At 31.3% G+C, this 144179-nt stretch overlaps 12 protein-coding genes, 1 long non-coding RNA gene and 1 pseudogene across 31 annotated transcripts in view; 4 read left to right on the top strand and 10 right to left on the bottom strand.

Moving 5' to 3' along the window:
- Positions 1-105, bottom strand: part of LOC7497237 (jasmonoyl--L-amino acid synthetase JAR6) — a 4374-nt gene extending 4269 nt beyond the window's left edge. Inside the window, exon 1 of the mRNA XM_002301363.4 lies at positions 1-105. This exon is cut by the window's left edge and continues 169 nt beyond it. The gene's annotated coding sequence lies outside the window, so the exon portion shown is untranslated.
- A 35224-nt stretch (positions 106-35329) lies between these two features.
- LOC7457385 (mitochondrial adenine nucleotide transporter ADNT1) lies at positions 35330-40373 on the top strand. 2 transcript variants are annotated; one of them, XM_024596085.2, is made up of 9 exons: positions 35596-35744; positions 36311-36414; positions 36505-36553; positions 36660-36823; positions 37507-37544; positions 37883-37995; positions 38278-38391; positions 39063-39407; positions 40012-40373. In XM_024596085.2, exons 3-9 carry the CDS (start codon positions 36536-36538, stop codon positions 40093-40095), a joined length of 876 nt encoding a protein of 291 aa, XP_024451853.1. In that variant the 5' UTR covers positions 35596-35744; positions 36311-36414; positions 36505-36535; the 3' UTR covers positions 40096-40373. The 2 variants fall into 2 exon arrangements, with proteins under 2 accessions (XP_002302618.1, XP_024451853.1); XM_002302582.3 differs by lacking the exon at positions 36311-36414 and having other exon boundaries at positions 35330-35744.
- Positions 40374-45551: 5178 nt separating this feature from the next.
- On the bottom strand, positions 45552-46883 carry LOC18096371 (uncharacterized; annotated as a pseudogene).
- An 11230-nt stretch (positions 46884-58113) lies between these two features.
- LOC7457384 (tubulin gamma-2 chain) lies at positions 58114-63442 on the top strand. The gene is made up of 12 exons (XM_024596062.2): positions 58114-58436; positions 58685-58885; positions 59038-59149; positions 59513-59913; positions 60197-60250; positions 60331-60435; positions 61911-61985; positions 62102-62146; positions 62326-62454; positions 62732-62836; positions 62912-62988; positions 63284-63442. Exons 1-11 carry the CDS (start codon positions 58308-58310, stop codon positions 62978-62980), a joined length of 1425 nt encoding a protein of 474 aa, XP_024451830.1. The 5' UTR covers positions 58114-58307; the 3' UTR covers positions 62981-62988; positions 63284-63442.
- A 29-nt stretch (positions 63443-63471) lies between these two features.
- Positions 63472-69120, bottom strand: LOC7457383 (mitochondrial carrier protein MTM1). Of its 4 annotated transcripts, none has more exons than XM_024596064.2 (11): positions 68818-69120; positions 68465-68730; positions 68232-68306; positions 67972-68088; positions 66882-66941; positions 66547-66717; positions 65901-66000; positions 65628-65725; positions 65394-65543; positions 64664-64722; positions 63472-64030 (listed from the first exon to the last, which is right to left on the bottom strand). In XM_024596064.2, the coding sequence occupies exons 2-11, from the start codon at positions 68699-68701 to the stop codon at positions 63892-63894; spliced, it is 1206 nt and encodes a 401-aa protein (XP_024451832.2). In that variant the 5' UTR covers positions 68702-68730; positions 68818-69120; the 3' UTR covers positions 63472-63891. The 4 variants fall into 4 exon arrangements, with proteins under 4 accessions (XP_024451832.2, XP_052306381.1, XP_024451833.2 ...); XM_052450421.1 differs by having other exon boundaries at positions 68465-68727; XM_024596065.2 differs by having other exon boundaries at positions 68839-69120.
- A 4550-nt stretch (positions 69121-73670) lies between these two features.
- LOC7457382 (uncharacterized) lies at positions 73671-75393 on the bottom strand. Its single transcript, XM_024595178.2, has 2 exons — positions 74875-75393; positions 73671-74300 (listed from the first exon to the last, which is right to left on the bottom strand). The coding sequence occupies exons 1-2, from the start codon at positions 75094-75096 to the stop codon at positions 73815-73817; spliced, it is 708 nt and encodes a 235-aa protein (XP_024450946.1). The 5' UTR covers positions 75097-75393; the 3' UTR covers positions 73671-73814.
- A 6147-nt stretch (positions 75394-81540) lies between these two features.
- On the bottom strand, positions 81541-83005 carry LOC7457381 (ethylene-responsive transcription factor CRF2). 2 transcript variants are annotated; one of them, XM_024594818.2, is made up of 2 exons: positions 82184-83005; positions 81995-82076 (listed from the first exon to the last, which is right to left on the bottom strand). In XM_024594818.2, exons 1-2 carry the CDS (start codon positions 82679-82681, stop codon positions 82023-82025), a joined length of 552 nt encoding a protein of 183 aa, XP_024450586.1. In that variant the 5' UTR covers positions 82682-83005; the 3' UTR covers positions 81995-82022. The 2 variants fall into 2 exon arrangements, with proteins under 2 accessions (XP_002301396.1, XP_024450586.1); XM_002301360.4 differs by having other exon boundaries at positions 81541-82996.
- A 7833-nt stretch (positions 83006-90838) lies between these two features.
- Positions 90839-92806, bottom strand: LOC7457380 (NDR1/HIN1-like protein 6). 4 transcript variants are annotated; one of them, XM_024595156.2, is made up of 3 exons: positions 92619-92802; positions 91689-92453; positions 90839-91127 (listed from the first exon to the last, which is right to left on the bottom strand). In XM_024595156.2, exons 2-3 carry the CDS (start codon positions 92405-92407, stop codon positions 91112-91114), a joined length of 735 nt encoding a protein of 244 aa, XP_024450924.1. In that variant the 5' UTR covers positions 92408-92453; positions 92619-92802; the 3' UTR covers positions 90839-91111. The 4 variants fall into 4 exon arrangements, with proteins under 4 accessions (XP_024450924.1, XP_002301395.2, XP_024450925.1 ...); XM_002301359.4 differs by having other exon boundaries at positions 91689-92434; XM_024595157.2 differs by having other exon boundaries at positions 91689-92429.
- Positions 92807-95095: 2289 nt separating this feature from the next.
- LOC112326645 (uncharacterized) lies at positions 95096-97853 on the top strand. 2 transcript variants are annotated; one of them, XR_008058577.1, is made up of 2 exons: positions 95096-95676; positions 97223-97853. It is a non-coding gene; the product is annotated as an uncharacterized LOC112326645 (long non-coding RNA). The 2 variants fall into 2 exon arrangements; XR_002980510.2 differs by having other exon boundaries at positions 97214-97853.
- A 184-nt stretch (positions 97854-98037) lies between these two features.
- LOC7457379 (putative glucose-6-phosphate 1-epimerase) lies at positions 98038-102878 on the bottom strand. The gene is made up of 8 exons (XM_002301358.3): positions 101747-102878; positions 101465-101539; positions 100989-101045; positions 100738-100901; positions 100132-100266; positions 99210-99312; positions 98519-98618; positions 98038-98405 (listed from the first exon to the last, which is right to left on the bottom strand). The coding sequence occupies exons 1-8, from the start codon at positions 101855-101857 to the stop codon at positions 98197-98199; spliced, it is 954 nt and encodes a 317-aa protein (XP_002301394.1). The 5' UTR covers positions 101858-102878; the 3' UTR covers positions 98038-98196.
- Positions 102879-105554: 2676 nt separating this feature from the next.
- LOC7457378 (common plant regulatory factor 1) lies at positions 105555-110654 on the bottom strand. 9 transcript variants are annotated; one of them, XM_052450862.1, is made up of 14 exons: positions 110384-110650; positions 109808-109891; positions 109002-109133; positions 108711-108755; positions 108474-108569; positions 108252-108329; positions 108050-108091; positions 107710-107864; positions 107524-107572; positions 107394-107430; positions 106811-107022; positions 106570-106647; positions 106329-106454; positions 105555-106216 (listed from the first exon to the last, which is right to left on the bottom strand). In XM_052450862.1, exons 3-14 carry the CDS (start codon positions 109071-109073, stop codon positions 105995-105997), a joined length of 1212 nt encoding a protein of 403 aa, XP_052306822.1. In that variant the 5' UTR covers positions 109074-109133; positions 109808-109891; positions 110384-110650; the 3' UTR covers positions 105555-105994. The 9 variants fall into 9 exon arrangements, with proteins under 9 accessions (XP_052306822.1, XP_024450019.1, XP_024450017.1 ...); XM_024594251.2 differs by lacking the exon at positions 109808-109891 and having other exon boundaries at positions 106811-107016; positions 110384-110654; XM_024594249.2 differs by lacking the exon at positions 109808-109891 and having other exon boundaries at positions 110384-110649.
- A 4978-nt stretch (positions 110655-115632) lies between these two features.
- LOC7497234 (uncharacterized) lies at positions 115633-117368 on the bottom strand. Its single transcript, XM_002301356.4, has 2 exons — positions 116983-117368; positions 115633-116759 (listed from the first exon to the last, which is right to left on the bottom strand). Exon 2 carries the CDS (start codon positions 116723-116725, stop codon positions 115835-115837), a length of 891 nt encoding a protein of 296 aa, XP_002301392.2. The 5' UTR covers positions 116726-116759; positions 116983-117368; the 3' UTR covers positions 115633-115834.
- Positions 117369-119967: 2599 nt separating this feature from the next.
- On the top strand, positions 119968-122317 carry LOC7457377 (protein CURVATURE THYLAKOID 1A, chloroplastic). Its single transcript, XM_002302579.4, has 5 exons — positions 119968-120210; positions 121178-121272; positions 121431-121538; positions 121619-121690; positions 122071-122317. The coding sequence occupies exons 1-5, from the start codon at positions 120069-120071 to the stop codon at positions 122134-122136; spliced, it is 483 nt and encodes a 160-aa protein (XP_002302615.2). The 5' UTR covers positions 119968-120068; the 3' UTR covers positions 122137-122317.
- A 2031-nt stretch (positions 122318-124348) lies between these two features.
- Positions 124349-132156, bottom strand: LOC7457376 (BTB/POZ domain-containing protein POB1). 2 transcript variants are annotated; one of them, XM_024594286.2, is made up of 6 exons: positions 131670-132156; positions 128199-128306; positions 127329-127450; positions 126377-126440; positions 125737-126016; positions 124349-125435 (listed from the first exon to the last, which is right to left on the bottom strand). In XM_024594286.2, exons 1-6 carry the CDS (start codon positions 131926-131928, stop codon positions 124622-124624), a joined length of 1647 nt encoding a protein of 548 aa, XP_024450054.1. In that variant the 5' UTR covers positions 131929-132156; the 3' UTR covers positions 124349-124621. The 2 variants fall into 2 exon arrangements, with proteins under 2 accessions (XP_024450054.1, XP_024450053.1); XM_024594285.2 differs by having other exon boundaries at positions 128199-128321; positions 131670-132155.
- Between the last annotated feature and the right edge of the window lie 12023 nt (positions 132157-144179).

The raw sequence follows: 144179 nt of genomic DNA, 5'->3' as shown, positions 1-144179 counted from the left end.
AAGCTTTAAGGAAATCAAATGCAGAGAGAGAGAGAGAGAGAGAGAGAGAGAGAGACTCTATGCGGTTTGTTTTTGGGAGTTTTTGATGAGTAGTAGATTCTGTTTTTGGGTGGTCTGTTTTATAGGCAATTACTATGCTCTACTCTCTATATGCCTCCCCCTCCTCAACTGCCGTCCACTTCTTCCTACTCTTTCCCTAATTCCCATTATCGCCTTTACTTTTCTATTATATTACGGGAAAAAAACAAAACAAACAGTGCCTAACCTGGGTGCTTGTCAAATGACGGTTATGGCCTTGGTGAAGTCGAGGAATTGGTCGCCAACTTGCCATTTCTGTAATTATTGCCTGGTGTCGTGGCATGTTTGGTAACGTGCTATTAGATTTTTTAGAAATATATTAAAATTGATTTTTTTAAAATAATTATTTTTAATATTATTATATCAAAACTATTTAAAAATATTAAAAGAAATTAATGTATAAAAAAATTATTTAATTTTTACGAAAATATTTTTCAAGGTGAAAACAAATCAGCCTGGTGCATATTAATTTTACTCAATATTCTAGTACCGATTAGGGATGATTATTTTCGGTTCGGTTCGGTTTTTATCAAAAAAAGCAACCAAATCGAAACCGAACCGAAACCGGGTCAAACCGACCAGTTTCGGTTCAGTTCGGTTTGGTTTTTTAGGGCAAAAACCGGTTCAAACCGGTTTGGCTCGGTTTTTCTGGTTTGGCTCGGTTTTCTCGGTTTTTTCCGGTTTTAGCTTGGTTTTTTCGGTTTTTTGCTTATAAAACCGAACCGGCCAGTTTTTTCAAAATTTTAATTGGTTTAATCGGGTTTTTTTTTCGGTTCGGTTTTTTCAGTTATTTTTTTTCCAATTTTCTTGATTTAATCAATTTTTTGATTTTTTTATTCATCCTAGTGCTGATTCTAAAGTGGATCCAAACGAAAAGCATGGATTCTAACTTAACATTGAATTTTGATGATGATTATTATTTTTTTATAATAAAAAATTCCGTAAATTCTCGTCTCGGCAAGTGATATTTTTGGACATCACTAAGATTTCTTCCCTTTGAGAAATTTTATCTGTGATATTATACTGTATAATCTTAGTTTACTTAATAAATTCGTACCTTTATGTGATAACCACCTTCCCTTAATTAAAGGCTGAAAAAAATATTAGTACATGGAGATCGTGTCTGCGTTTATAGAAGTGTTATTAGTGTTTTAAAATACGGTAAAGGTTATTTTTTGAAATGTATTTTACTTATAAATATATTAAAATAATATTATTTTTTATTTTTAAAATTATTTTTTAATATCATCACATTAAAATAATTCAAAAATTAAAAAAAAATTCAAGATTTTTAAAAAATATAATCCAACCGTAATGTCAACCAAACACTTATTCATCTCAATTCCCAACTACCCATAAACTTCAAACAATTGCTTTTCAAATATGCGTGGTGTTATTTTTACATTATTTTGATGTGTTGATATTAAAAATAATTTTTTAAAAATAAAAAATATATATTATTTTAATATATTTTTAAATAAAAAATATTTTAAATTAAAATTATTACAACACTTCCGGATACGACCATCACCGACAACAATAGTGGGATTACCTCGTGGAGTTTGTGGCATTTATTGTTGGGTTTGTTTTTAATCAAAATCATGGATCCAAAACCTCTAGCGTGTGTGTGTTATATAGTCATCGCTTCTCTCAATAAATAAAACTTAAGAGATGGAAGTCAAATTAAATTACAATTAAGGTTCAAAAAGTAATTAAATCGCAATAGATTGAAGAATGTGAAATGGAAAGTCTTCTCGTCTAAATGTCTACCATCGCCTTCTCAATACGTATCTGACCAAGAATTCCATCTAAAATATGTCAGTATTGTTGGTGCCGTTGTTAAACAAATCGTTGATCCTTTCATTTGAATTTGACTTCATGTTAAATATTTTTATTATGAATTATATATTTATTTTATAATGATTCATTAAAATATTTTAAAAATTCAATATATTTGATTTTTTATTTAAAGGGATGTTACATAAATCTTCACTTGAATAATTTTAATTATTTTTATTGCATCAATTATCAGCTTATTATTCTTATTACCATCTATAAACTCATATATATTACTAGAATTATAAGTTGAGTCAATCATCTTATCTAACATGATTTTTTTAAGGAAAATGGAGTTCTTTATGTGCAAACCAATTTCAATATTTCTTGATGAACCTTATTTTAAGTAAATGCTTCATCACAACATCTTTATGATGAAAAATTTTTGTTTACGCACTTGTACATGAACATCTAATTTCACCCTCATTAAATATTCTTTGGATTAGAAAATACAATATTAATAAAATCTTCAATATTTTTAAGAAAATCTTGTCTATACAACATTCACTTGACTCATAATACTTTCAAAAACGATCATTCATTACTTATGAAATCTATATAAAACATTGAAGACAACATTTACTAATAATATAACTATCAATAGCAAATTAATTTTTTTATTAAAAATAAATTCACAATCCAATAATTATCAAACACTTCATTTGTTGAAACATATTAAACTCTAATTGGTATCAATTCCACACAAATTCAAATTTCCATCAAAATCTCAACTAAACAATAAATTTTTTTTTAAAAAAATAATCGGTACTCAACTAATTATCCATCATTTATTCAATTCATATCTATCCAACCTAAATCAATACTTTTTAATTATTATCAATTCCACAAAAATAAAATTTCTCTAAATTTCCAACTTAACAATAAAATTGACAAAATATAATTAGTACCCATTGAATTACCCATCATTTCTTCAATTTTGCAGTCTAAGTTACAAAATCAAACTCAATTTCATCAAATAAAAAATAAAATTCATTTCTCCCTAATCTCAAACAAAGCCTAAAACACAAATCATATATTAATACAATAAAATTATAAAGGAAAAAGTTGTAAAACACTTAAATATGCAAGCAAACTATAAATACTATTCATAAATTAACTTAAAACATAAATGAGTAACAAAGAAATAGGTGGGTTTGTTTGGTGGAGTAAAGCTTGACAAGAAATGAAACTAATAGAGGGAAGTCGACACTATTGACAGATGTAGGTCAGCACTAGAGGGTTGGGTAGCCAGATTTGTAAAGGAGTGGTTGAATTTGCTAATAAAATGTGAAAGAGGGGCTATTATTTTTCTATAAAAGGAAGAAGAAAAAGAAGAAATGATTGAGATAGGAGGAACTGTCAGGTTTTAATTTATTTAAAATTTCTAAGGAAATTTCCATTCACGATTATATTGGCATTGCTAACATGTTAAATTGCCGATAGAATTTTTATTGTTTTTTCTATTTTTTTTCTATTTTGTCATTATTTCCAATGGAAATTACGAACAAAAATGTTCCATCACCATTAACATTAGAATATTTTCCTCTAGCGTTTCCATTGCTTTTTTTCTAATTTTCTGGTAGTGAATAATCTTTTAGATTATAAAAAATTATTTTTTACCAACTTGGTTTGGGTTTATAATTGTTTTGACTATGAATAATTATTTTGTGTCAGTCCATTATTTTGTCCAGCTTATGAATAAAAAGTTTGAATAGTCTTCATTTTCAACCTGAATAGTTAAGCCTAATGATAAAAGAGATTTATTTTGGTAATTACTATAATTAATTTTATATCAATTTTGGTTCCAAAACAATTTATAAAAGAGGGTTGAAAGAAAAGCCTTTTTGGATAGTTTTGAACGGATTTTACAGAATCTTGACATTCTTTTTCACCTAAGTTTTTAGCTTAGTTTTCTTAGTTTTAAGCTATGTTTTTATCTAATTATGCAATTTTGCTTGCATCAATAGGAGCAATAAATCCGAACTTTGACAATAATAAATATTCAACCTAATATCTCTAAGTACTTGTACTCTACATTCATTTAGTTTAAGGATGTGTGCTAGGATTATTATTTTTTTATATCTCTTTCGTAAGATTTAATTAATGCTTAGTGTGTATACCAATATTTAATTTGTGTGCTAGGATTTTGTTTTGTATCTCTTTCGTAAGATTTAATTAATGCTTAGTGTGTATACCAATATTTAATTTTGATATTAATTGCAAGTTTATATTAATAATATATATTTGCATGACATATATGATACTCAATCATTCTTTTACAAGATACCCCGACCATGTCAAAGATAAACAACAACTTTGTTGGGACAAGGTGCTGAGTTGATGATGTTATCCACGTCTTTACTCTATGTTTAGATTAGAACTTCATATTTGGAAGGTCTATCACTCAACCATTTATCCAATTCTTTTTTTAATTTAAAAACATGGTAAAAGAAAAACCTTGTAATTACAAGACATATCATTTGACATTGCGGTTCAAATATTTTTGAAAATATTTCTTATTTATATTTTAAAATGTTTTTAATGATTTTAACATGAAGATATCAAAATTATAAAAAAATAATTAAAAAACATTGATTTAATGACGAAAAACACTCCAAAGAAGAACCTTCAACTGCATTAATTAAGAAAACGTTGATTTATGATGTTTATCGGCCAGGGATTTAAGTTTTAGGAGCTTGATGGGGGGTTTTTTATTCATAGTGTATATCTAAACAACACAATATACATGTTCCTGGTAAGTTTGCGTCTTGAAGTTCTATGTGACTATTTTAACAAGCATCTAGCAAGTCCAGGGTTGACAAAACGTGTTGAGCGCATGATTTTTGCTGTGAGATATTCAATATCTATTACATTATAACCAGCCATTATGAATGGTTTATCATGAATGGACGGTGTTCATAGAAAACGTCACCGTAACAGTACGCTGTCGTAGTATTAGTATAATTTGAAAAAACCATTACCATACAACTTTGCTAGCATTTTATTGCTGCATTTGCCCGGATATATATGGATTGTTTATACCTGATGCTAAAAGTCTGCCCTAATTTATGCTACTCAATACACATAATTATTATAGCTACTTCGAAAGTCATGTATGAATACCGACAAGGACAGATAGTGGCACCATTTGTAATTTATGAAAATTTCAGATTAGTTTAGGGCATGCGTGACCTGTTCGAGTTATTTAATGAGTCAATAAATGAGTTTGGTTTAAATTTTGTCTCCTTAATTTGTCATATTACTCATCATCAATCTTGTACCATGCAAATAAATATAATAAAAAAATCACTACCAGAAAATTGATAAATACAAACGGAAATACCGAGGGAATATTTCCATCGGTAAATTTCCGAGAGATTTTACCGACGGAAATATTCCCTCGGTATATACCGAGGGAATTACCATGGGAAAAAAAATTAAAACAAAACAAAAAAAAATTGATGACGTGTCATTTTTACCAACGGAATTACCGACGGAACAAATTCCGTCGGTAATTCCGTCGGTAAATTTGTTGGTAAATTGTGAACGTTGTTCATCATATTAATTACAAAGGGAATCACCGACGGAATTTTCCGTCGGTATTTTCCAGAGAGTAAATCACCGACGGATTGAAAAGTCGTCGGTATTATTTGGCGGTTTTCTGAAAAAATTCAATTAATTTAAAATTTTCATTTAAATATTACAGACGGAATCACCGACGGATTGAAAAATCGTCGGTAATTTTTTGGCGGTTTCTGAAAAAATTTTACGAAATTGAAAATTTAAATTAAATATTACCGATGGAATTACCGACGGAATAATTAAAAAATATTGATATTTAATTATCCGTCGGTAAATCGTCCCAATAAAAAGCCTGAATGCCCTTATTTCACAAGAGACAGAGTCGTTTCTTCTTGTTCTTCTACTTCTTCTTCTTCTTCTTCTTCACTATATGTAAAGAAACATCATTTTTTATCTATTTCTTTCTCTTCTTTTCTCTCCTCATCTCCTTCTCTTTTCCTCCATGCTTGGGTATGTCTTCTTCTTCTTTCTTCTTTTATCCTCTTAGTTTTTTTTTTAATTAATATGCTTAATGAAATTTTTTTTTCTCTCCTTAGCTTCACTTGCAACTACATTAAGGTAAAATTTTCCTTTTTTCTTCTTTTTTCATGATTGTTTTCACTATATTTGTTTTTTATTTTATTTTTAGTTGTTTTTGTTCTTAATAATTGTATAAATGTTGTTGTGAGATTTTTTTTTCATATGAGATCAATTTTTAGTAGATTTATTTATAGGATTTTTAAATTTTTAGCAATTGCAACTTCATTTTTTTCATATGAATTAATTTTTTAGTTGAATTAATTTTTTTATTTTATTTATTTGTTGCAAATTTGTTTGAATTGATTTTCTTATTCTTTTTTCCAAGCATTTTGAGTATATATTATACAGTGTTAATTTATGTTAATTTAATTATTTTATAATTTTATAAAATGAATTTTTTTTTAAATGTTTTTCAATAATTACCGACGGAATTACCGACGGAAATTCCATCGGTAATACCGTCGGTAAATCCGTCGGTAAATCCGTTGATAATAAAAAAATTATTACCGACGCGTCTGTTCCGTCAGTAAATCCGTCGGTAATTATATTACCAACGGATTTACCGACGGACAAAACATTACCGACGAACGATTCACCGACGGATCATTTCCGTCTTTGATTCCGTCGGTAATATAATTACCGATGGAATATGTGTCTTACACCGACGGAAAAATTTCGTCGGTAAAACTGTTAAATCTTGTAGTGAATGGGGATAGTTTATTTTCATTACATAATTTGTTAACCCCTCCCTATGATATATCTTTATTATTTAGATCGATCAAGGTATCTTATTTATTTATGTTTTTTAAATGATTATATAAAATATTGATTTTAAAATTATATATAAAGAATATAGCTAAAAATAGAAAATCTTCCTTTTTATAAAATATTGATTTTTTCTTGTTTTTTTTTTCCAAATCACCAGTATAGTTTATTTATTTCAAAAACTATAATTTTTTTCAAAAACTATAATAGAACTTTGATTTTTATATATTTATTTTTTTTATTTGAATTAATAATTAGAAAGTAATATTTAAATAAAACCAATTGATTCGCTCAAAATAAATTACTCCAAAGTTATATAAAATAGAAAGGGTAATATAGTTTATTAATAAAATTTATAATAAGTACGGAGTAAGATTAACAACTCATGAATTAGGAATAACACCAATTAAAAAAAATATAGATGTGGAACTTATGTATTTCTTATCATTGAATATCTCATTAAAAAATATTTTATACAAGCTTTTCTTTTTCTTCTCCAAAACTCTTATGCAAACTTATTCTTATGAACTAATTAATTTAAAAGCTTTTCAAATGGCCTAGCTCATAAATCTAGTCAAACTTGGTCAAACGTAAATTTGAGTAAATTGTTGTTTGTAATAAAATTCATCACCATCATTTTTTTGACAAAAAATTAAATGATTTACGTGGATATTAATAGGTCCAATTCTCTTCAAGGCTAGTCGTAAAAATTAGTGGATTGTTTTATGTTAAGATGGAATAAAAGTGGTGGCTAATGTAAAACTATGAAGTAAGTTTAATTATATATCCACTCCAAGAAAAGTATGTAAAAGGATAAAAGGTTTAGATATAATTTATTTAATTGATCCGGATTATGATGATAAAAATTATAAACACATTATATATTTATAGTAGTATATAAATAACCACATATATAAAAATAAATAAATAACTAATTAAAAAATTTTATTATCTACATGTCAACTCCATCTTTTCCCACTTGTATTCTCATTCAACTCCCAATTTTTTTTAAATAATCTAAAGAAATTAGTTTACCATGACAAGGTGGATAAGTTTTACTTGCCTTGCCATATCCACTTACCTTGTCTTACCTGGCAAATTAAAGGCCTCAACAATGCCCCGTACTTTTCTTTTGAATGAAGATCAAGAATTCAATAGAATAATACCTTTTATTTATACTCACTGTAATCAATTATGATGCATCAGCATTTATTATTTTGTCTGGATATAACCTTCCAAAGAATAAAATAAAAGAGAGGATAATAATTCATTTTTTACGCTCAACCAAGCACCAGCTACCTCGCTAAGAATAAATTAATTAAATTATCAAAATCAATAAATTAATTAAATATTTCATATATCAGCTTATCCATGAAACTTTGGGATAAACTCGGACTTGCGTGGCTAATTTGTTTAACCAATGCCAATATTAAACTATGCATGAAACATGGGGAGTTTGACTAGGAAATAGGAAAGATAATAATTTGTCCTTTCAAATATATTAATTAATGTTTCTAACATGTCAAAGAAAACCATTACGTCATTATTGCACGGTGGGAATCGCCAGTAATTAATTACTTACTGAGTGTCAAATAAGGAAAGAATTTATATTTTATATATACAGTAAAAGTAAACGGTGTTTTCCTACAGATAGTATAATTGTCAATTTTGCTAAATTGCTTTTTACTATAGTGATGGTAAAATTGTATATTTCACCTATTTATCTTCATTTTTTTATGTAATATTTTTTAGTTTTTTATTTTTTTCTTTATAATTTTTTTAAGAAAATTATTATACAAAAACAAAAAAAAAATAGTGTTTTACTATAGTAATTGCAACATTATTCCATTCTTTTACTACATTAAAAATTAGCTTGAGATTTTACATATTTTTATTAACGCATTTAATCTTTACTATAGTTTATTATATATAAGTATTAACCTTTTGATTCACGGTTATATTTTTTACTTGATATCAAAAATCACATTAATAACACCTACACATTAATTATTTTGCATTAGAAAAAAATTAGTCGACTTGCAGTGAGGTGAGTTGAATAAACATTTTAACACTTTGCTTTTTACATTTATTGGCACAAATAGTTCTTGATGTATTTAATTAAATGCATGTATAAGAGTTTTGTTTTATAATTAGAATTAAAAAAAATTTTGAAAATTTTACATATTTAGTTTATTGCCAAAAAATTATTACCCAATCCGCAACGAAGCGTGGGTCAAATAATTAGTAACAACTAGATTAATATTATTTTTTATTAAAATTATTTTACTAGAAGCATAAAATACAGCCCAAACCGGTTGATTTGATGAGATTTTTCTTATGTTCGGAGAAACCATGTCTTCAATTATTCAAATAAATTAGTAAGCTGTAGGGTTATTTTTTAGAAATGCCGATCTTTATTGTTGATGAATTTGTGCAGAAAATTCTTCCTTCATGACATCATTTCTTGGTTTCTTCTTTCCTTCGTACTAATTAGTACTTTTTTTAGGCCTGTTTGTTTGGAAAGCAGTTTTTAAAAAATTATTTTCTAATTTTTTTTATATTCATTTCTTTATTATTAAAAAAATTGATTATTTTTCAGTTAAAAAAAATTAGCCTAGTTATTTCTTATTATTTTTCAAGAAAATATTTTTCATTTATTTTAAGTGGAAAACACTTTCTACAAGTTGTAAAAAAATTTAAAATATCTAGTTATTTGTTAATTATATCAAATTTTATCCTCAATCTTTTGATTGCTATATATTTAATTTTAATTTTTTTTAAAATTTTATCTCTTAGAATTTAATTTATTTTGATTTTATACTAGCTTTGATCCTCATTCTTTTTATTGTTATTTTTTTTCTTAATTGAAAATTTTAATTTATCAAATTTGATCCTCATTATTTTTATTGCTATTTGTTTTATTTAAAATAATTTTTCAATTTCATCATTTTTCAATAATTTAATTTGTCTTGTTCGGTATTTATTTTTTTATTACTATTTATTTTGTTTGAAATAATTTATGAAATTAGATTTTTTTAATTTTATCATCCTTCAATTTTTTTTATCTATAAGATTTGATCCCTGTTATTTTAATAAACTTAAAAAAAATATTAATAAGTTATTTTCCAGATATAGTCAAACACTGAAAAATATTTTTCAACTCATTTTTCATAACACTATCAAACATAAAAAAATAATTTACTTTTCAATGTTTAAAAATATATTAAAAAATATTTTTCAATTAAAAGAAGATTTGACTTGGTTTCCATAAAAGTGTTTTCCATTTATTTCAAGTGAAAAACACTTACTAGAAGTTGCAAAAAAAATTAAAAATATAGTTATTTTTTAATTTTATCAAATTTTATCCTCAATCTTTTGATTGCTATATATTTTATTTTTATTGTTTTTCAATGTTTTCCTTAGAATTTGATTTAATTTGATTTTATACCAACTTTGATCCTCATTCTTTTGATTGTTATTTTTTTCCTATCATTTTCTTAATTGAAAATTTTAATTTATCAAATTTAATCTCCATTCTTTTTATTGCTATTTGTTTTATTTAAAATAAATTTTCAATTTCATCATTTTTCAATTTATCTTGTTTGGTCTTTATTTTTTTATTACTATTTATTTTATTTGAAATAATTTATGAAATTATATTTTTTTTTAATTTTATCATCCTTTAACTTTTTTATCTATAAGATTTGATTCGTATTTTTTTAATAAACTTGAAAAAAAATTAAAACACTAACAATTATTTTCCAGCTAATTTTTCATGATATGGTCAAACACTAAAAAAAAATTTCAACTTATTTTTCATAACATTATTGCACATCAAGAAATAATTTACTTTTCAATGTTTTACTTTTTATAAAAACTACTTTATAAAAAAAAATTATTTTCTAACATTCAAATAAGTTATAAAATTGTTTATTCCAAAATTCACCACCATCCTTTAATGAGAAACAATAAAAGTGAAGTTAATAGGTGAAATCTCTTTAAGAGTAATCATAGTGATCAGTGAAGTTATTTTTTTATATTAAAATAAAATAAAATTATTTGATTAAACTACTTCTAGAAAAGCAAATAAAGGAATAAAAAGTAAAGATATAAATTGTTTGATAGATATGGATGATGATAATAAAAATTACAAACACATTAATATATGGTAGCAGATAGATAACCGACACATTGATAGAGACGAGTGACTTGTTTCTTATTTTCAGAGTATGCTCGGCAATATAGCTTCGCTGTATTTTCTTTTTAAATAAAAATATTTCAAAAAACAACAATCAAATTAAACCATTAAAACTGACACGACTTTTGTAAACAAACCAGGACTTTTCACTGTTTACTTATTGAAAAAGGATACAAGGCATTCGTTCAACTTTTCGGCTATTGTCGAGTAGTAAAAGTAATCATGCTTTAATCATAGTACGTTAACTAAAAGGCAAAGAATAATTGGAGACCTTTAATGAGTCCAGCTCACAAAAGAAATGTTATTAAATCTCGTGACTTTCTTTTTCTCCTCCCCTTTTTTTTTTTTTTTTTGGGAATAAAATCAACGCTGGTGATTAGTGTCGTTAGGCGAGATTAAGTTCGTGGTTGTGCTTGTTTTTTAAAGTATTTTTTACTCGGAAATATATTAAAATAATATTTTTTTATTTTTTAAAAATTATTTTTGATATCAGCACATCAAAATAATTTAAAAACACCAAAAAAATATTAATTTAATGCAAAGAAAAAAATAAAAAAATATATATTTTTTTAAATACTTTTAAAACACAAAAACAAACCAGTAATTTCGCTTCTTTTTTTTCTCTCATCTTTTTTTCACAGCTGCACAGCAGATTTTACGTTTTTACTTTCCCGGGGATGATGGGAATCTGGATCCCACCTCTTTGGTAAGTTTCAACATGTCGTGTCTCACACGAGGTTGGAAAAAAATAATCTTATACTTTTCTTTTCAGAAATAACACACAAATTTACAACTTTTTCAATCAAAACAAATGCACAACTTGACATTACAATAACTATTTCTTTTAGTTGTTCCTACAGTAAATAATAATTACGATCATAATATTAATAAATATAAAGTACAAAAAATTCAGTGCATTTACTCACAATGCAATGGTTTTAATAGTGTAACAACTATCTTTTTTAATTGTATCTACTCAGATATTGACTCGGGGCTACGTTGCATTCTTATAATTTTTTTTAACATTTAAAAAATATTCAAGTATTTCTAACATATAATTACAATTACAATTATAATATAATATAGAATGAGAAATCCTAGTAGGGCCGACAAATGTCCTTTTATTTAATTATTTATGAATTAATATAAACTTTCTATTCCACAATCATTTTGTATTAGATAAATTCCTGATGCGTCCATATTTATATGGCCATCGGGTCGAGTCGTTGAAAAACCCATCATTTTATTGAAAAAACAGAACATTCCAAGCTCCAGAAGTGTCCACATATATATATATATGAACTCCATTTTTCTTATCAATTGAAATGATGTTGGAACATCTTCGTTTGTCAGTTTTAACATTCGTATTTCTGCAGCACATTATTTTTTTCTCATGGCCATAAAAAAGAATCAGCTGTATTTCTCCAGCTGGAATACATTGCACTCATGACTAGGGTTTCACTACCAGAAAATTGATAAATACAAACAGAAATACCGATGGAATATTTTCGTCGGTAAATTTCTGAGGGATTTTACCGACGGAAATATTCCCTCGGTATATACCGACGGAATTACCGTGGGAAAAAAATTTAAAACAAAGCAAAAAAAAAGATGACGTGTAATTTTTACCGATGGAAAATTTCGTCGGTAAACTATGAACACTGTTCATCATGTCAATTACAAAGGGAATCACCGACGGAATTTTCCAGAGAGTGTTATTTGGAGGTTTTCTAAAAAAAATCAATTAATTTAAAATTTTCATTTAAATATTACAGACGGAATCACCGACGGATTGAAAAACCGTCGGTAATTGTTGGCGGTTTCTGAAAAAAATTTACGAAATTAAAAATTTAAATTAAATATTACCGATGGAATTACCGACGGAATAATTAAAAAATATTAATATTCAATTATCCGTCGGTAACGCGCCACAATAAAAAGCCCGAATCCCCTTATTTCACAAGAGACAGACTCATTTCTTCTCCTTATTCTTCTTCTTCTTCTTCTTCTTCTACTTCTTCTTCTTCTTCTTCACTATATGTAAAAAACATCAATATATATTTCTTTCTCTTCTTTTCTCTCCTCATCTCCTTCTCTTTTCCTCCATGCTTGGGTATGTCTTCTTCTTTCTTCTTTTATCCTCTTAGTTTTTTTTTTTTAATTAATATGCTTAACGAAATTTTTTCTCTCTCCTTAGCTTCACTTGCAACTACTTTAAGGTAAGATTTTTTTTTCTTCTTTTTTCATGATTTTTTTCACTATATTTGTTTTTTATTTTATTTTTAATTGTTTTTGTTCTTAATAATTGTATAAATCTTGTTGTGAGATTTTTTTTTCATATGAGATCAATTTTTAGTTGATTTATTTATAGGATTTTTAAATTTTTAGCAATTGCAACTTTATTTTTTTCATATGAATTTTTTTAGTTGAATTTATTTTTTTGTTTTATTTATTTGTTGCAAATTTGTTTGAGTTGATTTTCTTATTCTTTTTTCCAAGCATTTTGAGTATATATTATACAGTGTTAATTTATGCTAATTTAATTATTTTATAATTTTATAAAATGATTTTTTTAAAAATGTTTTTAAATAATTACCAATGAAAATACCATCGGGAATTCCGTTGGTAAATCCATTGGTAATAAAAAAATATTATTACCGAGGGATATACCGACGAAATGGAGCGGATAAATTTATTTTTTTATTACCAACGGATTTACCGACGGAAAAAAATTACCGACGAAAGATTCACCGACGGAACATTTCCGTCGGTGATTCCGTCGGTAAATTAATCACCGATGGAATATGTGTCTTACACCGACGGAAAAATTCCATCGGTAAAATTGTTATATCTTGTAGTGTTTGCACTTTTTTTTCTTTCAACCGAAAACGGTGGTGAGACCTTGTCAGCACTGCCAAAATCATGCTCGCCTATGTATCATTTTCTTCCACATGCTCAGGTTCTTACAATCTTTATACTAATCGGACTGTTGTGATATTTGGAGCTGAATGGGTTTTTCATGCCCTTCATTATGGATCAATTGTAAGAGTACGTAATACAAGAAATTAGGACTTTTGAGGCTTAGATAGTGTTTGATATTATAATAACGATTATTTTTTAAAGTGTTTTTTTTTTAAAATACATGAAAATAATATATTTTTTATTTTTTAAAATTTATTTTTGACATCAACATATCAAAACATACATAAAATAAATTAATTTCAAGCAAAAAATAATTTTAAAATTTTATAAAACATAGTTTTCACCGTAAAAACAGACACATCATTGATACTATTTGTTGAGATTGTTCATACAATTTTATAGGAATAATTATCTCATTTTGTTTTTATATTCTTACCCAAATCTTTAATCTATCTATGTAAAATTATCATTACACGATAAACTCAAATCCTACCAATATTTTAAAATAAACATGAAGAATTCAAATTTTAATATCATATGACAATAGATTCTTTTTTTCTCAAATAACTTTTCTAATAAATTAGCGAGGGTTTAAGTATCTCATTGAAAGGACATTATTGAAGAATTAATTTTAAAATGTAATAACAAATTAATTAGTTAATTTTACTTTCTTAGAAACCAAGGGTACTTTTTGATGTACCCACAGGCTATGAACACCAAAAAGGTTCTAAAATCCAAACATCATGATATGCGGCTCCTCCTCATGAATTTACTTTTAATTATTTTTCTCGTGAGCTTTCCGTTTAGTTTACCCGTATCTTTTCTCATAGTCTCCTCGTTGATCATTTTATTCTAGCTTTGCGTCAGTAATCAATATATAATTGATCATTTTGACCGGCTGGCTAGATTCTGTCTCAAAAATCGTGCCCTGTATTATTATAATATATAATTGAGTTCCTAAAAAAGTGACGGACGAATCCAAAATGGGTCCAATTTCCATCAAGCCAAAGGAAATGGATGGTAGGACGCCTAATCAGATTTATTTGGAGTGTTTTAGTGATTATTTTTTAAATATTTTTATTTAAAAATATTAAAAGAATATTAATTTGAAACGAGTAAAAATTTTAATTTTTTTAAAATTATTTTTAAAATATAAAAACAAACACTTACGATATTTTACATGGCACGTCACATATTGATGATTGATACTTCCTATCTGAACTGAAAAAAGCAGTTTAAGATTTGAGAATCAAACTCTAAAAATCAAAGACCTGGATGAAAAATATTTAAGAATTTGGAAATAACTTCCCGTTACCGGGTATCCGAAATCTCATCGGCCCTCCATCGATCCTAGCTAAACTTGAATCTGGTTCTTGTCATGTTATATATTTACTAAAATCTTACTACATAACCATGCACATGTTTCCAGCTTCCATCATCCTCTGCCCTGCCGAGGATATGGACGGAACAATTTTGTCCCCTCTTGCATGTGGGGAAATATTACAGCCGATCACAGAGATATATATATATATATATATATATATATATATATATATATATATATATATATATATATATATATATCTCTGTGATCGGCTGTAATATTTCCCCACATGCAAGAGGTGTATATATATATATATATATATATATATATTGCAGAGGATATGGACGGAACAATTTTGTCCCATCTTACATGTGGGGTATATTGAAAGGATTCAGTGAGAATGCAGAGGTCATCTTCTTGGAATGGAGAGAGACATGGGGTTTTCATATTCATGATAATCGTTTTTCCTGATAGAGTTGTCAGAGAAACAGATTTGAACTCCAAACCCCTCTCTTATACCAATCAAATTGGTAGGTCTGGTGAAATCCAATCTTACGATTGATTAGCTGGAGCAGTGGATCTGTAGTTAAGTTGACTGATCTAGAAATTTATGTTAAAAATAAAGGGGAAATGTGGCTAGCTCCTTCAAATTTATATATTGGCTTCAGCATTTTACTGGAAACTGCATGTTCGCACATGCTTCTCGATTAATCTATAATTAATTATAAACAAAAGCAGAGAACATCCATTTATGTGTATTGGTTTTACTTTTTACGAGTGCCCAGATTTTTCTCCCTTGTAAGCTGTGAATAGCATGAAAAAGATGTTTTAGAGATTTCTGCCCATAATGCCCGCACAGTGTCGTCAAGCCATTTTCAAAATCTTTTTTTTTAAATAACTAAATAAATATTTTAAGAAAACCCCAAATGATTTAAATCCTGAAAAAATATTTCTCCTGTTAAAATTTATTTTTCTTTTTTATCCATTTTGTTTCTTATCAGAAAAATGATTTTTTTATTAATAGTATAACTATTTGAGCAAAAACTTAAAATAATAAAAAACGATTTAAATTAAGTAGGAAAAAATGTATTTTCTTAAGAAAAAACGCCATTTTCTTTATTCGTTTATTTCTTTTTTATTTTGTTTGAAACATGTTTTTTTCTATAAAAACATGATTACTAAATAAAAACATGCCATGGTTTGTAAAACAATTCTAAAGCAAGAAACAAAAAAAATAATGTTTCAATTATTTTTGTACGATTATATGAATATTTAATTAAATAAAAATGATATACAAAACAACAATTAAAAAATAAAATATATATTTATTATCATTTTATATTCATGTAAATTTGTTTTTTCAAAAACTTCTACATATTAATTTCATACATAATCACAGAAAAGCAAGTATTACAATAACAATAAAAAAACTCAAATATTATTTAAAAATCATGAAATATATATATATATATATATATATATATATATATATATATGGAAATGCCTGAAAAGATGCCTATGTGCTGCTAGCTTGCAATGTAGGTGTGAAGTGTTTTTAAAGCACAAGGCAAGTTTTTCTTCTTCTTCTTCTTCTTTTTAAGATAGTGAACGACACGGTGTCTTTTTGTAGTTATTTTTTTATTATCGAAAGTGACTTTGATGATATATATAAAAAAAGAAATCAACATCAAAGTTTTTAAACCCAAAAAACCTAAGATTTTACCCCCCTTTTCACCAAAAATATTAAAAAAATATCATATAAACCAACTATATTTTCATCCGCAAAACACATTTAATTCAGATTAAAAAATTAGAATTAAATAAAAATAATAATTAAACCTTAATCTATATTTTTTTGGTATTGTTAAAAATAAGAAAACATTTGATTTTATTAAATTTATATCTTAAAAATGAATCTATAGACATAAGAAAACAGAGTTACTGGTGACCATACTCTTACCACGTAAAAGCTTTCTCCTTGAACAAGGCCAAACATGTAGAAATTGAAAGTTGAGAGACCAAATAGTATTTTTCCATGTCATTTGTGAAAAAAAAGGCTTTGTTTTATTAAAATGTTAAATTTTATCCTTAATCTCTTAATTTTATTTTTAAAAATAGTTTAATATTTTATTTTGTAAAATTAATATTTGATTTAGTGTCAAAAGATTTAATGAAATATTGGATAAGAAAGAGCTTGAAAACTAAAATAAATTTCAAGACATAAAACCTAGCTATCATAACTTAAAAGAATAAAACTAAAAATAAATAAAACTCAGTGAACGAAGTGTATAATAATAAGAAATTCAGGATCTAAAGTGTATATTAAACACCCACGACGACTAAGTATAGAGTATCTAATAATTTCATATTAAAATGGAAGTTACCAGCACCCCTCCCTCTCTCCCTCTCTCTCTCCCCCCCCCCTCTCTCTCTCTCCATCTTATTTGACACAAGGTACTATAACACCTGTGTCCCTATAAAGTTCGCTCAAAATTTGAAATTTGACACTCCTTGCTCAAAAGGAGAAATGTCCAACTAGTGGGGAGTGATCTAGTCACAGGGTCACCGGTCATTTTCGTCCCACATTTGCCTGATTTGGCTCGTGCCAAAAAGACTGATTAGGCCAGCTAAGTGGCGCACCACATGTTTCCAGCTTTAACTTTTGCAACATTAATTATGATTAGTTGAGTCTTGACTCTTTAAGACTGATTAGATGGGCGTCATGACCCAATTGTGTCAGTTCGCAAGGAGTGGCTGGACACCACGATTATACGCTAGCTTGGCATTGCCGCCATGTAGTAATGGACGAGGAGGCCGGTTTGTCACCTTTTTTATTTTTTTTATGATGGGTAAAAGACCACGAAGGTCGTTGTCATGTTCAGCATTTGATCGATCTTCTCGATTATAAGGATATTCAAATTAAACATTTTTTTTAATGGTTAAGGTATTCTTGAGTTTAGGTCATTCAACATCTTAAATATAATATAGTCTAAATATATAAAAAAAAATTGAAAAAATCAGCGTTGCTATCACAATAATAATCACAATAATGGCGTGGAAATTGTTTTGAAAGGCAATAATTAGGCCGGTATTTTGGATTCTTGTAAAAAATACAAGAATAAAAAGGTTGGCAGCCATTATGTGGTCCAGCAGAAGATTAGATAATATTAGTGTAAAATGGTGCCTTGTAACACTCTCGATGTGCTCTCCATCTCAGCATGAAATTTTCCAATAGGGAATGCGCTCAATGAAGTGTGAAAGGATTTATTTGCTGAAGCATGCAGCAGCAACAGTCGCACCTATCACGAGTGGAAGAGTGGACAGGTCAGAGGAGGGGAAACTACAGCTCAAGGATTCTAGAATGGCACTTCATTCCAATTGGTGGCTTGTCAAGATCTTCTTCCACCGCGTAAAAATCGGCTCTCCAGATTCTCATGCCTGGTCCAATAGGAACCATAAAGGTGGATTTTAATTCTGCTCCACAACTTGAGACTTTGGAGATAATCTTTACCTCTTCCCCTTATTTGTCCTGTTGACGGCAGAGTTTTTTGGGGTTTTAGTATAGTTAATAAAAAATTTGTAAAGTAAGACGGTAAAAAAAATATTTGAGAAAGTAATACAGCTTAACAAGTCGAAGATATTATTTACAGTTTTAATCTGCAGTTTATACAAAATTTAAACACATAGCTCTTTCTTTCCATTTCTCCTCTTTTTCTACCCTCTCTATCTCCTTGTTGTCAGTTATCTCTTCCCTCTCCATGTTGTTAGTGACCTCCCTTTCCCTCTCTTTTTCTTTTTCTCTCCCACCGCGAAACACACCCAAATCAACACGAGATCACTCCTCTATCTCTCTCTAGCATGAGATCGCCGCCCTCTCTCCCTCTCCCTCTCCACTGTGGATCAACCTATTTCCCGACAAAACCACCACCACCAATCACCATCACCACCCACATTCTACACTTAAAGGTATATGCAACACTTTCTTTCTACCAATTTGATGTATATGCAACCTATAATTTGACTTGACAATTAGGTTATTTTGCAAAATAATCTATGGTTTTGGGTTGTTGTTGATTGTGAGTTAACAAAATTATTTTGTTAGAGTTATTGTTTATTTAGGTTAAATTAGGGATTACACTGGAATAGGTATAAAATAAGATAATTAGCTATGAAATACATGAATTACTCTTCTTTTTCTTATCTTATCTTATTCTTTTTTTTCTTCCCTTTTTTTTTCTTTATCTTGAGGGGGGTAGTTATAAGGTTTTGCTAGGGTTTTAGGAGGTTTTGAATCCAATTCTGACCTCTTGATATTAAGGGGAAGTGTTGTAAACCTTTTATAAGAACTCATTAAAGAGCCCTTGTGTGTGAACACACAAAAAACAAATCTATTTTTGCATGATGATTGCACTGTCCAGACTAACTGAGTTACCCATTTTCGATGCTTTGTCGGAGCAATGCTGACATCGTCGTCGCCTGAGACCACCTTTCATTTAGATCTAACTTTGTTTAATTTGAAGGCCAATAACTCCATATTTATTTGTTTGAAGTTGCCAACTAGATGAGCTAAAACCGTCAAAACAGATATGCAAGCTGACGAATGATGTGTCATTCACCTTCTCTTCATTAAGTCTAAACGACACGTCATTTAAGGTTCTTAATTTGGGATTGTCAAATTTCAATTGTATTCTTGTTCTTCTAATTGCTTTTAATTGTGCTCGTAATTGCATCTACACTTTTAATTTTATGCAATTTCACCATTGCTAAACTCAATTGTCAACCCCAAAGTTGAACGCTATTTTCATTTTAGTCTTCGATTCTGAATTTGTACATTTCGACCCTCAATTGACCAATAAACTTCTAATTTCTTCAATCTGGCCCATGATTTGGTCAATTTCAGCTCCTACATTCACGTGTCTTTTTCAGTTTGGTTCTTGATTTTGTATTTCTTTAATCAAGTCCCTAATTGCCTGTCAAACTTTAATATTTATGGAATTAAACTCTTGGTTAGACCAAATTAACTCTTAAAAATTACAATTCAACCCCTAGACTTTAATTTCTTTCAAATAAAGCCTAAATTGACTTTAAAAATTAAATTCTCATGCAATTAAGCCCTCAATTAATTCAATTAACCTTGAAAAATTCTAATTGAGTTCTTAAACATTAAATTTTAAATTTTCCTCCTTAGATTGAATTTTCTTTGCCAATAAGGCCTTCATCAGTCAAAAATACATTATCAAGTTTTTTAATTTTGTATATTTTGATCTTCCTCAACCAGTCTTCAACAATTTATTAGGCGTTTTGATATATTCTTCTCACTAATATATTTTCTTTTCTTCCAACATTTGTTTTTTCATTTTTTCCTTTTCTTTTTCTTCTCTTTTTTTTAATTTTCGTTTGTTTATGTGAGGCCCTAAAATGGATAACAACAACTTACATACACATGGATTATTTCTTAAGTTTCGATGTGGGATAACTATATTACACATTATGCCTTACATTTTTTTAATGGCCTACATTCATATGCATTATTTCAAAATATTTTCACGTGGGATATTAAAACCTCAAACATATATTTTTTAATTTTCCCGGACTAACTTGGGTCAATCCCTAGGCAGAGTTTAATAACTTTGGGTGGTAATGCAATGAGATGAATGATGGTATAAGAAATTGTTAATATGAAACCTTAGTTCGATATGATGTTTTCTCCATATTGTTATGGAGAATCCAAACCAAGTAAAGAAAAAGATGACCATCACATTGATAGTATTGAGGTTGAGAATGAAGATGAAGAAGATAAGGAAGATAAGGATGTTGAGTTAGTTGAGCCTATTGATCAATACATAACTCTTTTTGCTCCTGAATCTGAGGAAGATAGGGTCATTTCTAATTACAGACAGGGGGCCATGCTTACATATATCTATAAAAAAAATTATGTAAAACATGTTTAAAAAATGAAGAAAAGTTTATGGGTGTCTATTATATATCTAGGTACAATTATTTTTAAATTCTTTTATTGTTTGAATTAATGGCATTTTAAATACTAAATTAAAATTGTCAATGTTGATTAATATTGCTCTGGTCATAAGAGTATATTCATATCGGATATCCAAAGAGTTGGGGTAATTATATATTTGACATTGTCACTTAGAGGCCCCTACCTACTAGTTCTAGGTAATAATAAAATAAAATTGATTCTAATCAAAATGTTATTATATAAATTGAATGCAAGAAATGTACTAACTTTGTGGCTTGTTATTTTAGATGGTTCGAAGCTAGACATTTCACAATAAATCCCACTTATGTTCACGAATTCTACCAAGATGAGTTGGAATTGCAACAACCACATTAGGTATTTGTTACAAATATATTATATTTTTTATTATTTTAATGTCAATTATTTAGTTTTGACTTGTTATCTAATATAAGTCTTTTCATATGTTCTGATAGGTTAAATAGATGTCATATATAAAGGACTTGATACTTTCAACTTTGTCTATATGCCGTGAGGAATCTGACATTTGGTCAGCACAAGTCTTGTTGCATTGCTTTGACATTGTTAAGATATATTACCCAGATCGGGTAATACATCAGTTTGGACTATCTTAACATATATTGAATTATATTGATATCAATGATGAGTTTTATAATATTAGTCATTAGGGTAAGCACGAGGAAAATTGGTTGGTGATTTATGCATCTTACCTCCATATTTGGGATTTTAGGAGAGATCATGTTTTTTAGAAGTGACATCTAACTATTGATGTAGATACCTACATGAGATGGTATTTGACTATTACATACTATTTTATTACACCTACTCGGTCGCGTTTCCCGAGGCTTTCACAAAATCCGATGCATTATGCCCCCTGATATTTGAGCATAATCGATTGGGATACAATATTGTTTTACAGATAACATTTATTAAATAGTGTTAATGTCATTATAGATGATGACTACTAATTAGTTTTTAATGTATGTATATAGATTTATTACTTGGTATGAGAGGCTCAAAAAACAGCAATGACTATCCGTGAAGGCATCAATGAGATGGGATGTATTGTGGCCAACACTATGTTCAATTTTGTGTCGTGATGGAATTCAAGAGGTTAGGGAGGTTGAGCATTTTGAAGCAAATTTAACGAAAGATAAGATTGCTTATAGTGAGAGTGTTAGGGATGTTGGTCCATCCACGAACATCTCAGGCTCGTCCACGAGATGGGGTGATATTGGTCCTCCTCACCGTTACACGAATGTTACAGACCCGTCATCGAGTTAGATGAGTTGGGGTGGTGCTTTAAACCCGTCCACAAGCACTCTGGGCCTTTCCATGAGCTGGGACGAATATTATATATAGTCACATGTTATTATATGTTATAAGAATTATAAATAGATGCATAGTTAGTTAAAGATAAGATTGCTTATAGTGGGAGTGTTAGGGATGTTGGTCCATCCACGAACATCTCAGGCTCGTCCACGAGATGGGGTGATATTGGTCCTCCTCACCGTTACACGAATGTTACAGACCCGTCATCGAGTTAGATGAGTTGGGGTGGTGCTTTAAACCCGTCCACAAGCACTCTGGGCCTTTCCATGAGCTGGGACGATTATTAGATATAGTCACATGTTATTATATGTTATGAGAATTATAAATAGATGCATAGTTAGTTTAATTTTAATAAAATGTTGTGTTATGTTAATCATCAGTCTAGTTTTAATAATTAGAATTTGATATGTTATGTGTTGTTTATGTGAATTGTGTTTTGAGACTAGAAAACTTGTTATTTAAAGTGCATAAATTGTGGGGTTTTTTAGGTAGAGAGTTAATTGATGAAGAAATTGTTCTTGGATGTGTCTCTTAATCGAGTCGTGTGTCATATATTTTATATGCGACTTGCGTGTCACAATTGGTATTTACAACTCGCGAGTTGAACATGATATCTGCGACTCAATTAAATGTACTAAATTCCTAAAAATATAATTCGTCTATGTTATTTTATCAATAAATTTAATTGTGCTAAGTTACAAAAAAAACTCGTTGATGAGATTGAAGAAGATATATCGGTGCTAGTTGAAGATTCCTATACTATAGCATACATTAATTAGGATGCTTGTGTCAATTAAAAGTGTATAAAGCTAAGCAAGCCCTCCTATTTTTGCTCACTTCCATTTTGTACCTTACGTTTTAACCTGTGGTCTATGTTTTTAATTAGATATGAAATTATTGCAGCGCAGAAAGAATCTCGATTGGGTTCCAACAATTATCACAGGGACCAGCTCCCGAGTTAGAAGACAAGAAAATCTCTCCACCAAATCAATCTCCACCGGTTTTGTTTAACAAAGCCAGCATGCAATGACCCAGCCGTAAAATATCAACTCCATGAAAGCAGGCATAAAGCAACCACCGCACGTGCTCCATGGACTTGCAAAATCTCAAGCTTGACTATTTCAAACCAATCCTTATACATAAATATATATATATATCACGTGATACACGTTTTTTATATATTTTACGGCTCATCTCTCCTTTCTTCTTCTTTAGGGATACACATTGTCTTAATTAGTTGAAGCACCCACCATAATCGCTGCAGTGTCTCCCAAAGGAAACATTATTAACAAAACAATGGAGCTAAAGCTTCTTTGCAAATCCTTTGTAGTGTTTGACATGAAATAAAAAATAGTTCCTTGCTAGTTTTGTACTCGCGTTCCGCTGTGGGGATGTTATTTTTGTTTTCAATAAAAAAAAATGAATATATAGGCTTTTCTGATGTATTTTTTAATATAAAAAAATTATCAATTACAAATTAAAATGTTTATACATGTATTTATTTAATTTAATTAATATTTGATCAAGAGATAACTAAGATATAAATATTTGATCTCGCAATACAGGCCATATACTTATATGTGTTTAACCATTTGCATTTAGTGAAACAACCATTTGTGCCAATATAAAATTAAATAATTCATTGTTGAATGATAAAACTTAAAAAAAAATTAATTAAAAAAATAACAAAAAATGAGACATAGGTCAACTTGTGTAGACACATTATTCCCTGCAACCATGAACACAAGATTGAAATAGCTCTATAGAAAAGAAAGAGATAAAGAACATGAAGACTAATTCTGAAAAATTTAAATATTAAAAGATGAAATTAAAAAATATTAGAATATTTGATTTCGTAACACGGGTCAAATACTAAGTTGTGTTTAATAACTATTTTTCTTAGAATATATTTTTTATATAATCAAATGATTATCTATGCGAATAAAAGTTAAGGAAAATTGCAAACAAAAGCAAACCTATAAAAACAACCCATGTTGTATAATGAAACTAAAAATATATTAAATAAAAAAATATATATGGGTTAACCCGCTAACCTAGTGACTATGGGTACATAATTCAGATAACCCCACAGAAAGAAAAGCAAAAACAAAACACAAAGACTAATTCTACAAAAATCAAATATTGAATGATGAAATTGAAAAATAAATAAATTTTATAAAAAACATAAAAAAACCAAAGTCAACTTATGTTAACCTTCGAAACTCGTGGCTCAATAAAAAAATATTAAATGGTGAAATCTAAAAAAAATTACAATAAAAAAAGATCGAAAACAAAATAAACATCTATAAAAAAAATAAGGGCTAAATTTGACATGAAAAAAGATAAAAAAAAATGATGAGGGATGAAATTGAAAAAAAATTGATTAGTGAAAGGATTTAAAAATATCAAAAGAACAAGGACCAAAATTGATATAAAAAACAAATAAAACCTAATGATTAGGGATTAAATTGAAAAAAAAAACCAATCAAAAAAAAATAAAAAATAAAAAATAAAATAAATAGCAATTAAAAAAATAAAAATAAAAGTGGATATGCTAAATTGCTCCTAAACCAACTTAATTATAATTATAAAAAAAAGAAGGCAAGAAACGTCATTGGAAGGAAGCTTTATTTTTGTCTCAGGTAGATAAATAATTTAAATGTAATAAAAAAATCTAAAATATTCTGGGATGAAAGTTAATATTTTTTTGCTTATAAAATTAATTAAATCATTTACCTATTTATAATAATAAAAAAAAGGTTTGTTTCTAATCAATTTATCAATAACTAATATATCCTTAAATAAAAACCTAATTACCTCTTATTTGCTAAGTTAGTATATGATTTTTGAAAGGATAAAATAAAAAAAGTATTGTTCATTACTACAATATTTTCTTCGCGTGGCTTAGTTTTTGTTAATTCATCATTTTCCGCACCTGAATTTTCTCTTTTTATGGTGAAAAAGCAAGTTAAGCATCGAGCAAGATCGATTCTTTCAAGGTTTGTTAATGTGCGATTGAAGCTAGAATTTAGTTCCATTGTTGACCTGTTGGATTGTGCTTTAGGTATGATTCCAAATGGGGCTTGAGAGGTGAGAAGCATCTAACTTTTGTCTCAAAATGTTTCCTCGTTTATTGTTTTAGAGAAAGTTTAATTAGGTGTATATATAGTACAAATTGATTGGTTAGCTATGTTGTTTAGTACTAATATAATTTAAAATGATTAGAATAACCATCCATTATTGCTTGATCATGAGGGGATTCAAGGATAGATTCCGTAATTATCATTTCAAGCATGTATGAAAACTATCCAAAATCTTCCGATGATGCATTGAAATTTTATTAATTATCTTCATTTCTAACCGATAGATAGATTTTATATATATATATATACACTTACCTCCAATAATGTTTTACATCGATGTGTGCAGGTGATCCAGCTGCTTTTACATTGCTGCTTGACATTCTATTTGTATTTGTATTTGTGTTTGGATGTATTTTAAAAATATATTTGATATAAAAAATATTAAATTGATTTTTTTTAGTTTTTTATAATGAATTTGATGTGTTTATGTTAAACATCAAATAAAAAGCACCTACACCTTGATTTTTTTTTATTTTAATATCTTTTTAAATAAAAAATATTTTTAAAAAATACATCGTGTCAAAGAACCATCTCCAACCTAAAAGCTTAAACTGTTAAGTGAGGTCTCATGATATGATTTATATTATTCTCTAACACATCCGCTCAAGTGAAAGCCCTTTAGACTTGAAACTTGCACATGCTCATATTACCTTGTATTTAATTTTTATCAAATAAATAGAAATAGTGAGATTCGAACTCGTGACTGCTTGGTCATCAAGGCTCTGATACCATGTCAAAGAACCATCTCAACCCAATAGCTTAAGTTGTTAGATGAAGTCTCAGAATATAATTTATATTATTCTCTAACATATTATACTATAATATCAAATACATAATTAAAACGGCAATACTTAAATGCATTTTCCTACAATTGGAAGTGCAAAATAGAAAGCAGAAAGAAAACACGCCCCCCTGTTTGGTTAATTAGTTTATTTCGTTTTTTTCTGATAGATTTTAATATTTATCATTATCTAAATCCGGAATGATAGGCAACTTGCTAATTGTTAATTACATACACACACACACGCGCACATGTACACGCAAGTCTTAGCTGTTAAGTTATCCCTGGTTTCTTTCATTCATAGTTTAATTAAAAAGATTTTAAAAAATCCAATGAAGAACCAAAAATAAATTATATATAACGGGACATTGATTTGGAAACTGTCTTAAATTATCACTGATGGATCTGAGTTTTGTCCTTATCTCTGGGAACTGTCTTATTTTCCGTCATCTGTAAGGAGCATAATATTTATGTATCTTCTTCCACTTTTGTTTCGTTCCAGTCGGCTTCTGATTAAAATAATTCGGTCAGCAAGCATATTAAAAAAACTAATAGGAATTAGTTAAACATTTTGCATTTACTCACAATTTACAATTTACGGTGGACTCAGACAATAAATTTACATTTCATTAAACCACACAATAGCATTTAGCTTTTTAAGAGGGTAATTCGGTATTTTTTAAGATATAAATGTCATTATTAAATTCACAAGGGATATTACGGTAAGTTTATATCTTATTACACAGTAAAATTACTAAATTATTTTTAAAAATTAAATTAATTAAATTGCTTCTAAAATCAAATTTCTCAGGTAATGTTTCTATCATTTCTCATGGTTTTTTTTTTTTAACACTTAAAATTAACAATTACATCAAATCAGAGTTTGCATCCTAGGCAAAACTTGGTCATGTTGGAATATCTAATTGATTTGTTTATCTCACTTAACCTTCACTGGGATGAGGATTAAAAGTTTCCACAAATAAAAAAAGGAGAGTCAGTGAAATAATAATTTATTTTTGAGTTATTAAGTGTGTGTTTAGGATTGGTGGAAGGAGCGTTTTAAAATAATTTTTATTTAAAAATAATTAAAATAATTTTTTTAATTTTTAACATTGACATATTAAAATCATTAAAAAATACTAAAATAAATATTAATTTAATGTTTTATAAGCCAAAAACACTTTTAAAAGGTAATCAAAACCAGAAGCACTCTCAAACACACTCTTAGACCTTTAGCCTTTCCTAATCAAGTGGCCACGGGCTATACCAAGACTTATTATTAATGAATTTTGATTTATCATATAATTAATAAATTAGACTAATAAATACAAGATATAGATAAAATCAAACAGGTAGAATTAACATTTCAGATAACTAAATTTATGGATGATCAAATATTTTGAGCAACCATAAATGCATGAGACCGCGATAAGCAGCGGTTCAAAATTGGAACTTCGAATTTGGCAGTGTCGAGTAATCTTATGCTGTATTCTGTTATCCGAGCATGGCTGCAAGGTCTTCTCGAGGCCAGCGAAATGTAAGAAATGCGAAGGTAACTTCGAATTCACTGAATAACTTCTTTTTCTCTCTTCTGATATGATAATTTACCTACCTAGCTTTAAATAACTATTAATTAAGATTATGTCATTAAACGTAATGGATGTTGTATTTGATAAATTAAGTGAGGTTTTGTATTGAATTAATCCTAAACCACAATTAGAATCTAGACATGGTTAATAAACCTGCTTTTAGGCCAATTATTTTTTAATAAATCACCGTGATTTAATAGACAATAATCTTTATATATATTTCATTACTGATTTTTTTAAAAATTACATTTAAAAAAATTTAATTTGATTTATATTGTGATTACCCACTATAATTTAAGAAATTATCATTTACATTATAAATCAACAAAGATTTTTAAATATAATATATACAAAAAGACCACAAACGATATATTGATTTCTCTACCTACTTCTTTCACTTCGAGGAGCATTTCTCTTTCTTTGTGACGAAAATTTATCAAAATCAAACCCAAATCGATTGACTTCTCGGACGATTTCTTCCACCAATATGTTATTTTCTGTTCTGACGCGTTGCTGCTGATTTCTATGATTACTTGCGGTTAGGTTACCATCAGAGACTGCATCTTTAGATACTAGGAATTTTCTTGATCTATTTACTTTGTTAAAAGCAAAGAGCATATTAATGATTTTTCATGGAATATGAAATTTCAAAATTGATCCTTGGGCTTCTAGAAGAAACATTTTTTCCTCTTAGTGCAGTGATCCTGTTCCTGCTTGCTGATTCTCTCTACCATCTAGATGCTACATTCAACATTGGACATTTTTCATAGTATTTTAAAAATATTTTTTAAAATTCCCAGAAAATCAATTAAATTGAGAAAGTTAAAAAAAATTGGAAAAATCGAAACATGAAAAAAATTGATTAAATTAATTAGAATATTTTAAAAAATATTCGGCTCGGTTCAGTTTCGGTTTTAAAAGTATGAAATCAAAAAACCTCAACCGAACCAAACCGATTTAGTTAAAAAAATATAAAATAACCGAATTAAACCGAAACCAAACCCATCATTAAACCCATTAGAAATTCCAAAAAAAACCCAAAAAACAATATAATTTTTTGGTTTTTAATATAAAATAACCGAACGGAAACCGGTGGGTTAGATTTTAATTTTTAATATAAAATAACCGAACTGAACCGAACCAAAACCGGTTGGAACCGGTTTCAGTTTTATTTTTTGTATTTTATAAAATTTAAATTTAGTTATTTTTTTAAGTAAAAACCAAAAAGAACAAAAAAAATAATCATTTCTGATATGGGATGCCTTCGTCAAAAAGTTAAGGGGTTGGTGTTTCTGGAGACAGAAAACTTGATTGGGTTTGAAAACAATCAAGTTGTTTATGAATTCCTTGTTATAATTTTTGTAAACTGCTTTGGTTTGGAGGTATTTTGACAATCGATTGACGGTTTTTTACGTCTTTGAAAAAAAAAAACAAAAACCAATAAATTTTCTATTTCTGCTTTTGAATTTGACTTTTTTAAAAAACAGACAAGGGAAATGTTCTACTTATTTTTAACGTGTTTGAAAAATAAACAGCCCTTAGTTTTGGTGGTCTTTTATGCCTACATTACTAGCAGGTTGTTTCTTGTTTGTGGTTTCCTTATGGCAACAACTGGTATTTAGACAAGATGGAATTAACAAATTGATCGTTAAATATTGATGTGGTCTTCAAAGTCAGAGAATTATATATACTATGAAGAAAATAAGATGTTGACCCATTTGGCTTCAACCCTGAAACCTTTTTTTTTTGGATTCGAGGAAACCCCACTCCCGGAAAGTGCACTTTATGGGTCCAGGTGAGCGAGTAAAACCTCGGCTGTCCCAGACTCTTACAAGAGGTGCACGCCCTGACTCGAACTCGAGACCTGCTGTGCAGATCTTAAACTCTTTGTCATCACGCTACGCCTCTTGGGGACTTAAACCCTGAAACCCCTTCTCAGTAATAACCAAAACAAGCCGAAGGTTGCAAAAGTGTAGATGGAGAAGGAGAAGGTCACTTGACGGCATTAAGTTTGCATATCTCTTTAGTTATTAAATAAAAAAATTATGATAATCCTATAAATAATTAAATACTTTTTGTTGATTTTTTTAAAAGGGAAAGTAACAAAGGAAACATAACTCAACAGGCCCCTAATTTCAATACTATGGAGCCTTTTTTTTTTTTTCTCCTGTTTACTGCCTAGTGAAGGAGAGTGATTAAACCCTAGTCTTGGGGACATAATTCAAATGATACAAGATAATCACGAACGATTAAAAGAACAAGAAAATAAGCAACTGAATATAGGCCGGGCCAGCTGCTATAAGCCTAGTGTATTGGAGTTAGGCCCAGATTACATCATCTACTGGCTATACATGGGCTACTAACCAGTTCTTGACGTAGGAAGTTCGTCTTCACAGGCCTTTGCAGCCGAAGAGAAATCGAGAAAAGACTAATGGGGACCCTTCCGTTTCTCCCCTCCTCTTCGCAGACGTTTTCCTGATACAAAGGCGAAGAGTAGTAGAGTTCGGTTGTCTAGCTGACTCTGAATGAGTTTTGTCAGCTTCGGGGATGAAGATTAATGGGCAAAAAATCCGAGGTTTTTGCAGCTCCAGTGGTTAGTCATCGACAAAAAAGAGCAGCAGATTGCTCGATGTGTAAATTTCCTTTTACTAGTGACCTTGGTCGCTCCTTGGGCATTCCATGTATTCATTCCTGAGTTGCCCGTAGATATTTAGATTATATTGCTGGTACCCTAGGCTTATAAAAAGATACAAATAAATAGTATAAAATCAAAATAAAATTGATTAATTTTTTAAAAAGTTTATAAGTTTAATAAAAATTTTAGTATGGAAATCACTCAACCATATAAAAAATAGTACAATTATTAATTTCTTTATTAAAAACAGTTTTTAAAAAATAAAATAATCTCTACAAAAGATTATTTATATTAAAAAAAATCATAAATCTAATAGAATATGTCTAATGGATATGGATAAACCTAATAAATAATATTAATTCAATGAACCCAAATTTAAATAAAAACTCTAATATCTCTAACGGGCCTAAAAATAACTAAAAGATAAATAAAATAATAGCTCAACTCATTTAAATAAGATTAAAGTCATTTTCATAATGTATTGACATAATCAAAACTTAATTTCAAATGCATAGTTCTCTCTTGTATTAATGAATTAGAAAGCGTGCAATATATTCTTGGAAAGTTACGGATATCTACTTTCCAATGCAACTAGAATATCATTAAAATTCTTTTTGTATCTCAAGTTATGATCAAAACAATAGATACAGATCAAAACTAACAGATTTAAATCTTTTTATTTTAATTTTTTTATAATGTTTGAATATTCACCTATAAGATTTTCTTGAACATGAATTAAATTAATCAAGTCTTATATTTTATTATTTAATAATTTTTTAAAAATCCATTAAAAGTATCTTTAAATATTTTAGCTCTAAATCTTGTGAATAGCTTGGATTGCATCAACTTAGCTTCCGATTACATGGTACTTGGACCAAGATTACCCTTGCTTATATGTCTGTTTATTCTATGCAAACTTTGTGGTTTCCGTAATCCATTTGTAATTGCATTGACAAAACCGAATGTGATCCTTTATATAGTCTTCCAAGCAAAATGGCAAGGGTTGTTCACCTGATTATTAGAAGTAAAGATGAAGGAGGGATTAGTATCAGGCAAGCTCGGGAACAGAATATTACCTTGCTAGGAAATCTGAGTTGGGATATCATAATGAACTCATCTAAACTATGGTATCGGCTTCTAGCTAAAGGAGAAATATCTAATACATGTTGATTTATGGTTACATGATCCTCTTTTATTCAAAACCAAAAAATTAGGGTTTATCAAGTTTTTTTCTTTAAAAATCTTGCATGGCCAAGTCTCTCATATATATATTATTGCATGTTTTGATTTTTGCAAAAGAAAAACAAAAAAAAAATTGTTGCATGTAATTTAGAGTTTTATAGAAGGTTTATAAATTCTATTAAGCTTTGGCCCATATTAAAAATTCCATTGGACCGACATTCCCAAATCACACTTTAGACGGGTTATGAAGATGATGTTGACATTGATATATGAAAGCAAAGACATGTATCTCTTCATTTATGATTATGTTAACCTTGTTTGTCGTTGCATGTTTTTTTTTTTTGGTAGATTATGTTGTGTTCTTTGCTTTGCATTGTTTTTTTCACTTTACTTTCGTTTGCTGAAGCAAGCAAATATTTGATCAATTCTCGAATCCATTAATTTTACATGTTTTTTCTTAATTTTGATTCATCTTTTGGATGGCTTTTATGTCTTTGTCGGTTCAGAGTTCAAGCCAAGGATACTGCAAGACAAGTTAAGGAATAAGAGGTTTATGTTTGTTGGTGATTCATTGAATAGGAATTAGTGGGAATCAATGCTTTGTTTTGTTCAATCTGTAATCCCTCCTAGAAGGAAGAGTTTTAACAAGACTAAATCTTTGGCTGTCTACAGTGTTGAGCTACCTCTCAGCTGCTTCTCTTTTCTCTACAAGAAACATCCAAGTAAATATATATATGGTTAAAACTTTGTCAGGCATCACTAATTTGTGGTCGCAGCTACTGCTGATGTTTAGAATGGGTTTTAGTTCAACTTTTAAGGTTGCTGGGACAAGTTAGTACTTGACATTAGCTTCTGTTAGCATATTTTAATTTAACTTGTGTTGATACTCTAAATATATTGTGGATTTTACTTTCGTTTTTGTTAGGAATTTATTGAATAGCTAGCTTTTGTTAATGTTTGGCATGACTTTTAGTACACCTTCTTGGATTATTTAGCATATACCTCTTGCATTTCGGGTCATAATGTTTTGGATTGCCTTTCTTGGTTTGGTTGCTTGGGTCAATTTTTTATTTCCTTGATTTTTCATCGATTTAGAAGGTATTTGATAGTGTGATAGTAATTATTTTTCAAAATATTTTAAGCTTGAAAATTTATTAAAATAATATCTTTTTTATTTTTTAAAAATTATTTTTAACATCAACCCATCAAAACTGATCTGAAAATATATAAAAATAATTTAATATATAAAAATATAAAAAATATTTTTAAAACATAAATCTTCTAACAGTGCGCAGGCAGCGTACTAGTACCATTTTCTAAAACCAAACCGGGCTCGACCGGGCAGAAGAAATATGACGTGTCTGCCACTCAAGGTCGTCAAACGATTAACCTAAATTCGTTGGGTTTCCGTACGAGAAGGAGGAAGGCAAAAGTAGAAAATAATGAATCATACAAATGTCCACTGTCTGTAGGCTGAGGTTTCTATTCTTAATACTACCAGTAGTTTATTGGTCGTCTCCAACTGCCACCTTTCCAATTTAGGCCTTTTGTTGAATTCCATGGATCCAGCCTATGTGATCAACTGCTGCCTGGGCTACCAAAAGCAACCCATCTTGTCCAGTTACATCATTGCATTTGGACCCATCATTTTTCACAAGTTGCATCTGGACTTTTAAAAGTTATTTTAAATTTAAAATATTTTTAAATGATATTTTTTAGAAGTTTACTTTTATTTTTTATATTAATATATTAAAATTGTAAAAAAATATTTTAAAAATATCATTTTTATATTTTTTTAGATAAAAAATAATTTTTGAAAAAAACTACCATAAAGTCAAACCAACACAAACTCCTAATAATAGAAAAAATTTCATACAATTGTGATTATAGAGTCGGTTATATATATTCTTTTTTTTAAAATAAAAAATTCATTAAATTTAAGCTCTGTTTGTTTTTTAATTTTAAAATACTTTTAAAAAAAAATTAAATTTTTTTTACTTCAAATTAATATTTTTTAATAATTTTAGATTATTTTGATGCGCTAAAGTAAAAAATAATTTTTAAAAAATAAAAAAAATATTATTTTAATAAATTTCGAGTAAAATATACTTTGAAAAACAGTCGCAACTACACATCCAAACACGTTATTAGAATGCACAAGATTGAGTTGTGATATTTTATCAATGAATTTATATAAATACTCTCAGTCTTATTATAAAACATGAATTAAAATAACTAGAAAGTAAAACAAGTTAAAGAAATTCTTCCAGAAACTTATGTCATACGAGCGCATAAAATAACCATAAATTATTTTTTCTCCTTCTCTCCGTTGTTACTTCGAAATTAAAAAACATCTAAAGTACCAATCCTCAATCCCAAGTCCTCAACATCGTTACACTTACTACACAACTACCTCCATCTTAATTTCAACTACAAAGTTTACTTTTAACTAACATCTATTTTACATTATATTATTTCTTTTCGCTGGTTTTAATTTTGAAATATAATTCAAGCCATTTGTCTGAAAAATATAGATGAAACGTGATATGAGGGCACGTGTATTGGATGATATAATTATTTGATGCATTTTTCGCAAGAGTGCAATTAATTAAACATTGTGTCATATATGGATATGTAAGATTTTTTAAAAAAATGGTTTGTATTATTATTTCTAAATTTAGTTATATGAATGAATTTGAGTTTAGACATTAATTCAGATTGAAATGTGTGAAACATTATCAATGAATATAATCATGAAACAAGTTCAAGAACACTATAGTTAGTGACAATTACGTATAACATGCAACAAAATTAATGTTGATTTTAAGAATATCTCGTCAATATATAAAAAGAAATCATGTTTATGAGCTTAATTTAATAATTTATGTACAATTAATGGTTGATAATTCTTTCCCTCAAATTATTTTTTTTTCTTAATTTATGAGTTTAATTTTAATCAAAATATTTAAAATGATGGAGAATAAATGTACCTATGAAAGTAGGTAACACATTTATTTGCAATTCTAAGCCATCAATAAAAGATACATAAAAGGAAGGACAAGTAGTTTTAGAATGTAACTTTATCATCAATAAATCTTATGCTTGCATCTACTCTCTCTCTCTCTCTCTCTCTCTCTCTCTCTCTCTCTCTCTCTCTCTCTCTCTCTCTCTCTTGTATCTGAGATAGTGATAAAAAAAAATTAAATGATTTTTATTTAAATAATAATAATTTTTTATTTTAAAAAAAGTATTATTAATATAAAAATAATTTTTTTTAAAAAACCAAATGATCATAAGAAGAAAGGTGAACCAAACACATCCTAGACGATGAGATGTAATTGGACCACCTCACCTACCTCTAGGTGTCCCAGTCCGCAGCGAGTCCAAACGTCTCTTGTCCACTAGCGATCACAACAACCTACACAAAAAATAAAATAAAACAAACGAAAACGAATCCACGCACATGAAAGGCAAACCAAACCCCCCGTCACACAACGCCCACTCGCTCTAAGCTTGAGGCCTCAGCGTACTCTCACCTCTCTCAAGAGCCGTCATTGCAGAAAGAAAGAAAGTAATGCAGAGACTACCTCTTCGTTGAATTAAATAAGAATAATTAAGATCCGACCAGATTGATTGCCGAAGAATCCGAGATCTCTTCATCTCACAGAGTTGACTATACTGAGGTTTTCTTTTGGTGATCGATCGATGGCATCGGAGGATGTGAAGGCGAGCGAATCGGCTGTGACTACTATTGTCAATTTGGCGGAGGAAGCTAAGCTTGCGAGAGAAGGAGTCAAGGCTCCTAGCCTTGCTATTCTTAGCATCTGCAAGTCTCTTGTTGCCGGTGGTGTTGCTGGTGGAGTGTGAGTTCTCATATCTGCTTTAGCAGCTGCTATTTAGATAGTTTGCTTATTTAAAAAAAGAAGAAGATATTTTAGTATTTTGAAGGAATTTAATATTATCTATGTAATTATTACTTTTTAATTCTAAAGGAATTATTGCAGTAGGTAGCAGATGAAATTATGGTGCTTCATTTTCGTACTACTGATCTATAAAAAATTCATAATTTCAAGCTATTGTTTTGTTCAGTCTTGGAGAAAAGTTTTGAGGAGGATTGGAAATGATAGGGAAAAAAATCAAATCAAAATGAAGTTCCTAATACAAAAAGCCGTGACTTTCGTGTTAGGGTATGAAAGTTTGGTTTTCAAGAATGTGAAGAAACTAGAAATATTAAAAATTTGAATAATTTGAGGTGGGTTAATGACTTTCCAGAGAACTTGAACCTGCATAAAACTTACAATACTTTAGATGCACTAGTTTTATGATACTGTTTTCCTTCCTCTTTGTTTTACTTGTAATTCAGTGAATATAGAAAATTAAGTGCTAATTAGATTGTTTATTTCAAATTCATGATTTGTTTTTAACTCAGGTGCTTTTACACTTGCAAGATGATTTTTGTTTTTACCATGTATGGTAGTCTAGATGTTTTGTTCCCAACGGGATCACTCTTGAATGTGAGTGCGGATGGCAGAGGTTGTACACCTTTTACCTTTTATGATTTTTGTTGTTGTGGTGATGCTACATCGAATTTTCTCCAACTAAAATGGTTGCATGCGTGTTCAGGTCTCGCACTGCTGTTGCTCCCCTGGAGAGGATGAAAATACTGCTACAGGTTAGATCTCCTGATGTTTGTGTTCCATTGGATATTTTTCATTCACATCCATTGGAATGTGCACTCACATGTAAATTTTGCATTGATGAAATCCTACAATTTGCAGGTTCAAAATCCACATAACATAAAATACAATGGAACAATTCAAGGGTTGAAATACATATGGAGGACTGAGGGTTTTCATGGACTATTCAAAGGCAATGGCACCAATTGTGCTCGTATTGTCCCAAACTCGGCAGTCAAGTTTTTCAGCTATGAGCAAGCTTCCAAGTATGATTCTTTGAAAATCTTGATTTCATTGGTTGTTGAAAGACGCATATACTTTATAGTATACAGGAGGGCAACTTGTGTGGTCTTAATTACCCTCATTCTTCTTTGATCCATATCAGTGAAAGAAAATTGTCAAGTCTGTTCAACTGGTGAATACATGGCATATATGGTTTTAATCATGATAACATGTGAGCTATGTAAATGATTTAGAATTGATTGTGCACTGAGAGAAAATGCGTTTAAGCATTCTACTCTCATTTTCATCTTTATATCTGCAGAAGACTGATTTTTCAACTCACTCATACACAATTATTACAAAGGAAGCACGCCATGCTTACTTCTGTCACTTTTGAAATTCGGGCATACCTGATCTTGCACTTATTGTCGTTTTTTGCTTGGATTGCCAGTGGGCTTTATTGCTGATTACTGGACCAGTCTCTACCAAGATGGTCTAAGCCATTTGGTGATGGTTTCTTCAGACATAAACTGCTTTGCTTTCTTCAGTCCTGCCAATGTGGGGTTTTTTGTTTCAGACACTTACACCATACTGCTTGTTCTAGGCGTTAGCCTGTATTTCTTTCTTCAAACATTTCAAATCACCTCTGTTCATGATTCTAATGTAAGATCCATTGTGTAAACTTTTTTTTCCTTTTCCTGATGGGTCCTCTATATCCATATGACAGGGGAATATTGTATCTCTATCAACAGCAAACTGGTAATGGTATGTCAATCTTTGTTCTCCATCACTTTGTTTTAGATATTCTTTGTGAATTTACATTACACTTAATGGAGATGTTTTCTAAAGTTTTGTTGGGGCAGAAAATTTTTATTCAGATTAGGCAGCCTGCCAGAATTATATTTTCCAGTAATCATTATTAGAAAAATATATAGTTTCTTTACACATCCATTTAGTTGCAGAGAGAAATGCAATGAAAAACATTGAGTTAGTGGATGCTTGGTTTACCTTATTAGTGAAATTGAATGTAGAAGTAGCCTTTCATCACAGTTTTTGTGCTGGTATTCTCACGTATGTGAGTCCTTCCCTTGTTGTTCCTACAGAGGATGCTCAGCTCACTCCTCTTTTACGCCTTGGAGCTGGAGCATGTGCAGGAATTATAGCAATGTCTGCAACTTATCCCCTGGATATGGTACGAGGCAGGCTAACTGTACAGGTATGATCACTGAGGTTCCATTGGAAAAACCCTGGGAGAAGGATTTTTTCCTTTGTTTTATATGCTAAAAAATATTATACTTCTATTTGAAGCTTCTTGAAAGATTTTTAAATGTATTTAATAAGGCATGGAAATAAATTCATACCAATAAAATTATTTATTGGAACAAATGAAAATTCATTTTATTTAACATGCCCCATTATTTGCTTAGATTATTTGGGGTTCTCCGCGTTGGATTTTTCAATACAAAGTTTTTAATTTTTTGTTTTATTGTGTTTGCAGACTGAGAAATCACCTCATCAATATAGAGGAATGTTCCATGCTCTATCAACCGTGCTTCGGCAAGAAGGCCCACGGGCACTGTACAAGGGCTGGCTTCCTTCTGTCATTGGAGTTGTAAGTCATTAATTGCTAAATAACACTGCATGTTAACATTCTCGTAAAATGCTTGTGCTATGGGTTGTATTTTCTAAAATGAGACACTTTTAAGGTATTTCTATTGTAGCTTGGTGCACATGTCTTGATTTCATCCAACTGATAACCTGGCATCTTCTTTTCTTTGTCTAAAGTTGGAAAGTAAAGCCATTGCTATATCTATATCTTGATTTATATATCTGATTATACTAGACATTTTTTTATGCCACACTTAGATAGAAAGCCTATGTTGAGTTCTTCATTTGATGATTTAAGTATGCTATCTTATTTGTTCTTGGAATTATTAGCACCAGATGAGAGAATATTGGAGCTATGTGCTGCTAAGATGAGATTTTACTGGTGCAACTATGATGTATGCGTTGGCTTCACTCTCCCCATCCCGCTTCTTTCTCTTATATTTTGCAAAGGGTCTATAGGGCTTAATACCGTAAATCTTAGCATTGATGTTCTTATATGTGGGAAAGACAACCCACCAGCCCCCATTCTCCCTGTTCTTTGACAATAAATAAGTATGACATCTTTGCTGGTACTGTTAATATCACATTCCTCGGTATTCTTATGTGACCCAAGGACCAAAGTGGTTTCTGTCTGTTTGCTGGTTGTAACCCTGTACTGGTGCTTCTTGTTGGCAGATTCCATACGTGGGTCTCAACTTTTCAGTGTATGAATCTCTAAAGGATTGGTTGGTTAAAGCTAGACCATCTGGACTCGTTGAAGATTCTGAATTGAATGTGACTACAAGGCTAGCTTGTGGGGCTGCAGCTGGAACCGTTGGCCAAACTGTTGCTTATCCTCTTGATGTTATTCGCCGGCGGATGCAAATGGTGGGATGGAAAGGTGCTGCTTCCATCGTCACTGGTGATGGGAGGAGCAAGGCCCCACTCGAGTATACTGGCATGATTGATGCATTCAGGAAAACTGTTCGGCATGAGGGCTTTGGAGCATTATACAAGGGTTTGGTACCAAACTCAGTGAAGGTGAGTTGTTCTATTTTCAGTGTTTCATTTGTAAATAACTTTCAACGGTTACCTTAACTTCACCTGATCATAGTTTCCTAAAAGAAGGATATGGTGAGGATGGGAAGACAGCCAATGTTGGCTGTTGGTTGCGCTGGGCTTTCCTGTTATTTTGTGGCATTTTCCTCTTGCAAGAATCTTGGTGTCTTGAGAATTAGTGTCAAGCATCTCTACAATTCTTTGCATGCTCAAATTTATGGAGTTACTGCAGGGGCTGCTTAACCATGGATCATAACTTACCATGCATTCCAAAATAGGATTGGTTGGTTGATTCTGGAGTAACTGGTTTACTTTTATCCTACTCAATAAAGATTTATGTCTGAATGCCTTGATCAACAGAAAAATTGCCAGCATTGTCAACTAGTGTGTGTGTAAAACCTCCATTCTGCAAACATTTTGCAGGAGGTCTGAATGACATGTTTACACTTTTAGTTAAGCCACTTTAATCGAACCTAGAGCACGCATGGTTTAGATTTATATTTTCTTTTGGGTCTAACGCAGCTTTTATATATGCCTAAATTGCTGCCCCCATAGCATTCAAATTAATTTCTTTTCACGTTTTCAGGTAGTTCCATCCATAGCAATTGCATTTGTGACATATGAGATGGTGAAAGACATTTTAGGAGTCCAGATCAGAATATCAGACTGAATTCCCAGGGGTCCTGCCTGATATTTGTTGAATCAGGGTGCTATTTTTGTAGGCAAGGGAATAGAGAGAAGGTAAACTAGCTCATGCAAAAGAGCGAGTTTAGAAACATGTTTAAGACTCTGTATGCTTAGCCTTAAGATTCTCATTCATATGTTGTGTCAATAAAGCATGCTGATGGGACGACTCATGATTTGTAATTTGATGCTTCATAAGAGCTGAAGTAATTTTCTGAAGCTTAATTTGCACTTACTAGCTATTAATTGACTTTCCCTTCTTTATATTTTGTGTGCCTGCACGGATGGCAGCGTTCTGCAAATAATGCTAAAAATATAATTGCATAATATAATGTCTGGCGTTACTAAAAGCGCTCTAGGCGCAAAGTTGCAGGGACCAAAGCGCTTCTAGATCCGAGGCAAAGCTCTTTCCCCTGGATGCAATTTAGGAGAGTTTTTTTTTTTTTTAACACAGTAAAAGAAAATTTAGGAAAGTAACCCAGATGAAAAAATAATTGAAAAACTAGCATCTTTGAACGAGTCGCAAATAGTATATGTTATTTATTTCGATTTAAAAACCAGGTATCTTTCTCTCTCATTTCCTCCTCTCTCTCTCCCCCTCCCCCTTGCTCCTCCCCTTTAACCATTGGCTAATCTCTCTTCACCTCCAAAAACACCCTCTAGTGTACACACACACACACACAGTGTGTGTTGTTCTTTATTTCGAATTAAAAACCAGGTATCTTTCTCTCTCTCCCCCTTCCCTTTAACCATTGGCTAATCTCTCACTACCTCCAAAAACACCCTCTAATAGCTTTATAACACTCGCGCGCGCGCACGTCTTTCTAGCTCTAAATGCGGTAGCCACACTTTCTCTCTCTACTAGCGATGAATGTTGAATTTTCCGACTAAATCAGCCACCCTCACCACCCACATTTCATTCATAGAGGTATATTAAACATTTTCTCTCAATTAATTTGATGTAATTTATGTTTAATCAGTGTTAATTTGATTTTATTGAATCTTAGGGTTTTGAATTAGGAATTAGGTTAATTAGATGTAATTGAAGTTGTTAATTAGATATAATTATATTATTTTGTTTACTTATCATTATTTTAGGTTTTTGTTGCTTGTGCCTGCCCCCTTCTGTGTTTGCCCTCTTAGTGTTGATTCACGTTCCATTCTGGCTTCGGTTCCTTCGCTATCTTTTTCGTTGCTCGTTTGCTTCTTTTGTTCCCTACTCCTGTTTTTTTGTTGTTGCTTGTCCCTTCCCCCGCTTCTCTCCTGCGCTCGTTCCTGTTGCTTTCGGTTCACTTCTGACTTCTATCCTCTTTTGTATAAAATAATAATAGCAGCTATGAAATACATAAATTTGTTTGATAATTTTACTATGGTACCAGAATTTGATGAATGTAAGTGTTCACTGATTAATTTAAGTTTAGTTGATAATTGATGCATTTTGATTAACTCCAAGATATTAATGAAATATAATTGTGTTTGGTTGTGTTGTATGATAGAATGTCTGATAATTTAGGAATATGATACTTCTATTGTGATATCATTATCAATACCGACAATAATATCACTTATAATGGAGGAAGCCATGAATTCCTAACTCCTACATCAAACATCTCTTATAATGAATTATCAAGAATGTTATGTGATCGACTTGGCTGGAATATGTTTGAAATAAAAGTTGAAATTACTTGGAGGATATTATAAATCAAGGTTAGTCAAGCTCATTATATTGGTGTACCAATCTATAGTGACATGAGTGTGAATTCAATGTTTGAGTTTGCTAGGACGAGGAAACTCTTATAGTATGGAGTTGACCCGGTTTCCAAGTAATTCTCGGAGAACTACACAAGTATCTTAACCAGATGGTCTATCTAGGTTAGGTGGTAATGATAGTAGACAAATGTCGGTGTTGAAAATAGTTATTATAGAGTCTTAGTTGGGTATGACATATGTTTCATATTGCTATGGAAAATTAGAACCAAGTGATGACGAATATGAGCATTGCATTGATAGAGTTGTGGTTGATGGGGATGCTAAGTTAGTTAAACTTGTTAATCAATACATGAAACCTTGTGCTCCTGAAGTTAAAGTTGTTAGTATGGATGACCAATATAGATGCAATGATTGGGTTAATAGTCATAGGCATTCAGGCTTATTAGTTGATGAGTTAGAGATTGAGAAAAGATTCAGAGGCAAGTCTGAATGTGTTAATGCAGTAAAGCGATGGCATATAAAGAATTCTTTGCAGTAAAGGTCCATCGTTCAACAAAGTCCTATGTTTAGTTATAGTGTGTTTAAGAACCAGTTTGTAGATGGTATTTGCATGCGGGGTATCACCAAAGGTCTGATTCATGGGAAATTTCTAAATTGAAAGGGCCACACACATATTGGAATCCTCTTGTTTTGTATTGTCATCGTCATATTGACTCGAATCTAATTATCAATGTGATGTTGACAATTGTGAAAATAAAGTTAAGTATGAGCGTTGCAACGATTCAGGGTATTATCAAGAGGGATTATTGGCATGAAGTCTTTTATTGGAAGACGTGGATGGTCAAACAGAAAAATATTGGAGATGTTATTTGGTATACACGAAGAGTCATTTCAAAACCTACTTAAAACTCTATTGGCCATCTAAGATGGTGTGAGGCTAGACATTTCATAGTAAATCTCACTCATGTCCATGAGTTTTATTATGGTGAGTTAGATGCAAAGCAACCGCATCCAGTATATATTATAATTGTATTTCATTTTTTGTTATTTTAAAGTTAATTATTTAGTTTCAATTTATTATTTTAGATAATTGTTTTAAATGTTCTAATAGGTTATATGGATGTCATATATGGAGGACTTGATACTTTTAGCTTTGTCTATATACTGTGAGGGATCTGACATTTGGTTAGCACAAGTCCCTCTACACTACTTCGGCATTGTTGATGTGTTGTCCAGATTGGGTAATGTGACAATTTAGACTATCTCAACATATACCAAATTATGTTTATATCGAAGATAAACTGCATAGTATTAGTCATCAAGGTAAACGCGTGGGGAATTGGTTGGTAATTCATACATCTTACCATGATCTCTAGGATGCTAGGAGAGATCATGTTTTTTAGGAGTGGCAACCAACGATTGATATAGATACCTACATGACATAATATATGTCAATTACGCATCGTTTCATTACACCAACCTGGTCGTGTTTCCCGAGATGTCCACTCAACCCGATGCACTAAACCTCCCGGTATCCAAGGCACACTCAATTGGTATGCAATTTTTTTTTACATTTATTAAATATCAGAATAATTTTATTATAGATGATGAATACTAATTGGTTTTTAATGTATGTATATAGATTAATTACTTAGTATGGGAAGCTCAGAAAGCAGCAACGACTATCAGTGAAGGTGTCAATGAGATGGGACGTATTGTGGCCAACACCAAGCTCAATTTATGTTTTGGCATACTTTAAGAGGTCAGAGAGGTTGAAGCAACATTAGCAGAAGATAAGATTGCTTATCGTGGAAGTGTTGGGGATGCTGGCATGTCCACGAGCACCCCAAGCGCTTCCATGAGCGACCCTGGTCCATCCACAAGCTGAGATGATATTGGTCCTTTTCAAACCTACATGGATGCTACAAACTCAATCATGAGTTGGACAAGCTGGGGAGATTATTAGATATAATTACATATTATTATATGTTATGATAATTGTGAATAGATATATAGTTAATTTAATTTTTAATAAAATATTATTTTATCTTAATTGTCAATGTACATTTATTATTTGTGATTGAATATATTATGTGCTGCTTATGTGAATTGTGTTTTAATGGTAGAGAACTAGTTATTTGTGATTGTGTGAATTGTTCTTTTTTTTTTTTTTTTGGCAGGGAATTGATGGCAAAATATATTGTCCCCGAACATCTTTGTTAGAGGAGTTGCATATAACATTTGTGAAATGCAAGTCACAGATGGTATCTGCGACAATTGAATCGTATATGGCATATGCAACTCGCATGTCATAGATGTCATTTGTGACTTTCTTTACTGTGCTAGATTTCTAATTATTTTTTGGCCTTTGTTATTTTATAAATTAATTTCTTAAAAAAAAAGTGTTACCTTACCAAAACACTCCATTTTAGGACACACCTCTAGGGGTGTTTAAAAAAACGATCAATGGAGAAAAATGTAAAAAAAATATTAACTGAAAACAACTAAATCAAGAGAAAAGACTGAATAAAAATTATTTTAAAACCAGAAAACTCACTTAGTACAATTCAGTTTTGGCTTTATAATCTGAAACCGTGTAAACCGGACCAGACCAAATGTAAACCAACATAGAAAAAAAGTATAAATTAAAACCTAACATAACCCTAAAACATTCTCCCCTTCTTTTCCATTGAATTGATAGCAGTCGCTAGCCAGTCATACCTCCCCCTATCCCCTATGTCATTTCTCTCACAGACTCTATCGTTCTCTCCTCTTTTGAAACAGAAGAGATAAGTAGACTACCTCCTTTGTCATCCCCCCCTCTCATTCTCCTTTCTTGATACAACAAATTGGACACGGTAGTAACACATCCCTACATCCCATCAACCATCTCCCTCTGCCCTATCTCTCTCTCTCATTCCTCTTTTTGATCGAAGACCCAATCCATCAAGATCTAATATGTAGAATCTAAGCTAATCTTGTATTTTTTTTCTCTTTTATTTTATCCTAATTTAATTGTAATGTTTTTTTTATTAATTAGTAGCTAGGGTCTTTGAATTTTTGTTTTTATAAGTTTAATGGATCCTCGGTTAATAGGTTATTCAATTTCAATGAATGGAATCCAATTAGGAAACCAACCTATATTTGTGTTCTCATATTAGGAACTTGTTTCCAGACCCAGATTTGAAAATACTTTTGTTGACAATAATTATAAGAGGTTCCATTATATTTCACTCTATTCGAAGCCAATTGATGTAACCCGATATTCAAATCTGACTCACAAAGAAGACTCTCCTAAAGATTTTGACATTTTTATATGCAACTTTGAGGTACATAAGCAAATGCTTATGGAAGAAGATATTGAAGATAAGACTTGTATGTTTTAAGACTCTTTTGATCTTCTAACTTGACAAGCTTTTTTTTTTTTTTCAAATGAATAATCAGACAAATCCTATACCAAAAAAATCAAATCTTTCAAGTTCGGAATCCAATTCTTTGCATGTTCAAGTTATTACTTCTAGCATAAATAGTAATATTGAAGGTAATAATCATCCACCTTCAGATCTAACTAAAGAAAAACATTTCAAATTTACGATTTCTTTAAAAAACTTGATAGAGATTATAAAACTTCTAGGGTTATATATATATAAAAAGACTAAGCTTATCATATTATAACTTGAATTTTTAGACCACAAATGGACTGAGGCCTTTGCAATTACTACGACAGGATTATCAAGAGTGGTGTTGTACAGGACAAGCACTAAGGTTCAATCATTGATCGACCAAAAAGAAGCGCGGCATCGTAAAAGCCTGCGGGGACGTGCGAGCTGCCAAGTAGAACCCAAGAGATTTTCTTTGAGTGGATATATTCCATTCCTCTGCCATTTGAAGCATAAGATCAACTGCGATGGGTAGTGGAAATGGAATTCGCTTTCTTAGGCCACAAGTCTCTCTAATGTAGCAGCAGAGGTCCCTAGTCATTAGTTCCATCACTAGAAAACACTCTTTATTTTCCTCATCAGTGAACCCACAAAGGAAGTGCAATATATTCGGGTGGGAAAGGGATAACAATGAAGAAATCTCAGGAATTAGGGGCTCAATGTCTCTAAAAAAATGTCTAAATGCAAGGCTTTCATCCAGCCATTGTATCTTCTTTTACTGACTCCTACTCCCAAGGCATCTTTTTATCTGGTAATCTTTGGACCGTAATAGGATTGAACAAGGTAAGAGTTTCCCATTTACAGGCTCCAATCCTTCCAAGTTCTTTAAAAGAACAACTGTGAGTTGCCCCTCTTGCTTTGTTGAGCCTGACATCTTCTTTTCTAGGATTTTGTTCAGGAGCATCCACCTATCTTCTTTCCAAGCTGTATCATAAAGATTGCAAAGTTCCTGAAAAATAAGATACTACTTTGCAAACTTCCACTGGAAAAGTCAAGGGTCTTTCCATTCCTTCTGATATTTGTTCGAGTATACAAGGCTCTTCTTCTGTATCTCATCGTGGTCCAATCCCGAGAATTCTCCGGCAATTTCAATTGCTTCAATGACAACAAGGATACAGGATGGTAAGTTATGGATGTATAACTCAACGCAATCCGAGTTCTGATAGAGGACAATGGCTTTGGCCCACCAGTTCTTTGTTTCCATGCACTACCTGACGTATCCTTCCCCTTCTTTGAATATTCTGCAAATCTCTCTTAACGGTTGTTCTAGTATTCCCCATTTGACGTTCTTCTCTTCAAATTTCAGGTTTTGTCTCATCTCTTCAGCAATTGAATCATATGCAAAACTGTCGTGGATTGATTTGGATATTGTCTCGAAAAACCATCAAGACCTTCAATTTTCCGAGTACCTCTCCAATCTGTCTAAGCTGCTCCATTCTAAAACTAAAAATTCAAAATATCTGCAAATGGGGCATTGAGATTTAATAATCATGCTCAAGCAAGAATCGAAAAACAAGAAGAAAGTTATTAGGACATCAACTTGAACCATGTCAATATGGATAAGCAAATTAATATATGACTTACCAAATAAGCAAATTAAAGACCAAGAAACCAAAATCCCTTATCATATTAAGTGTTCTTTGTTTGGAAGAAAGTTGGTTGATTTACAGAGGACTCTCATAAACTCAACCACGGGTTTTCTTCCGCCAAATTAGGATTCAGAAGAACAGTACAATTAAGCTAAATTGAAACTAGACAAAATGGATCAAGAATATGTATGAATTAAGTAGTGGAATTTTCAGGAAAAGGGTGGCAACAAAATTGTTCGATAACTGAATCAAGAACACATGTATTAATATAAAAGATTATTTATATCTTGGTGTTTCCAAACACTTTTTAAAAGTAGCTTTTTGTAACTTTACATAAATCAATAATAATTAATTTAATTTATCTCGTGAAAATTATTATTTTTACAAAACCAATGATACGAACGAAATTTGGAATGGACTTCACACAAGCTTTTTCATTACCAAACACTTTTATAAGTGCAGTTGGAGTATAACTTCAGCCATAAAAACAAATAAACCCTTAATATACTTAAAATCAAATTAATGTTAAAAAAAACATTCTCAAATTTGTTTATAACTTGTAACTGTGCATTTTGTTGTTGCTATTAATATTTTTTAGAAGTTAGGGTTTGATTGGGACTTTGATTTGTTTATAGCAATTAGAAATTAATGTATTCATACAACAACCAATAGAATTTCTTGAACGAGTTCCGTGTTAACTTAAAGTTTATGCTTCGGATAAGGTGCGGTACTCAAGCTTATCTTTGTTTGCTATATGAAAACAAGTTTTTTGTTAGTTTGTTTTCTGCATGAACTCAAAACCTCCATGTATAGAAAAAGGATGATGCATGCCATCATTTTTTCTTTTGCATTGACATATATCATTTCAAGGTTATCTATGTTTGGGCAAAATGAGAAAACAAATAGCACTTGTTGGTTTGCTAGCTAGTTTTGGATGCAAAAATACACTAACAGCTTTCTTAAGACTAAATGATAAGGCTTAACGTTTTACACATCCATCACTTTCAATCCATGACCACTTGGAACTCACCTAGTAACACCTTATTCTTGATTCTCATTCAATTCATAGTTTTCTATAACAAACTAAAACTATAACATTTATGTGTTGTAGACATTTTATCATGTATCAAAACAACATCTCTTCTCCTTTTTGTTGCTTGCCCCATACCGCTAAAATAATCATCACTTCCGTGTAACCCGTTATCAGTACAGCTAATTTTCGGCCCTCTAGTCTCATTACGATTATGTTGGCTGGCATAACCCTCACTCCTTACAACTCACCAATCCCAAGAAATCCTTTAACTAACAGAGTTTCTGTATACAATTGTCACTTCAATCCTCATGCATGTCATTTTCATCACCCTTTAACTTTTTTGTCATTTTTTTTTACAAGGCTGATGTAATGCCTTGTATTTCAAATACTTTTATTTTTGACTTGGCAATCATGTAAGTAACCATTCATATACAAATTAAAATAAAATTATTCAATATACATGTCATAAGATTCAATTTAATGATATACCTCTCCCAATAGATCATCATTTATCTATATTGCTTCTATTTGTACTGAGATGAACCTGAAATAAAGTAATTAGCATCATAAATGTTCGAGTACCATTATAAGCAGAGCATCATATCAACAAGAATCTTTTATTCTCATTCTTAAAAGAAAACTATGAGATGTTGTCATCGTGTCACTGCTGCAGCAAAGGATAAGAAGAACCTAAAATACATGGTTAAATAACACTGATTAACACCAACAATTATCTTTTTTACTTATATAATTTCTATATGTTGAAAACTAAAAATACAATAGCTTGTTCTTCTAGGAGTTTCATTTTTTCACATTAAAATTATTTATCATTAACCATCCTATATGTCATTTCATTATTTGATTTGCACGGTTTCATCCAACATTCTTACACCAAAAAGGCCTATGATTGACTCAGACCAATAATCTTAATTGAGTAATCAATTTCATCATATATATGCAGACCTTAAATTCTGAAATTGGTTTAACATTCTAACAATTTAGTCTCTGCTTTTATGGCTGACTAAATCAATTTCACATAACGATGGCCCCCACTCTTGCGACCAGCTTATCAGTTACATATTCGAATAGCTCTCGCTCCTACGACCAACTTATCTATGTATATTACAACCCTCGCTTCTACGACTGGCTTATTATAATTATAGCCCATGCTCCAGTAATCAGCTTATATCTTACTAATCTATTTATTTGTTTATTTTCCTTTTTATTTCCAAACATTTAGAACTTAGTTGTTTACAATTAAAGAGTTTTGTATCAACAGAACTAATTAAAATTTAAATTAGAATAAGGTGTACAACACCTAATTGCACCTTCAGTTGAACATGCTCCTCCAACTACAAAAAATGTCACTCCTGGTATAATAACCCCAATGTCCGACATCCTTTTCTGCAACCATTTCTGGTGTGATGATATCAATGGGTCACATTGTTATCGGCAACCATTTTTGGTGTGATTGGCTACTCCTGGTGTCTCTCCTAAATCCAGAGAATGTATCATTATCAATATCTCTTTTATCTCTTCATACATCAACATTTATGTTACATAATTTCATCACGCTACTCATAAATATATTTTTTTTTCTTTGGTTTATCATGCATATAAGTACTTAGATATATCATTTTCAACCATTAAAATTACATCCACCTCAATATTTTCCTTTTATATTTCTATTTATTCTTAATTTTTCATTATGATATTCTTAACCAATTAAACTATCTAATGCCTTGCCCTTACATAATATCACCTTTTCTTACATTCCTTTATGTTATGATTTTCATCATTTCTATATGAATAACTTATATCAACATATTTACTAAAATTTATATTTTCAGGAATAAAGTTCTAATTTTCGTTGACTTTGCAAATCATTTCCTCTTACTTTTTGTTCTTTAAAGCCTTAATTTCATGTCCAATTTACAATCTCTTATACATAAATTCATCACAACTTCCACGTATACTTCCAAATCCTAAAACATAATAATCCACTTTTCAACAAACTTATAATTAAATTTATTCTTTCTAACTCATATTACTCTCTTAACATTTAAACTAACCATACTCCATATCACTTCATCTTTACTTGTTAAATTTCCTTAACACTACTTATGGTCGGCCCTAGAACTTTCATTTCCTCTTGAAATGTTTCTTAAATCTTCATGGTTTAAACTAGGTTCTTCACATTTATATCATGTAATTACAGGTACAATTAACTATGTCTTTAATTCAATTATTTCTTAAAAAATCCTTATTCTCACTAACCTAAAATTTCATTATATATCACTTTGATAAATTAACTCAATATATATTTTTAATCACTTTACACACAACAACACATAATAACATAACACAATTACATGTAATTACACAATTTAAACAACTCCAAAATAATTTCCCTCTTAGCCAGCCTATAGAGTTCTACTTGTCATAATGATTTATTCTTAATTCTTTTATGATTTAAAGTCCATTATAATCTATTCCAACTCAATTAATTCAATCACAAATAATTTTAAATTTCCCTCGAATCTCATCAAGAACCCTAACTCCAAAGATTCATGAATTGTCCAAATTAAAACACCTAAACCCCCACACAACTATAAGGAAAATTCAAGAAAATGAAGAAGGAAGTTCTCCTCCTTCTAAAATGGTTGTCAGCCATATTTATAAAGAAAAAGGTGGGTCTTCTTATTTTATTATGAATTTGTCCATGCTTGATGCATCATTGTTAATTTCTAAATAGTTCTCCTGAGTCTAGTAATTCATATAATCATCCTGAACTCTGATTGATTTGAGATTTTAACTCAAGATAGAATAATATTTTAGGAGATTGCTCGTAAGCTTTCAGTTTGATCAAACAGTCGAATTAAGAATTATGTTTAATAGCATAAAACTGGACAACATGTACTTTTTATGCCAAAATCCAAATTTGCATACTGTTTTATTGCTTAAATCATCAAGATTTCCAAACTACTCTATTGGGGACTTCCATCCCTATTTATAATACAAATTCTCCTTAAAATTCATTCCTTTTCGGATTAAAAACTGTGTGATTGTACATAAGACTTATATCATTTGTCAAGGTCATTCGCGCATAAAACTATATATTAATTTATTTGAAAATTCTAAAATACTTTTCTAAATATTTTCACCACAAATTTATAAACATTCTCTATATTTAGCACTAGTTTATCAATTTTCAAGTTAGGGGTTTACATTGCACTTTTTATGTTCGCCGGGTGATACTTTTCCTGTCTAGGCGTATTTTAATATTGAGTTTAAATTGACTACATCGAATTTCATCACAATATATCCTAGAACATTACTTTCCTCTTTTATCTCTTCTATTTAGTTTTTATTTTCTTATTTTATTTTTTATTTTTCCACCATTTTTCGTATTTTTATTTTTCAATGAACACATGAACATTATATTTCAAATTCCCTAGTGTATCTTCATCCTCATAATTTAATTATTCACTTTATGCATTTAACATAGTATATTTTTTTATTAATCTTATGAATTTTATCTAGGAGTTTACATTATTGTATATAGTTTTAGGTCCTCATGATAAATTTTTTAAAAAATTCTATATATTTACTAATGTTATTATCATGTAATTAAATGAAATTATTTTATTGGACCCAGGAAAATTTATATGAATTTTGTCGTGTCGGCAGCTGGTGGCCACCAATGTAGTGTCCTTGATTTTAGGTCGGTAGGTTGCCTGGTGTCGCAGCCACCTACCGACAGCCAAGTGAAACGAGTCAAGGACTCAAGGCACCACATGTGGTGTATATTCCTCTCTGCTTCTTCCAAACTCCTGACAAACAGTTATTTTACCTGTCGATGTGTTAATAATACAATGGGCCACTGGCCCACTACAATGTATATAGTGTCCTGCACGTAGTGGTTGCCTGTATGATCAATAATGCAGTTGCAGCACCCACGTCTGATTTTCATAGGGATGATGTGTGGTCAGTAAGTGTTGGACTAACAGGTGATTTATTGCCATCTCTAATCTACCAACCATTAATATCAGCTAACATCATAGGATAAATATTGTTGAATTATTTTTTTAAATGTTTTTTATTTAAAAATATATTAAAATAATATATTTTTATTTTTAAAAATTATTTTTGATATTTAAATATCAAAATGAGTTGAAAACATCAAAAAAAAATATTAATTTAAAGTAAAAAATTAATTATTTTTAAAAATATTTTTAAAATATAAAAATAAATGTGCACAAAAGAGATTTCTGGCGTTTCATAGAATCCAATTGATTTGCACCCAAAAAAAACCCGAATTGATTAGATTTTAGGACATTAATTTGCTGTGGAGGTGCCCTCTAAAGTCTAAACTAGAGACGGGCCATGACCCCTCCAAAGTTTGAAGAGAAAATCAAATCCCTCGTTTTTTAGAAAATTTTCAAATAATTCCTAAATAATAAACCCTGGATTTGCCCCTGCTCATTAAAGATTGTGTGGATTAAAAATTTAGTTTTAATTAATAAATAAGTTATTTTAAAGATATCTTTGATCATCAAATTAAAAAATTTTGAGTGATATTATTAAAAAAAACCTCATCTAAAATAGATATTTGGAATCAGTAGACAAGTAAACTTTTTTTATTTAATCTCAAGAATTATTTTTTTTCTAAATAAGAAAGAATGTTGCAAATGAGCGATAAGAGATATCTACTTCTGAAATATATCCTTGACAATGTTAATTTATAATTTAGATAGTGATATGAGGTTGGAAATCCATATGCGCGAGCTGCTTTACCTATTTAGGGATGTTTAGAGATATAGTACCAGGTTTTTTTAAAGTATTTTTTATTTGAAAATATATTAAAATAATATTTTTTATTTTTTTAAAAAAATATTTTTAATATTAACACATCAAAATAATTTTGAAATATATATAAAATAATTTTAAATAAAAAATCAAACTTTTAAAAAATATAATTTTAATCATGTTTTCAAATGTTCATGATTTGCTGATTTGCTGAAAGAAAAACAAAGTTGGAAATTCTAGCTTGTAATTGTAGAGTCCAATTCGGATTAGTTTGGAAATAATGTTCTGATATTAGGTGAAAGTAATTTTGCAAAAATGCTTAGTAATTAAAATATATTAAAATGATATTTTTTTTATTAAAACATTAAAATCATTAAAAAAATTATAAATATTAATTTAATATTTTTTTAAAAAATAAAACAAGATTTATAAAATATTTTTAAAATAATTCAACTTCGTTACCAAACATGGACAAAGACTAGTTATTTAAGCCTGTTTTCATGCTACATTCGAAAGGAATAAAGGAAGGATAATGCTTTAATAAAAATAAGCTGCTACTTGTCATTGAATTGAACAATTCAATACTCTAAATTGTCTTTTGGCACGCGCGCTTTAAATATGATTAGCTAAAATATTGTTTTAAACTTCGCGTGCACGCTTTCAGGCTTTGTATGTTTTCGTTACTTTCAAGTTTATGAGTCATTCCATTAATTTCATGTTCTTTTCCAATTATATTGGATTTTTTATTTTTTGAAAAAAAAAAGGTAAGATGATAAATCTTGATTAGAAAATAAGACATTAAAAAAAAAAAAAAACACTAGTGAATTGAGACTGGCCAAGTCAAGAGACTATTTGGTGATCTTAGATACTACAAGGACTAATTGATTGGTTTTAGTAAACTACAAGGACTAAATTACAATTTCTCCTCTAAAACCTCCATAAAAGGCCTCTACATCCTACAACTAACTTGCATATTTGGCCAAGTTACTCTAGAGTCTAGAGCATCGAAGCTGTTAGGCTAAATAAGAGTGGAGGTGGATTAATGGAGTCGGTAGTCAGGCCACCTTCAAACATAGGCAGTGGACCAAGTGGGCAGCACACAAAGGAGCGGTGTGGGGACTTTCAGATGCCATTGCACTACCCAAGATACACCCTAGCCGAATATCAGACCATGCCGGAGTGGAAACTTGATTGCCTGCTTAAAGAGTATGGGTTGCCAATCACCGGAGATGTTGAACAGAAGAGGAACTTCGCCATGGGAGCTTTTCTTTGGCTCCATTAGACCTCTGGTTTATGTTGTTTTTTATCATATAATTATGATGCGAGGAGATCAGGTACTATTGTTATGTTAGGTCATGTACATACCTGTTGATCTGTTTTTGTGTATATGCTTGGATTGTGCTGTGAAATTGAAGGGAATTAGTGCACAGGCACGATTCTGGAAGGAGAAGTTTAATTAATCAAGTCTGGGAAATGAGTGTAGAGATTTGGTGATGTGTGTAGGGGGTCAGTGGACTAATCTGCTGTTTAGTGATTAGTTAATATAATGATGTGGGTGTTATCATGTAGGCTCTCGCTTTTGTCGTGTGATCAATAATCATCGTGATCTCCGCTTGGTGCAAAAGACGATGGAAATTATGGTCTTCCATTTCCTTCTTTTTTCTTTATTCCTTCTTACAAAACAGGCCTTTGCCCCTTGTTCTACTGGCAGTCTAGCTATTTTATACATGTTTCGCCGGCCGGTTGTATAGTTATTTTAGTAAATAAATAAATATATAGGTTTTTTCAACATGTTTTTTTTTTAATTCTAATTATAAATTAAAAGGACTATAAATGAATTTAAGTAAATAAATTTAAAATCATCTTTATTAATAAATAAATAAATAAGTGTTTAACTTTTCTATTTGTCTCGCTTTAATGCGGGTCGAATAATTTTTTTTTATAGATGTTATTAATATGTTTTTTGACATCAAATAAAAAATATAATTGTAAATTAAAAAGCGGATGCTTACATGTAGTAAAATAAAGTGAAGATCATATGCGTTAATAAAAACATATAATATCTCAAATTAATTTTTAACATTGTAGAAAAATGGGATGATGTTGTAATTGCTACAGTGAAATACCATTTATTTTTAGTTTTGTATAATAGTTTTTCAAAAAAAAAAGTGTAAAGAAAAAATTTGTAAAATAATAAAGATAAGAACGTAATAAATGGTATAAATTGGTCAAGTTTGGAGTGATAGATATTCCAAGCGTAAAGAATAAAAAATTAATATTTTTTTTCTAAAAAAGGCGTGAGGAAAGATAAAAAATCAAAAATAAAAAAATATTAATAAATAAGTTAAGTGTAAAGTGATAAACATATCAACTATAAAGAAAAAAACTAATAATCTTTTTTTTCTAGGAAAAAACCAAAAAATTACATATTTGCTACTGCTACGGTAGAAAATTTGAAAAAATATTAATTATTCCATTTCTACAATGAAAGAATGTTTTCTTTTAGTATATGTATAACGAGTTTGTTGTCCCGTGCTCAACTGTAGGACGAAGCTTCTTTTTTTTCAACAACAAAAGGAATGTACAAACATTGTTAGTGATATAATAATATAAAAAATGATTTTGATTCGAGATAATTTAATGTATGCCCTAATTTTTGAGAATGCATTATATTAGATCAATATCGGTCAACACAGTTAACTGTAAAATTCATGAACCATCTATACTGTTTCACAGCTTCTCTTCCATGTTTGGTCTTTATTTGGTTTGACCATGATGAAATGTGAGATTCAATTGATGAGCTATTAAAGAATTAGAGACTCAATTAAAAAAAAAATTATTAGGCTCGGGTGAAATGAAATTCAAAACTCAATGAAGAGTTAGTATTGATTGAAGGACTACAATAAAAAAAAAAGAAAAAAAGAAAAGGGGCGGGCGAGTGGTATACAAACGCCAATATGTGAGTAAAGTCGTTGCAGTTTGATGGCGCATACAGCGACCTCCAATCTCTAAAAGTGTTTGTTCTTGACACCGTTGGATTTGTCTCATCAAGACGGTCATCACAAGATAGAGCGTGGTTGAAAAGGAGTCTCGACATGGCTCCGGTGATCATTTCTTCTTCTCTCTATTTTCTTGTTTTTTTCTCTCTACAATGACCATTTTTTGGAGCGTCTTTTGTGGGAACAATGAGTGTAACTCTTTTTAGTATAAGGTATGAGTGTTACTAACATGCATGTCATTTTTTCTTGTCTTTTTAAGAAACTGGAGTTGTATTTGTATACTTAGTGGTACATATAAGGGAGCTTATTGTTGTGCAGGAGAAAGATTGTGAAAATATAATTGCATTGTTGCAATGACATCATTTAGCATCTACACCTTATAAGAGAGTTGTTGTTGACCCGAGAGAGTTAAAGTCTATGTGGTAGAGAGATTTGTTGATGTTTCTTTTCCTAGAGTTTTGTCAACCATGGAAATAATTTTTTTGTGAATGGTGTGGAACTAGAATAAAATAACTTTTTATTTAATTTTATACTAACATTGCGATTGATAAAGTCATGAGAAAAAACTTTATGGAGAAATTAAAGGTTTCATGGGCTACGATACTGGATTGAGATGTATGGGCTTGGATATAAGCTTTGTGTATGGGCTTGAATATTCATTAAAATAAAGTCCCTCGTCGTTAAATGAGTACTCTTTGATTATTCATTAAAAAAAAAATTCATCATGTTTAAGGTTGAATTTCATGATTCAAAGCATTGTAGACTTTGAACATGTTAAATTTAACACTATTAAGAGAATGATGCATTTAAATTTTATTTCTAGTTCATAAACTAATAGAGAAGAGAAATATGTAATTTGTGTACAAGCTAAACAACTTAGAAAGATTTTTAATCTAGCAGGAAAGAAAAAAAAATTATTAGAGTTAATACTTGTGATTTAATAGAGATGGTGAGTATATTTCTAATGAAATGAATAATTTTTTAGAATTAAATGGTTTTACACATCAAGTAACACTTCATTATTCACCATAGTCTAATATAACACAAAAAAATAAAAAAATAAAACTAATGGATATGATTAATACAATGTTAATTAGTTATGATTTCCGGGTGAAATTTTGTATTTTTCTTGTTATATTATTATTAGAATTCCTTATAAAAATCTGGATAAAATGCCGTATGAATTTTAAAAAAATAAAAAATTATTCTTTAAAATATTTTAAAGTGCGGGAGTGTTTAGATAAAATGAATATTCTAATTACTGAGGAAAGGGGAATTGGTCCCTTGTATTTGTTGGATATTCTTTGGATACTGCTATTATTTTTAGTTTTAAATTCTAAAGTTCTTGAAATTAGAAATAATAAAATTATTGAGTCATGTAATGTAATCTTTTGAAAATATTTATTTAATAAAAAATAAGTTGTCTAAACTTGTTACTGAAATTTCTTAATCTAAAATAGATTTTTTTTTTATAATCACTCTTCTAGTGACATTAGAAAGAGTAAAAGAAATAGAAAAGCAAAAGATTTTGGTTCTGATTTTCATACCTTTTTAATATTTTTTAATAATTTAAAATTCTTTTCTAAAGCATTCCGATGTAATAGAGATGGAAGAGCAAAATACTTTTGATGCTAATTTTTATATATATTTACTTAAAAATGAACCTAAAACATACAATGAAGCTATATAAAAAACAAGATATGTGTTAATGATAGAAAAAAATACAATATTGATAGAACCTTAAAATTACTTATATGTCTTATTTGCATAGTTTTGAAACCCGGCCCGGCGGGTCGACCCGGGATCCGACCGACCCGAGGCTGGAACCGGGTCGGGTTTAAGAAAAATAAGGGAAATGAAAAACCCGGGTTAACCGGCAAGACCCGGTTGCAACCCGCTGACTTTTGTTTTTTTTACTAAAACGATGTCATTTTGATTTTAAAAAAAAGAAATTGACCCGAATAACCCGATAACCCGATTAAAACCCGAAACTCGGGTCTTGGACCGGACTGAGTTTAAAAACTATGCTTATTTATTATAAGTTTAAACTTTCATAAACCTAATTAAAAACATCATAATTAATATGATTTTTCAAGTTGAGACTTATTTACACTAATTATAGGTTCAAATCTTGAAAGTAACTAGCATATATTATACAACATCAATTACTCATTTTTATTTTATATAATTTAAAATCATGCGGGAGAACTTTAAAATCTTGATTTAAAATTATAATTAATGATAGTTATTCTTAGTAATTAATAGATTTTATTAACTTAGTTGTTAAGATTAAATTAATTAAGTTTAATTATTTTAAATATATTTGGTAACTAATACACACACACACGAGAGATATACCAGAAACTAAGTAAAATAAAAAAATAATTCTAATGATGAGAAAAATTATTTTTTTCCCATCCTAAACACATGCCATTTAAAAGTATTTATTTAAGCAAGCGCGCACGCACGTAAATCCAAAATTTTGGAGATTCCCTCCTTTTCCCTCTCCTTTTAAAATCCTCTCCGCGCCAGATTCACCACTGACATTTTCATCCCTCTCTCCGTCGATCCCAAAACCCTAGTTTTCCCGAGAAAAGAAAAGGGCAAACGGAACAAAAATGCCGAGAGAGATAATCACGCTGCAGGTAGGACAATGCGGGAACCAGATCGGCATGGAGTTCTGGAAACAGCTTTGCCTCGAACACGGCATCAGCAAAGATGGCATCCTCGAAGATTTCGCAACTCAGGTAGGTCTTCGATTCTCTCTTTCTTTTATGTTTGGTTGTTGAAAAATGAATTGTATTCTATTATCCTAAACAAAGTTTTGGAATTTAACTGTATACTTTATTATTATTATTATTATTATTATTATTATTATTATTATTATTTACCTTTCAGCTATTAATTCGGAAATTCAAAATAAATAAAAAATATTTTTTTATGAAATATTTGGAACTCAATTAACGTATATTTTGTCGAATTTGGTGTGATTCAGGGAGGTGATAGGAAAGATGTGTTTTTCTACCAAGCGGATGATCAGCACTACATACCACGAGCTTTACTAATTGATTTGGAGCCCAGGGTCATCAATGGAATTCAAAACAGTGAATATCGTAATCTTTACAATCAGGAGAACATCTTTGTTTCAGATCATGGTGGTGGTGCAGGAAATAACTGGGCCAGTGGATATCATCAGGTTTGTTGCTTGTCTGTGCTGTGTGACGAATGATTTTATTTTGGGTATCCAAGGTAAAAGAGTTCTTGCCTTTTCGAAAGTTTTGCAGTTAGGTTCTTCTTGTCATCAACTGAATTTGTGTGATTCATGTTTATTTATATATTTCTGATCAGGGAAAGGGCGTTGAAGAGGATATAGTGGACATGATTGATAGAGAGGCAGATGGAAGTGATAGTCTTGAGGGTTTTGTTCTGTGTCATTCAATTGCTGGAGGAACAGGCTCAGGTTGCTTCACTTGTCGTTGCCTTTTCTTGTCTTTAAAGTTCTGAAGTTGCGATGCAATTTTTCAGTTCTCTTGTACAGACAATATTACCAACATTTTTTGTTAGAATCTGACAAATGGTCCAGATTTGAACACTTGAACGAACATTGTTCCACTATGCTTAGTTTGGTTCAAAATCAGACAGCTCTTGGTTTGTGATGCATAATTTGTGCATCTTAGCTTGATAATGCTGTGGCCAGTATCAACTTAATACAAATGTCTGCACATTGTATGAATTTAATTGTGGCTAATATATGTTTGAACTCGGATAAGTTTTTTTACATTAGTGTTTTCTTACTTCTTGAGTGGTGCATTGTATAATGAAGGTATGGGCTCGTATCTGCTAGAGACTCTAAATGATCGCTATAGCAAAAAGTTGGTACAGACATACAGTGTATTTCCTAACCAGATGGAGACAAGTGATGTGGTAGTCCAACCCTATAACTCACTTTTAACACTTAAGAGACTGACTCTAAATGCGGATTGTGTTGTCGTTCTGGACAATACTGCACTGAATAGAATTGCTGTTGAGCGCCTACATCTGTCAAATCCCACATTTGCTCAAACAAACTCTTTGGTATCTACTGTAATGTCTGCTAGCACGACTACTCTGCGGTATCCAGGATATATGAACAATGACTTGGTTGGTCTTCTTGCATCGTTAATTCCAACACCAAGATGTCATTTTCTTATGACTGGATATACACCACTCACAGTGGAGCGCCAGGTCAGATTCTAACTTGATTCAATTTAATTTTTTCGATGGTAATCTTTTGTTTCATTAATAGTTTTATAGTTGAAAGTCTCAGTTAATCAATATTTGGAATCTCATCAATAATTTTATGGATTTTGGGGGAGACATAGCTGGATTATTTCAGAAACAATAATTAGTGGCTCCATCAAAATAGATTTTATTGGTTTCTCATTTCGTTAAATGTTTAATCTGGGCATGCTCATGCTCTTAAAGGAGGTATTTTGCTGATGCTCTGATGCAAATAATCTCATGGCAGGCTAATGTGATTCGTAAAACTACTGTACTGGATGTTATGAGGAGACTGTTGCAGGTGAGAAATTTCATTCATTAATCATTATTGTTTAACCAAAGTGCAGATAGGTATTCACCTGACCCTGTCCTTTTTTGCAGACCAAGAATATCATGGTTTCCTCTTATGCGCGAACAAAAGAAGCTAGTCAAGCAAAGTACATTTCAATATTGAATATTATTCAGGGAGAAGTGGACCCTACTCAGGTAATAATCTCAGAGCTTATGAATCTGTTAGAAGTATCTTACCGTGGAAGGCTGCTTGAAAGATGGCTGAACTTGTTTAGTCCTTTTAGTATTTCACAAGGGCAACATATTTGGAAAGTCAACCCTTAGCTTCTGAACACCCTTTTTTCTCCATAGTGAACTCATAAATTGGCTTTATTATGTAATACTTCAGTTTCAGTATGTTGGCTTTTCGCTAAGTCTTGCTGCACGTCAGTGATGGATGCAGGACCAAATCATAAAGGGGTTTGTTATATATTAAAATTTATAAGAATTATCCATTCATATCTATATTTGTTGAAAAACTATTACAATTTTTTATATAAAAAAAATTAAAAAATCCTAATAATACTGAATATAAAAAAATAAACTAGAAAAAATATCTCATTCAAATAGAAAAAAAAAAAACTAGAAAAGCATCCCAATAAAAATTAGAAAAACAAAAATACAAAAATATCTATTTTTAAAAAAGAACTCATGCATCAGTCTCTCCATGTTGGAAGAAACTTGTTAAAAACTGACCTCCATCAATAACATTTTTTTGTTTGTGGGCTATCCCATCAAGGTCCTAATATTTTTGTGTGAGCAACCACATCATGGATTCCTAACACAACATCTTTGAGTGAGCTATTTCATTGTAGATCTCTAACATAGCACCTTTATATGAGTTGCTTTATTGTGGGTTCCATCACCAGGATTTGGAAAGACATCAACTAACGCAGATAAAAACAACACACTAGTTCTTGGATATTTTTTTTTAGGGAAACCTTCTCATCTTCTCCTACACTAGCATGTTTTGTTTTGTAATTCTTCTAGTCGTAGTTGTTCTAAAACACACAACAAAGCAAAATATCAATAAATGATTGTTGTGCTCTCTTCTTGCTATGAATTTGCAACACACAACAAAACAAAATAATCACCGAGGATCATCAGACTCCTATACCTATTAACACAAGCCGAAGCGAAGGATAAAAATGTTTATTACATGTCAAAACCCGCAAAGACCACAAGTATAAGATACTCTTAAAATACTTCATTTTATTTATTCAGGTTTCTATTTGTCAAAATATTGTTACGACTCTTTATATAAAAAAATATAAAACCCTAATAATGCTGAATAAAAAAGAAATTAGAAAAAATATTCTGTTTCAAATAGAAAAAAGACAAGAAAAAGTATCATAATAAAAAATAGAAAAATAAAAATAAAAATAAAAAATATCTATTTTCCTGAAACAGCTTTCCATCGGCTAGTCAGTGTGTTGATCCTGTTTTCTCTGGTAGCTTTGACCAGGCTCCCTTTCAGCTTGTTACATGGCACTTTACATATCATTACAAGAAGAGGATGCTATTATTTGAGTTGATATTTTGTATTTAGAAGGTTCATAAATGCGAGCATCTTTTTTTCATTTTTCTTACTAGTAAATTCACCAGTATTGGATTGCCAACTCTTTTATCAGGTCCATGAAAGTTTGCAGAGGATTCGTGAAAGAAAGCTCGTTAACTTTATTGAGTGGGGTCCTGCAAGTATTCAGGTCTTTTTCTGTATTAACAAAGGATAAAAATCTCTCTTTATTTCATCTATTTTTTTGCCTCTTCAAACCAGTTATAGTATCTGCTAATGTTGTCTTTTTTCCTTTTATTTTTGAAGGTTGCTCTGTCTAGAAAGTCTCCCTATGTTCAAACTGCCCACAGGGTAAGAACTTATTTCATGCCTTACTTTCTCTGTTTTGGTTTATTTTTCCTTAAAATCTTACCAAGAACATTTTTTTTTTTTTGAGATCATGTTATTTAGTTTTGTTAACCTTGTAATATTTAGAGTATTGGAATGATATACGAATTTTGAGAGAATAAATGAACGTGCTGCATTTGTAGGTAAGTGGTCTCATGCTAGCAAGCCACACTAGCATCCGCCACCTCTTCAGCAAATGTTTGAGCCAGTATGAGAAGCTGAGAAAAAAGCAAGCATTTCTTGACAACTACAGAAAATTTCCGATGTTTGCTGTAAGTTGCCTTCATGTTTCTCTCATGCTTCTGGTCAGTTGTCAATTTATGGATAATGCTATACGCTGTTTTATCTTCAGCTAATAGTCTTGAATATAGAATCCATCTTTTCAATCAGAAAACGCTTTTACAGCTCTCGGTGCTCCATTTCAGTTGAGCAACATGATTTTGTCAATCTCCACTAGACTGTTTCTTGCCAGAGTGTAGAATGCTTCTACATAAGATGTGCTAGCTTTGTAGGCTGCTTTTTTATTATCTAATGCAAGATGTTATTCAGGACAACGATCTTTCTGAATTCGATGAATCACGGGACATAATTGAGAGTTTGGTTGATGAATATAAAGCCTGCGAGTCCCCAGATTACATCAAATGGGGAATGGAGGTATATTCCTACTGGTCCTGACGTTCCCCAGATTACATCTCATCTCAATGCTGCTGATTTTATATTCTATTGCAGGATCCCAACAATCTTCTAACAGAAGAAGGCAATGCCAAAGGCACAGCAGATCCGAAATTGGCAATTTAAATTACCAGGTTAAAAATTCATGTGGAATTGCTTGCATTCTAGGTTTTAGTTGTGTTTCCTGTCAGTGAGAATTACTTAAATGAGTTGAGATTTATCTGACGTAGAATGCCTTTCTGGAGCATGTCATCGCAACTTGAGCATGTATGAGACTGCAGGCTGTAAAAAATTAGATCTAATGAATGTCTATGCAAAATAGATCGCAATGTTCTGTTAGCTTGTTATACTTTCACGGTGAGGGAGTTGCTTGTCATCTTGTTTGTTCTCAGATCTCTTACTTTTGTATTCTCTGTTTCCTTACTGCAGATAGGTGACTAGCTTTGAATTTTGCTCATTTGCAGAATTTAGTTATAAAACTGAAAGCACAGTTGAGGACTGAATGTAAATAACTAACAAATTTATGGTGTGAGATGTCTTCTTTAGGGGGGAGGATTGGTGATTTACTGATTTGTGGTGTTTTAATTATTTGGGTGTTTAATTCTAGAATAAACATATTCCATAACTCTGCACAATTTCATATTCCATTTTTTTTTTACAATTGCAAATCAGGCTTGAAGCGTTAAAAGGATAACAGAAAATAATGATTATAGTAAAACAAAATAAAGCAAGACACATTTGCATTTCAGGAAAAAATTGCAGTGCGAGTAAAAAACTATCCCGGAATTCCCAGGCCCCAAGAAGGTGATTTCTTATTGTCTGTCTCTATCCTGTTGCTTTTGAAGTACTAAGATCCTTGCCTGTTCGCCAAAGCTCACGAGATACTTTCAGTGGAATGCGGGGCTGGGTGACTCTCTCTCTCTCTCTTTTTTGAAGACAAGTCAACGTCTCATAATGCAATCACACTTGCCAACGTTTCTTACCAGTAGGAGTCATTCTCAATTGACGTACAGAACCAATGCTGATGTTTACCCCTTTCATTTTGTGAACTGGTGGTATCTGTGATGTAAAGTGTACTTGACAACTTCGTAAAAGGAAACGACTATTCCAACAGAAGGGCCAGCACGAGCAACACGGGGACCAACTCCTGTAAACAGTCCCTTAACTCCTCCATCCCTGTTCCACAAAAAAATATGGTGAGTGGTTGGCCAGAAATATGTGAAAGCATAAATGGCACTGATATGGCTGTTGGAGTGGTGAACTTTTGCTTCCTCTGTGATCAGTAATGCACATTTCTAAAGATAAAAGGAGAGACAGAATGTGAAAAAATTGACCTTCTAACTCTAAGATGTCAATGATGGGGAATTAAACCTGTGCACAGTTAGGCATTCAAGCTTTCCTAGCAGGACCGGCATTAACAGAACACTTCCCAGCGTTGGTCACCAATTCAAGTTTGTAAAGCACAGTTAATTTGCAAGTGACCACACAGCAATTTCATGACATGGTTTCAAATGATAAGGGATACATCAAACCCTAAGATTCACCCCACAGCCAGAGCAAATTTGATCAGCAGCTTACAGACTATCAATCAGGATAATGTGGTCCTATCCTATAGATGATGCTCTCTGTAGGTGCCTATCGTTAGATTACAAAAGCCCCATCTCGGAGAATCTTTAGACTGGGCATGTAGCAAGAGAGCATCAGTGCATCAATTTAACATCACCAATAAACCCACTTAAAGCATAGAGATAATCGCCCGGTTCTTAAGCAACTTCCTCGTGAATCAAGAATAACATAAAAACAACATACCTCCAGATCTCCAGCAATGTTCGTGTTGTAGTCATATTTAATGCCCTAGTCGGATCCTTCTATAGTTGCAAACACCACAAGCATTATGCCAAAACAAAAAAAATATGCATGTTAGTGATCGACTAGAAGTTTTTATGTCAAAGTTGATAAAATATTATGTCAATTGCCAACTCCAATAACAACAGCTATGACATGTGATCATTTTAACATGGATAATCATTTCAAAGCAGCAATATTAAATGAAAACACAGCAACTGCACCTGTGTTCACATCCCTGCTGAAATAATACTGAAAGTACGGTAGTCTAATAGTAACCGTGATAACAGTATCAGCAGCACGCTCAAGGAATTTGAAAGCATGAGGGGGGAAAATGCATGTGGCTGTCTAATTTTCACCTCAAATATTAGCTTTAGGTGTACTTTATCTCGTACAAAGACTATCAGACTAATGTACAGTATCATGCAGTGACAACTTCAATTCTAGATGCATGCTAAGTCATCGAGTATCTAACGCTACAGAGAATTGTAATCCTTCCTCATTCATAAGCATTTAGGTTCAAATAATTATAACATATAAAAGTACAACTAAAATTTCAAGACCCATCTCGATATTGGTAGTTCTCATGCAATTATAACTGATACATTTTGTCAACAGTATACCTCTGTTTTATTCATTTTTCCTTCTGAAATTTTTTTATTCATGTTAATAAAGGCTGGTTTTACAGACTCACCTCTATCTGCCTTCTGGTCTTTGCGACATCAAATGGACACGTAGCAGCTGCTGCAAGTGTTCCTGCAACAAAGCCAGCAGAAAAGTTTGCCCCAAGGACACGAGATGCCCCAGCTTCATCACCCATGAGAGCAAGAATTTGTCTCCTGATCTGCAGGAAAAGCAGCTTCGCATTCAATAGGTGTGATTCAAATATATTTGAAAAATCATGTTTTTCTAGATAATAAAAACTCACAGGCTCAAGGGTTGCCCAGCAGATTGCAGAGAAGGGGACATCACGAGCAAGCTGTGCTCCAAGTCCAGTCCAAAGGATGCGGTAGCTTTGCACTGTTACTTAAAGTTCATTACATTATTTGTGCTTGGTAGAAAAGGCAATACAAAAAACTACAGCAATTCATTTTAATTTATTATACTGACGACTCAATTTAACAGTCTCAATCAGTAGAATCAAATCTGTCAGTCAGAGAGAGACCAAATCAACACATTATAAACTTGGACATCAACTTACACTTTTGAGTGTTGTTTGTTCCCCCAACTGGATTGATGACCTCAATTAATGTCTTCCACACTCCTGAAGGCTTCACACCAGCTTGTGTTTCTTTAAATGCCTATTATTAGTCAGAGGTAATTAGAATGCAGAATGGATTCTCCATAATATATAGCTATCTCAATGCATGTGGTGGTAAGCCTTTATCACAGATATCAAAATTCTCAAAAGGAATGCAGTTTAAGGATAGCAAAAATGAGCAAGAAACATTATCTTAGGATTAACAGTTTGAACATTCTTCCTGATTATGATCGTTGTTCAGTAGCAACTTAATCACTCAACAGAGTTAGTAATCTAATCATCTGTTCCAACATTAATTACTCCCTAATTTCACCTGGTTAACACATGCATTGCACAATCTTACTCCTATCAGAAACTAAAACATACTTGAATGATTTTTTACTGACATCAAGTTTATTGGATTGGATAAAATGCCCACAACTAGAATATTTACAGTATGTGCAGTTACAAATATATGTGATGATCTTCGTAACAAAGGATCGAGGTATAAGGTAACCAATCAGGATCAAGTAAACTAATCAAGTCAGTAATCCATGGACACCTTAATAAATGTGATGCTAAAAAACAAAACCAACAAGCAAACTACCTGCATGCGGGTCCTTGCCAGCTCCACTGGATAACAAGTAATACAAGATATTGAGCGTGCAACTGCCCCTGCAACTAGCGGGACATAAGGTGTCAAGGCTGGGCAATTCTGAATTGTAAATTCTTCCATTGAATTCCGGAAAATGTCGTAACAAGGCATGTAGATTCCAACCTGGTTTACAGTACAAAAAAACACAAACACCATCAGCAAAACATGACCCAGAAGATGTGAACAATATCTTCGTGCGAAATCAGCTTCCAATCCATTATCCCAACACTCTGTAAAAGGCATAAACTACAAGAGAGGAGGAAATCTCTTCTAATCTAGAGACTTACAGTAGGGACAGCCAAAGCTAAGCTTGCATTTGTGCCTCTCCACAGCCTTCCAATACCTTCCTGCACAAATTCACCCCTGTGAAGCCTCTGAATAAGTACATTCTTGCCAAGCACTAATTCAACCAGAAAAATAACAAATGCACCAAAGTAGAAAGAAGACAAATAACTTAGCAGCACAAAGACATAATAATCTATAAGTACAAAGCAATTGTTGCCCTACTTCCATGGCACTAAGAAGTCATTTCATTTAGAAAAATTTGTTGATGCATTCTGCTTTCCAACTCCCATCTATATTAGCACAATAGATCGCAGCATCCCACCAGCCTAGCTTGGTGCAGACACTTTGTTTCCAAAAATCAAAGTTCATACAATGCAAAGAAAATTAACAAAATTATCAGCCCTGAAACACTAAAAACCATTCTCAAAACTCTGCATTGCCTTTATATGTCAACAATTCTCCCATACCAAAAGGAAAAAAAAAACCCCTTAAATTTTCTGCTTCTTTAACGCATCAACAGCATGCATTAATGTGTTTAAGATTACAAAAATGACTGCATCGTAAAGTTTAAGACTATATATTGACACCAAAAATCCATGCAGCAATTTGATGCATGCATGGTTCTCTGAGATGGAACTACATCATAAAAAGACCCATCACAGGAGCAAAACAATCAGCTAATTGATATTGAAAGACCCAAAGAATTCTTCCAATGTATTATTTCAAGGTCCAATGGAATTCATAATAAGAATTCCCTGTCATCTTTCCTTGGAAGTTGGAATACCAACAAAGCACATCATTTAAGAAAGAAGTTGGGCCCATTACTTGCAACATTATCAAGTTTAAGGGGCCGTTTGGAATACACCGTTTGGAACACTTTCTCTAAATTTTAATTTTTTTTCTGTTTTTTTTTTAATTTTAATTTTTTTTATTTAAAATTAATTTTTTATGTTTTTTTAGATATTTTAATGTTCTTATATTATAAATAATTTTTTAAAAAAATATAAAAATATTATTTTAATATATTTTCAAATAAAAAATACTTTAAAAATAACAATCAATACACTTTCAAATTCTAATTAACTCACTAACCTGTCGAATCACTTTATTGAAAACATCCAATGCTCCCTTGTACCGATTACATTCTGAAGCGCACAATTGTTGCGAGCCAGGAACTGCATGCGATGAACTTTTCACACAAGGAAACATCTGGAATAGAACCAAAACTAACACTGTTCAATATGCTATTTACCAAACACTCTCCTACTAATTTCCTTTCCTTCCTCATAATTTAAAAAATAAAAAACAATAAAAATCTAATTATGTTCAAGTTAATTAGCATATGGTAATACCGTATTTGATTCAAAACTCGCCGTTCCACATAGACCTTGGTAAGGAACTCCAGCTGCCTGTGCCTGCAACCTTGTCTATGAAAAACAAGTAAATAAATCATTAATTAAATTAAAGCATAATCACTCACAAAACAGATTTAATTAATTAAACAAAAGAGAGAGAGAGAGTGTGTGTTGGAGAAAACGAGTGGCGATTGAGAAATTAAAGTAAAAAATGTAAGGGAGTTCGTTACCTTGGCAACATCGAGAGGGTTAACAATGACGGCGGAAAGAACAGCGGCACCAGCGGCAGCGAAAGCTCTCTCAACAAAACCTAAATCAAAATCTGAGGCTGATGGAACTGATTTTGATTCCTCATTTTTAGGACCACCTTCTTTGTTGATTCCTTCAATATCAACTCTTGTTGTGGTTGTTGTTGCTGCAGCTGCAGTTATCCATGAAGGCAAGCTCTGCCTTGATGATCCCGCCATTTCCTCCAGTTTCTTCTCTTCTCTTTCTTCTGTTATTCATTAAAACAAAATCCTTTATTATTATTATTATTATTTTGGTGATTGAACAAGTCAAGTTCGATATTGATACTACACACCTATATGGACTGAATCTTAACCAGGGAATTGAATTGGATTGAAGAAAAGGGAAGAGAAGAGAGGGGAGTTAGTTGTTGGTTGCTGTCAGAAAAACAGGCGGGTTGTTATATCTTTATTTGTTTTCATCTTGTATTCTAGAGGTTTCCAGATCGCAATTGCATTGGGAATCAATTTGATTCGTGATGAAGATATGAATAATAAGATCTAATCGATTGATTCGTGGCGTGGAAATAAGGGCGCCATACAATTTGAGAGAGCTGCTGTCCTCTGACTTGTGATCGGCAGAGACCAGAATAAGTGTTTGTTTGGTATTACGGTAGCTGTTGTGGTTGTGGTTTGAAAAAAGTTGTTTTATAAAAAGTACTTTTAATTGAGGTTGGTTTGAAAAAATAGATGTTTGGTTAAAACTGTGGTTGAAATTGAGGTTGAAATAGTTTAATATGTTTGGTTAAGAATGCTTTTGAAATTAAGGTTATAAAATAATTTACAAATATATATTAATATTGATGGTTTACATTTAAATATTGTAGAATTAATTATTCCTATTACATCATGAAATAAATAATACTTTATATAAAATATTTTTTATTATTCTATTAAATAATTTATAATTCTATTACGTACAAAATTCATTCGATAAGAACTATAGTTTTTATACGTGTAATAAAATTATATAAAATATTATCTGGTATAAAATTGATATTACAGTGCGAGTAAATTTAATTCACTTTACACTAATTTTTTGAAAAAAAAAATTGTTAACATCATAGTGCAAGTGAATTTAATTTAATCTAAACTAGTTTTTTTTTAAAAAAAATATTAAAAAACTTAACACAATTGAAAAAAAAAAAAAAAACTGTCCACGTGAACAGTGCAAGTGAATTGCACTGTTCACGTGAACAGTGCAATTCACGAACAATGCAGTGAATTGCTGCTAATTGCACTGTACAGTACAGTGCAATTAGCATGCACAGTAAACACAAAGCAGCAAAATAATGCTTCTTCTTTTCTGCGTCACAGACGCAAAAAACATGTGGGGTCCATACACAGTAAACTGTGTATGGATTGTTACCAAACGGCTGCAGACTGCGTTTTAATTAAAACGCAGCTGCAGCCGCGTAAACAAAGGGACCCTAAATATGTAAAGGCTGGTTTAAGCTCAAGGCTAATAAGCCGCAAAAATAGACTATCAGACTAGTTTTAAAAGTATTTTAAAAAAAATTAATTTTTTTTAATATTAATATTAATTTTATTATTAAATTGTTTTGATATGTTTATATTAAAATAAATTTTTTTTTAAAAAAAATTTAACTTATTTTTAAATTAAAAACACTTCAAAAAAAATAATCAAAATCCTAAACGGCTCCAATAGTACTGGATCTGTGTCTGGAATTTGGAATTGGAATTGGAATTGGGCTGGAGAACTTTCTTAATGGAAAGAATCTAAGCCCATAAAAGAACATAAATTCCTTCCTCTGTCAATGGATTCCTCGGATGCTCTTGCAAGCTGGGTTCAACTTTCTTCTTTTTTTATCGCGTGACCATTTTTAGATTTGAATTTAAACAAAGGCAGACAGTAAGAAATATATATATATATATATATATATATATATATATATATATATATATATATATATATATATATATATTTTGTAAATGTATTAATTTGGATATAAATGGTAACAACGTCTTTGACCCAATCATAATATGTAAAAACTGATACTAAAATATTTAATTATTAAAAGAATCTCTCTCTCTCTCTCTCTCTCTCTCTCTCTCTTTCTCTCTCATAGGCATTTACCAAAACAATTTGAACTCCCATCTAATTGGAAATTCCCTCTATAAGTGAAACAAGGGAGCAAATTGAATTCCAGTTGCTTTTGGATTATTACGGGATGGCAAGAATAAAAAATAGGGATCAAAGTGAAACAAGCAAGGAAAATTGATGACATTTTTAAAATTGTTGCAAAGAATTCACTTTAGCCCTTTATCTTTCAAATTTTTACATTTTTTTATCCTTTAGCTTTCAAAAATTCAATTTTAATCTAGAACTTTATTTTTATTATTTTTTAGTCCCTAGTTTGTGAGAAGAGAAAAAACCACATCGAATTCTAGTGATAAAAAGAGAAAATTATCAATTGACATTATTTTTTATCATTATAATGGTCGATCTTGGTATAACCTGGTTCCATTCAACGAGAAATTTTTTCTTATGGTGTTCTTTGTCCTTCTCATTGCTTGAGAAGCTAAATTTGATCTCGAAAAGTTATTTGAATTTGGATTGAATTCGGGTTTTGAGACCAGTTTTTAGCTTATTTAAGTCTATAAACAAGTTTCTTTATCAAGATTTTTAGGGTTTTTTCTATGTATTTTGGGTTCGAATGGTTTGAAATGATATTTTTTGCAAAAAAAAACTTGTCATGATTTCCCCGTAACCCTCTAGTTGCTGGAATTTAAGGTTGTAAGTGACATGTTATTTGCATAGTTTTTTTTATATATATAAAAAGTGAACAACATGTTATCCGTCCTATGATATTTTAAAAAATATATAAAAGAGACATGTCATGGGGGTCATGCCTCTTTTATAGGCCAAGCATATAGGTAGACCCACACGACTATCTTGATTTTTTTAAAGATTTCTTTTTTTTATTTAATACATTTTTAAATCCTTAAAATTCTTTGTTATTTAAAGAGTTTTTTTATTGGAATTAAAAAAAAACCTTCTTTTTTTGTTTAACATTAAAAAGAAAATAGGTTGTTTTTGGTTTTTTAGTCCCATGAACTTGTCCTGTGTAGTCTTTTAAAAAACATATTTGATACAAAAAGAGTCTCATATTCCTAGCAGTCGTATAGCTAAATGAAAAAGGTTATAGTCTCATTGTTTATAGATTACATTAAAAAAAGTGAAAGATGCGAAAAAAAAATCAAGAACTTAATTCATTATTCATAACAATAAAGCTACAATAAAAGACCCATATGTTTTAATATGTAAGGTAATACAAATGGAATGTGCAATACAAGGACGAACTAGAATTTTAGCTTGAAGGGGCTAAGATATATAGATACAATTAAAATAAAATAAAATTTCATTTCAATAAGCTCAATAATTGACAGGATGTATTTTGACGGGGAGCATTTTCTAGCCCGCCAAGTTTATCATTATTACTTCCTAGCTAGGAGCTTCAATTACCTTGATTTTTTGAATCATGGCTTTCATTGTGACCTTTAAAGGCATATGCTTGGAAAGTTAGTCGTCAAATAGTATCAATTGTATACTTGAGGCGTAGGCAATTATTCTAAGCATTTATAAAGCTTGCTTATTTACCAAGTTGTGAATATCTTGTGATTGATTCATTAAGTGTTCACAATATTTCATTGCAATTTGATGTGGTGAATTTTCCTTCCCAACAAAGGACAATAAATCTCATCATTTAGCTTTCTCCAATTTACAAAGCTTTTGGATTCAAGAGCATATAATCTCTACCTTCTTGTTGGCTTATCAAAAAGGTAATAAGGTAGACAAAATATAGTATTCACTACATTTGAGTACTCTAGCCCACTTGAAAATGCTTTAAACCATGAAGCTTGAAATAGATGATGGAGATTATCATCTTTTGAAAAGGAATACTATAAATGCATAGGTTGGAATGGACTAGCTTTGAGATAATCACGATGAATCTATGTTATTTGGTTAACAAGAATACCTCATGTCATTTGATGGAATCCTGGATCACATTCCAAAAAAATAACATTCATTTCTTCAAGCTGAATTCTTCAATTTTTAGAATGATATTTATTGAGCTACTTAAATTCAGGAGTATCAAGATTTGAAGAAGGAGTTGCCATGTTTGAAATAGTAGCTACAATAAATTCATTGTTGTCTAAGAGTTTGGCATTCAGTTTCTTAAAAAAATATATAAAGTTTTTTGTTTCAGCATCTCTACTCTTGAAACTTAATTCAAGACAAAGTATACCTAAAAAATATCAACATTATTAGTTCAAGAATTAATTTTATAGATTAATTAAAATAAAACTAATACATAATACGTGGTAATTACTTGTCTAATTTGTATTATTAAATATTGAAGTAATTAAAGTATGAAAGAATTTAATTTTATATAATTCACGAAAACCCATCAAAACCCAAAATGCTAAACTAGGAACTTTAGTCCGAGGGGGCAAGATACATAGACACAAGTAAAGATAAATAAATTCAAAGTCAACATAAATGCAATTCTTTTTTTTCTAGGGTTAAAAATGTAATTTTAAATTTTTATATGAAAGAACATAGACATATAAAAAGAAATCACAAAAGTGAATTAACTACTTTCACATCTTATAGCCTTAAAAAAAAAAATTATTTAATTCATAAAAAAACCATCAAAACTCTAATACAAAAAAAATTACAAAATATAAAATTTGAAACATATAATGAGAAGAATAAGAAGTACCTCGATTCTTGTTTGGTTTTGTATTTATTAGTCCAAGAGAAAAAAATAATCAAAGCACAAACCAATCTGTGGCTATTGTCGTCATCATGAACAAAAAATCGGTATAGAGATGGAATAAAAGACATAATATATACTTTTTTAATTTATAGTTATGGATTTATTTTTATTTCATTTAATAATGTTTTGGGTTTAAATTTCTTGTTAGTGAATTTTCTATTATATTTTTTTAAGCTAATAAAAATGGGCTTGTCTCTTTTAAGGGTGAAAAATAAAAATTTGTGGGGTGTAAGGTAATGAAAATCCAACCTAATACTATATGGGTATTGATATAAATTTTGGAACTTGAGGGGTACCTTCAGCGCATGCCGTAGATCCGCCGCTGGCAAGGCAACAACGTGATTCATGAAATTGATAGCAAAACCCTATTCAAAGACACAAAGTTTTTCTTTCTGGTTGATTCTGATTAGATAACATCAAGCAGGACAAGGAAAGAATGAAAAAAGATTAAAAAATAATAATATAAAACTTTTCAGCAAATAATGAATTCATCCCCTGCCATAAAAAACATCTAGAGGACTATTTGAGAGGGATAATGCTGTGCTATTTTCTTCTGTTCTTGAATCTATGGGTTTCAGCAATGAAAGGACTTTTCTTCGTGAACTGCAAGAAAAAAGCCCACCCTGGCAGAATCTTGCTGTAGATGAAACGCTAGCTGAAATCAAAATCAATTTTGCTGTAACCCCAGCAGCTCTTTTCCACTTCCATGGGTTGAATAGCATTCTAATCCAACAAAAACCAGGATTTGTCCTCCTCTTTTCATTTCGGATATTAGAATCACCTTTGATCTTCTTTATCTCACTCAACTTCCTGTGAAAAGCAGTCTCTCCATTGCTAAAACATGCGTTCAGTTCTTCCACCACACCAAGTGGTCTTCCTTGATACTGTGCTATCTTTTCCATGAGAGTTAACCTGCTTTCTTCTAAACGTGTAAGAGACTCTTGCCTATCAATCGGCTGCCATGATCGTAATCTCTGCATGATGACATTGGAGGAGAAAAGGGTTATTAAGCCTAGCAATTTAATGAGAAAATGACAGACTTGTCCGCCGTCACCTTGTTCTTAAATCTCTGTACCTTTATGTGTAGTTGGATCTTGAATATCAACTATGTACTGTGTAACTTTATTTTCTTGTGCACTGAAATAAGCAAAAAATTATTGAGTGCTAGACCTGTTTTTTTGGTAGCTAGACTGCACCTTGGTCTACCTAACTTATTTCCAATAAGAACGCATGTTGCAGCTTTAAGTAATGTGCTACGAACAACAATATACAAGGAATGCCAAGCTTTTTTGAGTACTGACCGGTATGCTGTGTATAACCGTGAAGATTAATCGATATACCAGATAATTTTCATCAAAGTACTTGCTGATTCGAGGCATGGTGTCTCTAACATCTGATTGAAATTTCAAATTCTAGTAAATCCTAAAGAAACTAATGATGATACAGCAAGCAAGTTTATAAAACCTGAAAGATATTTTCCAGCACGTACGCTAATTCTGAGCTAGCTATCATGAAATAAGCAGGGGAATATTAGAATGATGAACATGCCTGTAAAAGCATAAGGACGTTCCCTACTTCCTTCAATGAATCTTTTATGGCAATCAATCCTTCCTTCTCCTGAAATGGGGTCTCCACTATGTTACAATAGCGACCATGTTCTGAACAGAATCTGCAGAAGGAGCTGTTAATTTTCTCGATCTCTTCATTGAGCCTATCATGCAAAACCCATGCTCTCTCAACGAGAGTCTGCAGGTTCCCCCCTAACTCCATCGAAGAGGAACCCCCCAACTCTATATGGTTTCTCAGCAATGTTCGCTTGAAAACTTTTCAGATTTGGCCAGCTATAGTTGGTTTGTGGTGGAAATGGAAAGCTTGAGACCGTTAAACGTAATGAAATTGAAAGGTAGGCCTCTTCTTAATTATTTCTTAAGGTTTCCATTTGGTATTTTATCAAAACAAAACAAATCATTCTGCTCCTTTCCTTTCTTCTTTTTGTGTGGGTTTGCTTTAAAGAGGAGTTTTGTTTGTAAGCAAAAGGCTTTGGCTGTTTATACCCCACACAGCCTTGCTTTCAGCACATGGAGACAAAGCCATGCATCTGTGTTATCAAGCACATATACACCATATTATGGCTACGGCCTCCAGACCATCAGCCAGGAAAATGCTGTGGCAGTGCAATTTTTTTTTTTTTTTAAATGTGGATGTTCGGACCAGTTTACGCGCACCTTGATTAATTTCTCGAGACCCTGAAGTTAACAATAATGTAAGCCTTAAGTAATTTTAAGTTGGACCAGTTTACAGGATATGATTTATATTATTCTCTAACACACCCCCTCAAGTGAAAGCCTTTTGAACTTGAAACTTGCACATGCTCACATTACCTTGTGCTTAATTTTTATCAAATAAATGAGGATAATGATATTCGAACTCGTGACCACTTGGTCATCAAAGCTCTGATACCATGTTAAAAAATCATTTCAACCTAATAGTTTAAACTGTTAGGTAAGGTTCTAAGATATGAATAATATTATTCTCTGATATGTATAAGCCTTAAGAAACTTTAAGTTTTATGACACATGAATGAACTGATGATTTTTGAGGAGTGCTAACTCAGAATAGTGCAAAATTTTCATTGGATATCATGATGTGTCAGCAGATGGAGCATGCTAAAATCATGGCCTTCCATCTAAATCGATCTCTCATCATGATCTATAACATTGCTCTTTCAAAAAATTAGAGACACTGGAATACTTTTATCAGTTAAGATTTAATGAAAAAATAAAGATAGAAATCCCATCAATTTGCGATATTAACATTTCTAATCAATTAAGACTTAATGAAAAAATAATTTAATCATAATGTATCACAATTGCCACGAAGATATCTTTGTTGTTGAAACCAAAATAAAATAAGAATTTAATGAACAATTTTAATCACACATTTTTCACATTAATATAATATGTTAAGAGATATATTTTTTTTTTTATGAATGCCAGAAAACTTAGAAAACTAAAACCTTTTAGCCGTCAAATCAACTTCTTAACTTATTAGAGTAGATTGATGGGTGTTATTAACTTATTATTATTAAATTGCTGTACGGTCAGTGGAACGGTTGGGGTATATCTGCTAATTATAGGGTGGGTGATTTTCTTTTCTGCTACATTAATTCTGTTTTGGTACCTTTTTCAGTTCATGATTAATCATGAAGTTCTCTTATCCCCACAACCTCAAAGTTTGTTTTGACACTAAAATTCAATTTAAAAAAAAATTAAATTATTATTTTTTTATGTATTTAGATTTGATATTAAAAATTAATCTAAAATATAAAAAATATTATTTTAATATATTTTTAAATAAAAAAACTTTGATTTGCCACAACAAAATATCAAGCTTCTCTGTGATGTTTGTCGGTATCTGTGATTTTTTTCCCCTCCCATTTTCGACTTTTATCTTTATTTTGCGTCCCTTTCTTTTTGTTAATGATCCTTTCTGTCTAACCATTTGAATTCTTTAAAGAACATGGATGGCTGTATCCAACGTTAAATGATGACCAATGAGAATATATCCCATTCATCAATTGGATTTATTACACGCGTCTGAAACGTTTTTCTTGATGCAGCTGCGCGCGTGCCAGGAAAATGAGAAAATACAAAAAGAAAAGAAAAGAAATTCTTGAAGTTTGGGACTTTAGTGCTCGCCTACGAAAGTTGAAAATCATATTCTTTGATGGACACCTTCACCGGTACAGGTTTAGCACCTCCTTTTCCATGATTAAGGCTTTGTTTGGCTATGCACCGAGGCTTGTGGCCTAGCAGCAGAGGCAAGATTTTCTTGCTTGTGTTATCTGGGTTCGAGTCTCAGTGTGCACGTCTGTCATCTCCGCAGTGTTTTACCTGCTTACTAGGCTTGCACGGTGTTCAGTGGATCTGGGGATTAGTTGTGGTGCGCGTAAACTGACCCGGACGCACGGGTTATAAAAAAAAAAAAAGAGGCTTTGTTTGGCTACACTGTGCAAATATGTATTTCAAATGTAAAGGCATTAATTTTTTTGTGTTTTGTCATGCAAAATACAATTTATATAGTAAAAATACTTGTGTAGACAAGCAGGCTAAACCAATTATATTAATGGTGAATTCAGACTGGAGACCATGATTGCTCATGGTTTGCCCTCTCTATCACCAAATCTTGGCGTAAAACACGAGGCAATTCTCATCAAGACCATTAGCCCTGTCATAGCGGACATCTAAAAAATTAAAGGTAAAAAAAAATAAAATTAAAGTCATCACTTAGTTTACAATAACTAAGAACCTTAATTGTCTTTTATAGTTATAGGAAAAATAAGTTGTGTTATTATTTATATTTGATGACAGAGATATTTATTGTGTTCTTGTTAAAGTTTGTTTAAATTAATACTAATCATATCATAGTGATTTAGAATTTAAACATGATAAAAAAGCTTTAATTTCAACTTTAAAATATAGGTGTTGGGCTCAAGTCAATAGTTGCGGTTAATTTAGGCTTTGTCTTATTCTATTTAAGTACTCTAAAACTAGATATAAAGACACCCGCTCATACTCAATGAGCGAGTCATATTAATACGAACCAAGTTCACTCACAATAATAAAATAATTTTTTAACACATGAGAAATTATAATAAAAATTTGCACACATTAATAAAAATAAAAAGAAAGAGAAAAAAAATTCACATGGAGTGTATGTGTGTTTTTAAAAACAAATGTTATCATTTAAAAATAACTCTACCGATATAATAACATTTTACTATATAATAAAAAAAGTAAATAAAAGATAGAACTTTCAATTTGTTGATCAAATTCACATTAAAAAAACAATATTACACGGATATGTAACTTTTAAAAACACATGATTTCCCCTAAATTTTGAAGAATATGATTCTTTTAAGGATCATCCTATCATTAGGTTAAATAGAAATCAAACAAAGCAAATTAAAAATATTTTTAGAAAAATAACAAAGCTTTGATATTCAATTGACAAGACTCTCCTGTTTAGGGGTCAACCCTTTATTAAAAATCCACACAATCTTTTATATCTGCAAGCGAAAATACTCCACCTTTTCTTTAAAAAAGAAATTCACTAAAACCAAAAAAATAAAAGACATCCATAATCCAAACGCACGCGAAAAAAAAAAAAAATCAAACCCACACCTAGTGGCGGAGGCAGGGGAGGGCAAGAAAATTTTTCCCAGTTCTCTCTCTTTGTAAAATATTAAAATTTTAATCTTTTTAAAATATTTTTTTTAATTTGGCCTTCCTTACATTTTTTTCTTCTTGCTCCGCCTCTGCCCACACCAAAATCTTTTACACTTGCTAATCAAACACCCGCATACATGATCACCAACACATAAAAGTCAAATATCTGCACACAAGATCACATTATAAATTATACAAAAACAAATATAAATTTATTTGGATACAAGAACGACCTGCTGAAATTGTCTGGAACGGGCTGGAAAAAAGCAAGGCAGTGTTGGTGTGGGTCTCACGCTGGCCGAATGAGCTCCTGTGGGGTGGACGACTCTTGCAAATGATGCACAAAGAACGCGTCTTTGAATATGTGATTATGATTATTTTTTTAAAATATTTTTATTTAAAAATATATTAAAATAATATATTTTTTATTTTTTAAAAAATTATTTTTAATATTAACGCATTAAAATAATTTAAAAACATCAAAAAATACTAATTTAAAAAAAAAATAATTTTTTTTCAAATTTTATTAAAAATAGTTTTGAAATGCAAAAATAAACAGAATCGAAAACATATAAAAACAACGGTTTCTTGGATGGTAAAGGGGCTAGGATTTCTGGGAAAATGCTATCTTCCTTGCACAAGTTGTATTTTATTATTTTCTTAATCATATAACTCACATTATTTTAAGATTACATTAATTTTTCTCATGCATCTTATTAACTACTTTAAGCATCAAAGATTCTTAAAATTAGACTCGTTTTGCATATGTTGGTGAGCTTTTGAGACAGCTCTTCCTTTTCAACTTCACCGATTATATGTTATTGAAAAGCTGAAATATAATAAGGTTTACTCGAAGTCTCGTCGCACCTAATCTTCAAACAAGAGTCGTAGTTTATGCTACTTCACTTGCACGCGTGGATGTATATCCTACACAAATATAATTAATTAATTAATTAATTAATTACTATCAGAGTTTAATATGTATCCGACTGTGAATGTAAGAGTTTGTATGCCAATTTTAGCTTTGAATTCATGGCCGTCTGATCAAATAATTATGATGAATGTGTATGTCAAAAAAGAAGAAAAAAAATACAAATCGAGATTTGATGACATCAAGGTGTATAGAATAGCGCACCACTCGCAGTTCCTTTTCTTTTATTTTCTGGACTTACAAGAGGGAGGAGGTTCAAGACTTGTTTGGAAATAACATGTATATCATGTTTTTTTTTAATTTTTTTTTTAAAATTTTTAAATTGTTTTGATATGCTGATATTAATAAAAAAAATATTATTTTAATATATTTCCAAATAAAAAATACTTTAAATTACAATCGCTATCGTAATCTCAAACAGATTTATTAACCATTCAATTATGTGCTGCTTTGGTATACAATCCATCTTCTTCTTTTTTTAATCAATCAACATTTTTTTATGCAATTTGTTTACATTTAACAAGTGTATAATGCCTAAAAAAACAGGTGTTAACATAGTCGGTTTAAGGTGAATAAAGGTTTTGTGCAAAACTATAAATGAAGTTTTTTAAAATATTTAAAAAATAAGTTTAAAATAGCTAGCCTACCACTCACTGTACAATGTGCCAGCCGCAAGAAGCGTTGGCAACACAATTGACTGGCCATAAAACAAAAACACTGTTAGTGAAAATTGTGAAGACCAAACACTGTAAATCTGCAATGTGTCCTGTTTCTGTCACTGTCACTGTCATTGTACGTGACAAGGTCTAAAACTTGGGTAAAAAGATTTTCCGGAGCGACCAAATTCAGAATTGCAAATTGCAAATTGCAAGGGGGTCTGAATCTGGTTTTACACATCTTCTGTAGATGTTGCTACAGGCTTTGCAAGTGGGTCTCTTTTGTTCATTAGAGTAGTAAAAGCAAGCCTGCAATACCAGATTACCTCCCAGGGTTGTCATCACAATTGAAATCAAGCGAGTTGGCATGTCTTCAAACTTCTATAAAGCCAATGGCTTACTTTACTATAGGCTCCGGCACCCAGTCCAAGAATCCCACTTGGCAATTGTGGCAATTTCAGTGGGAGGCAGACACAACACAGGGTTCTGCCCTTTTGAGTTCAAAATCCATTCCTTGTAAGATTTTAAAGCATGATTGATGAATGATTTTGGTATGCTCGTATTAAAAATAAATTTTAAAATATATATAAAAAATATTATTTTAATATATTTTAAAACTAAAAACATTTTAATAAATAACTGTTCCAACAATACAATAAAAAAAAAAAACATGCCCAGCATTCCTAGACCCGGCGTTCACTTTTTTTTCCCACAAGAATTGCTAATAAATAAATGCATTGTCAACAATCAGTCAATGAACACTGTAGATTCTATTACCGGAGACGTCACATACAACATCTGATTCTTAGACCCCAGCAATCTCCAACTGATGCAGGATATTTTTGTCACCCTCTTCACTGGACTCTAGGAAAAGAAAAGCACAGGATAATAGTCAGGAATTTTTAGAGTGTCCATTGCTGGCTAATAAAACGCAGGAGCGTATGGCTCTCAAGTGTCTAAAGTGGCCAACCGTTGAACATGGAAAGCCACTTTAGCCACTTGGTAGGCTTTTCTTATGCCAACAAGTAAAAATATCTCTCACCGAACCCATGATATTAAAAGGGATGTTTAAAAGTTGGTTTGCAGTTTTTTTTAAAAAATATTTTTTATTTAAAAATATATATAAATATATATTTTTTATTTTTTAAAAATTATTTTTGATATTAATCGATAAAAATAATCTAAAAACATAAAAAAAATTTAATTTAAAATAAAAAAATAAAAAATTTAATTCTTTTCAAAAAAAATTTAAAAAACAAAAACAACCGAGTTATAACACAAAAGCATACAAAAACAAAGGGATAAAAAGTGACATTGGACAGCCAAAATCTAAACAGCCTAGCATAATCCCGGTTCACTATCCTGCCAGCAATCCTTGCTGATGAACACTTGCCGGAAATAAATATTTAAGATCCAGAATCTTAAAACAAATGATAAAGAGGAAAGAATCTACATATTTTTGCAGATTGCAAGCTAAAACTTACAATTTTTAGACAAAACTACTACAGCTAAAATGGAAAAACCAAACAAGTCGGTACTAATCCAAAACTCCCCTCGGAATTTACCAAACCATCATACCAGTAGGTAGATAGCTATAACCTTAAAACCCAAATAGAGAGTGATTAAGCCTCAAAGTACTTGTCGACATCCCATAAACAGGAGCCGAAATCACCATCCAAATGTACCGAGATATCAGCATAATCTTCTCTCAAAACAGTATCCGGTACACTACACTCCTCAAAAAAAATCGGAGCAGGATTTTCAAAATCCCAAAACTCTTTCAAACACAAAGGATCCGTAACCAAACACTCATCATCCTCACCGACCTTTATTATTTCTTCTTGAACAACCTCTTCTTGCGTTTGTATCCTCCAGCAACAATCACTCTGTACGGCAACCTGTGACTCTGGCCCCGGTTCCTCTGTAGATTGAAATCTAAGCACAGAAGTTGGAGAACACAGACTATTATGAGATTCTTTACCAGACTCATACCCAGAAATGTTAACGTTAATATCAACATCTGGGGCATGTTGTTTGCTCACCGGAGGTTGTGTGAAATTGGTTTGTGCATCAGGTCCTTTAATACGAATAGCAGCCTGATCATAAACCATGGCTGCCTCCTCTGCTGTATCATAAGTCCCTAACCATAGCCGGGTTCTCCTATAAGGGTCTCTGATCTCTGCTGCCCACCTCCCCCATGGCCTTTGTCTCACACCACGATACCTTTTCCCCCCTGGATAAGAACACTGATCCCTTGAAATTTTTTTCACAACTTGTTGCCGGCTTACCACTTTTGAAGATTTTTTTGCATCTTCTGCTGCTCTGTCGCTCCCACAACTTGTTATTCTTATCTCGTTTATATGTTTTTTGACTCTTGGATGATGCCTTTTCGATTCCTCCTTTTCATCACCAGACGAGTCCGTAGCATTGCCATCGGTAACTGAAATCCGTACTATTCTTGTGGCTTTTGAGTCCTCCCATTTCACCAGCTTGTTGGTCACAGTTTTATGCTCTGTGTACTTGGTAGAAAAGCGATTCATTTTTTCAATGGAATCAACGCTTATGGGGTTGGATTTTAGGTTAAAACATCAAAGATTGGAAATTTTCATACAAAACGTTAGAAATAGGAAATATTAAAAACGCTTCAAGAACATAAAATTATATATATATATATACAACTGATGTGAGAATTAGAGAGTACAGGCAAAAAGGGTAGATAGAAAGATAGAGAGGAGCGGGGCTGCTGAGGGAGTGTGGAGGAGAGTAGGCAAAAGAGGGATTAACAGGGAGAGAACGAGAGAAATGAGGAGATATTGGAGAGAGTTTCGTAGTCAAACGTCAAAAGGCCTAGGAATCGCAGTTTTATATGAATATCCTAAGAAACAGAGAGCCCAGCCCTATTCATTTTGTTCTTTTAGCTTTTCAAGTTTTTTTTTTTTTTAATATGTCGGTTTAGAGAGTGTGAAAGTGAAATTACGAAATGAAATCTTAATAAGATTTTTAATTGGCTGAATTTTTGGATAAAAAATGGTTTGGATGGGAGAGATTTCATGGTTAGAAATTTTATTAGTTACTCCTTATGTTCATTTTTTTAAAAAATAGATATAATTAAAAGAAAAAAATCTTAAAAAATGTTCTTATTAATTTTTCCAAATTAGGAATTTTTCTTTTATTTTTTGTATTTATTTTTATTTTCAAGGTAAATTTAGAAAATAATTAATAAAATATTAGGAGCATCATTTTTCATTTTTGGATGGATAGTTACGAAGGGGGAGATTAAAATGGGAAATCCCAGACCACTCGCCGCATTTAGAAAAATAGATGGTTGAATTTATGACACGCGGCAATTCTGGTTGGCTAGGTGGAAGAGATGGTTCAGTGATCTCGAACTTGGTCCCCAAGTAAGTCACGCGCCAACCCATTTCGTACTGTACAAAGTTTAAAACAAACTTTAAATCATAAATCACACATCATAAACGGTGGGGTAGTGCTTAACTGAGAGAATGACAGTTGTTGCCCTTTTCGTATAAGTGAGAGACCGTCACAGTTATTATAAGTTCAGATTCTGGGTTCGATTTACAGTGGTTGTTTTTTTAAATAGTTTTGTTTTAAAATATATTAAAATAGTATATTTTTTAAATTTTTAAAAATTATTTTTAATATTAACATAATAAAAAAATTTATAATATAAAAAAATTAAAATTTTAAAAAATATCATTTCAAACCCGTTATAAGTTACGTGGCTAAAAGAGAGACCAGTACTGTTGGTGAGATGAATTTGCTGGGTCACGGACAGTTTCAGTTGGGATCCTTTTCACTGTTTGAGTTGGAGGAGATTTAGGTGGAGTTTTTTTAATTCTCCTTGACAATTTTGCTTGTCAATCAAGCATCAAATATTTAATTGCAGTAATTTACGTGATTGATTATTTAATTCATTCATTTGCTATAATGGTTTTTTTTTCAATTTTATTTCTTTTCCGTGGATGTCTTTACATTGAGTGAATAAGAATTTAAAGTTCCTCTTTCTAATATATATAGATTGATATTATGGTTTAACTATGTTTTTTTAATAAAAAAATAGTTTTAAATTAATTTTTTTTATGTGTTTGGATTGTTTTACCAAGTTGATATAAAAAAATAAAAAAATAAAAAATATATTATTTCGATGCATTCCCAAACATGTTTATACACAAATAAGCAATAGGCACCCACCCCTTTTTTTTTTCAAGCAAGGTTTGTCTTTCATGCAATAAATCTAATTTCAATGCTTAGGAATAAAACTAATATGTTGGATATTCAGTTAATCTTTTAATTCAAGCAATGTGATTTATTCTTTCTAATTAAGGTTTTTGATGGTCTGATATTAAAAACTCAGGTGATTGGTAGTTGATACTTGTAAAATATTCTCTTTGATAGATGTGGAGATTCTCAAATGCTTTAATCAGTAACTTTGTAGAGGAAAAAATATAATTATATTTTAAAGAGATAAACTCTAAAAATATCTATATTAAGAATAAAAATATTATTAACCTAAATTTTAAAGGATTTATATTTTATTTATAACTCATGAGTCATGATTTTTCATGGAGAGGAGAGGCTAAAGTATAATTTTATTTATGTGATATTTTAAGTTGTATTATAATAATAATAAAAATATTAAATGAATATAAAATATTAAAATACCCGCGTGATGTCCTGAAATTTCTTTTTAAAAAAAAATTGAACTCGAGTAAATTATCTAAACTTGTTAAAAGTAAAAAAAAATAAGCTCAGGTAGACGAGCCCATAGAGTGGTGCTCCTCCCCTAGAAGAGCCTATAGATCATCCATTTTAAAGATTCATAAAATTTTCATCTTCATATTCTTCCTTCCTCTAAGCCTCTCGTATTTATTGTTTTCATCTGTTTTCTAATGACTTGTATATATATATATATATATATATATATATGTGGTCATTGCATCGATTTTTTCTTCTTTACCACATTAAAGTCGCAAAAAACATCTCCTTCTTCTTATTATTTTTCTATACACGTTTTTGTTTTTTCAATATAGTATTATTACTGGCATATGCGAATTAATACAATGGTATTCTAAAAATTAAACCCGCAAATAGAATATAAAAGTGTTTATATATATATATATATATATATATATATATATATATATATAAAATCCAAGTTCAACCATTTTTTATGGGCATGCACGCCCTAAACTATATTCCTTAAGGTTTATGACCTAATTAATGGCAAGGCAATGTAGTACATGTTGAAAAGATGGAGGCAAATACCTTATAAATACAAGATTTTGAGAGCGATAATATATAGAATTCCGGCAGTGAAAGGGAACGGAGTGGGAAATTTGTTTCAAATAAGAACAATGTGTGTTTGGATCTTAGTTTCGCGTGTGTAGAGTAGAATGATGTTTTGGTCATAATTGAATGGTTTTATTAGATTATTTTTAATGGTTAAAAACATACGTACGTACAGATATTTAAATGCGGGGGTGGTTGTGCAGTTTATGGCTTGGGGATCAAGGGACTGCAAGACATTCGTTGAACATAGCACTCCAGCTAGTAGTAGTAGTAGGTTGCGAGCGAAAAGGACCTTCTCATTCGTTTCTGTCACCACTTGAACTTCATTAATTAGTTCATCCCATTCGCGTGACCTTTACTCCATCCTTTTCATCTTGTGTCAGATAATTTTTAAAGCACTTCAATTTGAATTTCAAGGATTAAGAAAGAAAAAAACAATGAAACTATGCATTACCATCTGTTAACATTTGATTATTTATATATTAAACTTGTATTGTATATTGAGCAAGTTAATCTGGATCGATTAATAAATTTTAAAAAATCAAATCAGATTTTTATTGAAGAAATCAAGTTATGATTTAATCTATTAAGTTAATTTATTGAAACTTTCTAGTTAAAACATGTAACTTCAGGTTGATTTTTTCATACCTGGTTTAAATGATCGGTTAGTTCTTGAATTGAGACAATGATTGTTAATATTGGTTTTATTAATTAATTATAAAAAAATAATTATGATCAACTCAAATTAAAAATATTGATAAATTAATAAGTTTAATTAAATAATAATTTTATCTGGTTTTCACTTAAATTTAAATTTTAAATAATATATTAAATAATAAATAAATATTTATAATTCTAGAAATATTAATTTATATAGATTTAACTATAGTTTGCTAGTATGTTATCAATGAGATTGCAGTTGTTCTTGTTCTCTTGCGGCAGTAGTGAAAAGTGATGCGAAATTTTTTAAAAATTACAATTATCTTTGGAAGAACTATAATACAGCTACTATTTGTTTTTGTGATGAAAAATATTTTTGAAATTTTTTTTGAAATTAATTTTTAAGGTATTTTTAGATTATTTTTAAGGTGTTTTTAGTTTATTAAAATAATAAGGAACAAGTCTTACAAATTAAAAAGTTGAATGAGAATGAAATTGAAAAAAAAATATAATTTCATAAATTATCTCAAATAAAATAAATAATAATCAAAATAATATAGATCAAATCTAAAAAATAAAAAATTAAAAGATGAAAAAATTAAAATAATAATAATTAACATTTCATAAATTATTTCAAATAAAATAAGTAACAATCAAAAGAATAAGGACCAAATTTGATACATAAAAAATTTCAATAAAAAAAATGATAAGGAAAAAGCAAATAACAATTATAAAAATGAGGACCAAAGTTAATATAAAAATTAAATTTTAAGAGATGAAATTGAAAAATAAATATTCAAAACAAAATATATATAGCAATCAAAAGTTTGAGGACCAAATTTGATATAATCAGCAAATAATATGACATTTCTAAATTTTTCACAACTTCCGGAAAGTGTTTTCCGCTCAAATTTTTCAGGAAAACAAGCCAAATTTTTCTTTGACTGGAAAATGTTATCCGTTGACCAACTTTTCTAATGGCAAACAAACACATGAAAGTTTGGAAAGTGATTTCTTGAAAAGTGAATTTTGAAAAACAAACATAGCCTACGTAATGGTAAGTTTAAAAATCTTAGGCTATTATTGTTGTCGTCTGGCACAGAACACGAGCGAACATAATAGTTAATCACGGGCTCAAGAAAGGAGTGTAAGAGCATCCATACCCATTCTCTTTATTTTATAGTTAGAATAGCTATAAAATTACTTTATCTAGCTTGCTAAACCATGTGATAATATCCATGCTCTTTAAAATAGATAATTATGGATATCTTTTTTATTTTTTTAATTATATGTAAAATGAATATTCAACTATGTTATTTCATGTTATTTATTGCTTTCAAATTATGCTAATGAGTTTTCTAATTATTTAATAATTCTTTTATTGTGGTAGAAATTAAAAATAATAAAAAGAAAATGCTTACACTTAAAGAAATAATGAAAATTTAAACAATGTATACTAATTAAAAGTACTATTATGTCGTTTAACTAATATCTCCATTTGACACTTCTCATGATATTCAGTCAAGTGTAAATATATGTTAGTCGTATCTATCAAAATTATTCTCTCATTTTTTTGTTATTGTTTCAATAAAAGTTCTTCTTGTATAATAACAATCTTGTTTCATTCTATCTTTGCATTTTCATGTTTTGCTTTTGCTTTCTCTTCCTCTAAAGCAAATGATTTTTTCAAAAAATCCTATCTTTTTACATTCCATTTTTATTTTATGTTCTTTGTAATCCTTCAATATCAATCCAACATGAGAACGTGTGCTATCTTTATATTTTTTAGTGTGCTTTTCTGTTGTCTTTCTACTTACCAATCTCTTCATTTTATCGTTGTCACTAAGTACAACATCATCTTTTTCTAAGTTGATTGAATTTTAAGTAAAAAGAGAATAAGTTGTGGGAGATTCATTTCTAGCTTTTTTGCACTTTTTCTTTGAATTTTCAATCATCCATTTAGGCTTGCTCTTCAATTTCTCCAAGCAATGCTGAAATAAGAATAATTGATACTGAATTCTTTTATATGCAATCTTAAAAAAATAATAAATTAAAGCACACCAGAATGTATTGCTTAAAAAATAATAAATTTAATGAATTTAATTTTATGAGTTTTATATAAACAATACATGGTTTTCATAGGTGAAACCACTTTGATTTCTATTTTTTGTTTGGGTATAGTGTGAACAAAACTTATTCACAGCTAGTTAAGTGGTCGACCAACGATGCATTAGAGAACTTGATATACGCTTAGATACAAACTTCTTGTTTTCATTGTAGTTTTTAAGAATTCTTTTATAATATGCCTTAGTTTTTTGTTCATTTCCACATATTGGATCTATGTCAATGTTGATTTAGGCCTCTACAAGGCAAACATCTTCTTCATCCCTAAAATTGCTCTATTGCTTTATCTTTTTAGTCGTAGGTGATTTTTCACATGGATCTTGAGATGACACAATAGATTAATTAGACTATTGAGCGGGTGGATCATAACCTTCTTATGAAAATTGTATATTCAGGTCAACCCCTTTATACATGAAATTAGTAAAATAGTCATCACCCTGAGACTCCATTGAAATTCTTTTGATTAATTGTGATTGAGAAAGAAATTGAAGTTACTCGAATATACTTGAAAGTGTAGTTTTTTTTATAGGAAAAACCCAATTTACAGAGAGAGTTTTGATTGGGTACAAATTATACCATTTATATTAAAATATAAAATTTCAATGGATAAAATCTTTAAATGCAATTTCTTTACAATTTATTGTTGCATGTTTTTAAGGAGTGTTATTAAGGAGTTTTTGAACTTTCATCATATAGGAAAACGTAGATTGAGACTCCAATTTTTTTTATTTGACTTAATTTCTGGTTTTTAAACCAATTTAAAGGTGTTTTGAGATCGAAAATGAATTTATTTAGGTGCTTACAATGTTTTTTGAGATGTTTTCAAGTAAGAATGTAGTTGAAAAAACATATATATGTTTTAGGTCCCAAACATTGGACTCTAAATTTTCAATCATTTCTAGTGGCTGAAAGTTTGTGCTAATAGATGTCATATCATTTACTTTGTTTTTTTTAAGGACGGACAATGTGTTGTTTGGGCATTAAAAAAAAGGGAAAAGGCTAAACAAGCGGGGCTAGTCTTAAAGGCCCAAGCCTCGCTAGGCCTTCTTTGTATTGAGTTAGAAATATTGGCCCATGCGAGTTAGAAATATTGGCCCATATGATGATCAGAAATGCAAAAGTTATATGAATATTTTGGGTCATTTTAATTTTAAGGTGATTTTCAATTAAAAATATATTAAAATAATTTTTTTATAATTTTTATATCAGAACAATAAAATCATTAAAAAATACTTAAAAAATCAATTTTTTTGCCTTTTCATATTAAAAACGTAGAGGAACTCATCTTTGTGTAAAATTTTCCTTTTGTAACAAGTATGTGACGCTGTGAATCTCATCGTTGTGTTCGAGCATGTCGTGGCATTTAACAACGTTAGGGTGGTTAACGTCACAGAGGATCTCGTTCTCATGGAAAATTTGGTTGCGTACGAAGTCTTCGTGTTGTTGTATATGACCGTCAGAGTGTAGAGGCAGCTCGTTGAATAGTGGATGACTTTGTAGATGATACTTTTGGTATCGCTTCTGATTCGATTGATTTGGTCGAGTTCAGAGATAAAAGAGTTTGAGCTGTCGGAGTTGGGGAGGGAGAGAAGGGGATAGCGAGCTAATGGTCAAGCTGAGGGGGTGAGAAGGTGGTGGTGGGGGGTTGAATTGGTTCCATGAGTACGTCGACGAGTTGAATCAAATCAGATGAGTTAATGAAATTTGATAAAGAGGGAAAGGAAATGAAAAAGGAAAAGCAGAATTCTTGTCCGAGAGAGAGGAGGGGGATTTGCAATGGGGGAAGGAATGCGGATTTTAAAGGGAGGGAAAACTATAATGGTTCTTTTGTAATTAAATATAAAATAACAACAATTTTGTAAATAAAAAAAACTTGTTAATTTTTTTTTAGAGGATATCAAGTGGTGGAGATCTTACAAAGTTCAAGATATAAATAAAACATTTTAGATTTGGTATCAAAACCATTAATGTAAAGGAAATGTTGTGTAATTTGTTAATAAATATATAATTTACTCAGTACCTATAACTAATATAATATACACATGATTATGGACACAAATGGATATAGAAAAAAGAATTCATTGCCAAATAATATAATTTACCTTTCAGGGGTAAAAAGAGTAAAATTGATTTAAATTCACTGTAAACCTCCAAGCATGAACTAAATCACGATAAAAATATTATATTTTTTACAATCACATTTTAAAATACATCTATAAATCGCCCCCCTTTAGTTGCATGCTAAAACCTTTCAGAATGCAGGAAAATCTTAATCAAAGTCACAAAGCACAATAACTAGGCAGCACAGCAGACACACTGACAGTTGCCCCTAACCCTGAGCCCTCCTCCATCCACCTTTTAAATTCCTAACCTAACTCTGAAAAAGCAAACTAACATCTCACGCCTTACGCTTCGTTTCATTTTGATTCTGTTCCTCCTTTTCTTTTTCCTTGCAGGTTAAAAAAAAAAAAAAAACAAAATCCAACGCAATTATGGCAACCTGTCAGCTATCAGGAATCCAAGAACCTCCTTTGCAGCTCCATCACGAGAGGGATATTCTTCCATACAAGAACAAAAAGAAGAGAGAGAGAGAGAGAGAGACAAATAAAAAACCTGACCAGGTCCAACCACCATTCATGTATTATATGACTCTTTAATCTCCACCTTCTTCCTATAATAACCCTCTAATAAGTAAATAAATAATAAATATATATGTATTGTGTAATTGTAAATGTAAAAAATATAAAATTAGCATGCTATATAATCCGGTTAAGGTACATATGTTTGTCTACCATCATAAATTGCTTCGTTAATTTGACTTCCAGTCTCATTGATTCTTACCATCAGCCCTGCACTGCTGCACACACAACTTCTTGTCAACGGATGATAATCCTGCACCCGAAGCAACAATGTTCTTAATCAGCATTGGCGATTCATTAATCGATACACGCATGAAATGTCTACTTCCAAGATGGAAATGTCTACTTCCAAGATGAGAAATTAGGCAATCGATACATATATGGATATGATTAATTCATTCTGCAGGTGAAGATTCCTGACCCCATCTCACCCTGTGTCTACTGTGTCATAACATACACAAGCTTGCAGTTTCTTACCATTTCAGGGTGGGTGGGGAGGAAGAAGACAAGGAAGGTGAAGATCATCAGGCTTCAATTCTTTAAGACCTGACAATTGGGTCTTTCTTGATGCAAAACGCTCCGAAATATCATCACACATAAGTGGCCATTATCGTTTCTCAAATCTATAACTATATCATGCTTGAAGTTCGAAGTTACCAATCATCTAATCACATCCTAAACCAAACCCAAAGTTTAATTTGTGCATTCTAAAAAAAAACGGAAGGAAAGGTAGAAGAAACATGAGATCATCGAATCGAAACTCTCACCGAACAAATTAAAAAATAAAAATCTTCGAAAGAAATAGAAGACTTACCATTTAAGCGTGCTTATGATACATCTTGGCATCTCAGTACTGGTCTCCTTCAACGTTACACCTCCACACACAACTTCCACTCCCAGCAACCCTGTCTTCACCCCTTCAACACCAATTCCAATGCTCGTTTTCACATCCATATCCACCTTCAGTTTTTTGCTCGTGAACTGATCAAGAATCTTCGATCCAATTCCATCCTCGATCAGCTCATTGTTCACACTGGTTTCAATTTCCAAACTAGTCGTATTCTTTTTTCCCTGTGTGAACTCAGGCAAGGTCGTCGATCCCAAATTAACCTCGTCGTCTCCCGCTGTCGTTTCCACTTTAGACTCTCCAAAATGATAGATGATATTTTCATTAGGATTCCTAACTTCGATTCTTGCAACCATTTTGGCGGTAAGGTACGTGCCATCTGATCTCTTGGTGATGTTAAAGGCGGAGAATTTAAAAGATTGGAGGTGGAAAACGGGGAGTTTTGGATCGAACCAGAGGTAAAATAGACCTCCTGCGATAATCATCAGGAGAATGGCGATTATAAGGAGGAGGCTTAAGCAGCATAAGCATAGACGGCAATGCCTGGACCGTCTTTTCCTTGGTTCGAATGAAGGAGGCAGCAATGCCTTTGTGGGTAGCGGTCTCGGGGCAGGTTTTGCCTGGAGGTTGGGGTCTGTGTAACCTGGTGGTCTTTGGAGAACTGGTTTCATTGGCTTGCCGGCCATTAATTGCAATCTTGAATTTGGACTGCTCTGTTTGTCAAGAAATTATCTATAAATCAAAAGAATGATTTAACCAGCAAGAAAGTATAGGACTTCATTTCAAGTTCTAACTTGATCATTAGTCTCAAAAAATCATCCAAGCAACCCTTAAATGTCGATGCACGCACCAATTTTTAATAAAAAAGAAAATGTCGGAGAATTGAGGCAAAATTACCTTGACAGATAAATGGCAGAAGTAACGTTGATCAGGTTAATTTCTTGCTGAGATTTCAAAATCCGGGGAAAAAGGAGATCTGCAGTGGGATCTGAGAAAACTGAAATTTTTGTGAGATCATTAAGAGAAGGAAAAGTTTTTTGAACATTGAATCACGAGGACATATATAGTCATTCTATATATATATATAGAGAGAGAGAGAGAGAGAGAGAGAGGCGGGGGGGGGGGGGGGGGGGGGCGTTGTCTCTGGTAGAAGCTTGAGGTATCACTGGCAGGAATTCAGCTTGCAGGATTCACGCGCCACGTCATGGCGGGATGGTGATTTGTATGTACCGCGACGAAAATGTTCCGCTGGAGGCTGGCCCCTCTCTCTGTCTTTTATTTTTCTTTTTTGTCCCTTTCACTTGTGGCGGTAATATTTCTCTCTCTCTCTCTCGGCAATGTTCCTTTAATTAGGCTACGTTTATTTTCCATCGATCATGCAGCTGAAGTGGTCGTTTGTGGTTTCATCTTACCTCGCTTCGACTAAACAAACCAAGTTAGTCATACAATAGACATAATGACAACCAAGCTGAAGTGGTTTTTTTTTTGAATTATTTCTTTAGTTGCAAAAATTATTTAAGTCTTGAAAAGTAATCATTAATCCAACGTGAATTATAATAAAAACATATATAACTTTAAAAACATTTAACATCGCTTCAAAAAACTAATTATATAAAAACAACTTGTTAATTAGGTGTTTTTATTTTCAAACCCAAATTAGACTCGGAAGCTGCTATTTTAGATTTTTATTTATTTTTCTCTCTTGATTTTGTTTTCAATTTAGATTTAAGATTGTAATTTAATTAAAATGTTTTTTTTATTTATACAACCATATAGGTTATTTTTATGGATTGTGTATTATTGAAAATGATAATGAGACAAATCTTTGAAGGACATATAGCCCAGAGACTTGTCTTTATTTAATATATATATATATATATATATATATATATATATATATTTTGGTTGGTTGCGAGCAAATCAAAATAAATGAAAATTCATTTGAACTCTAAAATGCCTGAGTGAGCTTTGATGACCCATCGTCGTTTTGAGCTCGTGTTCATTGCGAATCTTATCCTGAGTTGAAGGATATAGACAACGCGACCAAGGGTGTCCATCTTGGAGCCATCACGTTCTTGCCAAAGTGACAATCATGTTTTCACCTATATTCAAAATTAGTTTTTTGAGTCACTCTCCTTTTCTTTTCTTTTTTCTTCTCTCTACATCTATTTCTCTTTATAAAGTAATTATCACTACTTATTTATAGAGTAAGATGAAGTTTATCAATCATAATTAATCAATTATTAATAAATATTTATCATAAAATAGTAAAAATAAAAGAAACTATTTATTTAAGAGATCAATATGATCCTAATAATAAAAAGACCACGATGGATATATACTCTCCTTCAATTGATATTGGAAGGAACCATTCATAAGTTTTTTTTTTTCCTTTTATATTTTTATTAAGAATTTTCAGACAAGATTTACTTTTTTTTTATCAAATTATAAGTATGTATTAAAATCAAAAGTAATTATATTGGTTAACCAGCAAGTTTATAAACATGTACAAGATATACAAAAGTAAAAGAGTAAACAGACTCTTATCATAATAACAAAAGAGAGAACATGCTCCATAAAAAACTAGCCATACAAGGCTCAAACACAAGTGAGTAGCAATGGTTAAGAAAAAAACCTAACAAGGTTTGCAGGTGTCAAAATTAACCCAACCAGCATCACAAGCCAAAGAATAACATCAAACAGCAGCAAACAACTAACCATAAAATCAAGACAATAGAACAACCAGCAAACCAATCAAAGCATTGGGAAGCCTAATTACACAAGAAGAAGCTGGAACCAAGTAAAAAAGCATCCCAAAGCAAGGAATAATAAGTTGCCAGATCACAATTGTGAAGCATGATCCACGAGGCAACAACTGCCATGACAATACAAGATAATGCAAGAAGAGTAAGCCCACCTCATATCTGCAGCAGATCAATAGCAACACGACAGAAAATATCAGGATTCAACATTATCCCCACGTATATAAGGGAGTGGTTCAAGTCATGAAGCACCATGTAAAATAAAACTTGAAATTTATAAAGCAACACATCAGTCTAATAACTACTACCATAAAAAAGCCGCTTATTTCCCAGTTGTATGAAGATGTATCCAATTTGACTGGTAATACTTTAAAAGAAATTCTAGTCTTAATAAGTATAAAACAAAGAAAAGGAAAGGAAAATAAAAGAGAGAGATATAGCAGGCTCTTACACTTAAAAACGTAACTACGTATGGGCCTAGAAAGTAAGTAATATCAAGGGCTGCAGATGAGCTACGAAATGGGCCATATTTACCGGCCTCGGCCTGTCCCTCTTTCCCCGAAAAACATGGTAGATGTTATTAACCAACAACGACGTCGTATCTGTACAATAAATCAATACGGAACACAGCTCTTGTTCTATTCTCTTCTCTCTCGCGCGGCTCACTCCACTGTTGGCAAAGATGGAGTTCGCGAACCTTGAAGGTCTTCGTCAGGACGCTTCTTATTTGTCTTTTCATATTTAATTTCGCTCACTAATCTTCTCAGATGAGGCAACTCAAAGCACAAGTTGATGTCGTAGCCAAAGCAGACGGGTATGCTTAATTATTTCTAACCACCTCATCAAATTTCAGCTTCTCGACATAAAGTTTTAAAAAACTATTGTTTCTTTTGTAATTTTTTTAGATGGTTGAATACTAAGTAATCGCTGCTGTGAGGTAGCTAATCACCAAACAGAGAGTTTTTACCCTGATTTCCTTTTTAAAGGTGGAAAATTAAGCAATAAATTTATTATTAATTATTATAAATACACTTTTAGGGTGATTTAGGTTGCTAACTTTTCCATTGAATGTTTAAGAGCACGGGGCAACTTTACCGTAGGTGCTTTGAAAGATTTCAAGTATTGCCTGCCAGTATAACTTTTTCTTCTTGAATCTGCAATGGTGTGCAAATAAACATCTGCAATCGCGGAAGGTAAGCCTCTCCATGCTAGATGCTAGTGATATTTAGCTTTTGAATTGCCAGAAATATTAATCCATTTAAAATCCTAAAAACTACTAATAGACTCATGATCTAATGGCAATGACGTCATTCCTCCATGCTTTTGGAAGAAACTTGTGATCCTAGCTTCAAATATTGGAGATTGAGAGGGGTCAATGGATGAGATTGTAATGAAAAGAAATGATTTAATTCTGAATTAATAGTAAAATAGACAAGATTTTTAATTTAATTCAATTTTACAAACATTCCAAACAGTATAAATAAATTCAATTCCAAAAGGTGACAGGTAAATTATACTTTTTTATTTTTATGAAAAATCTTCTGCTTGATTATGCCATTTTCCAAACAGTAATATTTTTATTTTTGTTGTAGTTTGAATAGCAATGAGACTTTTATGTAACATTAATAGTATATTTGAATAGCAATAAGACTTTTATGTAACATTAATAGTATAAACAATATTATCCTATAATTAAATTATCAACTTTTATTTTGATAAATTTCTTGAAGGTGAAATATAGGTTCCCAAAGGCCAACTCCCCTTTCAAGATCTATAATACCTTAAAAGATTCTGAAAAGGCTGATAGGAGACAAAGAAAGAACTTAGTCATGGCAGAATCAAGCCAACTTTTTGAAGAAAAAAGTGATGAAATAGATCATTCACTTGAAAGGTTTTAGGGAGGACCACTACAAACAAAAACCAACAACATGAACTTCACTACGGACATGCCTTCCTCCCTGTTATTCCATGTTAGCCAAAACCTACAATTTATTGCTTCAAATGCCCTGGGATTATTAAAGGCTCCTGCAATCCTGCCTCAAAATACATCGTAAACTACTATAAACCAAATGCCCCAAATGCCTCCACCCTTATTTCAGCCTGAATATGATTCATCATGGGTGGTTACCATTTTAAGAGAAAGACAGTATCCAACATAACCACAAATGAGTATTAGGTCGTTAAAGACGAGGGCATATATGATCAATGTTCAACTAATGAAGAATGTTGCGAGCCAAATGTTGGCATTTCCAAAAAGTTTAGAGTCTTCTTATTTGTTAAGTATACAGGATCTCAATGTCCAGAGACTCATCTCAAAATATACCACAATAAAATGACTGAAGTTATCTTGAAGAGAAACTTTTTATCCATCATTTTTCATGAAAAGGCTAGTTGAACTTGTTTTTAGTTGGTATATGGGTTTGAATGGCTCTAAAATGGAGAAGGGGGAATATTTGGCCATTGCATGTTTTAAAATTTTTTTTGATTTAACTTGATGGTGATTCCAACCAGGTATGACCTTTAAAGAATGGGGATGAGAAGTAATGAGTTAGTCAAGGAATATGTTATGAGACTACATGACATGGCAACATAAATCTACCCTTCTCTGCTTGAAAATGAGCTCACTTTCATCTTTATTGAGACTTTAGAGCTCAATAACTCTAGTCATTTTAGAAGCTCCATACTTCGGCTACTTGATGAACAATTCATCAAGCTATTTTATGGATTTAGGGACTGCAGCAAAAAGGATGGAGCAAGGCTTGAGGTCAGGAAGGATCAGGAATCCGATAGTGAGGTTTAATGTTATGTCAAAGAACAAATCAAAAGAGGACTCCCATATAGAGAATATGGATCAAAATCATTCTATACCTCATCTTAAATACCGTCTATTTTCATAACACACCAATAACTTTCCAAGTGTCATTAGCTAATATTGACATATCTCTATCACTTGGCATTATTTACCAACACCTTTGAAATATTGGGCACTTTGTTCTGATTCCATCAAATCCCATATGACCACTATACTTGAAGTGGTAAGACCCAAATGTAAAGTGTAAGTATCATGATGGTGAGATCCTATGACAATCAATTGAGAATTACAAGAAGTTGAAGCATCAAAGCCAAAAGTGGGTAGGATGGGGCATGAGGATGGAAGATGCACCAGATGAATGCACAAGCCACATATATTTGTTGGAGGGGGTTGATATGAAATAGAAGTGTTACATTGTCAACTCTTTTATTATTGAACTTTGCCGATTCATATTTTTGTTGAAAAAAACATCGAAACCTTGGAATTATTAAATATGTTTTCCATGTATTTTAATTCTGTCTTTTAATAGAATATGCTTTTTTTTTTGTTTCATTGTAATTCTGCTGCATCAGAGTTATTTTTCATAATATATTTTTTTGTGCTAGAGAATATATTAGCTACACCTTTACAATTTTTCTTGATGTTCCACAGCGAAACGCGTAAAAGATCTGGTAGCAATCTAATTGGTGAAAGCTATCAGGGAAGGTGCTGACACTGGTTGCCTTTGGCAATGCTTCAAAAAAAAAAAAAAAATCGGATGACTGGTAACATATAAATCGTTATGATAATCAACAAAAGCGGTAATAATTCTGAAAAAAAAAAAGTGGGCAAACTTAAAGCAAGTTATCATATGACTACATTAAGCAGTCCATTCTTTGACCTAGAAAATTAACTCTACATCTCAAAGACCTCGTCTCTCAAGATCGAAGTATTCACTACAAAAGCTTGAAGGCACAGCTGAGAGCACCAAAAGCCCTGTCCATTCCTCACCTGGCTTCAAGGTGACAGGTTTCTCAACCACTGCTCCATCGACACATAACATCTTTTTGTACTCTTCATCGCCAAAATCCGCCATTGCTTTTGATTTCTTCTCCCATGGATTCCACACCGCTGTTTGTGGGCATGAACAACGGTAAATAAATAATAAGGTTTACAACCCAAAATGTAGAGTATCATTTAACTTTCTACTCGTTTACAAAATTGTATTATTGAACACAACTTACCTACATCCGGGAGTCCATCCTTTCTAATAACATATGTCCGCTTCCTCCCATGATCGAGGATTGCAATTGCATTGGGAGAACTGAGATAAACTCGATCCACCTGCCAGATAAATCCAGACAGTAAAGAAATAAATTAATGAAGACACGAACACAAACACACAAAATGCTAAAGAAGCCATTGTTGCACCCTGAGAACCACGTGAGTAGCTGATGGAAAAGGGGTTTTATGCCAACCGGGAATTTATATTACATCATGTTGCAAACAATGAGTGTGAAACCATGCAAATGCATTTGAAAGAAATTTGGTAATAAAAAACTAATTCAGAATCTATGTCGATCTCAAAGTCTCCTAAAGAGATTTAAGGTGGAAAGATTCTGGGGGAAAAGGTGGGACTTGAAAGTGGCGTTGCTTTGTTGTCTTCGTGTTAGTCACTCTACAGTGAGAAAATATTAACTAGCATAAAAAGTTTGGAAAAAACTGCACTGCTAACATTTCTAGCAGTCGAAAAATCAGATGAAAGCTGACCAGAAATTGCATGAAAATGAACACCAAGGTGTTGAAGGGCAGTTCCAATAGTATAGATTGCCGTTAAAAGAAATTAATAAAAAACGATTCAGCATTTCTGTCAACTTAAGTACCAGTTCCATCCATTCATCTCTAACACGGCTATAGGAGTAAATTCGAATTTACCTCAGATTCAAAAGTGAGGGCATCTCCTTGTTCTGTAAATCGTTCTCTTTGTTGAAGGTTGTCTAGGTAGTCAAGTGTTTCCAATCCTTCTATCCTCACTTCACTGATATAAAGATTCACTTCTGAGTGAGTCCAAACAGTGCATTTTCCAAAGGATGCTTGTTGAAATCGGGTGAAAAATTTTAAGCATGCATGCTAGGCTACTTTTAATGGATTCCCAATACATGAATCGTATTCACATGTTTTTGGTAATAGATTTACCATGCTTTTTTTTATTATTTCTATAGCTAGCAATAAATATCTGATTGGAATCTTAAAGAAATTTCATTTTTCCTATTGATTCTGATGATTCTTTCCACACACACCCCAAAAAAAGGTCATCTTTCATTATAAAGTCACCACCATTTGGGATGAAGAAATTCTTTCCTGTGCAGAATCAAACTGTGATACTAATGCTAACTTATGGAAAAGTTTTCAGTTTCTGGAAAATTGTCAAACAAAACAGGTAACCGAAAGCACAATGTTTCCTAGTTAGAATACCTCTAGAAAACTGAGCTCTTTCTTTCTTTCTTTTTCTCTTTTTTTTTGTAAATTTACAAAGACCCAGAAAACCATGAAACGAAAAAGATATTTCCGAATATTCCATTTTAGAAAAAGAAGTCTCAATTTGGTTCTCTTGCTTTTATGATTTTTTTTATACATAAATATTTTATCCTTCTCTAATTTAAAGGCCAGCCAAACAATTTCATGCTTTCTATTCTTGAGCAGGTCCATTTTCTACATGTTCTCAAGAAGAAGGATGGAGAAAAGAGAAAAGGAATGGGAAAATGTGAAAAATTGTTTTCTACAGAAGTGAATGCATGCTAAGAACTTAATCCTTTCCTTGTTTTAGGCGTGACATTTGGGTAAATAGACTTCATACCTTATGTCAGAAACTGACAAATATGTGTGATATGTAAATGAGAAACTAAATGGTTTTCCGTCGATGTTCCGAACTCTTGATGTCAGCGCCAAGTCTCCATTTGCTGCAAGTGACACCCTAAGACGAAGCTCAAAACTGAAAGGAAAAACAAAACAAAAAACAGAGACATATTAACCAACACTAGTCACTTCAAACTCATTGCAAGCACAGAGAGAGGTTCAGCTCCTATTGTAGTTGTGCATGTGATTGGAATGATTCTGCTGTGTCTCAGTGTTTGATCTCTTCTGCCCAAACAGAGGACTTGCTTTCGGAATGAACTATTCGGTAGTGGGTTATTATAGTCATGACTTTGGAGATTTCAATTGCAACATAAAAGGCTAACTATTGAAAAACCAGTAATTCAAAATTATGGACCGTCTGCACAAAATGCCAATAATCCAACAACAACGAAAAACTAAAATTAAAATCTTAGTCAGGGTGAAATAAGAAACTTCGTCTTGTTCTTCACAATAAAATGATTCTATGAGCATGACTATTAATCACGAGTCATCAAGATTGGACCCTTGCTCTGATGCACATAAGGAAATAAAAAACCCAAGCTCCTACCTATAAGGCCAGCACTTCAGGTCTTCTTCAGATGGTTTAAGCAGTAGGTCAATGAAGGATTTCCCATGGGAATCATTGGGATGCAAAGGAGGAGGATTGTCATCAACTGTCCAAATCTTGCTCCTAGCAAAACCATGCTGCTCTGGAGATCCACAGTTTCCAAACTTCACAAGCATTAAAGCAGTTTACATAAGTAAAGATATGTTCACTCATGAAGTTTTAAGCATATAAAAGAGGAACTTTAGAGGTACCTGCGGGAAACATATAGGGATCCCTCCGCGCACTTGTTTTGGAGGCTTAAAGATCCCCTGCAATAATTGAAAAGGTCAGATAATTGAATCAGTCTTGGATCTCTTAAGAGTTAAAATTTATTAATCAATACCATCTGCAACTCTCTGTTATGCTAGAACAACTCTATGACAACCTGTTTAGAAACTAAAAATCTAACAGCAATTCAAAATCTAGTGAGTCCTATGATTATGGTTCCATGAATTTGACTAGTCATATTTAAACATGTAATGTAAGCTCTCGTGGAATCAAAATGAAAGGCAAGGGGAAAGGAAGAAGAAGAAGAAGAGTTCCCAGTCATTTCTCATTTAGATTTTAGTTCTGATACTAGGACAGCCGTACAATGGAAAATATCCCTTTCTGGATACTGCCTTACTCAAAACCAACATTGACCTAAGAAAACAGTGCACGATTTGTAAGATTTTGCAAAGGCACATACCTTACTGCTTGTGAATAGAAGTTCTTCCCCTTGCTCATTCCTCCATGAAAAAACTTGCCCTCCATGCAGACTAACCTGTTATCACAAAACCAGTAATTATGAAAACGCATGCCTCACCAATCAATTTATCAGTTATCTGCAGATTAGCAACAGATACCATCTCCTTTACAGTAAAAATTTCCTATTACACAACGACAATTATCAATAAATTAATCCTAACTACTGAATTCGTTGCTTTAACAGAACAGCTATGGGAAAAAAACCGAGTTAAGAGAATCTCACCCGCGCGGAAGCTCCTTGTGGGTTGCGGAGCACGACCTGGTCCATACCGTTCCAGTCTTTGGTATGCTCAATTGCTGCTCTATAATCCCATACAGCTGCAGAATGCCTCATATTTCAAAAAGACTAACTGAAAAGATTCTACTTCTCTATCCTCTCTTTGCAATCCGAAGACACTCCGAGTAGACTTCTAAATCTCTAGTTAACCCTCCCTAATCACCAAGAATGACAAAGAACCGTCTATTCCAGCGAATTAAGGGAAACAAAAAGGTACGTTTTAAGACAATTGAAAACCTCAGCGGACATCATGTGTATTCTGAAGTGCTGTGAGTTCAAATCACATGTACCAACTACAACTTAGATCTGAGAGCAGTAATTCTAATTTCCTTCATATGCTAACATCTACGAGACTGATACTGTCATCCCTAGAATTCGTACAAGGTGCCGAAAAATGAAACATTTGGCAAACCATAGGCTAACACCTATCTAGAAGGATGAAGGAATCACCAAAAATATGACACATTAACACCAGAAGAAGACAATCAAACGATAAGACTGTTGAAATAATAACTTCTAACTTTTTGTGAACTACTTTCACCAAGTTTCAACATTTACTTAACAAAAACAAAAGGAAGAAGGACCCAATTCCCAACTGCAGGATCCAAATCACAAAATCTCAACAAAACAGTGTATTCCTATGCGTATCTAATACTATATGATACTTGTTGCCAACTACCTTGCAATTGAATTTCCAACAAAACCCACTCGGTAACATCAAATCCCAGAATAGTTAAGCAACCAAAAGCCATGAATTTCAAACATTCATCCTTTTTAAGACTCCCAAATGCATCGAAAACTTCAACTTTGACATCATAACAATACCCCCATTAGAAGTTAGAACTAGTACTAAATACATCCACGGCCATCAATACAAGTGTTTTAAAAGCTTAACTGAAACTAAGAATTGAGGGGACAAGACGCAAAAATGAACCAAAGGGTCTAGGCAAGATTGTGGAAATATGAGAAGAACTGAATTTTAAAAAAGTTAATGATATTTATTTATTACATGATAAGTTGAACAAAACTCCTTCGTATTTTTTTTTTCTTAAGGAGTTGCGGAGATCTAGGACGTGGAGATACGAGAAGTACACGTACTCTGTACAAACGGTCAGAATTTAATAATGGGAATTTTAAGATAAAGACCGTTTTAATTCAAAATATATTTTCATGTAGGACAGCCCTCCACTAGATATCATCAGTCGGTAAAACTTAAAGGTAGTGCTAAAATGAGATCTCAAGTCACGGGGAGAGCATGTGAGATGAGAGGTAGGGACATTTCCAAGGATGCGACTTCGTCACCTGAGCTTATGGGCATCAAAGGTATGGTCAACCAAAGGGGAGGCAATCAGACAAAAGCCAACAATTTTTTGCCCAAGGATTATATTTTCTTAAGTACATTACGTGGGTATTCTTGTTAAAATCACATTCGACTCTTAAAATTACATAATTTTATGAGTTAATATATATTTAATGTACAAAATCAGATTAAAAACTTGAAAATTAATAAAATCAAATTTAATTGGTGTAAAATCGGTAAACTCGGTAAAATCGGTCTGATTTTACGAGTTTATTAAATTTATAATATGAACCAAGTCATATCTAAATTTGACCTTAAAATGTCTGCTGATCAGTTTTGTAAATTTAAGCATATTTTTCAAACTGTACATTGGATAGAGCTGAAAATCTATAGGGAAATATTAATATAAAGACTTTTTTTTATTATTCTATTTCTTTATTTATTTATTTTTGAATAATTATTTTTAATTTAAATTTTTAGGGGTTTGTTTAATTTTGAATACTATCTATCCCTCTAATTTTATTTAGATAACTCGTTGATTACAATATTGTTGACTCACTTTATCAGATTTTAATGTAATTTAATTTTTTGATTGGAATTATCAATATATAATTAGTTAAAAAATTACTTATAATTTTACAATTTAAATTTATATTATATTTTTTTTTATTCTATCAAAAAAAAATATTTTTAACAATCTTGTATGGGTTTAGTTGGTCTTTCGATACCCATGTCATGTTCGTAATCAACTTTTTAATTATGGAGCCCACTGATTTCAAATGATATAGTTTGTGACTTCACCTCACCTTACTTTTTAGTGTTTTGTTTGTTTAATGAAAAAATAGTTTTTTTTAATAAAAGTAATTTTTTATAGTAAATGAATTTTTATAAAGTAAATTATATTTTGATGATATTTGATAATATCATAAAAAATAAATTGAAAAATATCTTTTAGTGTTTGACTCAGATTTTAAGGGAAGAAATTAAAAAAAAAAACAAGAATTCAAAACAAAATATATAGCAATAAAAAAGATTGAGAACCAAATTAAATATAATCAATAAATAAAAAGATATTTTTTAATTTATCACAATTTCTAAAAAATATTTTCCATTTAAAATAAAAAAAAATATATTTTTCCAGAAACCAGGTAAATTTTTTAATGACCGGAATGTATTTCTAATCAACTAAATTTTTTAAGGGTAAACAAATATAAAAAAAATTAAAAAATAATTTTAAAAAAACCAGAAGAACCGGAGCCTAAATTTCTCACAAGTAAAAGAATGAACTCTGATGCTAGTGTTGAATTCCATGTAATTTCCTCATTATTAGTCTTTCTGTGGTTTTGGAGCTCACGCCCAAAACTTTACTGCTCTGAGAACACATCATCTGACCTTGTATCCGCTCAATTAATGATTTCTTCCCGTACGAGATGAAAAGTTTTGAGCCAAAGGCACAATCCTGAAAAGAAAAATCGACGTGCAATGCTCTCAACTTCACGTTTTCAATAAATAAATAAATAAATATTGTATTCGAACATGAAGTTTTGATTTTCTTAATTAATTCTAGTTTTCCAAAAAGAAATGAAATATTACACTATTATTATCATTCTATTTCTACACAGTCCCTCGCAAATATTTTCATAATTCGAAAGATACAAGCTATCTTCGTGTATTTGTAAGGAATTATATATTACAAAATAAAACTTATTAGATCTTGAAAATTTAGGTTAGAGTCCTTCCAGGTATCCCAGAACGATTGTCCAAAAAAAAAAAAAAAGGATTGTTAATATGATAAAAAAAAAATGCCATAATATCTTCTTAAGATAAATTCAAAATTGAATGGTAATTAATAAAATAATTTTATTTACATGAATTTTAATAAGAACTTTTAAAAATAAATAAGGATCTTTATTAATGAACCGGGAGTCTAGGCCTAGTGGACCCGTTTCTAACCCAACAAAGAATGGCATGCATGTGCACTTGGTTTTTTTCTGTGAATTGGGTGAAAGACACGTTACTTATCTAATATATTTTAATTTTAAAAAATTAAAGATGACATGTCATTCTGAATCACCATCCAAAACACCTCAAAAAACTCATTTCAAGTCCCAAATCATTATTTAATTGACTAAAAAATAAAAAATCAACCTGAATAAAAAAAATTATCAAGACCCAATTTTTTTTTCCAGCAATATAAAGAGTAAAAAGTACTCTCCTTCTCTCTCTCTTCATCCATAATCCAACAACTTATCTCTCTTTTAATTAACAACTAAAAAGTAAACAAAATAAAATTCTGAAACAGAGCTAAAAATCTTGTAAACTAAAGAGAACGAAAAGGAAGTTAAAATCTTGAATCAAGAGGGAGCTGCAAGAGTGCACAATGCGCACTGCATTGAGCAAACCCTGATCTCTTTTAATATTTCTTAGAATTATAATTATAATTGTTTAAGCATATTATCAATGAACGGTCTCAAATTCCAATCATAATTTATAGCTTATATGAGATACTTAATAACAAGAGCGAGCATCAGCACAATCTTCCCATACATATATCGAACAGTGTCCACATCACTGTTTGTTAAAATTGCACACACCAGAATACTCATAAATTATTTTCCAAACCTTCCCTACACTTAGTTCCTAATTTTCTTCGATGTACATTACCTTTGAGTGGCCATCCCAGCACTCTGAATTTGATAAAACGTATCAGTTCTGCCTCGAGAAAGCTAACTTAACATGTCAAAATCACGAGTCTCAAGTATAGACGCCAATCCTATCTAGCCATTCTATCAACTGCTAACTGTTAGCCGTATTTGTGGGCTTGTAATTAGGCCAAAATTACACGGTTGCCGTGAAATTCAAGATAACAAGGGACTGAGAGTGAACCAGTGTCATCAACCAGCAGCCACAGCATCGGCTCTGGGGCTTGCATCCAAGAGTTGATGCAGCTTGGCACCAGAATTTGAGTTTCGTTCATACAGATCACGCTCTTCTTCAAAGGCAGAATTGTTAACTCTTGATAGCAAGTTTTCTGTACTAACAGCTGGGGCCCTGTGCTCATCAATGTTTAAAATCATTTCTTGCGCATGTCCTAATCGTGCATTCTTGAGTTTCTCCTGCTAATTGAAACACTTTAAAAGTTCGTAACAAAAATCATGAACTACAGGCAAAAAACAAATTAAGTAAATAAACCACCTCCCGGAATAAAGGATTGCTGAAAGGGTGTACCGTTAATGCAGCATTTTCAAGCCTTAGTTTCTCTGATTTCTCTGTAAATTGACTTATTTCAGATTGGAGTGCCATGTTTTCTGTGGTGAGTACTTCAACTTTGTGTGCAAGTTCTTCAGCCTCAGCCTAGAGGGAGGAATACAGAGCACGATTTCAGCTATAAATTGATAAATCTAATAGAGGATTTAAAACAACAGGAGGATGTCGAGAGAACAAAAAAGTTGTCACAGATCTACCCTACCTGCTTCCTTAATCTTGACCTTCTGGCAGATTCTCGATTTGATTGTTTCCTCTTCTCCCGTTTCAGCTCCAGCTCATTCTAAGCATACCACAAGAAATTACAAGGAAGGGCATATATACTATTCTAATTAGAAACAATAACTTCCAAAAACAGGAAAAATAAAATCAAAATATGGACAATAACTTATGTCTCAAGAGAGATATAATAAATGGTTTGAAAATTTTTCAACAGCATACATTACCTGTAACCAGGCTTCAGAGGGCAGGACTACACCAGATTGAGGAATTGTAGTAGGACTTGTCTTAGCAGCATTCACACTAGGAGGGTTCCTAAGCTCCAATGCTGTGGTCATGCCAGGAGCAACAGCTGCCCTCAATACATTGTCAGTGGATGCATTCACCTCTCTAGGAAGGGGACTGGAATGTGACTCCATTTTTGTATCTCCACCTGTTGCTGTGATGATTGAGCACAGAAATGAAACTTTTTTTTTTTTTTAACATTGTACTTAAATGGAACTTAAAAACATTAATTTCAAAACATTAAGTAGCTAGACATATCAAGATTTCACCCAGAAAAAAGCCATTGCTCGATTGACCACCATATTAAAAGATGACGAGCATGGCAACATGTCTCTCACTTTCAATAACTATCCTGTTCCAAATGAGCACTTCTCTGGAAAAAATTTCTGGTCAATACAGAGACTGTACTTGTCATTTCACAAGTTGCAACGTGGTTGGATGTCATGCATACAACAGGAAAAGAACAAATACTACTGGAAATTGAGTGTCTAGGGTCAACACTCTCAATGAAGAATGAGATCATACCAACAGTTGGTGTTCCCTCACGGCTCCTTTTCTTTCCCTAACAAACGGAGAGATAAAGATCACTGTTAAAATTCAGAAACATATTAAATTTCAAAGCATGCAAACGCTCTTGAAAGACAGAAGGGCTTACCCTAGTTGTATTCCCATCAATTCCATCACTGGAAACTTCTATCTCCACACTGCACACGGCCAAACAATTGAAAGTCAAGAAAGTCTCTCAAAGATCATCACATCAGCCACCCAAACAAAGCAGCTGAGCTGAAACAAAACTTGAAAGAAAATTTGGAAGGGAGATTAGTCATTGTTAATTCCAAACCTTTGAGACAGCCTACCCCCACCCTCGACAGTCTCAGCATTACCATTGCCTATTGACATTGCAAGCCCATCAAATCCTTTCAACTTATTCACTAAACCTCGATCAGTATTTCCTGAAGATTTTGTAGGTGTTTCTGCACTCAAAAGGGTTCCAGCCTGCATAATTGTGCAATAATTGAATGTGGTCTCAACTTACAAATGCTTACACAGCAACGGCAAACCAGTTTATGTATTTCCAACAGACACATTTCTAACTCATTTTGTTAGCTGATATTGTATATATATAGAACTAGCATTGGAAGCGTAGAAAAGGAAATTTCCAAGGAGCAGGCTTCACTTACTGCAGGAGATGACACAATCCCAGGACCATGAGGATGGGATACCTGGAATTGAAAGGAAAGGAATAATAAGCATGCATACACTCTCCAATATTTACACTACACCTTTGAGTATTCTGTTGAAACTTTGATCATCACTTATTAGAAAGTATGGTAAGATTACATGAATAACCAATAACCACTAGTAGAAAAAATGCAGACTTACAATTGGAACAGCCGGATGTGCATACACTCCATGTGAGTAGACTGTTGCATAAGGTGCCCCATAAGGTGGCATCATAGGCTGGAAGAATTGCAAAGTTAAAAGTCTTTCTCAGTGCACAAGTCTTCAATTTAGTTTACTACTTCTCAAGTACCAACCAAAAATAGAAAGATAGTGAAAAATCTTGAATTAAAGTCACAACTCTTTGGGAGCCTTGAGCAATACCTGTGGCAGGCCCCACATATAAGGATGAGGGGCATGACCAGAAGCCACGGCCGAGTTGTAATATGGTGGGAGAGCCACTCGGGGGCCATAATATGCCTAATGATGTTACAAAATCACTTAATATCACAATTGAATTGGAAGTTTCATAAATACAAAAAGGCACAGATGAATATTCTGGTCATGTGGCAACTACTAAATGAAAAATCAGAAAACAAATGCAAGCCTTAAGTAGATAACCTGCATAGCTGCCCCATCAGGATACACATGAATATTGGTCTGATCCTGCCAATACAAAAGGATTGACCGATACTCAAAAGAAAAAAAAAATTCAACTAAATCACAGCAAACAAATCAAAATCAAAGCTTCCCATATGAAACCAGCCTCAACTTATTTTTGCTCGTTAAAAACGCAGAAGATCACATAAATAAGTAACAGAATGTCTTTCCAATCAGATTTTTTGTTTGAAAAAGTAAAGGAACGTGAGGATATCTGTTCCCACCACTGAAATGTAAATATTCACAACTTACCGGTGGTGCAGGTGAAGATTTATCAGAAGTGGAAGACTTTCCCTCTTCAATGTTTCCCATGGTAAAACACATGAAAAAAACCCTTTTTTTTAATTAAGAATTGATATGAAAAAACTGTTTTAACTCTCTCACCTGCAACAAAAGGAGATAGATTGACAAAGGTGTGGGAAACAGCATGGAAAGGATCGAAGAAAAATAGAAGATAAAAAGATTGAATCGAGAGACACATCTAGTCATTCAAATTAAGTCATTGCACAATTTCTAGATTCACTAAAACACTCACAGCTTGTAGAGTAAGGTCTGTTAAAGAAGTCACAAACCAGCTATCCCAAAGCAAAACAGTTTAGTGTAGGGAAGATACCACCGATTTTCACAAGGCTATTTTTTCTTCAAGTACGATACAGTAAAAGATCGGGCTTCCTCAGCTCTTTTCAGACAAGGGAACGCGAAATAATTAAATTTATGGCTTCTGTTCATTCGATACATAGGATATATCATTAACATTAACTATCAACAGCTAACTACACCATAAATGATTAAAGATGCGTTTCTGTTCCTGAACTTCTTCTAGGAATATTACTTATGAAGTCTGAGGGTATTAGCGTCTTTCCACCATGTCATTAGATTAAGTATGTTTGACAGCATGGTAGCGGTTGCTTTTCAAATAACTTTTCGTATCAAAATGTATGTCAATGATATTTTTTTATTTTTTAAAATTTATTTTTGACATCATCACATCAAAACGATTCAAAACATACAAATTGTATTAAATTTTAACAAAAAATAAAATTAAATTTTGTGAGAACCAGTTTCAACCGCGTTCCCAAACACCTCCTGAAAAGAAAGCGACGGACACCCACAGCAGATCCTTTCCCGGGAGACTGTATTATCTGTAGGCAGAAGGGCTAAAATTAAATACCCCCTTCGAGTTAAGCTGGAAATCTAAAATCTTCCTACACGCGATCAGGTGCCGTCCAGTAATTTTATCAACACAGCTTCAACTAGGCATACAATATTCCTGTCCCTCTCGCAAAATTAATAAACAGCAAATCTCCAGCTAACTCACAGTTTTCGACGATAAAACTGAAAGACCAGATCAGTTTCTAATCTGAACCTCAAAATGAAAGAACGAAAGTTTTTCCAAAATTAATAAAACAAACTGAACTCGAAGACTTCTCTTCTTTCTTTGTTACACTCCTTTCCAGACTCAAAATGACCAAGGTAACACTTAGTTTTTGTTTTTCATGTTAACATGTCTCACAACTTTCAATTTCCTCACCCTTCTCACATTTTCTCACCAACCAAACAAAAACTTTATTAATTGACAAAGAAAATTCTCTAATCAAACGCAGGGTTTTTAAGAGACTCCATATTTTACATACCTTCAAATACTCGAATCAGAAATCTCCTTCTCTGTACAGATAGCAACTGTGAACTGCTGAGACTTGAATTAATGCTCACTCTGTCTTCTATTTTACACTAAGAGGGAAGTAACTGAAATTAGAGACCCTAACACCAACTTCAAAGACTCTGCATTTTTTTCCTCTCTCTTACGAAACAGAGGGGGAAATGAAAGTTCAATTTTTTTAGACAGGGGAAGCAGGGAGAAGAGAAACGGAGGAAAGGGGAGGAGAGAGAGGGAGCGACAAGGCAAGTTCCACGTCAGGAGACACGTGTCGTAGTGAGGTAAGCGTATAAGTACAGCGTATATACGATGCGGGGGTGGTGGTTGTTGAGCTGGCACGTTGATATTCGCGCTGGCTAAATTTATTATTTATTTCCAACGTCATATCTGGCCGCAAACGTGTTCGGCAATGACTCGATCTACGCGTCTCTCTAATTTAGGGGTCCTGCATTTTCCACGTCGTCACGTGCCTTATGTGCTCTCTGTTTTTACTAATTGAATAAATTAATCTTTCATTTTAAGATTTTGTAATAAAAAAGATTTAACTCTAATCAATATATCCTTTAGAATCCACGATCTGGCCTTTCATCGATGGGCTAATAGGGGAATTGCGCCACGTCACTAGTTGTCTATAGCTGTTATAATCGCTAACGATTGAAATGATTGACCGGTGTAGAATTTTCAGATGTGTTTTTTAATGATGAATAAAAGATCAATCGGTTCATTTAATCATGATAAATGGTCTACCGGTTCATACAAAGTACTATATTTATCAGCTTTAACCTACATAGATTCATAAAACTATATATTAAATTTTTAATCAATCATTTAAAATGTATGCATAATGAATTGTATGCATTCATTTTAATTGTGCTATCAAAATGAGACATACATATTTATATAAAGCACAATGAATACTTAAATTCTAAGTCTTTACTTTGCTTTCTTCTTGGATTTCTTGATTGAGTTTTTTATGAAATCCTTCATGCTTGTTGATATGATCTTTGTATAAAACTTGTTTAACTCTTATTATCATCCTAGCATATTATTAGTCCAATTCTCATTTTATTGTTATTATCAAAATATATAAAAACATAAATGTGTAACCTAAAAGTCAATAATCTCTTTTTTTTTATGGTGACAATAAATATATAATCTTAAATATAAAAATATGTCTCCCTCTTTCTTTTGCATTGCAATACATAGGGAAATTTAACAATTTAGCATAATCTAATTAAATATAAAAAAGATTGCATAATATTAAAAAATAACTTGCATTAGTAATAGCTTATGCATTAAGAAAAAATGGATTTCTCCCCATAAATATATATGTTATTAACACATTTCTCATAATTCATATATTTTATCCCACTTTATCATCAACAAAAATATATATATAATGGAGAGGTAAAAATACATGAATATTATAGAAAAGAAAAATGAACATTCATTATATAATCTCTAAAATACATAATTTATTACAATTAAAAAGAAGTGAAAACCATAAAAATATTAAGACATAATGCAAATGCTCTTAGTACAAAGTTTAGGGTGGTGGATAGCAAAAGAGTAGATTATCCATCATGCTTTTGATGTCTTTTAAATCATTGGCCATTTGTCATTGAGTAGCTACCATATGCGATTGTGTATCTCTAAGATGACGCACATATGTCTCAAGATGTGTTAGGCGGTTTTTCATCCTAGATGTCCAAGTACTCGTAGAAGCCTCTTCAAGTAATGAAGTAGGCAGTGGTGATTCAAACATGGCTTCAAATTTGTCATCACTACCAACTCGTCATTTTTCTTCCTCATCATGCACTTCCTCAGCATGAACCCCATTCTGATCTCTAGATACCCAAGCACCATCTTCATTTAATACATATTTCATCTTGGTGGGAGTTATATTGTCTATTTCCATTAACTTGGAATACGATGTTCTAGTTATACCCGTTATCAATATTTCAAAGTGTTAAAAAATGGAAGTTAAAACACTTACCATAGGGAAGAGACTTTTGTTTTTGATCTTGTGTCAAAATCATATTTTTCATCATTATGTACTATAGGTTTATCGGACGACCTCTAATCATGCAATAAATCAAGCATATGCCCATGAATGTGACCTTATTATAATGTCTTTTCTTAGATAAAATATTATGTTCTATGATTCTATGTAGGTTTGTAAAAGTGTCGTTTTTTTAGCAAAATATTATATTCAATGATCATGTGCAATATCCTAATTCATAAGAGCAAGCCCTTTTAATCTTTAATCTATGAGCAAAATCATTCCTACTAATATGCAATTAATGTTAAGGACTTATTTACACTTTTTTTTTTGCTGACCAGAGGATCTAGAAGTGACTGAACTAATAGTTTTAATAGCTTAGGATGAGGGAGGTAATATATATATATATATATATATATATATATATATATATATATATATATATATATATATATATATATATATATTAACGTGGGTGTCCGAGTCAACTTGTGCGCACCTTGATTAATCTCACGGACCCTAAAGTTAACGACCATGTAAGCCTTCAGTGGCCATCATATTAGCAACCATAGGACTCAAACCTAAGATCACGGGGGAAGCAAACCCTTTAGTCTCAAGCTTTTACCACTGGGTGATCTACTAGATGGTTGAGGGAGGTAAAATATTTGATGGAACAGGTGGTGGCATAACATATGAGTTGTCGTAACTAAGTCATTTTCAACTATATATGCTCAACATCCTCTAATACATCTCTAAATAATTCAATTGCTTTTTCACTTGCATTATGTTCTTCATAAATTGTATCCAAGCGTTCAAACAAAAAAAATGTTATACCATATAGGTAAGTTTTGATAATACATTTATGTAACGAAATAAAATATACTAGTTTGGAAGTAATATGTTTAAAAACTTGTGGAAAGACAAATATAATTAAATGTAGGTATGTTTACAACATTGTTTTGCTATCAACCTTGACATAATTTTTAAAATCAAAGAGAAAAGAAAGACTAAGCGTAATATACCCTCTAGCTAATAACATAGAAAATTCACAATTGTTTACTAAGGCAAGAACATAACAACCTACAATGTTTACCTTGAATTTATATTATCTCTCCAATTTCAGGTTCGAGGTTTGGAGCACAACCATTATTCTCGGTAGCGGTTTTAAACAATTGTGAATGGTAATAGTGATTGTTTAATAAAACGCTAATGATAACAATTGTTAATAAAATTGTATTTTTTAATATCGGTTTAGTCAAAACTATATTATTTCTCAAATACTTTTCTCTCATGTGCTATTTCTCAAAAACTCCCATCAAACTATACTAGTTTGATAAAATACCTCGTTTCTAGGGGGCTGAGAATATTAGACCTAAGCAATAGAGGTCCTATGTTGTATACGTTGAATTTTAGTACCCGAATCATGTTAGTGTAGTTTGTAAATGAATAAAGAAAAAAAACGATATTTATCATATATTAGAAAAAAAACACTTTCTTCTAAGTATTTGCAACTTTGGATTTCTATCATATAGTAAATTAAATGAAAACTATGACGGATCAGCTCTCAAAGTGGGCTTCTTAATGATATTATATGGATATTTATAATATCAAAAGTCAATGAGATTAATTTGTTTTTTTAATTTGTTTTCTTAATTTATTTCTTTAATTTTCATAATTAATTTTAACATTTGTGACTGTTGAGATAAAACTAAATAACAACTATTTAATTTAATTTAGAATATAATTGTTTCATTAATAGTCATACAGTTTCATTAATAGTTATAGTAGTAATAAATATAATATTTTATTATAATATTTCAGGGCTAACAAATCTGTTACTACACATAGAAGACACACACACACACACACACACATATATATATAAACAAAAGTATATACTTTCTTTCCTTTGTCTTCTTTTCTTATTCTTTCAGAGTTTTAAAAGACTTAGTTGTATTCTAAAAATATTATCTCTGTTTGGGATAAATAAACACTTTAAAAACAGTGTTTTCACACCTCTAACCGAACCCTTTATTACCATTTAATTACAAACAGTAATTTCAACACTAAAGACCCAAAATAAAGATCAGTTTGCATTCCCCCGAGCTCCTAAACAGCTCAGAAATTGGAGAGTCTGGGTGTTAATTAGTGATGGTGTTAATAGGTGTGGTAATATTCTGGTACATCCTTTATCTTTTTCTATTTTCTGGTCGAGCAATGCAAGTTCATCCATGCATGCGTTGAAACATTTACAGAAGTCCTGAGGAGTGAGCATCAACAACGATCAAACTTCCGCGTCAGAAAGTGTCCTTGTTAGTTAGAAACCCCATCCTTTGGGGCAAATAAACGTCCTAAAGAGTACACTGCACTTCCATTAATGCTGCTTCCTAGCTCTTAAGATAGCTGCGACAGCAATTCACAACCATTTATCCATTGAGGAAAAGGGTGTTGACACAAACAAGTTCATTTTATTTTAACTCTAGCAAAGGTATATATATAATTCCACAGTATTCCCAGCAATGCAAAGTTTATGATTGTTTATTATATTTTGGACATGAAGTTTTGTGCTTTCAAATATATTTTAAATTACATTGCGCGTTCAATAAATATTTCCTTAGCTGTAATGTATAAGATTATGCTTGCGAGGAGATGGCAAATATCTCATAATCAAATAAGACTTAATTTTCATAGTTCTCAAAACTAAAGAGTTCAGACATACAAATTACAATCAAGCTTGGAGAAAGAAACTCTAGCAAAGTACTGTATACCTTTGTAGAGATGTTAAACTACCTTAAGTTAAACAAATCAGTAAAGAAAGTGACGATATATATGTGTTTGCGTGTAAGAAATATTGAGAAAAGTTGTATTAAAATTTTATGACAGGAATGGCCAAGAAATTACAGTGAAAATGTTTTTCTTTTAGTAAGAGAAATTATTTTTCTCTTTCAATGCTTTTAGGTGTGTTAGATGAGATTATTGTTATTTTTTGTAAATAAGATTAGCAATAGCCGGCTCTCGTACAGTCGTTGAAATCACAAACAATTGTTTCTGGGACCGTTTTAACTCGGAATATTGTTTCTTGTGTTGTTATTCACGAGTAGTGTTCCAACACTTGATTTCCAGTGAATGCTACAATCACAAGAGCCAAGTTGCCGACCTAACAAAACCTGGTTCCAAGAAGTGCAAATTGACCCAACCAGAAGTACTGAACATGTATCAGAGGATAGTAATCAATATCAGAGGATAAATTTCTTAATTCTCACAAACAAATCTCAAATGTAGCTGCCTCAACTCTGAGAACATGTATCAAGATTACAAACAATTCTGCTATAATTAATTGAAAAATTAGGGGGGGGAGGGGGTGAAGGTGTCATCACTCCAAGATTGAAAGAAGAGTGAAAAGCTACAGTTATACTGGAATGTAAGTCAAGGAACATAGTCTTGCTCAAGGGTTGGCTGGGTTCTTACCATTGATGCTGAAGGCATCTTACTTCTTCCGACTGAAGTTGCATCAAGAGCCACCCCATTTTCAGACTCTGCTTCCATTCCTCTTAATTTCTTACTCCTCACTAGTTTAAAAGTGGTGTATCCAATCACACCCGACAAAACCAATGCAAAAAACCCAGCTCCAAATCCAACCACATACCATTTCCATACTCTGATATTCTTCTCTACTTCAGGATTTTGAACAGCAAGTGAAAAATGACCATCACCTTGTGTGATGCAGGTGTTTCCCTTGGTTATGTTCCTGAATTGGACAAATCCATCTGGACCAAGTTTGACGCATTTTAATGTCTCAAGCTTACCTTTTATCTCAAGGTTAGGAAAGCTGATCAAAATGGGGCCACCCAGAATGCTAAACTTGAGTGCTTCATTACCCAGTGCACTTAAATTTGAAGCATCGTAAGCCATGAAGCCAACAACAGGAGCAACTAATGAATAATCAGGCACCTTGTAATAACGAGTAGACCAATTCCCCAAGTTCTGGTATACTATAGATAGTCTCTTCACAAATGGGAATGGAAGAACCCTTGGCGGGATATAAAAAGAACTGAAATTGACTCCTCTTTCCCAGAAATGACCACTTCTTAGCCTAACAACTGAGACTTCGATTCCAGAGAAATTAGCAGGGAGAGAGACTTGTAATGAAGTACCTGTACGTTTCTTTGCTTGTGCCTTCATTGCGTGTTTATGAATCAATGCATCTAAAGACTCCGGGTCATAGCTTGTTAAGCCATGAACAGGTGAAAATAATAACAAGAGCAGAGGAAAGATCACATAGGTTGTGATGATGTGCCCGCTTCTGTTTCGCCCCATCAAGATTGCGCGTGCCTTTAAGCCTCCAGGCCTCCTGATTTACATGTTGAATTCCCCAAGATAATAATCCACCAATTAATGAATGCTAAAACAGATAAAGATCAATGCTTGACTTTCTTAATTTCTTGTGATGGATTACAAGATACTAGAGATCGACCTTCGCACCGATACTAAACAGCGCACTATGAAGTATGAACCCAAAGAAATACTAAAGAATAAAAGGCAATGTGCGCATTGAGAAGGTAAACCAAAATCACCTTGAATTAAAAAAAGGAGAGTGGCTTCGCGATGAGATAAGGAAAACATAGAAATAAACTCTGAATTCTTCAATGGTTTGTCGTGATGTTGTTGGAAGTAGTAGCTAGGATGAGATTGGGGGCCAGGAGAAAATGCAGCAGTGGAGTATCTGTTATCATGGGGGTGCCAGGTTAGACTGGCACCAGAAAGGAAGGATCCTTCTGTGTTGTTTTATGGTCACTTTTCGATTTCTTTTCAGTTTTTTTTGTGAGATACCTGGTCAACTGGATTGGTTGTTTAAGAATAAAAGGTTAAAGGTTTAGTCATGACAAACAATGCCAACGAGGTTTTAGGCGGGATTAGTCCCTCAAGAAAGGATGGAATCTCGTACACTTCTAAAATTAGATTTTGATTGTTCATTGCCAGCATGATTAGAAGCTATGAAACACAGAACCACGACCTCTGTGTGGTGGTTTATACATGACATAGTACGGTCCTATTGTATTTTTTTTTCGTGCATGACCGTGCATTTCTTTTTTTGCCTTACTGTGGGCAAAATGTATTTAGTCCCAACTTAGATTGGATTAAATACACGATCCTTTTTTATTGGATTATAAATAATTCATGCTCGGATCATTGTATTTATAAAAATATTTTCTATGATGTTATTTGAAATTTAAACCCTAAATAGTAGTAACTAGAGTGGTAGCCTACGCTACGGGTCGGATCAAGTTTTTTCTAAAACTAAATAAGAATGTCTGGATGATGATAAAATCAATTCATATTAACTTGATCAACATGTAACACATGATATGAGATCGGGATAACTTAAAAAAAAAATTTCAAAGCTCAAAACCCGGATTAATCTAATATGTCACCCTTTCAATATTGTTTTTTTGAAAAATAAGATGTTATCTTGGATTATTTTTTTGTAAAATTAAACTATGTTTTTATCAATCATTTGTGTTAGTTTTGAATCTATTAAGTCATCTAACTTATATTAAAATAATTTTTAAATAATTTAATTTAAAACTCAAGCAAAAAAAAATTCAGTCAATAGATTTTAAAAACGATGTACAAGGCCATGTTTAAGAGCACCATCAAAGATTTCCCTCACGGTCTAGATATTCTTTTTTTATTTCAATATTTTCTTGGTCTGACCAATAGGATAACATAGGCTAGTAACAAACACTAAATAGGAGTGAAATTTACTATTCATCATCTCATAAATAACTTTTTAATGTAGTGAAAATAGTGTTTTATTATTTTTTTATTGATTTTAAATTGAATTTTATATTTTTTTATAATTTCATATTCAATTCTAAATCACAGTATAAAATTTTAAAAAAAATTAATTTAAAAAAACGAAATTTTCAAACTCATAACCTAAATTATAAGGCTAAAATTATTTTATAAAAATCAAATAAAAAATATTAAAATTCAATTCTCAACAAACTAAATATTACAAAAAAAAAATTAAAAAAATTATAAATACTTTTAGCCCAACTCTCGAGCATCTTTGATTTTGATCGGTCCAACCCTTAGACATCTCAAATATGTACTTGGCTTAACTCTTGAGTGTTCTAAATCCAATGCCGACCTGATCCAAAAGTCTTAAATCACCACTAAATAAGTAAAACTGCACTTAAAAACTTTTGAAATTTATTTATTTTTTAAAATAAAATCTTGTAGCTAGTTTTATTTTGTTTAAGTGAAGAATTATTTCGTTATTTTTTCTCATATCTTTATTTATAAAAAATTATAGTTCTTATTTAGATTAAAATAATTTTTAAATTAAAAAAAAAAAATCTACCATCATATATAATACATTATAAAATAAACAAACAACAGATCAATTGAAAAAAAAGTCAAACTTTAAACAAGATTTCTCTCTTTTCTCGTCAAGAACACAATCCTAAACCCAAATCAAGACCTAATCTAGTATTTCAATCAATTTGTTTAATCACTTCAACCCAAATTTGCGCTTCTCAACATGTTTTGATGAGTCTGCACTACTAGAATTCTCTTTCCTTTTCTCTTATGAAACCCACCCAGAATGACCATGATTTTTCAAGTTCACGAACCCTAAAACCACCAAATTAATTCTTCAATGGCTCTATTGCATCGCACTATTTTTTTTGTTGGTGCTGACTGGGTGACTTCTTTGGTTTTGAAGCCCAAAAACTCCATGGCAAAGAATTTGTTTCCATGATCAAGACCCAGTCAAAGCTGAGCCCTAACTCTCCTCAACTTGCTGCGTTTGTTTTTTATAATTTTGTTACAGGAATGAATGGTTTGTGATGAGTCATCAAAATCACCAGTCAACTTTGAATGCCCCATGAATTGCTCCCTGAATTGCTCAAATTTGACTTGTAAGTTTGATGGAGGCTTATTAATTGTTGGATCTGGACTCCATTGGTAATGGTGGACTTGGATTCAAGTTGGTTGTTAAGACTAAAAAAACAGAGCAGGTGACTAAAATATAAGATTTTTACCTCTCCCTTCATCTCTTTCCTTTCTCTAAACATCTTATCTCCACCAGTTATACCATTCAAGCCCTGCAAAAATTCATACTCAGACTTTTCTTCAACACTTTCACAAAGACTTCTGCTCACAAATAGCATCAATTTCCTCCAAAATAGACTCGTCAAAACCATCATCATCATCAAGGGAAAGATGTGCTTGAAAACTCTGGTTGGGGTTGATCGTTGTAGAGAGAAAAAACAAAAGCTGATTTATTTTTCTTGTTTTAATGCAACGATGGTTTTTTTTATTTTTACTGTTTCTCACTGTTTTAATTTCTCACTTATGCTAATAATGGACGGAGTGCCCGCCGCCCTCACACAATAGAACCAACCACGTGTTAGAGAGCGCGCGCCATAAACGTGGATTTTCAGATAGGGAATCAACCGATAAAAAGGCACACCAAATCCACGTGTCATCAGCTAACTTTGACGCAGCACGAAAAATATCATCCCTAGATAAATAAACAATTAAACGCAAAAAAATTGAAGAAAAGCGAATAGAAAAATAAAGTAAAACAAACGCAAGAGAAAGTGAAGAAACAGAGGATAGGAAGCAAGAGAACCACACATAGAAAATCCAAATGGCATCGACGATGATTGCGGCGGCAGCATCTTCCTCCATGGTGGCCACTGCCATCAGAACTTCTCGCTGCTCTGCCTTGCCTTGCCTTCCTCCTCGCTCCTCCTCCCGGTCCTTTCCCATCAAACATGTCTCACTCTCAGGTATATCCTTGCTCTTGACTCGAGTGAATGGACACAAAGAAGAAAGACAAAACCAAGCAAATCCCAATTGAAAACAACCGTTGTCAATTATTACATAAGTGTTGCTCTTTGGCCTGCAAGTTTGACAATTTACTCTTAGTAAATGTCACCTGAAAGAGGGAACCTAGTACATTATTTAATTTTCCAAAAGCAGCACTGATATTAGGGGGTTCTTTCTCATTCGCAAAAGCAGCACTGAAAGGAATCAATTTAGCTTGAATAGTTAATTTTTACTCTAAGCACAGTATTTTTTTCGTCGAATTTCCTGCTAGAGCAATGCCCTTCTAGATCTTTTTTTCTGTTTAGGGAAAGGAAAGAATTATTGTACAAGACTTGAAATAATTATTTTGAAAGGAACCTGAAATAAAAGCATCAGCAAGTTGAAATGGGAATAAGAACATATTTGCTGGATTTATCTTAGTAACTCTAGTATTGCTTTTGATTTCCCCACTGTGGTTTGTGGCTGTTTTTTATCAGATGGTATTCGTGTTTTCTCAGAGAGTTGGGTAGAATAAAAAAAATAGGCGGCTATGAGTATTCTTGATAGCTAGTGAACAGTAATGGGAGCAGGAAAAAGAAATATACAGTGGATCTGATTTAATTTACCTTTCATAGCTGGTGCTTATCAACTGCACTGAAGTCAGGACTGAGCAAGATATGTACCTGGAAACATATGTAGCTTTCTTCTTTATTTCTCTTCCTTTCTAGGATACACGGCACTTTGGGATATGCAAGTCTTAGAAACACATTTTGGGAATATTTGAGGGCTAAAAACACATTTGCAGACCATGTTTGGGTGGCTTTTAATTGTTTCTGTGTGATAGTTTAAGGCCCTCTAAATTTTTAAACTTAATGTCTAAGCATGACTAGTTGCTCCTGTTTGAGATTTTGAAATTATACACTTAGGTTTCCAGTTCCTTGCAAACAGAGTCCCACAGGTTTGCTCCACTCCAGATCAGAGCCTCTTCTTCAGAAGAATCCTCTGTCGACGCTAATGAGGTTTTCACAGACTTGAAGGAAAAGGTAAGAAACAAGCTTGGCACGTTACTCCCATAGACAATTTGGCATAATTCAGTGGTGTTTCTCTCTCTGAATAGTCCCATTTTGGCCTAACTTTCCATTCCTTTCTAAATCCCCTCAATAGTTGGACTGAAATGAATTGCTTCTGTTGTCAATGCTAGTGGGATGCAGTTGAAAACAAGTCCACAGTAATTCTCTATGGAGGAGGGGCAATAGTTTTTGTTTGGCTATCATCGATTGTTATCGGTGCCATCAATTCAGTACCTTTGGTATGTTATTCTTTTAAATAAGTATCAAGAAGATCGATGCTTTTCCAGTTTCATATTTGCTGATTTTCCACTCTTATCAGCTTCCCAAAATCATGGAGTTGGTGGGGCTTGGATACACTGGATGGTTTGTCTATAGATATCTTCTCTTCAAGGTAAGAGATTCAGCATGTTTGATATGATCTTAGTGGGCGTGTGTATGTTTTTTAATGTTGTCATGCAATCTGCACCTATCCAAGTAAGCATCAGTTCAAGATAAAACAGGCAATACAAGTTAATAACATCCTCATTTTCGATTACTTTAATTTGGATTCCATACATTCCGCGTTCTGAAAACTGCTACAAGTTGAGATGAAGTTAGAAAAAACCATGTAAAATTAGCCAGATTTTATTCGATCGCAATCCAGGATTGAGTAGCAGTTGACTTTTAGAACCATGTCCTTTGGGTACGTGGGAGACATTCTGCAAAAGAAATAATTACACAACGATATATATCAACCAAGTTGCTAATAAATTAAACATCTTACTTCCTCAGTCGAGCAGAAAAGAACTAGCCACGGACATTGAAGTATTGAAGAAGAAGATTGCAGGAACTGAATAGACTTGCTTTGTTGGGCAGTGGATGTAACTTCTCCCATATCAATTTATTTCTTTGCTCTGCGTCCCTGCAGTAAGATCCATTTTGTATTCTGTAATGTAGAATAGGCCTTGTAAGAGTTCTGTTACTCTGTATTTCCCGGTTCATTATTGTAATAAGATTGGCAATTTCATGTGTGCTTGAAGATGGATGCTGATTATCTTATTTATATGGTGATGATCCAGGCCCACACCATTAGGTTACTTCTTGAAAATGTGACAGGGCTTGCAGAGACTGGCAACGGTTTACTACGGTGCTGATGTTGAATGTCTTCACTGGGATTTAACCAAAGCCAGCACGTACACTACACATCATGATAAAGAAGCGTTAAAATCATGGCAAAATATATATCATGATAAACAAGCTCGTGTCGATCCGGCCAAATATATATCATGTTTCTCGCACAAGCATATGATTACACGAACGCATTATGACGTGCGTGAAGCCAATGACCCTGGAGCTGGGGCAGCAGCTTCACTGTACAATTCGATAGTGAAGCAGCTGCCATATGTCAGCAAATTATCGTTTCATTTTTGGAGAAACTTTATAAATCCCCAAATATATACCGAAATCCATCAAGGTAGGAATAGTACGAATGCATTAAGATAAGATATTTTACTGTTTATAAATATATTGAATCGATTTTAAAACAAATTCATAATGTCTAAGGAATTGTATGAAAAGATAAAAATACCACTAATTTCTAATTTAAACAAAAGCAAAATCATCAGTGTAATGATGAATAAATAGTATATTTATTATTTGAATAGAGAGGAGCAATGAAAAGCATGGTGGCGCGAGCACTTGTCTAAATTTAGATTGTTAATTTTGTTTTGATAGGTGTTTTGTTTTTTAAATTGTTAATTTTATTTTGATAGGTGTTTTGTTTTTTTAATTGGAATGAAATGTTTCAGTTTTGAAGTGTTTCGGCGTGTCATTTCAGGATTGTATTGTTCATATATATATATATATATATATATATATATATATATATATATATATATTCAACAAACATAATTTAAATTCAAGATAAATTAATTATAAATTATGCAATACAAACACAATGTCAAACAAATATAATTTCAAAATTTAAAATATTTCTAAATAATCAAAATTAAATAGATCTTTAACTTAAAGTAATTCAACTTAAACAAAATATCAAAATATTATGAAAGTAAAATGTTTTAACACAAATATTTTAAATATAAAGTTAAGTCAATGTTATCAAGGCTAATGGGATCTAAAACATCCTTTATTTTGCTCAAATTCCCACAAAGTATAAACTTGAAAAAAACAACATGAATATAAACTATATATATTAGTGATAAATCTAATTTTAAAAAATTAATATCATTGTTAATGAAAATAGTAATAATAATTTTCAATATTATTATTAATATCATTGTTATTGAAAATAGTAATGAAAAAGAGCTTTTTATACTTGAGTGGTTTAATTAATTAAATTGAACCAGATTCAATTTGATTCAATAGTTTTTCAAGACAAAAACGGAACATGTGGAATGAAACCGGAATATCCCGGCTGAAATTTAGCTGAAAAATCCAGAACGAACCGAGATTTGAAATGAGATGAAAATTGTTTTGTTTTGTTCCATTTTTTGAATTGGTATGAAATATTTTAGTTATTTCGGATAAAACGGAACGGAATTGACAACTTTATTCTAAATGCTCAAAAGAAAAGCTATCAAACCAAGGAATGAGAACTAAGGAATGTCTTGAAGATTCTACCACTCCTTTACAAGGAGCATCAGGAGGACCGGGATGGTTAATAATTGTCCAAATGTAATTGGAATGGTATAACCTTGCCAGTAAAGGTGTGGGATTCATGGGAATTCACACGGTACATGTCAAGCACTCCCCACCATAACGGAAAGAAATGCAAAGATGAAGAAAAGATTACATGGTGGCCACGAAGCTAGGCGAAGGTAAATTCACCACAGAGCCGCTATGTAGAAAAGCTGGCCGAATAGTGTAGTAAAGATATGGGGTCATTTCCACGATGCAGTTCCTTACTTCTTTGACAAATAATAATTGATTACTGTAGGCATAGCAACAGACATGCATGCACGAGCATCACCATGACAGATGGCGGCAAGCTACCGCGACATAACTGTATAGCCACATAAATCACAAGGTTGACATATTAATGCAATATCAGTTGTATGGTTCACGGTTTGCATTCTTAATATAAAACTGGTCAGAACAGAGATCCATGGACAAGATCTAACCACATTTACATTTCCCTACTCATTTCCGAGCACCATTCAGCCTGGAACAAAAAGGAACATCTCTAGTCATATCTCAACATCCATTCCAAAACTAAATCAATGCATAGTACCTACTTATTACATTTCATATTTGGTCGAGTTTAAGAAGGAAATCAAAGGGCTTAGGACTTCTAAATCAGAAAGCTTACAAGAGAGGGATTAAATTAGTGCCTGATAGTAAGCTCCGCTCTAAGATGCAAGACGCCATTTATGAAATAAGGACTATCCTCAGCCATGAAGGAAGTCCATGGTATGGCAAATAAGTTTCGGTAGCCAACTGCCTTGCCACCAGTGAACGTGTAATTTCCCTTGTATTTGCTAACAAACTCCTCTGTTGGCTTCGACCTAGCTGCAAATTCATAGTCGACAGCAAAACTAACTGACCCCTTCTCCTGCATCCCTAGAAACAGACCAAAGCAATGAAAAGAGCTTTGCTGGTCCATGTTGCAATGTGCTGACAAGAAAAACCCCTGTCCACCCAGGTGGAATGCCTGAGAGTATACCCGTCCAGAAGGGAACAAATTGACACATTCCTCCCGTTTCAGGTCCAGGTACACCACACACTGCTGCCTGGGCAGTTCAAACTCTACCACTTTTACAGGCCGATACTTGTATGCACGCTCCACAAAACGACGATTCAAGGTGGCTGATTCCTCTGCTGCCAGGGTTCGCTGCCGGTGTGGTGGCTCACCCTTAAAAAAGAGAGCCTCAAGCACAAGCTTGGATGCAGCGTCGTGCTCAAAGTCAGTACAAGTTAAAACCTTCTTAAGCTTCCGGCAAGTCATGTAAGGGAAGCGAATATAGCGTGCTAGGCGTGCTCCCAGGACTTCACGCCGCTCTTCCAATCTTGGATACTGAGCCCTAGCCCACTTCAACACAAAGTCATACACAGCATCTTCTGAAGCCACCTGCAGGTCATCACTAGACAGTATTGCTTCAATTCCAGCCAAGGGAAGTGCCATCACCTCTTCTTGGAACCTGCTCAAGAGTACAGCAGTTGGAACATAAGCCTCCCAAAAAGGACTCGTATATAAATCTACATGCAAGAGTTAGAAGAAAATTTTAGTAGAGGATCCAATCCGATGCTATAGGCATCTTTAGCTCTTTGTATATTAAGCCACCCATTCATGTTCTTAAAAAAGGATGCTACACGCATACACATAATATCCGTTTAAACTTCTGGCTAATGATAAGGTATCATATGATCTTGCAAGAGCAGTTAAAGCTAGATGAGAAGAATTCCGAGTAAGAATATATTTCAAGTATAACAGGACATTACTTGGTCATGTCCTTGTAACGGGCTGCAAGGTATTGCTTTGCTGCATCAGTTAATGGCTGGACAGCTTCAGCCATCAAGACACTGGATGGAAGCTCCAGATAAAGCAAAGCAGACTCTGGCTTCATGGGTAGGTTACGCAATTGTCGACTGCAATACCTCATGCATGAAGCTACCTCAAACTTGTCAGCAGCCATTAGCACGTCAAGTAATTGGGGAGCCTGAGAAGCAGTTAGTGTATTGCTGTACATAAAATTCAGTAACTCCATAAGGGCTGCTTCCTCTGTTCCAGGAGAAAAAGAAAACAGTAGAAATTCATGAGAAAACTTCATTTGATTACACCAATGTTTATGTCCAAATCTCTACAGTGACCCAGACCAATTACTAAAATAGAATGCATGTTACATGAGGATGTTGGACTAATAAGATGCACTCAAATATTGCATTTGACATTCTTGTTTGAGCTTCACATAGCAAGCAGAACTAAGAGCAAGTAATAACCAAGTGTAAAGAAGAGAGAGAGTGGTAACCCCAAGAAAGTAATTTCTACAATAGGCTGATTGAAAAAAAGTAGAAGACTGAAGGCAATGGTTTCTACAAAGATGACAGTGCAAATTGAAGTGAGGTTGTGATGTTTTCTTACCAGAGGCGTTGATGCGTAGTGTCACATGCCGCTGTTCTGACTCCCTCATTCCATTTGAGAATAGCTATCCAAAGTAAGAGCATTGATCAACAGAAACACCAATATTAATTCCAGTGAGAAAAGACAACATTTAAAATTAGGGATAATTACACTAGTAGGTAGTACACCAACTGTATAATTTTTCTCAATCGAGTAAATGAACTTCAATTTTTTTTCAATTCAGTGAACTTTTTTAAAATTTCCAATCAAGTACTTTCGTTTGCCTTCTGTCAATTGCTCCGTTATTTAATGATGAGTCCATTGACCTTACCTAGCTGCTGGTAAACAAACTTTCACTTTATCTTAATCAAGTACAGAGACTTTAATCTTTCTCGTTTTGCTTCACTGACCTTTTCGATTGTGCCAATTAAGTATTTTTTTATTTTCTAATGTGATTTTTCTTTATAGTAAAAGTACCCTCCAAAGTACTATTGTGATTGATGGTAAGCTATCTGCACTACACCGAGGTTCAAAACTAATTTATAATTAATGAAAATAATAAATAAATAAATTATTATTACAATTTAAAATATTTATTATTTTAACAACAGAAATGAAAATAACGTGATTCTAAATAAACAGATTTTTATAGAAGTACTCAATTGAAACAATCAAAAAGTTAGTGTACCAAAATGAAAAAATAAAGTTCCCGTACTTGATTGAGAAAACTTGAGAGTTAGTGTCCCACTGCAATTTTTTTTAGTAAAGGTCAAAGGACATGCAAGAGATAGCTGAGCAATTAACAGAAGTTGGACAGAATTACTTGATTGGAAGCTTTAAAAAAGTCAACGTACTCAAATGAAAAAAGTTGACGTCCATGTACTTAATTGAGAAAAAGTGTAAAGCTATTGTACTAATAATGTAATTATCCTTTAAAACTACTACACAGGAAGGGGGGGGGGGGGGGGTTTACCTTGTAGAAAAATGGACTTTTGGCAGCTAAAATAGGAGAGCTAATGTGTAATGTTTTAACTCTCACAACTGTAGAGCAATCCATGCTCCAAGATGACTCGGTGCCATCTGCAGCTTCATCACCTGCAGAGCAACAAGCAAAATTAAACTGAGCACAACAATATGGAAAGAAAAAAGCAGGTAGGCATATACAGTAAGAGAGCATTTGGAAACGGGGCCAACCCGTGTTTTCAAAAAATTCAGAATTTTTTTTTTTTTTGCTAAAAATTAATTTTTTTTATGTTTTTGCTCGTTTTGACGCGCCGATCTCAAAAATGATTTTTTTTAAAAAAAAAAACATCATTTTGATGCATTTCGACATAAAAAACACTTTAAAAAGCAACCACATTTCCAAACAGGCGTAGTTCATACAAATAACTTATAACAGCCAATATATTAAATTCACCCAAGGGATTGAACGGCAACAGTTGATGAACTTCACCCAGCGTTCTGAAAAAGTTTCTTTTCTTGTCACGGAAAATTCACCATTAATAAAATTGTAACAGATTAGCTAGCTTCCCCGAATTGTCTCAGATTTCTCAAAGCCACGGGTTTTTTCATCATTTATATTTCATATTATACTCTTCACTTTCCTTATTTACTTCAATCAATTAAACCCCACCCCACATGCCATGGCTTCTTCCCAGGTTATGATGATATTTAACTTACCTCAAGTTAGTTCTAACTTAAAGATACATCAGAATCAAGAGAAATTCCAAAAGGAGATCAGCATATAACACTTCTCATGCAACCACACACATGCAGACAGACAGAAAGCATTCAGAAGATTAACGAAAGCAACAAGATAAAAAAACCTGAGAACTCTACGTACCTGAAGGTGACCCTTCAACCATTGCCTCTGCTTCCTCATCCTGATTGTCACACCCCACACAATCATCCATGTCAGGTTGGATACTACCTAAAATCTGCTCCTCTGCACCTACAGAGAGATCGCCTGCACGAACTCAGTAAACACTAACCCACATCAGCAACCTTCTTAACATATATTAAAAGGGCTTGGCCTTTCTCTGTAACAATCAACAGTGAAAAACCAAGCCATTTTCACTTTGACCCTCATATTTGTATGGATTTTTTTTTTTCAATTTCATTCTTCAACATTAGATATATTGGGTATTGGACTTCATAATTTGTTTCAATTTGCTTTTTTGGAGTTTACCAGTCTCATTACCCGGATTGCGAGTTTTGCTGGTTAGTCGTGTTGACTCGGGTCATTTTTAATTAATTTTTTCTTAACTTCATCCTTAAACATTGAATTGATTAAGAAATAAGCTTCATAATTGTTTTCTGATTTGCTTTCTACGGGGTTATCATTGTCTCATGACTAGGATTGGGGGTTTTGCGAGTTAGCCAGGTTGACTCGAATTATTTTTTGTTCTTTTTTTAATTAATTTTTTTTTTTAATTTCATACTTCAATATTTGGTTGATTAGGAATTGAAATTTATATTTATTTTTTTTCTATGGAGTAATCTCGATCTCCTGACCTGGGTTTTACAAGTTAGCTCGGATTGACTCGAGTAATTGTTTTCGGCCTTTTTTTAATTTTTTTTAATGTAATCCTTCGATATTGAGTTGGTTTGGAATTAAGCTTCATAAAAAAAATTATTATTTGCTTTTTATAAGGTTATCTTGGTCTTATGACACATGTCACGTGTTAGGCTAATTGACTTGGGTTTTTATGTCCATTTTTAGTTGATTTTTTTAATTACATCCTTCAATATTGGATTAATTGGGAATTAGATTTCATAACTTGTTTCGGTTTGCGTTCTATGAGGTTATCCTAGTTTTATGAATCGAGTCACGGGTTTTGTCAGTTGACTCGGGTGTTTTTTTGTTTTTTTTTTTAATGTTATCCTTCAATATTAGGTTGATTGCAAATTGAACTTCATAATTTGTTTCGATTGCTTTCTATGGGGTTATCTCGATCTTATGACTCAGGTTTGATAAGTCAACCCGGGTTGACTCTGCTCATTTTTTTAGTTGATTTTTCTTTTCTATTTCATCTTTTAACATTGGATTGATTAAGAATTGAGTTTAATAAAAAAAAAAAATCATTTCTATAGGATAGGGTTATCAGGGTCTCATTACCTGGAAAACAGATTTGAAAGGTTAATCTGAGTCAATCCGAGTTGATCTAATATATTGTCGTTTCAATATTTACTAAAAGACATCGTTTTTTAGTCAAACTACAATTTTTATCAATCATCTGAGTTGTCTTTAGACCTCCAAAGTCGATCAGATCACACTATATCAATCCCTATGTAGTTATTATTTTTTTCTATTAAAAAACTCATCAACATCTAGGTATTTTTCTTACGTCAAAAAAAATTTATCCAACCCGCAGCGAAACGCAGACAATAATCTAGTTAACATATACTTAAAGGCCTTGGCATTTCATTGTAGCAATGAACAATGCAATGCTTTAGCCTTTTACAATTTGGTCCTTATTTTTACAATTTCATCCTTCAATGTTAGGTTTAATGGGTATTAGACTTCATAATTTGTTTGATGTACTTTCTATGGAGTTATTTGAGTCCTATAATTCGGGTTTTGATAGGTAATCCCGGATTGACTTGAGTCATTTTTTTGTTCTTTTTTTTAATTGACTTTTTTTATTAACTTCATCCTTCAACATTGAGTTGATTGAAAATTTAACTTTATTTTTTTTTAATTGCTTTCTATGAAGTTATCACGGTCTCATGATCTAAGTTACGAGTTTTGTAGGTTAACCAGGTTGGCTCAAGTTTTTTAATTCTTTTTTAATTGAATAATTTTTTTCAATTTCATCCTTCAAAATAAGGTTGATTGGGAATTTAACTTCATAATTTTTTTTCTTTTTATTAAGTTATCTCGATCTCATGATTTGAGTTTGACAAGTTAACCCGGGTTGACTCAAAATATTTTTTTGTTTTTTTAATTGATTGTTTTTCAATTTAATCCTTCAACAATGAGTTAATTGAGAGTTATGATTTATAATTATTTTACTTGCTTTCTATAGGGTTAGCTCAGTTGCCTCAGGTTTTTTAGTTTTTTTTTTTAATTTAATCATTTAATATTGGATTAATTAAGAATTAAGCTTCATAATTTATTTTAGTTTACTTTCTATGAAGTTATCTTGATCTCGTGATTCAATCACGAGTTTGGTTGGTTAACTCCGGTCGACTTGGAAGGTTTTTTCATGTCTTTTTTTTTAATTTCATCATTCAACAATAGATTGATTGAGAATTAAGCTTTAAAATTTGTTTTGATTTTCTTTTTATACGATTATCTTGGTCTCATAACTAGACTTGACAAGTTAACCCGAATTGACTCGAATCATTTTTCTAATTGAATTTTATTTTCAATTTCATCTTTCAATATTGTCGTCTTAATAATTTTTATTTTTATTTTTATTTTTTTGTTTTCTACATAGTTGTCGGGGTCTCACGACCTGAGTTAGGAATTTAACAGTTTAACCTGAGTTAATCTGAGTAAATCCAATATGTTGTCGTCTTAATATTTAAAAAAAATATTGTCTTAATTTTTTTGGTTAAATTATATTTTTATCGGTCATTCAGTTTATCTTTGGGCCTACAAAGTTGACTAGGTTAACCTTCACATAATTTATTTATTTATTTTTGCTAGAAAACATGTTAAAAACACTTAAATATTATTTTTTTTATGTTCAATAAAAATTTCATCAGACCAGCAGTGCGTGAGCAATTATCTAGTGTAAGCTGAAATCAAACAAGACAGCACATAAACATAATAAGCGGCACGAAAGTACACACAATTCACAACACAGCCATGACCAATTACACAAACTTAAAGAGTATGGCAACAAAATAACAATTTAAAAGCTCTTTCTTCAGTTTCCCAGGACACAAAACAATTGAGACAGCGCTCAATTTCTTCTCAATTTTCACGATACAGCGCTCAATTTCATATTAATTGCATCCTAACAGAGGTTAAAAGAAACAAAAATCCTTCCCCAGCAGATATTTAGAAAAAAAACTAGTTCAATTTAAAAAAATGGGAATCCAAATTCAGATACAAAACAATTTATTTATGTAATCCAAATAAAAAATCAATTCCTTTATTCATTTTGATTTAAATTCCATTTCGCAAAATTCACAGTAACAAAAAAAAAAACATAAAAATCGCCAAACGACAAAAAAAAAAAAAGAGGCAAACATCATTTTTGTCTCATTTACCACAATTTTCTTCGCACCCAAACAGATTGTCCTCCATTAAAAAAAAGAAGAAGAAAAATAAATAAAAAAGAGAAATGAAAGGGAAACAAACCATTATTAATATCCTTCTTGATATCTTCTCTCCTCCTCTTACGATGCCTGGCCCAATCAATGATACTAGTACAACCTTCACCATCGGCTCTATTCTCAGCCGAGCCACCCATGATCTCGATCCGCAGAAGCCGGTCAGAGAAATTACTATCGTTAAAAGCAAACCCGAAATCTCCATCGGAAGCTGAGCTTCCACGCGTAAAATCGGAGTCCATCTCCGTTCTCGGGTCAAACAGATCCGTATTTGACCCTCTCAACATTCTATCAAATTCCTAGATGAAGATACCAGGCGCTGTATCCAGTAAAAGACAGAAGATATGGTGGTATTTTTCTCTTGTGTTTTGAGGTTGTTGCAGAAAAGTGTTTTTTCAGTTGATGCTACTCAAAGGGGAAATGGGTCAGCTGTGGTGTACTAAACTTTGAAAAAGTTTTTTGGGTGTATTTTTATTTTCTTTTATGTTTTGTTTCTGTTGCCTGTTTGTTATGTAATAGATAGGTGTCCGGTGTTATGTTATGTTATGTTGTGGTTTGTTAAGTTTTTCTTTAAAAAAATGTTTGGTGATGATCGTGTTTTTAAAACAGTAAGATAAATTTGGGATTCATATTATTAATTCAAATAGAATCAATTAACTTAGTTATTTTAATAAAATAATTATTAAAAAAAGTCAACAACAATATCTAGTAACAATATCTAGTAGAAAAAAATTAGCATTTGTCAATATTATAAAAATATACTCTTTAAATTTTTTAAAAAAATCATAACAATTTTATGTGATAACAAAACAAAAATTAAAAAATAACAAGATAACTTTATAAAATAAAAAATAAAAAAAAAATCTGAAACCCAATTATTAACAAATCAAATAATGAAAGACAAACTAAACAAAATAAAATAAAATAACTCAATTCAGCATGCTAAATTCATGGCTCGGTCATAAGACTGGAATAATCACATACAAAAGAAATTGAATAAAACAATGGAGGTCAACTCTTGATCAAACTGAATGATAAAATGTGAAACTAAAAAAAATCAATTAAGAAAATATAAAAAAAACTCGAGTCAACTTATGTTAACTCGACTAACCAGTATCCTAGAACATAAGATCGGGATAACCCATGGAAACAAAAGAGAAAAAAAAATCACAAAATCCAAGGCCTAATTATCTAATATCAAATGATGAAATTGAAAAAAATATATATTTTTAAAAAAAAAACCTAAAAAAAAGATCAAAGTCAAATCGAGCTAGTCTTCGAAACTCATTATCCAGGTCATGAGACCGAGATTACCTCATAGAAGACAAACAATAAAAAAATTAAGAAGCAAAATTCTCAGACATCCAAATATCAAGAAATAAAATTAAAAAAAAATCAATCAAGTAAAGGATTAAAAAACAAAACAAATAGCAATCAAAAGAATATGAATCAAATCTAGTATATAGAATAAATAAAATAAAATAATAAGGAACTAAATTAAAAAATAAACTAAATCGAGAAAAGGATAAAAAAAACAAAAAAATAGCAATCAAAAGAATAAAGATGAAATTAGATACAAAAATAAAATAAAATCAAATAATGAGGGCTTTAAAAAGCATTAAAAGCAAAACAAGTAGTAATAAAAAAAAATGAGAACCAAAACAATATAAAAAAACACAGTTAATTTTTGGAAGGTCAAATATGAAACCCAATGTGAGGAGAGAGAAAACAAAAAAGAGGAGAAGAAAAATAGTATGTCAAAATCATGCTATCGGTCTTCTGCTGACACATGTCTCGCCACCTGAAAGAGCTTGATGTACCGCTCCTAATGCCACCATGAAAGTCGGTTTTTGGCTACCGATAGTGGCTTCAGGTGCTGTCTAAAGACAATAGAGGCTCTCCACTAGTTGATGCATTCGTTCCACGTACCAATCACTTTTGAATTTTTAATTATATTTTATATTTATTAAAATACTAAAATTTTCCTATTTAATTTGATTGTAGCTAGAAAACTAGAATGAAAATACAAAAAAGTTCTTGAATGTTATTTTTAAAAATTTTACTTTTAAGAGTAATTTAGTAATTTTATTGTGCTTTTTAAATAATAAAAAACCAGTTTATCTTCGATCAATCTGATAATAACTTTTAAATTTTGAAAAAAGTTATATTACCTCTAATAGTAAATTTAATGATTTTTTTGCTCAAATATAAAAATATATTTACATTATCGAAATCCAAAGTGTTGTGAGTTAGTGTACAATAAAACATTTTTTATTGAGCTCTCTTAGCTTCTTTTATAATTAGTATTAGTTTCACTTTTCGGGTTTACCAACGGTAATAAATTAAATTGTTGAGAAGAAAACAGGTTGGAAAGTAGTAATTTTTCTAAACACATATTATTTTAAATTTGAAATCGCTTGTTTTGCCTTCTTAGTTTTGAATTTAGAAAATATATAATTTGGACAAGGGATAATAAACTGGTTGTCTAATCTCAATGGTGCATGCACAGGCGCACAATAAATATATAATTTTTTTTCCATGGGTGAAAACAATTATTAGTTTGATTTCCCACGCCCAAGTTGTGAGATAAAGCAATTGTTTTCTCAACGTAAGAAAAATAGAGTGCGGATATTCTCAATGCTGTTTTCACCTTCAAAAAAAAAGTTTTAATTATAAACTAAAAAAATTATATGTGAGTTTAGTAAAATAGATTAAAAATTATATGTATTAATAAATCATAATAAATTTATTGATTCCAACAAAATATTTAGTCCAAAAGTTGAGATAAAATTCATATTAAGTTATCTAATCTATTTTACGAGCTCTTCAAATCTTTTTTATTTAATTATATATAAAAAATTGTTAGGAAATAAATAATTTAAACTCCATTAAAAAAAACATATCTTTTTCTTCATAGGTTCTTAGTTTGATAAAAAAAAAAAAGAATTAAAATAAATATAGATTTGTCGACATCAAGATTATCTATTTAGTTACCAGAAATTGGCCAATCAACGAATTTATATATCCTTTGTTATTTTCTAGCTAGATTCTCTCTCATATCCCAGTTTAGAGACTAAAAAATCAACAAAATAAAATTTTAAACTAAAATGATCTCTTACATGAATTTTAGATTGGCCATGTAGTTTCTCTGCCTTTTTCATTTGGACCCTTTTTCTTTGAATTTTACTTTTTTATTACTAATTTTACGGTCATAAAAGGATTCAATCAAGAAAAAATAACAAAAATAAATTTGATTTTTCCGAATCAAGCATCAATCGGACGTCAAATAAGTTTCTGAAGGATCCCATACCAAGTCAACCAAAACAAATAACCAAGTCCAACCCTAAATCAACTTAATATAAAAAGGTCAAATTGAAAGAAAAAAAAAAGAGAGTCAATAGACTAAAAAAACAAATGACAAAAAAAATTAAAAGGATTGAATAAAAAATTCAACAAAATTGACTTTAATTTTTACAAATCAAGCATTAAGCGAATATCAAATTTGTTTTTCAAGACCTCAAAGATACTATACCAAGTCAACCAAAACAAACAATCCATATATGGAAGGATGAAATTGGGTAGAAAATAACAAAAAAACTTGGCTCAAGTTAATCCAAGTTAGCATAACAGTTCTATTACCCGGGGAATAAAGGGCAGGACAACCTTGGTTAACCCGTCAAACTCGTAATTTAGGTCATGAGATCAGGACAACTCAGTAAAAAAATGTGAGAAATCACAAAAATAAAAATAAAATAAGTTAAAAAGAAAACGATGTCAATCCATGTTAACTTTTCAAACATGTGACCCGATATATTGGCAGAAAAGAAAACATAAAAAATCACAAAGATGGAAATAAAATAAGTTGAAAAAAAAAACAATATCAATTAACGTTAACTTTTCAAACCTATGACTGGAGACATTAGACCTGAAACATCCTATTTTGAAAAATTACAAAGTTCAATTCTCAATCAATTAAATATTAAAGGATTAATATAAAAAAGAATATCAATTACACAAGAATAATAAAAAAAGACATTTAAAAGAAGGGGGGTCAAGATTTAAATACAAAATAAATTTTATTTTTTATTGAAGGGTGAAATTTTAAAGAAAAATAAATTGAACAAAAGGACAAAAACAATTAAAAGAATGAGGATCAAAGCTGAAATAAAAAAATAAATTAAAAGTCTTTGGAGGGTTAGGAGCGAAAATTAAAGAGGAGAAAAAAAAGAGATAAAAAAAATATTGCACCACCTAAAAATGGTAGTGGCGTGCTCGCGCATGCAATTTATGTACCTGCTAATTTTAGTTTTTAAATTATATTTTAAATTTACTAAAGTACTAAACTAGCTCTTAGTAAACTCGATTATAACTAAACCCGAATAAAAATTCAAAAAAGCCTTTAGACATTAGTTAAGTAATTTTTCTTTTAAAGATAATTTAGTTATTTTATTGTTTTTTAAAATGGTGAAAATCCAAAAAAGCCTCAAGACATTAGTTAAATATATTTTGTTTTTAAGACTAATTTAGTAATTTCAATATCTTTTATAAATGTTAAAAGACTGAGCTATTTCTAATAAATCTGATAATAATTAATACATCTTATAGCTAATTTATTGTTTTTTCTTTGAAAACAATAAAATAATCATTATACTATTTCAGTTACCTATTCCAGACCAGACCATCGATTTCACTTTAATGTTCCTAGTAGATTTTCAGTGCTTTAAAAAAAAATACAGAAAATGTCGATAATACTTCAAAAGGAATGGAAGTTGTGGCTTACCAATCTGCACAAGGGACTTACGGAGAACCATTGTTGCATTAGATGCAACTTGCAACCAATCATAATTAAACAGATAATTACAAGGAGGCTACACCCACTTGAATGAAAACACCGAGTGGGACTGGCAGCAGTACAAATATCTTTATTTTCAAGGTAGTTTTGTGGTTATATTTTTAAAAAAATAAATTTTAAAAAAATATAATTAGATATAATTAATTGGATTAGATACCTGTTTGGTAAAAATTATAATTGAAGTTTATGTGTAGCAAGAAACATATATAAAATGTTTGGTGGAAGTGTGGTTGAGGTTGTTTTTCAAAGTGTTTTTTACTTGGAAATGCATCAAAATAATATTTTTTTTTTAAATTATTTTTGATATTAGTATATCAAAATGATTTGAAAACATAAAAAATATATCAATTTGAAAAAAATAAAATAAAATAAAATTTTTTCAAAAACGCTTTTGAAACACAAAAATAAATAGAATTTTACGAAATTCAGTTAAAAAAACATATAAAAACTGCTTCACAAAAACTATATTTTAAATTTAATTTTTTAATAGATTACACAATACAAAACATAATTAAATTTATTTTTTTAATAACTCCACAATATAAAACACAATTTAATTTATTATCGAATATTTTACCATGTTTGTTTCACCAAAAAAAAAAAAAAATTCAAAGAATGGGAATAGCACTATCCACCACACATAAGTTAAGATACGATTCCATGGACCAGTTGAATTTATTAATCTCTCTCTTGCCACTTGCCAGGTTTTGGCGACCTAATCGTAGCAAGCGGCAAATAAATATCAATACGAACAACTTTGGAAAGATAAGCATCAACCGTCAAATCTTCTTTTAATAAACGGATGGCATTGATTGCTTTCCTAACATTTGTTTTTCAAACTCCAACTCATTTCATTTCTTATTAATAAACTTGTTGAATCAACGCGTTTTACGTTTGTTGTTTTTGATACCGCAGCGGATTTTTTTTTTGAAAATATATTAAAATAATATTTTTTAAATTTAATATTAATATATAAAAATTATTAAAAAAAATACATAAAAAACATTAGTATAATATTTTTTAGACGGAAAGCAAGTTGAAAAACTATTTTAAGAACAGAATTGCTTTCATTAAGTACGTGGGTTTATGTCTTGAAAACCGATAATCTTTGTATTTAAAATAAAGTAATGCCGACAAAGTGTTTACGTAAACGAAATTTAAGAATGATTTTATTCCAACGTCACTTTTTATTATTCTTATTTCATTATTTATTATATTATAGAGTCAAAAATAGAGAATATACAAGAAAAAGAGTAGAAGATGTTTATGACTTTATTTTTTAAAGGTATTTATTAGAAAAAAAAAGGTATTATAGTTGTAGATAGCAATCCTTATTTGACAAGATAGATCCTTCAAATATATTACTTAATATATATATATATATATATATATATATATATATATATATATATATTGAAAGGAATATTAAAATGAGATTTTCTAGAAGCTAAAATTAAATAGTAATTAAGACACATATTTATGAAGTGGGAATAACACCACCTAACTTTAATTACTTTTGAAAACCCAAAATGTGTGTATTCAAAACAAATTAATGTCATTAATTACTGAATATATTATTAGTACATCTGTGTTTTTTAGATAAAAATATATATACACAACTAACATATGAATTTAATAATAAAGCTTTGAATTCCAGATTGAAAATGGGCAGAAACGAGCTTCTTCTTGTCCAATTAACATGAAGGAGATCATCCCATTAATCCATTGAAGATGAAAATGATAGAGCATGCGAACCCACAAGGGCTACATATAAAGGTGTGATTGAACGGTTGCATAAGAACTCATGTGGCTATTACTCAAGATGCCTTTGTCGGGAAAGGAATCCTCTTTTCCATCTTTACAGGCTACAAGGAACCATTTCAATACTTCATACTGTGATAATTTTCTTTGTTTTTTTAATTTTTTTTTGTCTGGAAAAAATTAAATCAATATTTTTTAGATGTTTTTTTAATGATTTTGTAAATTAAAGTTTGTAAATATATAAATTAAATTAGTGAGTAAAGATATTTAATTTATCGTAAAAAATATAAAAAACATGAAAAAGTGATTCAATGAAAGTCAAGAATGTATATAATTTTAAATCTATAAACATGAAAAAACAAAACTCATGTCAAACATGTTTTCAATATAAATATAATATAAATCATTAATAGCATGCGTACTAAATATATATTCAAACCTATAATATATATAAGATCATAATCCGAGTATCAATACTAGTAATAAAAATAACAATGCTTAAATTAAAATAAAAAATAATACTTACTTGTTGGAAGATTTTAAATGAATTAAAAAATTTTTATTGTCAAGGATGAATCATTTATCCTTAAATCTTTATTGTTCCTCACGTGTGCATCTATTACAATAACACCATCTTATATTAGATGCACTTCTAACCAAGATATTTGAAGTAAAGAAAACACTAAAATACAAGGTGATGAAGAATATGTAAAAAATTTGAAAAATTCAAATTAGAAAATGTTCATTCCTCCCCTTTTTATAGTAAATTTTAGAAGTTAAAAGATTAATAATTAATAAGAGTTAATTTTTATTATTATCAACCTTTGATTGACCACCATAAATCAAGAAAAACATAAGGTTCTTTGAGTAGGAAAACCAATGATTTTTTTATATTAATTTCTTATTTATCCATATTTTATTTAAATCATGTTAATTAAAATAAATATCCAACAATCCTCCACATGAATGAAAATTGTCTCACCAGTTTGAAAACAACTCAAAGATTTGTTGAGAGATACTAATTTGGTAGATTACTACATCAGGATGGGTAGCTTTTGACTTTGAATTTTTCTTAATATTATCGGATTTACTTAACTAAATAGTGAACGCGATGTCTTAAACTACTCAGCTTTTTGTGTAAACCAAGACAATAATACTCACATAGTTCTCTACCTAAAGATTTTATTTGGTTCTCATTGTTGTGTTCATTTGGTCTTTAACAACTTAATTTTGGATTCATTAGTACTTTAGAAAATTTAATTTATGTCAAAATTCTCAAATAAACAACCATATTTCTCACTTATATAGGTGCTTTTTATTAAGAATATTTTGTTGTACTCCACATCTTGTGTGCCATGATATGAAAATCATTAAGAGCTTAGCTCACCCTTTATAACGCTGTAACTAACACTTATTTTATCATAGAAATAAGCATGAAATAATAATTTTATATTGTTAGTGACTTAGTTTTTTATTTGAACCTAGATCTTAGAATGTTCAATAAATTAAATATAATTACCATCAATATACTCTTTCATCTTCAAATGCTTAATAACAAAAGTTTTTCATTTAGGTTTTTCATGAGTTCTGGTTTGACACAGACATACACGAAGAACTATTGAAAATTCTAATGATTCAAACAAAACTAATGTATATTATCCTTAGTGATACATTACAATGACAGAAATCAAAGTGATATATTATCATGGAATAACAAAATAAATTATACATCACCTTGTTATATATATGGGCCCAAAAGTTTCTGGTTTGACGGTAGAAACTTGGAAGAAAGGCCAGACTGGAGCTGTGGAATCTGCTACAAGATCTACTAAAGCTATCTTGGCCCCAAAGACACTGTTACTGCTGTCTGGAATTGATGTTGAAGCTGGATAATTTTTCTGTGATTCTTGGATATCTCAATTCCAAGAAATGAAGCCAATGAAGCTGGAAATGAAAGCTTTTTGAAATTGGCCAAGGTTACTGCTACAATGTAACTGTTATTTTCTTATGATGCTGCTTTTTTTCCTCCCCCTTTTTGTGATGATTTCATGGCCTATTTATAGGTGGGAGTGCAGGCTACAGTGTTCTTCAATTTTATTTAATTATTAGCAAGAGATATGGCTAAAAATTTCCCGCAATCTTCTCTCAAAAACGTATGATATCATGTCTTTAAAGTGATGATTACTGTGGCATCTTGATGTGATCTTTGGGGGGGGGGGGGGGGGATTTAGGGCATTAAAATGTGATTTCTTACGTGGAATTTGTAGCTGTCATGTCGAAGAACAATTATCACCTGTTTTTGTATTTCCTGGGTATCAATCAAAGTTGAGAATCAAAACCAAAATTGCTTGAGAAAGGGCTGAAAATATGCATTCCAGCGTGTTTTCAATCTCCAGGAGGAACGACGCTGTTTTTCTTCTTCTGTTTTTATGGTTTATAAAAACGACGTCGTTTTTTGGTAAGGCTAGAAATTCAATTGCATCCTGAAATGTTTCTTTGTTTTTTATTGTGGTCCCTGGATTTATTAATTTTCAATTTTTCATTCAATTAGGGCTTTAATTTTAGATTTGCTTTTTAATTTCATCCCTAATAAATTAATTGAACTCTTTAATATCAGAGCTTATTCCAGTTTAGTTCTTAGTTTTCCAAATTATGCTCTAAATCTCATTTTTCTCTTTAATTTCATCCCTGATTAAATAATTGAACCCCTGAATTTAGACATTTATTATATATTCATAATTTTTTTAATTTTTAATCAATTTTTTCTCTGAATTTTCTTTCTAATTATGTCCCCGATTGCATTCTATTTGTTTTTTGAAATACATGGGAAAAAATAAGGATAAAAATTTGGATTATAACACTATCCATTACAGTTCTATTTTTTTTTTCTACTGTAACATTAGACTGTGGTGAATAAGGAGGTTATATTTTATATATAATACCATTCAATTCTAAAAATTCATTCATTTTATTAGAAGTCATCACCTCTATCAAATCATAAAAATTTTATTTTTCTTTCTAATTGATTTATTTACATCTGCTTTAAAAGTATTAAACTTATCAAACAATTCATTTTTATAGTTAGTCAAATAAATTTAATAATATCTTAAAAAGTCATTAATAAAAATTATAAAATATCTTTTACCATCATGAGTCAATACATTATTACTATCATAAATATTACTATATATTAACTCCAATAGATTTGTTTTCTTTTCTACTAGATTAAAAATCTTTTCAGGTTGTTTCTCGCTTGCGCACAAATTTTACATTTTTTTTCTTTTTCTATTAATATGTAGCTTAGGAATTAGATTTAAATGCATTATTTTTTTAATAGTGTTAAAGTTATCATGCCCAAGCATACTATATGATGAATCATAACATTCAACATTTGCAATAGACGAAAATAAAAATTGCAGAGTAGTACTAGGAGAAGACATTATACTTAATTTATAAAGAACGTTAAACAAATAACATTTTATAACATAATATCCAAATATACCAATAATTATTTTATTAGATCCTAGAATAAGAGTATAATCATTTTGATTTAACAAAGATGCGCTAGCCAATTTTTTTCTAACAATGGGATCATGAAAACTTCATTCAAAGTAAGAATTTTTTTAAATGACAACTCTAACTTGACTTAGCCTTCTCCTATAACTTGAGGTATTTTCTCATTTCAAACTTCATAAATTCAATCCTTATTATTAGACTCTAAAATAAATCTCATAATTAAGGAATTAGACAATAAATATATGCTATAAGCTTTGAATTCTCTGTCAAAAACTAAAGCTCTTAATCATTGACTATATGGAAAATTATTGAATCCTTCATCACCAACACAAAGGAAAACAAAACAATATCCCAACTTGGTTTCTTATAGATTGATTCAACACATTGAAAACAAACTAAATGAAATTCTTAAGGAGGTGAATTAAGAGTTTAATTAAAGATTTGACATCTTAAAATGTCAAGACAAAGATTCAATATGAGAGTGCACAAAGTAAAGGAGATAGAGATTAAGAGAGAGACATCAAATCTATAGTGGTTCGACCAATCTTGCCTATTTCATTTTTGGAACCACCACTAAAGTATTCATTAACAATTTACTATCTTCTTGGAGGTAAGACCTCATCGATGCACTAATTTTTTTCACGAGTTCAAGATTAGAAATCCATTCACTGTTAATATTTCTTTGAAAGATCTTATCTTAACCTTTCAATAGCTCATAACCAAAACTTTTCCATTTGATTCAAATATCACTTATATTTTCAGAATGGATTATCTCTCACAAAGATTTATCATACCTCATAATAAAGAGAAGATTATAATGAATTAAACTGGAGTCTCCATAGAAAGTAATATGGCTCAATAATATAAAAGAAATGATTGATGTAAATAAAGTTCAAAGTTTTAAATGGATTATGGAAGTTATAAAAGCTTTTTAGATTAAAAAGTCGACTAGCATCAAATGTGTCTTCATATGAGGCGAACAAGTAGCATGTATAGATAAAAATAAAACTCTTATTCATTAAAAATAAAAATTTAGAGTTCAACATTTTGAACTTTTAAGGTATCTCATCATTTTAAAAAACAACTAGGTAGCTTCTTGTTAAAACAAAGAGTTTTTTATTTATTTATGATAACAGTTTTAAGTACAAAACAAGTTAAGTATTGAGTTTATGAAAAGTGAACTCTTGAGCATATAACAAGTTATGCACAATTCATCCTAAAAACTACTTAACCACTTAGTTGAAAATAGATAAGAAACTTTTAGTGTGATCAAAATACAAGAAATCATTTGATAAAGTTTTTTAGTGGTTTTTTTAAAAAATTTAAGTAACAATGTCAAAATATATGATAAAATATTTCCTCATGATGTATTTTTCAATATGCATGAATTGGCAATAAAAATTATTTTGGATAAAAATTATTTTTGTGGTGTCAAATTAAATTTTATAAAGATTTTATTGCATAAAGATAAGCTTAGGTATCTTGAAATCAAGTTTAGATCCAATTGAATCCATTTTGCTTCGATTTGACATGGTAGAAAAATCTCTACAATATCAAAACCACAAAATAATTGTTATCATAAAAATTATCAAAACCATTAGGCTAACACTAAATACCTGATTTGGGTATCCATTAAAATGACTTAATATAACAATAATATGTCATTCGGACTTTGATTAAAATAATTATACAAGATAAAACAAGCTCAAACTTTCATATAGGTTTCTCTCAAAACCATCAAACCATAAAAAATAAAGGCAAATCCCAAATAGATATTCATTAAACATAACAAAATTGCTCCTTGCAAATCCCAGGATTATGATTTTTTTTTATATTTATTCAAATACCAAATTGCTTCTAAATTGATATGAAAATAATAATAAAAAATTATTACAAAAAGACAATAAAGCCTATGAGCATTAGTTTTATAATTTTTGTTTTTAAAAACATTTAATCCATTGAGAACACTTTTTATCTTTTTATTATTTTTTATATTTGGTCAATTACCAAACTTCCTCTTAGCTCAATTTATAATAACAAAAAAATTATTATGAAAATACAAAATTAACCCTTAATGCTAGTTTTTTTTAATTTTTAAAGGTAATTTAATATTTTCACTATGTATTTAAAAATAATAAAAAAACTTATTTATCCCAATTAATTTGATAATAATTAATAAAAATTTTGAAAAAACTTAAATACCCAAATATAGCCCGTGTTAAGTTTTTTTGATGGGAAGGGCAACAGCATAAAATCGTTATTCCACTGAAAAGTAATTTCCCTCACATAAAATCCTTCATGTTTTAACTTTTGTTAATTTAAACTTCTCACTTTCATTAAATTGCCAAAATAAAGCCAACATGAAAACATTTGGCGATGCAATAGAATAGATTACGCATAGTTATTAAA

The sequence above is a fragment of the Populus trichocarpa genome, chromosome 2 (assembly GCF_000002775.5).
Source record: "Populus trichocarpa isolate Nisqually-1 chromosome 2, P.trichocarpa_v4.1, whole genome shotgun sequence".
NCBI lineage: Eukaryota > Viridiplantae > Streptophyta > Magnoliopsida > Malpighiales > Salicaceae > Populus > Populus trichocarpa.
The sequence above is the reverse complement of the archived record's forward strand: the minus strand, read 5'-3'. Positions and strand labels throughout refer to the sequence as shown.

Excerpts from the sequence above, each read along its gene's own strand:
- LOC7457385 (XM_002302582.3), top strand. The coding sequence starts at position 35,587 with ATGGCATCGGAGGATGTGAAGGCGAGCGAATCGGCTGTGACTACTATT. Across the intron at positions 35,745-36,504 it reads GGTGGTGTTGCTGGTGGAGT|GTCTCGCACTGCTGTTGCTC; the intron begins GTGAGTTCTCAT and ends ATGCGTGTTCAG. Across the intron at positions 36,554-36,659 it reads GGATGAAAATACTGCTACAG|GTTCAAAATCCACATAACAT; the intron begins GTTAGATCTCCT and ends TACAATTTGCAG.
- LOC7457384 (XM_024596062.2), top strand. The coding sequence starts at position 58,308 with ATGCCGAGAGAGATAATCACGCTGCAGGTAGGACAATGCGGGAACCAG. Across the intron at positions 58,437-58,684 it reads TCGAAGATTTCGCAACTCAG|GGAGGTGATAGGAAAGATGT; the intron begins GTAGGTCTTCGA and ends GGTGTGATTCAG. Across the intron at positions 59,914-60,196 it reads CACTCACAGTGGAGCGCCAG|GCTAATGTGATTCGTAAAAC; the intron begins GTCAGATTCTAA and ends ATCTCATGGCAG.
- LOC7457383 (XM_024596064.2), bottom strand. The coding sequence starts at position 68,701 with ATGGCGGGATCATCAAGGCAGAGCTTGCCTTCATGGATAACTGCAGCT. Across the intron at positions 66,942-67,971 it reads TCAATAAAGTGATTCGACAG|GAAGGTATTGGAAGGCTGTG; the intron begins GTTAGTGAGTTA and ends GAATTTGTGCAG. Across the intron at positions 64,723-65,393 it reads AGACCAGAAGGCAGATAGAG|AAGGATCCGACTAGGGCATT; the intron begins GTGAGTCTGTAA and ends TTGCAACTATAG.
- LOC7457382 (XM_024595178.2), bottom strand. The coding sequence starts at position 75,096 with ATGGAGTTAGGGGGGAACCTGCAGACTCTCGTTGAGAGAGCATGGGTT. Across the intron at positions 74,301-74,874 it reads ACGTCCTTATGCTTTTACAG|AGATTACGATCATGGCAGCC; the intron begins GCATGTTCATCA and ends GTCATCATGCAG.
- LOC7457381 (XM_002301360.4), bottom strand. The coding sequence starts at position 82,681 with ATGAATCGCTTTTCTACCAAGTACACAGAGCATAAAACTGTGACCAAC.
- LOC7457380 (XM_024595156.2), bottom strand. The coding sequence starts at position 92,407 with ATGGCCGGCAAGCCAATGAAACCAGTTCTCCAAAGACCACCAGGTTAC.
- LOC7457379 (XM_002301358.3), bottom strand. The coding sequence starts at position 101,857 with ATGAGGCATTCTGCAGCTGTATGGGATTATAGAGCAGCAATTGAGCAT. Across the intron at positions 100,902-100,988 it reads TCCCTATATGTTTCCCGCAG|TTTGGAAACTGTGGATCTCC; the intron begins GTACCTCTAAAG and ends ATGCTTGTGAAG. Across the intron at positions 98,406-98,518 it reads GGATGGACTCCCGGATGTAG|CGGTGTGGAATCCATGGGAG; the intron begins GTAAGTTGTGTT and ends GCCCACAAACAG.
- LOC7457378 (XM_052450862.1), bottom strand. The coding sequence starts at position 109,073 with ATGTGTTTTACCATGGGAAACATTGAAGAGGGAAAGTCTTCCACTTCT. Across the intron at positions 108,570-108,710 it reads CTGATGGGGCAGCTATGCAG|GCATATTATGGCCCCCGAGT; the intron begins GTTATCTACTTA and ends TAACATCATTAG. Across the intron at positions 107,573-107,709 it reads GGGGGTAGGCTGTCTCAAAG|TGTGGAGATAGAAGTTTCCA; the intron begins GTTTGGAATTAA and ends GGCCGTGTGCAG.
- LOC7497234 (XM_002301356.4), bottom strand. The coding sequence starts at position 116,725 with ATGGGGCGAAACAGAAGCGGGCACATCATCACAACCTATGTGATCTTT.
- LOC7457377 (XM_002302579.4), top strand. The coding sequence starts at position 120,069 with ATGGCATCGACGATGATTGCGGCGGCAGCATCTTCCTCCATGGTGGCC. Across the intron at positions 121,273-121,430 it reads TCACAGACTTGAAGGAAAAG|TGGGATGCAGTTGAAAACAA; the intron begins GTAAGAAACAAG and ends TGTCAATGCTAG. Across the intron at positions 121,539-121,618 it reads CCATCAATTCAGTACCTTTG|CTTCCCAAAATCATGGAGTT; the intron begins GTATGTTATTCT and ends CACTCTTATCAG.
- LOC7457376 (XM_024594285.2), bottom strand. The coding sequence starts at position 131,928 with ATGTTGAGAGGGTCAAATACGGATCTGTTTGACCCGAGAACGGAGATG. Across the intron at positions 127,451-128,198 it reads GGTTGAAGGGTCACCTTCAG|GTGATGAAGCTGCAGATGGC; the intron begins GTACGTAGAGTT and ends GTTGCTCTGCAG. Across the intron at positions 126,017-126,376 it reads ACTACGCATCAACGCCTCTG|AGGAAGCAGCCCTTATGGAG; the intron begins GTAAGAAAACAT and ends CTCCTGGAACAG.